This window comes from Sorex araneus, chromosome 2 (assembly GCF_027595985.1).
Source record: "Sorex araneus isolate mSorAra2 chromosome 2, mSorAra2.pri, whole genome shotgun sequence".
Taxonomy (NCBI): domain Eukaryota; kingdom Metazoa; phylum Chordata; class Mammalia; order Eulipotyphla; family Soricidae; genus Sorex; species Sorex araneus.
In genome coordinates, this window is record NC_073303.1 from 355,653,162 (window position 1) to 355,796,867 (window position 143,706).

Below are 143,706 nucleotides of genomic sequence, written 5' to 3' on the forward strand. Positions count from 1 at the left end.
GACCACATGGATTGTGAGGAATTGAATCCAGGTCAGCTGCATGCAAAGCAATCGCCCTACCTACTGTACTATATCGCTCTAGCTGTTGTTATAGGAGTACTTATCAGCTTATTCCTCTAGTCAGGAGTGAAAGACTGACATGCTGTAGGTAGAACAAATTAATGGACCTGGGAGCTGACGGCCCTGATCTAAAGGGGAGAAGGATGTGTAAGGGGAGATGGATGTGTATAAGGGGAACCTGGGACTAGATTCTAGATTCGCCTCTTGGGGCATCTCACCCGATTCAGTTTACTTTTCCTCCTCCAGCCTCCTTCCCGCTCTTCTTCCCTGCTATCCAGGCGCTCGGGTCCTCGGCTAGATTTTGAGTAATGACATTTGTTCTAGCACCTCTTCCTCCTCCTCTGGGAGCCTGGGGTCGACCAGGTGGCCGGTGTCTGTCTCCCCGCCCTTCTTCTGGGGGCCCCGAGTCCAGGACGTTCCTCCGTGTTCATTCTAGACATTCGGGGAAGGCCGGGAGAGCTCAGAGAGTGCTCGGATGCGTCACTCTTCAGGGTAAATTGCAAATCAGAGGAGTGACTCTGCAGAGGTGGAATTTGGGGCGTCGGCCAGCGCCGAGGGGCGGAGCGGGGTCCCGCTGTTAGGTCCGCCAGCAGGTGGCGTTCTGTCTGCGAAGACTGCGGGGTTCCAATCGGAAAACTTGAGCGGGATGTTGTTGTCGGTATTATAGGAGAAAGGCACAGTCTAGCCTCCCCAAACTGAGCTGTTAGCACCTGCGAAGAAGTGGGGAGAGAAGGCAGCCGACGCCCCAGCGAATTGGAGGGACTCCAGGATTCAGAGAGTGCGAATCTCCCTGGGGAAGATCTCAACCGAGGTGAGTCCCGAGCAGCGCCCAGAAAAGCATGCTCTGCAGGCTTATTTTTAAGCATTTGCCCTTGATTTACATTGACCCTGCGGGAGACGGGAAAGGGAGCTGCTTCAACAGTCGGAGGGAGCGCGGGAAAGAAGCCCGGGAAGCCGGTGGCCGGCTCGCCAGGGCTCTCTGCAGCGGGAGGAGCGCGGCTTCGCACTCGCTAGGGGGCGCTGTCTGGCTTTCGCCCCGGCTCCCCGCTCCGGCCCCGAGCAGCCCCTCCCGCCGCAGCGGCCGCTCTACCTCGCCGGCGTGAGCTCTGTGGTTCCGGGCGGAAGTGAGGAGCCGAGCGGAACGGCCTCTGGTGACATTTTCTCCGGGCGGCGCGGACGAGTGAAGGGACTTGGTGGCGGAGGCTGCGGCGGCGCCGCGCTTCGCTCTGGGCCAGGTAGGGCTCTCTGACCGCGACCCCTCTGCTCGCCGCCGCAGGAGAAGGCGGCGGCGGCCGTCGCGTCCCGACCCGAGCGCCCGCGGCTGGGGGAGTCGTGCCCCGGAGGTCGTGCGTGCCCCGACGGGGCGCGCGGAGCGGGCGAGAGGAGGCGCAGGAGCCGGCGCGGAGCGCAGGTGAGGCGGGAAGGGGCCCCGCCGCTCGAGCCCCCGCACCCGGGCTGCCGCTTCCCCGGCCGCGGCCGCGGGGCTTGCGGGCCTCGGCCGAGGGCTCCGCAGCGTCCCGGCGCCGGGGGCTTGGCTCGCCCGCACTCGGTCATTCCCTCTAACACCCCCCTCGCCCCCGCAACCCCCTCCCGGCCCAGCAGCCCCCTTTCCGCCGGCGGGCTCGGCGTCCTCTCTGCCCGGCCCCCCTCGCCCCCCCCCCCATCCTCCCTGCTTGCTCCGGGGGGCTGCTCCGGGGAGACGCCGCAGTCTCCGCGGGCCACCCCGGAGTTGTCTCCGCGGAACTTTGCAAGCGGCCCCGGCCCCGCGGGCTTGGGGGAAGGCGGCCACGGTGTCCACTCGGCGAGCCGGGGTCTGGCCCGACCCTGGACAGAGAGAGAGAAAGAGAGAGAAAGCCAGGGCGGACCTCGCCTGGAGGAGGACGGAGAGAAGCGGCCGAGGGTCGGTCCCCCTGCACCCCCCCACGCTGTTTCCCTCTGTCCCACTAGCTCAACTCTTTAGAAAATGGGCCTCGCCCCCCTCCCCCCCGCCTCCCTGCGCCCCAGCCCCTCACCCCTCATCGCCCCCCAGCTACACACTTAATCGTCCCCGCCGACTCCTTGCGCTTCCCCGGCCGCCCCTGGCCCGGTGTCACTTCCCTTAAGTGCGCCTCGGCGCTGCCCGGCGGGGCCCGCGGACCCGCGCGCCATTCATTCTCCCGCTCGCCTGTCACTAAGCGGATAGATGCGCGCCGGCCGGCCGGGGGGAGGAAGGTCGCGGCCGCCGCTCCGCCCCGCGGGCTCCGCTCCCGGCGGTTCCTGCCCGGGTGTGCTTGAGGCTCGGTGCTAGCCCAAGCCTTTCTTTGCCTCCTGGATCCCAACACCAAGCCCCGCACCTCGCCCCCCGCGCCCCAAGCCCCGCGGAGCTGGGCCCCCTTTGACTGCAAGACACAGCGGGCGGTTTTCTGTAGGCGGGTGGCCGTGGGGCAGCGCCGGGCGCGGGCGAGCAGTTTGCCTCGCTCCCTCGCTCCCCTCGGGAGAGTGGCAGGAGGGAGGCTGTTCACTTTCCCGTGTCGTTTTGCTGATCCTGCAGTCTGGAATCCTGCAGGAAGGCGGTTGCCGTTTGGTTTCACCAGCGTTTTTTTTTTTTTTTTTCTAGAGGCATGCTGTTGAAAGCCACTGCCTGATGCCCTCGGGAGTCGTGACGTGAACTTTTTTGTTTTGTTTTGTTTTGTTTTTCTTTTAAGGATGAGGCACTATTTTAGGTCGTGTGGTTTGCCCAATACAAGGCATGCTTGAGTCTCTGCACCGTAGGTGCTCCGTAAACATAAAGGAATGAGTTAGATTTGAACTCGAGAAAGTCAGATGGACCTGTTTACGTTTTAAAGATGCTACTTCAAAAAATGAACTTCCCAGCATTCCATTAAGTGAGAAAAATGTTTGTTCCATTTTGGGGCCGCATCCAGCCGTGCTCAGGAGTCACTTCAGGCTCTGAGCTCAGGGTGCACTCTTGGCAGTGCTTAGGGGACAATATGGGGTGCTGGCCATGGAGCCCCGATCCTCTGTGTTCAAGGAAAGCACCCTACTTGCTGTACTATCACTCCAGCCCGAGTGGGGAAAATATCTAAAAGCTTTTATTTTAAGTTAGGATGCTTTTCAGTACTGCAGTAATCTTAAAACTTCAAAACATTGTTTTCATAATGTTAACATATTACAGATATAAACTTAAAGCTAGGAGTATACAATATGATAGGGAGGAAGGAACTTCGACATAATTGCATATAAAGGATCAAATACAATTTCTTAATGGAAAAATATTTCCTAAAAAATTTTTTTTGGGTTGTGGGGGGCCACACCCAGCATTTCTCAGATCTTACTCCTGGCTTTTAACACAGTGATCACCCCTGGCAGGCTAGGGGGACCAGTGGGGTGCTGGGGATCGAACACAGGTTAGCCTTGTGCAAGGCATTAATGCCTTTCCTGCTGCACTATTACTCTGGACTCTTTTATTTTCTAAAATATTTTCAGGAAAAATCAGTGGGTTGGCCTTTGGCATCCAAACTTTGTCCATAGTAGCTTTATATGAAGTTTGTAGTGAAGGGATACATTTCTTTTTAACTCCATTTATCTTACTCTTACGTGCATTTACATACACGCCTATACTTTGCTTCATAGCCTTCACAATTAATCCAAGACCTCTGTCTTCATTCCTGGGAGCTGGGGAATGGTGTGAAATCGGGGAGCTAACCCAGGTCTCCTCCTTGCTTTGCATGTGTTCAGTCCTTTGAGCCATTTTCAGCCCAAGATTGCCATTTTTAAAGTGGTATTGATAAGCATATATTTTCTTCTGTGACTAGTTACTTCTCTGCTCTTGTTTAGGCACTCATCTTACAAGGGATTCTCCACTCTTCTATGCTAGAGACTCAACTACTGTGTTTCTAATTTTGGTAAAACATCTTAGATCATCTTGATTTTCCTATAGGTAATCAAGGACATGGAACCAGTTATTCAATTGACAGGATTTGAGAAAATCCCTTCAAGTTGGAAAATGCTGTACTTGGGTGGAAGCTATTTATTCTTAAAACACTAATTTCTTTATTACTTGTCCTTTGCCAGTAATTATCTGATTGCTGGAGGTAAAGTAATGAATGGACTGACAAGGTCCTAGGGCCCAAGGAATTTATACATTTAGACCCAGACCGGCTAATGACTTAGCAGTGATTTTAAGTGTTTATGCGTGGCTAGTGCTATGAATTCACAAAGGAGGGGAGGGTACACTAAGGTAAGGCCAGATTAAGAATGTATCTTATTCCATTAGAACTGCTAATTTCCTTCTTTTATGGGAAACAACTTGAGGAGGAATATGAAGGATGAGCTTGGCACCCCTTTTGAAGTCACAGAAATATCTTGAGCCCAGTCCTCATGCAAACTGGGCATGTGTTCTACTTATGAGACATACATCTCTGGCCCTTGAGAGCATTTTCTTTGTGCTTCAGTGAGTAGAAATAGTACTGGCCTTCTTTCTTTATTTTGGGTTGATTATTGATAATCAAAGTAATTGGATAGTTTCCTGCAGTTGTGTAATTACCATCTTAAATTTAAAATTTGACTATTGTCAGGAAACTTTCCTGTGCCGGTCTAGCCTTTGTCTGTAGTTTTGCCCATTTCTTCTGCTGGTGTAGGACCCACAGCTGAACTTGAGAGCAGCAGCGCTGTCTGCTTCTGTGCGGGCGGCTTCTCTCAGCCACAGTGGGCTTGATGTTCACTCAGTTTCACGCTCAGCCTCCAGGTCTCTGATCACAGCAAAGAGCAGGGGCAAGCAAAATCTGGCTGCTTTTCTTCTGTGTTCCCTAACTGCTGGCAGAGAAATGTGTGTTGTACATGTGATGCCTGTTTATCATAGCATTAATAGCGGTTGACAATAGTAAATATGATTCCAAAATTTTGTAAAATAGCCAGTATGACTCAGATTTAATTGTCAAATTCAGTATTTGTGGCTTTAATGTAGGGTTATGTAGTTGTATGTTATTTTGGTTTCTGTTTTCTTTCCTGTCTTCTGAAGAGCTCAGTCTTTCTTTGGGATTTCCTAGTGTTGCTTCGGGACTGTTCCTGACTCTGTGCTTTGGGGTTTCTCTTGAGGGGGCTTGGAGGATCATGCTGTGCTGGGACTTGGACCCTGAGCTTCCCATGTGCAAAGCAAAAGCTCCAGCCCTTTGAGCTCTTTCCCTAGCTAGGGACCTTGTTTTTTTGTCAGAATTTTACTGAACAGCCAGTAGTTAGTATAAATCAGTTACATCACTTTAATTGTTACTATTGTTTTGGGGCTACACCTGTTGGTGCTTAGGGCCTACATGTGGTTCTACGCTTAGGGCTTATTCCTGGCTCTGTGGTCAGGAATCACTCCTGGCGATGCTCAGGGGACCATAGGCGGTGCTTGATACCTTGAATTTAGGTTGGGTGTGTGTAAGGCAAGCTTCTTATCTGGTGTATTATCTCTCTGGTCTGACTTTATTTAATTTTGAAACCACTTAGATGAGTATTTTCGAGTGATGGTTGATTAAAAGTAGACATCTCTGTGTGGAACTTATGTGAGAGTGTATCAGAAAAAACGGTTTCTATCCGAAGAACTCGTTTAGGGAACTAGGTGATTTCTCTTTTTTCCCTACTCTAAAATACAAAGAAAAGTAGGTTTTTGTTTCTTTAAGTTTTAGGGGCCACATCCAGTGATGCTTAAAGGTTATTCCTGGCTCTACTCAAGAATTATTCCTGGTGGTGAGCTGGGAACCATATGGGATGCTAGGGATCTAACCTGGGTCAGCTGCATGCAAGGCAAGCACCGTACCCACTATAATATTGCTCTGGCCCAGAAAAGTAGGTTTTGGAGAAAAAAAAAAGCCTGAATAATCAAATAACTATAATATGGAGTATGCCTTTTCTTTTATAAAATAATTTTAAGCATGGTATTGAGAAGTAACATTTTTCTTTGTTTTGGGGCTATACCCAGCTGGGGGTGCTCAGAGCTACACCTGGATCCCTTCTGGGGGGGGGGGTGTTCCTGGTGGTGCTCAGGATATATGCAGTGCTGAGGGCTGAACTGAGCCTCCAGTGTGCAGAGCGTACCCAGGTGAGATTTCTCTCCAGCCCTTAAAGGTTTTTTAGGTTAAGAGAAAATGATTGGATGCTTGGATGTTCTTTCTTTGTACTGCCAGTTCATTTGTAAAATACTTTTTCCCCCTGCCTGGAATTAAAGACCGTATAATTGTAAACTAGTTCTGATTAATCTATTAAAATTTAGAACACCAGTCCCAGAAATGTGCTTGTATAATCTAGAAGTTTAAGTGTTCATTCACATGGTTAGTAGAAGGGAAACAAGATACTGACCAAAGAGATCAGAAGAAGTTACATTTTATCCAGTTGCTGATTTAAAAGAAAAATGAAGCTAACAAAGCAACTAATGATTCCCAGAAGTTATTTTGTTACAGGCCTTATACATAGAGGAAGGTATTGTTGGAAATAGGGAAGTTGGGTGTGGATTAAAGCTGAAGGAAAACAGGACTGTTTTCCTTTCTGTATCAAGAACAAAAACCTCATGTAGTTCAGATTTTAAGCAGTATCCTGTTTGCCTTTTTGAACCTCACGTAAACATATGGTTTTTTCTTCAATCAATACTTTATTATCTAGGATTTGCCATTGTTTTCCTCCACCACCGTCCAGTAAATAATTTGCTATGAGCAAGGGGTCGTGGGCAATGGATAGATTTTTGGCAATATTTTAGGGACTTCAGGGCCCAGCATACGACAACTCCCCTTTTTTTTTTTTTTTTACTTTTTGGGTCACCCCGGGCGATGCACAGGGATTACTCCTGGCTCTGCACTCAGGAATTACTCCTGGTGGTGTACAGGGACCATATGGGATGCTGGGAATCGGACCTGGGTCGGCCGCGTGCAAGGTAAACGCCCTCCCTGCTGTGCTGCTGCTCCAGCCCACGATAGCTCATTTTTATGTGAACTATCTTCTGAAGGGAAATTAGAAATCTTGAAGGAAATCTAGAAACCTGTGCTATAATTATTCTTGATTTATGCTGCTGGTGCTTTTGAAATATTAGTCCCCCATTTGCCGAGGTGCATTCTTTACATTTGGTAGCTTCCTTGGTGCAGGTTTATTCACAGCCATATTGCTGCACTAGATACATATCATTAGTGGTAGTATCTGCCACTTGAAGCGATTTGAGTAGCCATTATCACTCGTGACCCATTTATAGAGCTTGTATCACTGGAGAAAAGGTTGGCTGGCAAATTCAACGCTATTCTCTTCCTGTAGTTGCCATCTTAAGTTATATTTCAGTTCCGGTAGTTCAAATCCAGTTGGCTGCATTAACTTTTGTATTCCCTTCCTATATTCCAGCTTTTGAGGAGTTCAGTTTCTTGGACCAGAGAGATAGCTCAAAAGTATGCTGTGCATGAGCACTGCCAGGAATGACTCCCAGGCATCACTAGAATTGGGCCATGGGCCAAAAAACCAAAACAAACAACTCCCCCCAAACACCCAAAAAACAAAACAAAACCCAAAATAGCTTTGGCTTTTGGAACAGAGCGATAGTACAGGTGTTCAGGCCAGTTGTATCTCTGGTACCACCAACAGTGGTCTCTGAGCACAGAGCCAGGAGTAAGCCCTGAGCTCTGCAACAACAAAAGAATTGACTTCAGTTTCTTAGTCATCTTCACTTTGGGCAGGATTGTGGGTTGTGGGGTTGGGCTGTATACAAGGTAAAGGTGTAAGCACCTTAACCCCCGTACTATTTCTCCAGTCCCACAACTCTTGTTTTGTTTTTGGCTCACACTCCCAGGGCTGTCACAGCGCCAGGGACATAACCTGGGTGAGACGCATGCAAGGCTAGTGCCTTCCCTGCCTCCTGTTCTCTCTGGCTGCTCCACACACAGCTTCATTTTCTCAGGAATGAAGCTGTGATTGGGGGACCATATGTGGTGCCAGGGATTGATCCAGGGTTGGCCGCATGCCTCGATCAATCCCTGGTAAAGGCAGTCTCCTTACCTCCTGTACTACTCCTCTTCTTCTGTACTCTGACAACTTTATTTCCCACCCCCCACTTCCCCTTTGCCACAGCTTGCAATGCTCAGGGGTTACTTGTGGTGATGCTTGAGGGACCATATAGGGTGCTGGGGATAGAAACTGGCTTGGCTACATGTAAGGCAAGTGCTCTACCAGCTGTACTATCTTTCCTGCCTCTCAGCTTCTTTTTTTTTTTTTTTTGCTTTTTGGGTCACACCCAGCGATGCTCAGGGGTTACTCCTGGCTTTGCACTCAGTAATTACTCCTGACGGTGCCATGCTGGGGAACCAGATGGGATGCTGAGAATTGAACCTGGGTCGGCCGCGTGCAAGGCAAACGCCCTACCCACTGTGCTATCACTCCAGCCCCTCAGCTTCATTTTTGAAAGAAAAAATGCCAGGTGACTTTTCATAATGATGAAATTCTCCAATACAATTCTCAGTGTTTAGATTTCTCCATTATTTTACAGATGTGCTTTAAAAATTTATTCAGAAAAGAGTCATGGTGCCTCGTGTGAGACCCCATGTTTGATCTCTAACCCCTGCCCCAATGGAGGAAGAAACAAATAAGGTGGTATGGGGGTAGGCCCTTGCCGTGCATGTGGTCAACCCCAGTTCGATCCCTGACACTACATATGGTCCCCCAAGCACTTCTAGGAGTGAATCCTGCGCACAGCCAGTAGTAGCCACGAAGCGCTGCCCTCCCCCAAAGAAACAAATGAAGTAGGTGTATTGTTTCATGATCTATAGAATCTGTTTCTGATGATTTTCACTGCTAAATTATTGAAGAAACGGGAGCTTCACCAATTTGAATTTGTTAGTTGTAGCCCTCTGGTGGTGTTTAATGTGTATTTCTGTCCCCTGGGTTTCTTGTTAATGAGTTTAGAGACTTGGTCAGATTTAGTTTCTAAGTGTGTATTTCCGGTGCAGGAGATCTAGCACAGGGGTTAAGGTGCTTGCTTAACATGTGGTCAACCTTGGTTTGGGTTTGACCCCCCAGCACCACATATGGTCCTCTGAACACCACCAGGAGGGATTCCTGAGAACAGCGCCAGGAACATGCCCAGTTGTGGCTTCAATCCTGCCTCCCCCCACAAAGTGTATTCTCCCTTTTTAATTTTTTCTTTTGAGGGGGCAAAAATACAGGTAATACTGGTACTATTGATTACTTCATGGGGCTGGAGCGATAGTATAGCTCATAAGGCACTTGGCTTGCATGTAACTGACCTGGGTTTGATCCCCAGCTTCCCATATGGTTCCACAAGCACTGCCAGGAGTAATTCCTGAATGCAGAGCCAGGAGTAGCCCCTGAGCATCTCCAGGTGTAGTCCCTCCAAAAAACCAACCAAAACAAACCAAACTCTTGAAAACTTCCATTTGGAAGCAACATGTTTGGTTCTCTGTTGTGATGTTAGGATCTTTTGATGCTTATCACTCAGCTTAATTACTCCTAATTCCAAATTCTTAATATCTTAATATCTTTATTTTTTGGTTCTTGTATACCCAGTGAATGCTCAGTTTTATTCCTAGCTCTGTACTCAAGAATTACTCCTAGTAGTGCTCTTGGAGGACTATAGGGATGCCGGGAATCAAACCCGGGTCAACCTCTTGCAAGGTGAGTACCCTACTTGCTGTACCTTGAATACCTTTTTTTTTTTCCCCTTTTTGGGTTACACCTTGCGATGCTCAGGGATTATTCCTGGCTCTGCGCTCAGGAATCACTCCTGGCGGTGCTCAGGGGACCATATGGGATGCCAAGGATTGAACCTGGGTCAGCTGCGTGCTAGGCAAACGCCCTCCCTGCTGTGCTATCGCACTGGCCCCTTGAATACCTTTTATGATTCCAATTTTGAGTCTAGGTTTTTCCATTTGTTTTGGGCTATACCCAGCAGTCTTGGGAGCTACTCCCTGCTTAGTGCTCTGAGCGATGCTGGGGGTTAGGGAGAGGAAAACAGGACTGGGTGGTGCCAGGGATCAAACTTTGGGCCCCATCGTATCGAACTTGCCCTCCAGCCTTTCACCTGTCTCCCTTTGGCCTCTGATTTGAGTCTTCTGAGCTGCACCTTGTTTATAGCCTCGCTGGCCTATATTGAGAGCTAAGGAGAGGAAAGAGATGAGTTGTGGATAAGTGAGATTGGAGGCAGAACTGTTTCTTTCCACTGGCCTGTAAATCTGCAGGTCTTGTGATTTCAGTCTTGATCATTGACTGCTGCTCTGTTCTGCATTATCCCTGTGACAGTGACTGTGTGTAGTGGACTTTGGGGCCCTTCTCATGGATTCTAGGCCAGGAAGGCCAACCTGGCTGGAGGCTGTGTCAAGGTTAAGATACATAGTATGCTCAGGCCCAGCGCACTCCAGTGGTCTTCAAAAGAAATTCTTATATAAAGGGCAAAGGATACACATTGTTATACATATGGGGGCAGAAAGGATGGAGTAGACAACATTAGCACAACTGTAAAATAATAAAGAAAAAAGTATAACATTAATCACATCAAACAAAAAGCCATTTAACATGTACTGTACTAACTCTGGGGAGATAGTACAGTAGGTAGGGCATTTGCCTTGCATATGACTGAGCCCTGTCAGGAGTGATCCCTGAGAGCAAACTAGGAGGAAGCCTGAAGCACCCCTAAGTGTGGCTGCAAAAACATGGGTGTGGGGACTGGAGAGGGGAGAGAACCATTTATAAAAATGGCATTGTCATCCCATTGCTCATTGCACCAGTAACATCTCCATTGTGAGACTTGTTTGTTACTGTTTTTGGCATGTTGAATACGCCATGGGTAGCTTGCCAGTCTCTGCCGTGCGGGTGGGATACTCTCGGTAGCTTGCCAGGCTCTCGGAGAGGGGTGGAGGAATCGAACCTGGGTCAACCACATGCAAGGCAAATGCTCTACTGCTGTGTTATCACTCCAGCCCACAAAAACCCACTCCCTCAAGTAATAGTATTTCTCTCAGAAGTTGATTAAGGGATAACACTGACTTTCTTTAGATCACTGTATCACTGTCATCTCGTTGCTCATTGAGTTGCTCAAGTGGGCACCAGCAACGTCTCCATTGTGAGATTTGTTGCTGTTTTTGGCATATCGAATTTGCCATGGGTAGCTTGCCAGACTGCCGTGCAGGCGAGATACTCTTGGTAGCTTGCTGGGCTCTACAAGAGGGTTGGAGGAATTGAACCCGGGTAATAGTAAGAAAGACAAAGTTTTAGGAAATAAAGGAAGGGCCTGAAAGCTATGGGAGACTTTATTGGGGGGTTAGACAGTGTCAGACAAAAAAAACGAAAATTAAAAAAAAATCTTTTTTTTTTTCTGCTTTTTGGGTCACACCTGGCAATGCACAGGGATTACTCCTGGCTCTGCACTCAAGAGTCATCCTTGAGTGCAGAGCTCAAGGGACCATATGGGATGCTGGGAATTGAACCTGGGTCAGTCGCGTTGCAAGGCAAACGCCCTACCCGCTGTGCTATTGCTCCAGCCCCCAAAATGGCATATTTCTTTTTAATTTCTTGCTTCATAAAATGCTCTTCCTCTTCCCCTATGTAGGGTTAGCTGTTTTCATGTTTTGATTTTGGGCCACACCTGTTGTCTCAGGGACAACTTCTGATACAGTGTTTAAGGTCCCATTTGGTGGTGCAGTGCAGGTGACTGAACCCAGGACTCCTGCATGTAAAGCACTTTCTCTACTTCTCTGCACACTCTCCCCTTCCCGAAAGGTTAGCTTGGAATTTCTTTGATTTAACTCTGTCATTGCTGTGTTTTTATGCTTATTTTTGTTTGCTTTAAAAATTCTCGTCTTGCAACAGTTGTATTTTCTGATTGTGTATTCCTGTCCCCAAAAAAAGGTCAGGTAATAATATAATTGCTGGGTGCTCTCTTTCTTGGATTATTACTTGCATTGTGATTCTCCCCCACCATTAGATTGTCACAATATCTGTTCTGATAACTAACTTGTATGACACAGGAATCCCTTTAAAGTCTTTTGGAAACAATTGGCTACACCAGCAGGAAGTAGTCAACGGACTTACAGTTGTTTTTTTTTTTTTGCTTTTTGGGTCACACCCTGCAATGCACAGGGGTCACTCCTGGCTCTGCATTCAGTAATTGCCCCTGGCGGTGCTCAGGGGACCGTATAGGATGCTGGGAATCGAACCCGGGTTGGCCACGTGCAAGGCAAACGCCCTGCCCGCAGTGCTATCACTCCAGCTCCAACAGGCTTACAGTATTGTATAAAAGCCCAGCTTCTTTCTAATTTTATCTTGATAGATTGCAATTTGTCTAGTAGTTGCTGGTCTGCTTGTTCCTTTGTATTTAAAGAACAAGTGAAGCAAAACATCAAAACACTTTAATTGGAATTTTTTTGGTTAGTTTCTAGGTGTAGGGTAGGCAGAATATGACAGAATTGAGAGCCACAGCTGATTGTCATGAATTTAAGTCTTATAACTTGGCCCTTTTCTTAGGGAAGTTACTCTAAAAAATAGCAGTAAGTGAAAATGGTGTTTTATATTATTGTTGCCTTGGAGGCAGAAACTTTTATTATTTTAGAGCAAACCACTTTGCTGTTGTTGGTCTCATTTTTTTTTTTAAAGTCCTATTCATTTAAAAAGTGTTCTTACAACTCTATAGAGGTAGTCCAGTTACCCCGATTTTTCGTACCAGGAGAGTTCCTCATTTTTGAATTATAGATTAAGTAATAAACATGTGGTTGACTTTTAAAAAAATATAATGATTTTTTTTTTTTTTTTTTGCGTCACACCCAGCAATGCACAGGGGTTACTCCTGGCTTATGCACTCAGGAATTACTCCTGGCGGTGCTCGGGGGACAATGGGATGCTGGGACTGAACTCGGGTTGGCCACGTGCAAGGCAAATACCCTACCCGCGGTGCTATCGCTCAAGCCCCCAAAAATATAATGATTTTTATTTGCAAGGCTAGTACTGTATTACAGAGCTAATCATTTATTTATTCCTCTCCCCATTTTTGGTTGTTGTAGTGGTAGGAGTTTCTGTGCACCTGGTCACATCATTCACTTACATGGCGACAGTGCTCTCTGGGGATCATGCAAATTGGTTTTGGTGCTTGCTGGAGTGTGGCAGCAGTGTGCCCTTTATAGTGCTCCTGAACATTTGGGGGCATCTGTAGGAATTGTACTTTGGTTTCAGTATCCCCACATGTGTTTGCATGAAGTCAGATTCTTAATTGCAGTGCTCACATATATTGGTTGTAGGGTGCCAGTGACTGCACACTCTGCTGAGCTCAGGCAGTGCTGCTGGGGTCTCGTGGATCCGTATTGGGGGTGGGACTTGAGTCCCTGTGCTGCTGTCAGGCAGGTGCTCAACTACAGAGTCATCCCTGGCCCCGTGGCTCTCCTTTCCTCCCTTCTTTCTTTTCTTCTTTCTTTAGAAACAGAAAATTTATTGAAAAGCAAAAAAGCAACTCCTCTCATTGCTGGAGAGATAGTACAGTGGGTAGGGCACTTGCCTTGCATGCTGCTGACCTGAGTTCAGTTCCCAGCACCATATATAGTCCCTTGAGCCCTGCCAGGAGTGATCTCTGAGCTCTGAACCAGGAGTAAGCCTTGAACAAAGGCAGGAGCAAGTCCTGAGCACCATTGGTTGTAACCCCTTCACCCCCCCAAAAGAAAGAAACTCCTTTAACTAGAGAAATTTAGCATAGGACTAAGATCTGGTTGACTGTTTAACTGTAAGCCAGGAAACAATTTTTGGATTTTGAGGTAACTGGATTAAAAAACAACAACAACAACTTAGTATTTGTTTAGACTCCAGTGAAACTATTTAAACAATAAATCCTTTTCTTATTAGTACCTTCCCTTCTTAATACAGCCTAGTTTTTTACTGTTATGTATTAACTGTTTGACTCACCTAGGGCATAATAATAAATAAGTATTATATGGAAAACCGTACAGTTTTCTGAAAATAGATGCCAACAAACTGGTTTTATGGTTTTTAAAAAAAGAAATCAGAACACTGGATTATTGTCTTAAAGGGAAAATTGCCAAAGGAGCAGCCTTATTTATCTTAAATGTAAAATGTAGGTAATACCTTGAATTTTTGTATATTCTTGAGCAAAACAAAATTGTGAATTGACAGTGTTTATTTAAACATTAATAGCCTGTGAGCTATATTTAAGCTAGAATGTGGTTTAGCATTGGCATGTCTTATAGTTGCTATTTTGAAAAGAATGATTTATTTAGGACTGGAGAAATAGTACAGCAGTAAGGCACTTGCCTTATGTGTGCACAACCCAGGTTTGATCTCTGGCACCACATACGGTCCCTGACTGCACCCCTTCAGATGTGATTCCTGAGCACATAGCCAGAAGTAAGTCCTGAACACCACTGGCTGTGGCTCTGAAACAACAGCAAGAAAGAATGCTTCATTTATCATATATCAAGTTTTGTATAATTACTTTTATTGAGAAGTCTGTGTATTAGGCTAATGATGCTTTTATAGATAAAGTCAGTGCTGAAGAAAAGGGTAATGCGGCAAGTATTTGTCTATTACATTTTTTAGTGGTTTGAAAATTTATTAACAGATAAATAGGATTTAAACAATCTCAAGTTAAAGTAAGCAAAATCCCCTTAAGGTTCTGTTTTAATGTCATTTGATTTTTAAATGGCATGAAGCTTTTTGGGGGGGTCATAGGGGCACACCCAAGCGATACTCTGGGGTCACTCCTGACCAGGGATCAAACTTGGGTCTCCCGCATGCAGTTTGGGCTCAAGCCCTTTGAGCCATGTCTTCAGTTTAGATACAAGACTTCTTATTCAGAGGACCAAGAACGGATGCCTTTTTATTAATAAATATTGGATGTGTTCTTCATTTCAACAAATATTAAGTGTCTACTATGTTGGGTATTTTTCTAGGTTCTGTGGACATAATAATGCAAAGCCCCTGCAGTCTTGTATATTTTGTGAAGTAGGCAAACTGAACACATAAATAAGTAAAGGAAATAATTTTAGATAACTTTTTAAAAGATAGAGATTAATGGGGTGTGGGTGAGAGAAGAGACATTTGGACGTTTAGGAAAAGCCTTTCAAAGGTGAGTTTGAATTGAAAAATTACATATAATAGAGCCAAGTGACAGTGACAGAGCCAAGAGCACAAGGAATTCTTTCCTGCCATGGGAACAGTAAGTACAGCAGCACCTCCTGAGTCAGAATAGCTCTTGATATGTTGGAGAATTTAGAGCCTAATGAGGCAGGATGATGCTGAAGATGAGATTTTTTTTTTTTTTTTTGGTTTTTGGGTCACACCTGGCGATGCACAGGGGTTACTCCTGGCTCGGCACTCAGGAATTACTCCTGGCGGTGCTCAGGGGACCATATGGGATGCTGGGATTTGAACCCGGGTTGGCCGCGTGCAAGGCAAACGCCCTACCCGCTATGCTATCACTCCAGCCCCTGAAGATGAGATTTGAGTCATACATAGGGTCTTAAAAAATTCAACTTTTGGAGCTGGAGAAATACTTATTTTGGGCTTGATCACCGGCATCACATACTTCCCAGGTACCTGGCTTAGTAGATACTGAGCACCGCAGGTGTGGACTGAAAGCCACCCCCTCAAACAAAACAAAACAGAACAAAAACAAGAACAAACCAAAAAACCATTTCATTCTGTCAGGAAGTGGAAACTGGAGGTTGTGGGAAGGTATTCTGTTCACCTCCATCACAGTGAAGTGCAGCTGGGTCTTGATGTACAAACTTTAAATCGCAAACCACTTACATTGGAAGCTTATTTTAAAGGAGGTCTTATTTATTTTTTTTCTTTTTGGGTCACACTTGGCGATGCACAGGGGTCACTCCTGGCTCTGCACTCAGGAATTACCCCTGGCGGTGCTCAGGGGACCCTATGGGATGCAGGGAATCAGCCCCTCTTCTTATTATGTTGTTTGTTTCTGTTTTTGGGCCACCCACGGGGTTCAGGAGCTGCTCCCTACCTCAGTGCTTGGGGACCTGGCTGTGCACAGTGAACTGTGTGGTGCCAGGGACCAGGCGTCACTCTGGCCCTGAAACCTTGTCTTTTCAGTGTATAGCCTAATTGAGCTCCTGTCAAGGTTCAGATGTTCAGAACTTTATTTTAAAGGTTAAAGGAGGCTCTTTGTGTAGTATTTGCTAGCCTTAGGCCAAGAGGCTAGTTGCAAGTTCAGAAGCTGTTTTAAATATATCTAAATATATCTGGCCACTGACCTACATATTCTTTTCTTAGAAGTGAGATTATGCATTTCAGGTTAACTATGAGCAATCATTAATAAAAATAATTAAAATGTTCCCAAAACCCAAATAGAATTGTTTAGTGTATGTTGTTTTCAAGTCTGTAGTTATGAAGAAAAGTGTGCTTCAGTTTCTTCTTTAAATCACTAATGACTGAGCAGAGCGCCCCATCTTTACACTTGTGTTTTGAAAAAGCAGAAGCAAAGTTTAGCAAGTAAAGGTTCACTGCCCTTTGTCCACTTGTTCGCACACTGCTGCCTTTCCTGTGAGGTCTGCAAAGATATTGGCAACCAGGGTTTCTTCTGTGCTATACCCCTCAGCCCTAGAACCGGTTTAGCAGAATATCACTACATATTATAGTGTATATCTGATCACATGCTTATTTTTATTTCTTCTTAAAAATTTATTTTATTTTTTAAATCACTGTGAGATAGAACATTACAAAATTGCTCATGATTGCATTTCAGTCTTACAATATTCCAATACCCATCCCTCCACCAGTGTAATTTTTCAGCACTAGTGTCCCCAGTTTCCCTCCCACCCCTTCAAGCCACCCCCCAACCCAGCCTGCCTCCATGGCAGGCACCTCTCTTCTCTCTCTCTTTCCCTCTCTCTTTTTAGGCATTATGGTTTGCAATGCAGGTGCTGAAAGGTTATCATGTCTATACCTTTACCTGCTTTCAACACAAAGCAGAAACACCATCTGCACTTCTATGTTCATTGCAGCACTGTTCGCAGTAGCCAGAAGATGGAAACAACCTGAATGTCCAAGAACAGATGTATAAATAAAGAAACTGTGGTACACCTACACAACAGAATATTATACAGCTGTTAGGAAAAATGAGGTCATGGAACTTGCCTATAAATGGATAGACTCGGACAGTATCATGCTGAGTATGAAATGAGTTAGGAGAGGGACAGATATGAAATGACTGCATTTATTTGTGGATATATATATATATATGTATAAAAGTATGACACTAATATCCAAGGCCAGGAGGACTGGTCAGTGGTTGGTCACTGGTGTGGGAGGTGAATGGTAGTTAAGATAGAGGAGGATCCATTATGGCAATACTAAATGGAAATGATCACTCGGGACAAGAACTAAGTGTTGAAAGCACATGCTTACTTTTAAAAATGGAAATTATGCTTTTTTTTTCCCTCCTCAGTGCTGGGGTCAAACTACACGTGTATGGACTCTGCTCTGGAACCAGTTCCCATCTCTTGTATCTTTTAAGTTCCTTTTTCATTTCATTTTTTGTGGGGAGGAGTTGAGCCACCCTTGGGTGTGCAGGGCTTGCTTTTGGCTAGGTGCTCAGGGATCACTTTTGGTGATGCTTGGGAGGAGACTATGTGCAGTTCTGGGGGGACAAATTGGGGCTGATGGGTACAAGGCACCTTAACCCTGGCTGCCTGTCTCTCTGGCCCATCTTTACACGTGTGTTTTTAAAAAGCAGAAGTAAATTTTAGCAACTGAAGTTTAATAAGTCTAACTGTGGTAAGTCTAGTGTACAAATGATTTCTGGCCTAGATGGCTGTAGGCGCTTATTTGGTATTATCTGGAAACTGTTACTCTCTGTGTATTTTCTGCCAGGCTCTTCTCTCTCGAAAGTAAAGTTTGCCCCTTCAGCCTTAAACTAATACATTTCTTCAGCACTTAAAAAAAATCCTGCTAGAGACTGGAGAGCTAGTGGTGCGGATAGGGTGTTTCATGTGTTGAGCTGGTTCTGTCCCCAACACCCTAAGTGGCCACGAGAGCCCACCAGGAGTGACGTATGAGTACAGAGCCAGCAGTAACCCCTGAACACTGCCGGGTGCCCCCCCCCCCACCCCGCGCCAAAAAAAAAAAAAACCAGAAGACCAAAAAACTACTTTGGTAAAAGTAATGTGGCATATGCAGATGTTGATTTATGATTTGAAACAGTACTATGATGCAGTTGTACTTTTTAGAAGAGTTTGAATTCCCTGTGTTAACACCTTATATCAGTTTGGTAGTTATGTTACTGTTGATGAGGTCGTTATTGATAAATTATCAAACCCAAGTTTGCATCAGACTTTGCCGAGAAATATCAAACAAACTGCTGTGGTGAACAGAGAAGCTTTTGTTAGATAGATATCCACCGTCAGGAATTTTAACAGTGTACAGTTCCATTGTTCTAGACCTTCCTCTCTACTTCTTTGCTCCTTCCTGGTAATGACTGTTTTTTTTCTTTTTATTTACTTGCTTGTTTTGGGACCATACTCACTGGTGTTTGGGGACTACTCCTGGCTCGGTGGGGAAATATCAGGTGGTACCAGATACTGAACCTGGGCCTCCTACATGCAAAGTATATACTGAGCTGTCTTTCTGACCCTGATGATTAAAAACAAGAACAAAATCCTATTTTAATGGACTTAAATATCTTAGAGTGTTCAAATTGAGCACAAAACTGAGTAGCAGGTACAGAGAACTCTTCTTATACACTCTCTATCCACCAGGTGCAGGGTACCCTCATTTGTTAGCACTGCCTGCTCGAGTGGTACATTTGCCAAGGAACCTACAGTGATACATCAGCCAAAGTCTGTAGTTAAGCCGTCGTCTAGCTCATGGATCCAGATTTATAATGACATGTGTCTACCATTACGGTACCACACAAAGTAGTCTCATTGCCCTAAAATACCCTCTGTGTTCTGTCTGTTCTTCCTTCCCCCATCCCCTGGCAATCACTGATATTTTTATTATCTGTTCAGTTTTATCTTTTCCAGAATGCCGTATAGTTAAAACCATACAGTCTGGTGATTTTTCAGATTGACATCTTTCACTTAGTAATATGAATTTAAATTCCACCTCCCCCCCCCGCCTTTTCTGGGTGATAGCTCATTTCTTTTTAGTGCTGAATAATGTCACATTGCTTGGATGTACTGGTTTGTTTGTCCACTCACCCACCGAAGGACATCTTGGTTGTTTTTGGTTGGTAGCAGTATGTCTTTTGCATTTTGACAGGAAATCACAATATTAAAACAAAGTCATAGTAGAAGCATCCTTCCCTTGACTTTTTCACTTTTTCACTGCCATCAGTAGCAGATGTCTTTTTGAGTACTTCATTATTATGGGGCACCGTGCTGGGTAGGGCAGACTGGCGATTGGGGCATGGGGAAGTGATTGGTCTGTGGCATTCTTGGTTAAAATCCTGACTTCCAATATTGTTTTTTGAGTCCATACACATTCATAACTTGAGTTTGGATACTGTAATTGGCCACCTTCAGACAGCATATATTTAAAGAACATTTTAATTTTTAAGGTTTTTTATACTTGGGGATTTTGAGCTATAGCTGGCAGTGTTGGGGGGGTTAGCTCGCAGCAGTTTCCACATACCTGATTATGCACCCCAGCCCTGTAGGTCATCTCCCTTCCCCTCAAGGACTTTTTTGTTTAGGGGCCACAGCTCTCGGGGCTTAGGGTTTACTCCTGGCCTTCCACTCAGGGATCATGCCTCGCCGGGCTTGGGGACCAGAGTGGTGCTGGGAATGGAACTTGGGTTGGCGCATGCAAGGTGAGCACCTTCCCTGTTACTAGCTTTGTCTCCTCAAGGGCCTTAAAAACCAGAAAAGACTGAAGCGATTTCCTATGAGAGATCCATTAAGAGAAAGCTTGTGATCCTGGGGGCTGGACGCGAATGTGCATGCTGACATATGCTTTACTGCTGATGCATCCTAGCTTATTGCAGCCTTTAAAAAAGCTGTAATTTTAAAACTCTGTGCCTGTTTATAAGGTGGGGTAATAGTATTTACCTTAAAATGTTGTTGGGGGTGGATTGTACATTTGTATATCTAGCTGATTTTTCTGGCAGTTAAAGTGTGCTTGGTTTTAGTAATGTTCTTGTTTATGCCTGTAAATATATGTTGTATCCATGCACATCAGTCATTCCAGTGTAGTCTAGCCAGAGAGTGAATAATTGGCAATTATTTTTTTATAAAAATTTAAGATTATTACCAAAATGAATGCCCCTGGACAGGGTGCATGCTCTGCAGATGGGAAGTTCAGATTTGATTCGTGTCGGTATTTTTTTGGGTTTCCTCTTCTTTCCTCTTCCCACTTTCCCCTTCCTTCCTCAAGCAGGGCGAAGGCGTCACCACTGAGCCTCACCCCTAGCCCCTCTTGTTTTCTGCCTTTCTCATTTAAGGCTGTGAGAAGTCACTCTGGAAGTAGAGAAAATGGTCTTGATTCCCATAAATTGGAATTGTTGTAACTCCCTCTTTTATGTGAAGTTTTGTGAGGAAGTCTCCTGTGCTGCAGACCCAAACGTTAAAATCTTAATGCTTGCTCAGCATTTTTTTGCATGTCCCAAAAGCCATTTTATATTTTATGTATTGTGTTTGATAAAAAGATTTTTATGTCCCTTTTCCTTCTTTATTCACTGCATGTATCCTTCATGTTTTCTAGATACAAAATCTGTGAATCAAAAAATTGGTCTTGCCCTCTTTCCTTTTGTATTCCCTGTATTCATTTTCTGATTTCTCTGATCTTGTCACATCCCTCTGTTACCACTGTTATCAGTCCAGGGCTGTTGTATTTTTTTCCCCTTTCCTCCTTTCTTTTCTCCTTTTGGTGGTGGTTGGAGACAGTGCTCTAAGACTACTCCTGGCTTTGTAGTCTGGGTTGCTCATGGGGTGGTCATGAGTCCATGCGCTGTGTGTGTCTTGGGCTCTGCTCTCTGCCTTGCCTTTGAATTCATCCAGCATTTGCTTTGAGCTCACTTTCCACCCAGTTTCTAATATGCAATCAGACTGTGATCTGTTTGGAACAAAAATAAACTTAAACCCCTGTTTTATTATTATTTTGGGGACATCTCCTAGGCAGTGCCTAGAGGGCCAGGGGGTACATCTGGTGATCTTGGCTGGTGCTGTGTGGGGTTTCTCCGGCCAAGTTCAGGGAATGGAATCTGGGGCCTCTGCATTGCAGACATGTACCCCAGCTCTCTGAGCCTCTACCCAACTTCTTCCCCTATAAAATGGTGGGTTCCTGCTATTTTTTGTAGAAACCTCCTAGGTTTTCTTGGCTATGTTATAGTCCTCTTATTTTTATCCTTTAAAGCTTCCAACAGACTGGTCTTCTGTTGGACCTACCATGGCAGTACATTTATATTTCTTTGTGTGATTATTTGATAACCTCTACCTTGGACCTGTAAGTTCAATCAGGAAGAAACTTTCTCAATAGCTGACTCTCAGTACTCAATAAATATGTGTTAATTGCTTGAATGAGTCCAGGAGACTTTGGTTATAGAAAAGTCACTTGTTCTTGCAAGTGAAGAGAATATGATATAAAAAATGTCATTTCTAGAAATTTGATTTGTTATTAGTATTAGTTGCGTTAAGTGAATTAAAATTCAAAAGTCACTCATTTCACAGCATTGCAGACTATCTTCTAGCTATAGAATTTTTTTGTTTGTTTTGTTTTTGGGCCACTCCGGGCAGTACTCATGATTGATTCCTGGGTCTGTCTTTGTTCAGGAGTCATTTCTGGCAGGACTTGGGACTGTGGCATCAATCCTGTGTTGGTCAGGTGCAAGCAAGTCCCTTACCTGCTCTGCTGTCTCTCTGGCTCTGGAATTTTTTTTTAATAATTTAGTTTTGGGGCCATATCTGAGGAAGTATGGGGGTCACTCTTGAGTGCATAGGCAGACCATGTGGCGTTGGACATCAAACTGGAATCTCCCGTATATATGGCGTGCATGCTACCCCTTTGACCTATCTCTGTGCCTCACTGGGTCTTCAATTGTGGACAAAACCAGTTGTGATTAGCAGTGAATATTGGGGAACTACCAAAGTTGTTACAATAGCTCAAGCAATGGACTTGCTTGATAGATTGTACTTGAGCGAAGAAATGAAAAGATGTAAAGGATATTTGCACCACCAAATTATTGATAGTGCTTGGTAGCACAGTGAGGTTTTGTGATATGCCTTTAACTGTGGAAATGGTATCAGGCTCATTTGTCTAAAGAGGAAGGACACGACTTTTTTTCCTTTCAGAGGGGGCACAATCAAGAGCACTCCTGGCTCTGTGCTTAGGGGCCACGCCTGATAGTACTGAGGGAACCATGTGCAGTGCTGGGATCTGAGCCAGAGCATGGCGCAGCTGTATGCTAGGCAGGTATATTCTCCCTTGTACTAGATTTTCAGCCCAATAGAGGATAAGTTTTAATATTTTTTAAAAGTGTGCTTAGCAGTATATTTGAGATAGCCTAATTAGAATGTGAAGGAGGCAGTTCATCATTTAGGTTAAGAGATTGTTTGGAAGAGCCTTTTGGGCTAGAGAGAAGAATTTGGGAGCTAGGAATGACATCACCTAGAACTAAAAATAAGAGAAAAGAGAGCCTAGGATTGGGCCACAAAGAACTAAATTTAACAAGAGGAGAAGAATGAGTCAACAAAGGAGATATAATTAGCTTGAATCGGAGAAAGGAGGAAAAACTAGGGTAGTGTGAGGCTTTGAATAGAAATCCACAAAGAGGATTTTTTTTGGAAGAGGGGAATGGTTATTTGTTAGATAGTGCAGAGAGAGGTGAGAGGTAAGGACTAAACTAGGGGTAATGGATTTGGGGACAAGAGGTAATGGTGGCCGTGGAAAACTTCAGGTGGAATGATGGAAAAATAGACTGCTCTGGGTTGAGCCATGGGAGATGGAGAATCAAAGATACTGATCACAGACATTCTTAATTGACAGTAGAAGTTAAAGGAGGGAAGCAAAGAGGTGTGCTTGTTTTTGGTGCAACATTATTATTATTATTTTTTTTAATTCAGAGGAAATTTTATGTAAAAGAGTGTCAAGAGGGGCTGGAGTGATAGTACATCGGGTCAGGCATTTGCCTTGCACTTGGTCAACCTGGGTTTGGTATTTGGCATCCCATATGGTCCTCTGAGCCCTGCTAGGAGAGGTCCCTGAGTGCAGAGCCAGGAGTAAGACCTGAGCACCAGTGGGGATGGAGAGGGAGAGGGAGAGGGAAGAGGGGGGAGGGGAGAGGGGGAGAGAGTGGGAGAGGGAGAGAATAAGTATGAGAGGGGTCTCTTAAGCAGGACTCATAACAGTATCTTTTTGTTGTTCTAGGGTAACCCTTGGCAATGTAGGGTGATGCTGAGACTTTAGCTGAGTCCTTGACACATGCTGACCACATGCTCTGCCACTGAGTCATATCCCCCGGCCCCTGAAAGTATCTTGCAGAACAGAAGTTTTAAATTTTAATAAAGTCTGCTTATCAATTTTGTTATGGTTGTGGTTTTGGTGTCGAATCTAAAAACACATTTCTAATCTAAGGTCACCTATGTTTTTTTCTCATTTCAACTAGAAATTTCATAATCTTGCAGTTATATATCTATCTATGGTTTTGCTTTTTATACATTTGCATGTATGGCTCATTTTGAGTTAATTTTGTGAAAGCGATAAGATCTGTCTTCTTGGTTTTTTCCCCCCCATTGAGTGTTCATTTGTTTCAGAACTGTTTGTTGAGTTTGCTCTTTGATTGCTTTGACTCTTGTCAAAGGTCAGTTGGCTGTGTTTGTTTGGGCTGATTCTAGACCTTGTTTTGCTCCATTGATGTAGTTTAGTGATTACTGAAGTATTGAAGTTGGGGATGTAAGTTCTCTTTTAGCCTTTATATTGTGTTAAGTATTCTGAGTCTTTCTGTCTTCCGAATAAACTTTAGGATCAGCATGTCAGTATCTATAAAATAACTAGCTGATAGCTGATACTTTGGTTAGGAGTGCTTTGAACCCATGGGTCAAGATGGAAAGAACTGGCATCTCAACAGTGGTATTCGAATCTATAATAGCTCCCCATTTATTGTATAATCTAGCAGGCAAAATTGATCAGTGGCAATAGGTGCAGATAATGACTTGGAAGACTTGAGGGAGGCTTCTGGGATGTGGAGATTGTTTTGTATCTATATCATCATTGCATGCAAATGTTTGTTAAAAATTCAAGTTGCAGGGCTGGGGATATGGTGGGGTGGACATCACTGGGAGGGACTCCTTCAAAAACCAATCAATCAACAGCTGCTGGAGAGATAACATAGGGGAAGGTGCTTTCCTTTCACTGGCTGATCTACTTCCCTCCCTGGCACCATATATGTTCCCCAAGCACTCTCAGGAGTGATCCATGAGCACAGAGCCAGCTGTGGCCCCAAACAGAAACCAACAGAAAAAGAATTCCCCAAAGTTTGTTGTTACAGATTTTTAGTTGAGCAGGTAAGTGGGTAAAAAATTTAAATACGGGTTCCAGAGAGGTTGTACAACGGGAGGGCCCTTGCCCTGACAGCAGCTTAACTGGGTTCGATCCCTGGCATCCCATACAGTCCTCAGAGCACCACCAGGATTAAGCCTGAGTGCAAAGCCAAGAGTAACCTCTGAGCTTTGTCGGATGTGGTTCCCCACAAATAATCTCAGTACTGTGCTGGAGGTGTGGCATTAGCTGCTTGCTTGTGTGTTGTGTATGCGTGTGTGTGTTTATGTTTGTGTGTGTGTGGCAGGCACAGCAGCAGTGTTTCCAGGTCACCCAGCCCTGTACCTGTGACTGGGGCCGGGCGCCACTCTGGTGCAGTGCAGGAGATGAGTCCAGCCCTCCTTAACACAAAGCATATGCTTAGTTCTCCGAGCTCTTTGACTCCTGCTTGCTTATCCACAATTCTAAGGTTGTGATGTAGTACACATAGATTCAGGAATGCAAGCAATTAGAGTCCTCCATTTTACCGAGTATAGAGCAAGGTCTTGCCTAGAAGTAGCATGGAATGAGTTCTTGTGTCAGCTTGTGGTTTCAACGGAAAGATACCTGTGGCAACACTATGCTGGTGACAGCAAGTGATTTCAGTGGCAGTTGTTTTTCAGGAAGGACTGCACAGTTTCAGTTCATTCACTGGGTTTAGTATTGTAGTGGTATTAAAGGGGTATAATTAGTGGTACTTTTTACTAACATGGGATAGAATTGAAAGGTGTAAATTGTTGTTTCTTGTGTCGAGTACTGAAAGATTTTATATTACTACATCAGGATCCTAAGAAGAGGGTTGCCTGTAGTGGTTAGTATTAGTTAGGACCCCATTAATCATGATTCTTTCTTACAGTTCTAAGTTTCTAGGAAGTGGTTAACCACATTAACAATATACTGTGAAAAAGAAGACTTTCTTCTGTGGGTACCTTTAACTCCACCCCAGGATAACTTTTTTCCTTAATGCTGCTGATTCACGTCTTTAAAATGTCAGAGTCTCTTCTTTGTTCTGTGCATTCTCCCTGGATGAGCTGATACATTCAGCTACCACTTCTACTTCTGATGTGTTTATAAATATATATATATATATATTTTTTTTTTGTCACTGCCTGTGTCTTTAAGGTATTTTCTAGTCCAAATCAAAGTTAATTATTGCCCTTTTTACTCTTTTAGAATTCCACATCTGAATTGAGGTTACCTTGTACCCAGTTTTATATGCCAATAGCCATCTATGGAGTGGAGTGTTATATATTTGTCTTATAGGTTGACTTGATATACTATGTTCACAACTTCTGATTCTTGCTACTTTTGCCTAGTTTTTAAAATTTAGAACCAGGAACAAAAATTTGTAGATATTAGTGTTAAATTCCTCTCCTTTATATTGTTTTCTCTTCTTGTATTTGAGCCTTTGCGAAGGGCATTTATTTATATGTGCCTATATATATTTTTGTGATATCATGAAGGTGCTTGCTCTGCTGCTAATGAAAATTTTTTTCTGAGTTTGAGGGCACCATCCATTGGTGCTCAGAGACTGTCCCTGGCTCTGCTCAGGAGTGACCCCTTTGGTGCTCAGGGACTATATGTGGTGGCAGGGATTGAACCAGGGTCTGCCACATGTAAGAGAAGGAACCCTATCACCTGTTCTTCCTCTTCGGCCTCTTGGAATATTTCTTGACTTAAAAGTCTCATTTGTCTTATCTTGATTTTGACATTTCAGCTCTCCTTGGCTTGTTTCTATATAGTAAGATTTGTTATTTGGGGCGGTATTAAGGGCTTATTCAGGCTTTTTTCCTGACTCTGTGCTCAGGGATTACTCCTGATGTTCGGGGCATTGTATAATGCTGGGGATTGAACTGGGGTCAGCTGCGTGCAAAGCAAGCACCGTACCCCTGCATTATTGCTTTGGTACCCTAATAGATACTTTTCTTCAACTCTCTTCTTTTTAGCTTATTATGTCTTTGAATCTAAGATATGTCTTTCATAGACTACATATAGAAAATAATTTTGTTGTGTAGCGTCTCATATCTTTGCCTTTTAATTGGAGTGTTTAGGCTATTCACAATTTAGTGTAATTGTTAATGTGGTTATGTTTATGTTTGCCGTTTTTGTTAGTTTTCAGTATCTTTTTTTTTTTTCTTTTTGGGTCACATCCGCTGATGCTCAGCGGTTACTTTTGGCTCTGCACTCAGGAATTACTCCTGGTGGTGCATGGTGGACTATATTGGATGCTGAGAATTGAACCCGGGTTGACCACGCGCAAGGCAAGCGCCCTACCCACTGTGCTTTCTCTCCAGCTCTAGTTTTCAGTATCTTGTTTCAGTTATTGTATAGGGATCATGTGGTAGGATATTGAACCTGGTATAGCCCTCTAGCCCTCTGAACTATCTTCCTGGCCTCATTGTTGGATTTATTTATTTTTTAAAAATAATAGATTGAGGTACAGTTTGATAGTTTTAAATATTGGCTTTATTATTATACTACTGTTTTAGTTATCCCCTTCCCTTTCCAACTGTATTAGTTCTTGTCAAGCAGTTCTGCAACCAATGAAATTTTGTCTTTATTTGGGAAAGGTTTTTTTTGTTTCCCCTTCACCACCTCCTCTCCATGGCCCAAAGCCAGGACCTTGTTCAGGCAGTTCAGATAGTGTACTTCTGGTACCACACCTAGTACCTGCTTTTTTGCTTGTTTTTTTGGGCCGTAACTGCAAATGCCTAGAAGCTACTCATGGCTGGATGCTCAGAGGTTGCAGCTGGTGTTTAGGAGTGGTACTGGAGATCAAACCTGGGCCTCCTGCTTGCAAAGCAAGTGCTCCAACCTATTGAGCTCGCTCCTTGGTTCCCTGCCTTTATTTCAAAAGGATAATTTTGATGGCTACTCCTAACTCGGTGCTTGGGGGTTGCTTTCGGCACTGCTGAGGATCAAACCCAGGCCTCCTGCTTGCAAATATGTGCTTTAGCCTGTTGAGCTCCCTTCTTTGCCTGCCCCTTCCTTATTTCCTTACACACATCCTCTGTTCTTGCTTTGTTCTACTTGCTTCTTAAAATTTCCAGTTAAATCCAACATCTTCTCCCTTTGCCCTTGGATTTACATAACGTTCTTGCTTTGTTCTACTTGCTTCTTAAAATTTCCAGTTAAATCCAACTCCTTCTCCCTTTGCCCTTGGATTTACATAGCTGAGCTTGAATGGAGAAAAAGATTTCACATGTGCCATCTCACTTTAAGTTCATAACTTCAGCCCTTAAGATGAGCCTTTTTTTTTGGGGGGGGGCGGTCTGGAAATCATAATACACTCTACTAGTTTCTTCCCTTTCTCACACCTGGTCCTCTCTCAGTCTCATTCTCATGCCTCTCCCACCCCATCCACCCCTCCCACCATCATCCTCAACTTCCTAGAGACATTTGCATTCGAATGATAACTTCAGATAATTCTCTTTGTGTGTCACACTCATCATTTGGCCTTGCAAATTAGAATGATACCTTTTGTCTTGAGAACAAGTTTTTATTTTAACTACCGTTTTGCCTCTTTGAAATAAATTAGCTGGGAAAAGGGATTACAGGGATAGTTACATAATTTTTCATTCTTTTTAAACTTTAATATATTTAGGTGTGGAGATAGAAGATTAAACAATAAGTTACTGGGGCCAGAGAGATAATACAGGTGTAGGGCATTTGTCTTGCACATGGCTGACCCGGGTTCAATCCCTGGCATCCCATATGGTCTCCTGAGCACTGCCAGGAGTAATTCCTGAGTGCAGAGCCATGTGTGCCCCAAAACAAAAACAATAAGTTACTTAACTATAAAGTTAATTAAGTTATGTAACACATTATTAAGATTGGTCTCACCTGTCTCTGGGGTTTGGGGTTTGGGCCACACCCAGTGGTGCTCACGGGCTTACTCCTGGCTCTGTGCTCAGCAATCAACCCTGGTGGTACTTAGGGGACCATATATAGTACCAGCGATTGAACCCAGGTTGTCTGCACGCAAGACAAGGGTGCTACCTGCTGTACTCTCTCCAGACCCAAGGAGTTCTTAAATGAATGGATGGATGTTGGGTCCACATAAGTGTGAGAGGCTTATGAATACCAAGAATCAGTAAGTAAGGTTTTAGGGGAGATCAGAGGGTGATGAGCTATAAAAGCTGTACTGGATGAGGGTGCTTTGGCCCACTATTTCTCAGCATACACCCAGTTTCTGTGAATGAGTAGACAGATTCATATATAAATATATTTTCTATTTTTGGTGTGGTGCTAGAGCTTCACACGAACAAGAACAGCAAAGGGGGATACTGTTTAATAGGATCAATGCTACATGTTGTGTAGTAAGCACTGTACTGTAAGTTAGTCATGAAAATTACCCTTTCTTATAACTCGTAGCTCTCATTAGATAATTTTATGATTTTTTCTACTTGCTTCTGAGCACACTTTACATTATAGAACTTTACTTTTTCCCCATGACTAATTACATGCAGAAATAATCTTTCTGTACTAACATACGGTTTCCTCTGTGATTAAAAATTTTTATTTTTATTGCAGAGGTTTTTTTGGGTCAGATTTTATATTTCTACATTCTGCGACTTTGTAAATTTGTGTTTATTAGTTATAATAAAATTCCACTCTGTGGTAGTGAATTCTAGTAGAATTTACTGACTAAATTTGACCTTAGTTGTAGTTGGTATCTTAGGCGGGAAAAAAGCAGAGTTTAGAACTTCTTATTGAGAATGCTTTTCAGTCAGTAGACTTTTTCATTAGAGTGGCTTTTTGAAGATGTCATATATCTATTTTGGTATAAAAATCAAGAGATAGAGGCTTGATGATGCCCGTTCTTTCATTCACTTACTTCTCTTGCCAAAACAATTGCTATCACTCATCTCTTACCTTTGTTCTTTCATTCATTTTTCTGTTGTCTCTTTTGTGGAGAGGTGGGGGACACATCACGAAGAGGTCAGAGCCCATTTGTGGCAGGCCCTTGAACCCAGGACTCCTGTGTGCAAAGCCTGCGCTCCAGCCATAAGAGTTGTCTCCAGACTCCTGTGGTGTGGAGCTGGGAATTGAACCCAGATTGGAGTCCCAGGCCCATTATTTCTTAGTTTCCTTCCGGAGTTTCTGTCAATCCGTAGACAAACTAATAAAATAGCAATTACTGTTATTATTGAAGTTTTATGGTATTGAGTCTAACCCAGGGCCTCACCTGCACTGCTCTATGGCTAAATCACATCCCTGGCCCTGGCCCTGGCCCTTATAATTTTTTTTTTTTTTAAAGGTGGAAACAGTCTGGATTTATTTTATGCTTCTCACACACTTTACTCAAGACACAGTTTTGTGGCAATTAAAAAATTTAATGTTCTGGGGCTGGAGCGATAGCACAGTGGGTAGGGCATTTGCCTTGCACATGGCCGACACGGGTTCGATTCCCAGCATCCCATAAGGTCCCCTGAGCACCGCCAGGAGTAATTTCTGAGTGCAGAGCCAGGAGTGACCCCTGTGTATTGACGGGTGTGACCCAAAAAGCAAAACAAAATAAAAAAAAATTAATGTTCTATAGTTTGAAAAGATGTTACACCTTTTGCCTTTGAAAATTAGACTTTTGAAAATTTGTGTATTGTGGCTGCATTAATCTCAGTAGAATATATTTTTCAGATTTTTCAGCTTTAATAAAAATTTTATTCCAAAGCTTATAAATTTTCTGCAGAAGAATCAGCTCATTTTCCCTCGTCCTCCTCTTTCTCTTCCTCTTCCTGTCTTTTGGTGGTGCTGGGGATTGAACCCAGAGCCCTACACCTGCATAGCAAGTTCTCTACTGCTGAATTAAATCCCTGTCCACTGCTCTCATTTTTACCCAGTTAGAAAATGTTTAGTGTTTGAATATTAAACAACATTAAATACCTCAGTGTTGTTAGGTTAACTTTTACTCCCTCTGTTGGATTTTAGAGGTGTTACATTCCTTTGGACTGCTGGTAAAAATAACATGCTTATTTTTCCTTAACTCAAAAATTAGTAATGTTGTAATTATACTAATGGAGTAGGCTGTACATAAAGTTGTTTAATAAATATTTCTAGTTGCTATGAATATTTTACTTTCTATAAATGTGCTAAGGAAAAGAGTAGTTGTATTATTAGCAGCTGAGAACAGGGTCATCAAAAACAAAAAGCAAGTGTATAGAGAATATTCATGGTGGCAGGAAGCAAACTTGAGACTTAGTATACTAGCAGATCAATGGAAGGCTTTTTCCTAGTTGCTTTGTACGATATATTGAACTGTCAGGCAATGGCAGGAAGTTCCTCTGTGCTCCTGATTAGTATAGCATCTTATTCAATGTTCGTGGCTGTTCTGCATTGTTTTTTGTTTTTTTTTTTTAAATTGAGTACTGCAGGGAGGTGGAGAGGGAGGGAAGTGAAGAGGAAGCTTCAGGCTTTGGGTTTTAACTGTTTTATGTCTGAGGGCCAGCTCATGTCCAAGGACTGGCAGCTAATAACTACTGTGATACAACAGTGGTTTGCAGCTTTCACACCATTGGTGTGACAACTGGTTATTGGAGACCATTGATCTGTATAGGACATTACAAAATTGCTTTATAATGTCCTTTTGACACTGCAAAATTTTGTAACATTGCGTGTCTTGGGTGAAATATTTACTTGCCTTGGCACCCTGGCCCCTGCAAGGTTTTTTTTTTTCTCTCTGCTTTTTGAACCATCTGTGGTGGTGTATATGGACAACTCTCAGCTTGGCGCTTGGGGGTTTACTCCTGGCAATGCTCAGGGAACTACGCACTGCTGCGAATCGAACCTGAACATCCCTCAAACAACGCTTATGCTCCCACCACTGCTCTATTCTTGTGCTCTCCTGCCCTGCATCCAGCCCTGATTCCATTTACAGGTTAACGAAGTTTGCACTGAATAGGTCACAGCACTTGTGGTTAAAGATCATGTCTTGTTTCTCGATCGTTAAGTGGAGCAGTAGCACACTGAGTGTGAGAGGGACATTAATTTCTAAAGTTAACATTGGAGAAGGTGAAAAATGTGTGGAGGGTGTTTTCTCTAAATTTTGGGGTTTTGTTTTTGGGCCACACTTGGCGCTGCTCAGGGCTTACTCCTGGCTCTGCATTCAGGGATCATTCCTGGCAGGGCTTGGGGGATGACTGGCCACACGGGGTGCTGGAGGTCATACCCTGGTTGGCTGCATGGCAAGACAAACACCCTGCCTGCCATGCCATTGCTCTGGCTCTGCTCGTTTCCTTAAACTCCTTACGTCACATGTAGAAGAATGTACAAGGCTTTCTGGGTTCATGAAGTAGTTGACCTTGTCTTATAGCTGTTGTTAGCTTTTAATTATCACTACTACTAGGATTTAGGTGAAGATTTTATTTAAGAGAAGGGAGAAGAAAGGACAAAGGGCAGGAAGCTTACCATAATGGGTGGGGGCTCTAAAGTAGAATTTCCTGTTTAACATTTTTTGTTTTTTTTGTGTGTTTGGGCTACATCCGTGCTCAGAACTTACGCCTGACTCTGTACTCAGGGTTCATTCTTGGCAGTGCTTGCAGGACTGTGTTTGGTGCTGGGGATTTGAACTGGGGTTGGCTGCATGCAAGGGAAGTAGTGCCTTACCTACTCTCCTGTCTCCTGGCCCTTAAATTATTTTTATTTTCCTCCCTTCCCTTCCCTCTGCTACTGCTACTGTGATGTCCAGAGCTTGTAACACTAGTGTGGTGCTCTCATACATTCTGGTTGTAACGGTGCTTGCTGGTGTCACTCTCCCGGCTGCAGTGCTCACACATCTTCCCCTTGAGATACCCATCAGGTATTGCATGCCTTTTAGTTGCAAGCCACAGCTTGTGCGCACTGGCCATGAGCTGGAGATTGCAGACTTTCTGTCGCTGGGAGTCCAAGCACAGAGTCACTGGAATTGTGCCTAGCACATGTGAGTGGCGCTGGGAATCAAACTCAGGTGTCGCATGTTGGCAAGGAAGGTGCTTCTGGCCACTGAGCCACTCTGCAGACCCCTGAAACTTACGTGCATGATCAAACCTGTGTGGGAATTTGGAAGGGCAGATGAGGGAATAGCAAACTTAGTCTTTTTTTCTTTTTTTTTTTTTTTTTTTTTTGCTTTTTTCGGGTCACACCCAGCGATGCACAGGGGTCACTCCTGGCTCTGCACTCAGGAATCACCCCTGGCGCTGCTCAGGGGACCATATGGGATGCTGGGAATTGAACCCGGGTTGGCCGCGTGCAAGGCAAACGCCCTACCCGCTGAGCTATTGCTCCAGCCCCCAAACTTAGTCTTTTCTAAATGACCTTTTAGAGCAACTCACATTGAAAATGGCAGACAGGTTAGGTGCATAGAATCATTTTGCTTTCTCACTTGCCTAAAGCATGTAGTTGAAGTTCTGTTTGTCTGTTTAGGGGCTTGGGGCCACCCCTGGAGGTCTCCTGATTCTGTGTTCAGAGTGAATTTTGAAGGTGCTCAGGGACCATATGTTTTGCTGGGATCAAACCAGCATCAGCTCTACAAAAGGCAAGCACTTGAACCCCCAGTACTATAGCTCTGGCTCACAGTTGGAGCTTTTACTATCTATGCATGTATCATCTCTCCTTGGTTTGGGATTGGAGGGTGCTCTTGGCAGTGCTTGGTGTGTTGCCTGGGATTGAACCCAGGCCTCCTGCATGTAAACCAGCACCCTGAACTCTCTCCTGACTCTTTTCTTTTTTAAACATAGCTGCTCTCTCGATGTTGATTCACTTGCCCTGGTGCATCCTTTCTTTGATGATTTGAGTATAAATTCTAATCACATTGTTGACTAGAATAAATATTTGACAACTTGTTAATTTATATTAGAGTGAAAGTTTTGAGGGTCCTTCTCTTCCGCACTTAAAAATTTTTTTTTGCCTTTATCAAGATACATTTTTACTTAACTAGTAACTTTGAAGAATTCAAAGAGTGACATCATTTAGCTTAAGCAACTGTAAAATCTCCAGAATTTCTTCAACACTTATATAATAGAAAATCTTTGATTGTTGGCAGCTCCTGCAAATTCAGTAATGGAGAAGGAATATTGTGTCATCTATGTACCACAGTGTTTTGATAGTACTCAGTACATTAAATTCAATGATTGATGACAGGTACATAATATTTTACAAATGATATATAACTCATTTTTAAATTTAAAATTTTTTCTGGTTTTGGTCCAAACCTGGTGGTCCTTGGTACGATGCCATTGGATCTTGCGGTGCTGATGATTGAGCCTGGGCTCTGGAATGCAAAGTGTGCGCAGCAGCCCTTTCACCTACCTCCCTGGCCTGATAAATACTTTGTAAAGGCCTGTGTAACAGTCAGTTTTGCTGCTCACGTAGCACAGTAGACGTATTGATAAAGGATTTGTCACTTCTGTGCATTGACTTTGTGTGTTTCTGTGCAGGTTGCTTTCCTGCTGCCTCTTTGATATAGCTTCCTAGACTCTACTCCATGATTTAACTTGAAAGTCTGAAATGAAGATGGAGGAGGCCGTGGGAAAAGTGGAAGAACTCATTGAATCCGAGGTCCCACCAAAAGCATCTGAACAAGAGACAGTTAAGGAGGAAGATGGACCTGTCGAACTGGAGGCTCAGGTGCAGAAAGATGGTGTAGTGGATTCTTCGGTCCTTTCTTCAATGCCCTGCTTGCTAATGGAACTGAGGAGGGACTCCTCCGAGTCCCAGCTGGCGTCCACGGAGAGTGACAAGCCCACGGCTGGCCAGGTCTACGAGAGTGACTCCTCTAACCACTGCATGCTTTCCCCTTCCTCTAGCGGCCACTTGGCCGATTCGGATACATTGTCTTCTGCCGAAGAGAATGAGCCCTCCCAGGTGGAAACTACCGTAGAAGGAGACCCCTCTGGGGGGTCTGGCACCACGGTGGGGCGGAAGTCTCGGCGGTCCCGATCGGAGAGCGAAACATCCACTATGGCAGCCAAGAAGAACAGGCAATCCAGCGACAAGCAGAATGGGCGTGTCCCCAAGGTGAAAGGTCATCGGAGCCAGAAGCACAAGGAGCGTATCCGGCTACTGAGGCAGAAACGGGAGGCCGCCGCACGGAAGAAGTACAACCTGTTGCAGGACAGTAGTACCAGTGACAGTGACCTGACATGTGACTCAAGCACGAGCTCGTCAGATGATGAAGAAGAGGTTTCAGGGAGCAGCAAGACAATCACTGCAGAGATACCAGGTAGAGGATGTTTTTTAAACTGACTGTAGAGCACCCGATGGCATTTCCCGGCTCTCAGGCTCGGTTAGATGAGTGACACCTGAAACAATCCAGGAGGCCTGCAGCTCTGTAAATCTGAAGACTGCAGTGTATTCACAAGACACAGCTCATTAAAACACCCGTTCTGAGCTTTCCAGTGCATTTATGCACATTAGAGAAAAACAGAATCTGAATGGTTAATGATAGGGACAAGATTATTTTTAAGTAATGGAATTTCTCACAAGTCTCTTTCTCTGTAAAAGACAAAGATTACCTGAACTCCCATCATTGCCTTTTTAGCACTGCTTGGAAACACTACTCACTGTTTAGCATTATTACTAAGTACATTCTTCTCAGGAATAGGCACCTTGCTTTATTATATAGCCACTGCACTCGAGCTTATGGTGTCTGAAAGAATATGTTCTCTAATTTTTGTTAAAATTTTCTAATAACTGATTCTTCTTGAGTCTAGTTTTATGCTTCTACCCTCCACTCCCACCCCCTGGATTTGATGCATGATAAGCTCTGTTTATCCTAGTTGCACATTTTTCTATTCTGAGTTGTCACTTGGATTGAAAACAATATTTTTTGAAAAATTTCCCCCTTAATCTTCCTGGCTTTATACAAGTTTATTAGAAATCTGCTTGTTGAAGCTATCATTGGCATAAAAGGTCTGTCATTGCATTTGACATACCTGTTTCCTTCCTGTTGTCACATCTGGTACTGTGTGCTACTAAGGCAGTCTTGAGATTTTTGGTGGTGAATTTTCCTTGAAGAGACTGTTATTATTAGGAACATTCTGTGAACTTAGCAGCTATGCTAGACCACGGCAACACTGTTGCTGGCTGAGAGAGGGGGAAGTTTGGGTTCCCAAAGTTTTGTGGGTGACTCTTTTCCTGCTAATTTTCTGAAAGGTTTCTGTTTCTACACATGAAGACAGCATATTGCTGATATACAAAGAACATTTCAAGAAAAATCATATTGGTTAATTGAAGTTAAAGCTAACCAAACTTCTATAAACTCAGTAACAGGAATGATTAGTGTTAAAGCACTTTATAGGTGTTCAGTTTATAATAAAATCTCATCATACAGTACATGAAATTAGTTGCTGGAAGTGCTCTCTGTCTTAATATCTATTGTATTCCTTTGGCATTTCTTTGTGTTAAAATTACTAAGAGATTTAATTGAAGGTCATTAATTGAATACACAAAGTATACTTTTTGGGGTTCTTACGCAGCATTTAGGTTTATTTTAGTTGAACATTTAATAACATTTTAAAGAAAGCTTTATTAAGGCCTGTAAATTATTTGTTTATGCATTCTTATATGCTGTTCTAATCTATTAAGATATGATGGATCCTGATACAGTAATTACTAATTCCATTTACTAAATAGGTTGTAATGTAACCACCTCAGTATTTTTTCCTTTTTATGGAAAGGGAGAGGAAGATGGGTGAACAAAAGAATACTGACAATGGAGCCCATTGTAGAGGTAGCTCGAGAAATGTCTTCCTGGGCTCCACTCAGATAGTCAGGTGCACTTTGTTTATATATTCTGATCCTTTTCACTCACTAAATGCCACGACCAGTTCAAAACGCCTGCACCACCAGTAGTCTATTTCTTGTCTATTCTGAATTGTCTATTCTGAACACCAAAGTAAACAATCCAGATCTTTAATAATTGTTTATACCATTTAGGAAGTATTTGGCTTTTGAAAATACAAAGATTTCTAAGGTAATCATGGAAATGATAGGTGAGCTGCCTACAGATAGGCCGCAGTTCCAGCAGGTGCCATTCACACAGAAGGAGTATGAATGGTCTTCTGGAATCATGCAGAAAAGTTAGGAAGATTCAACTGTCCTTATTGTTACTTCTGAAGAATTGTGACATCCTGCACTTTTAATGTAACAATTATGTATACCTCAGTTTCGTGAATCACGTTTTGACTTTGGGGAAGGGGTGAACACACCTAAGCTTACAGAAGGGTAATTGATGAGAAGTTGTATAAATGATAAAGATAGGATAAACTATGAACTGACCTGGGTGCAACAGCATGGACATTCTAGCGAACTTTTTAACTGAATGTGCCTACCAGAGAACCTCTTGGATGTTGAAATTTGAATCTACCTATTTTCACAGAATGGGAACCAAGAGGAAAAGTAAAAACCGAGATTCTTGCTAATACTGTCATCATAGTACCACTAATTTGGTAATTCAGAGAATGTTTAATTTGTAAACTTTTGTTTGGAAGCAACTTAAAGATTAAAGGGATTATGTTTATTGTTCTTTTATGCCAAATACTAAATAAGTAATGCATTTTCTTTTAAAGAGTGAAAATGATTCAGGCTTACAGTGCATGAAAATACTTAATGATTGAATTTGGTATTTGGGCAACATAATGTTTATGAAGTTTTTTTTCTTTTTTTAGTTAATAGTTCACTGACCTATGTGGAAGGATGGGTATTCACACAAGATTGATTTCTCCTTTCAACCTTTGAAAATATATTTCTGTTTTCAAAACTCTACTTGGAGATAACACTACAAAGATTATTTTGGAACTGGGGAGATGGCTAAAGGGATGGAGTGCAGGCTTTCCATGTGAGAGCCATGGTACCATATAGTCTTCTGAGCACTGCCAGATGTGGACCTCTCCCCCCTGCCGTCAACCCAAAATAAAGAGTATACTGGTAATTTTTTCATTTTGAGAACTTAGAGATGGGCAAAAATATAACATCTTGTAGTGAATATTAATGTTAAATGCTATGTGATGGTCTTGTACTCAAGGCTTTTAACAAATGTCTTATTTATCTTTATAGATCATCCTTATGTGCTATTATTATTTACAATTTTGTGGTCAAAATATTATTTCTTTCAGAAGGGTCAGTTTCTCTGTAAAATCACTTTGTGACTAGATCTGTAGAGTGTTCTTGCAGGGAATTTGATTTAATGAGTATGACTTGGTTATCAGATCTAATAAATTAATTTTCTGAACACTAACTTAGGTGCATCGTGCTATATATGGACAGCAGGGAAATTTTCACAGTAACTTGTTCTTGTTTTTCAAAAATGTTTATCATAGAGTAAATCTCAGGGTGGCTTCATCTTGTTTTGATTGTAATGATCTTTTTAGTGGTTTAGGGCTGGAGCGATAGCACAGCGGTAGGGCGTTCGCCTTTCACTTGGCCGACCTGTGTTTGATTCCTCCGCCCCTCTCGGAGAGCCCGGCAAGCTGCCGAGAGTATTGCGCCCGCACGGCAGAGCCTGGCAAGCTACCCGTGGTGTACTGGATATGCCAAAAACAGTAACAATAAGTCTCTCAATGAGAGATGTTACTGGTGCCTGCTCGAACAAATCGATGAACAACGGGATGACAGTGACAATAGTTCCCCCATATACAGTATCTCTATTGGTTTGAGACCATAGTTCCAAAAATTGTTTCCACCATAGGTAAGGTTTGCTAGGTTTTTTTTTTTTTTGGCTTTTTACATCACACCCAGTGAGGCTCAGGGATCACTCCTGGTGGGAACCATATGAGATGCTGGGGATGGAACCTGGGTTGGCTGCATTCAAGGCAAAAGCTCTCCCCGCCCCCAGGGTTACTAGTCTTGACTGGTTTACACTTAGAAATTAATTGGCTAGGCTGCACAGTAGCTTGAAGAGCTGAATTGCCTCTTTTGCATGTGGGTGGCCTGGGTTCAGTGCCCTGCACCACATAGTTCCCTAAGCACTGCCAGGTGTGGTTCAGCCCCCACCACCCTTTAAAGCAAACATAATTGTTCTGTTTTGGAGACTGTCAGGGGTGCTGTTGAGAACAACAAAATTGAGCTGTATTATTGTTTCCTGTGGTCAGGCCCAAACAGCCCAGCCCCACAGAAGCCAGGGACCTTGGCAGGCACCAGTAGTAACGCATCTCAATATGCACCATGGCAAGCGCGTCATGACTACCTATGATCTTAGCTCGTAGATTTTCAAAATTTTTTATTTAAGAAAAAATTTTGGGCCATACCCAGCGGGGCTCAGGGTTTACTCCTGGGTCTGAGCTCAGGGATCACTCCTTGCAGGCTCAGTCCTGGGACCATATGGGATACTGGGGATCAAACTCGGGTTGGCCTTGTATAAGACAAATGCCCTACCTACTGTACCATCCCTCTGGCCCTTTACCTCACAAGTTTTCTAGAAAATTACGCATGATCAATCAGTTCTTAATCGAACATGAATCTTTGGACCGGAATGGGAGTCCTTCCAAATGGTCCTCAGTGGGCCTGGGGCCACTTCTGGCAATCCTTGGCAAACTTGGCTGTGGCGTTGGATGCTAGGGCCAGAGGATGCAGAGCTGCTCTAGTCCTGTGGTGCAGGGGCCACCATGAGCTATAGCTGGAAATGCTCAGAGGTCTGTATGGTGCCACAGACTGAACCAGGCTTCCACACATGCAAGGCATGCACCCTGATCCTCCTGCTCTTTTCTCAGCCTTTCAAGTTACAAAGCCTTTGTGGGAAGGTTTGAAAATAGAAAAATGTGAAGAAGGTTAAAAATGTATTGCTCTCAAAAAAAAAAAGGATGTATTACTCTCCTACCCCCTTTTTAATCATTCGAGTAAACTGCTTTTTATGTCATGGAAGAGAAATGATCATGTTGTACATACCGGTCTTCCTCTCCCTTTGTTCGTCTTTTTTTTTTTTTTCTTTTTGGGTCACACTTGGCGTTGCAAAGGGGTTACTCCTCACTCTACACTCAGGAATTTCTCCTGGTGGTGCTCAGGGGGACTATATAGGATGTTGGGAATCAAACCCGAGTCCGGCTGCATGCAAGGCAAACACCCTACCCGCTGTACTGTCACTCCAACCCCTCCCTCTGTGCATCTTAAATGTTATACCAAAGTACTCTCTCTTGAGATACACAAGTTTTAGATAATATAGTTAACCATAAAATAACTTTCCATATATTGGTCTTTGGATGTTACCAGTTTTTACAATTATAAAAGGGTGTGAACATCTGAAGGTTCTTTTATTTGGCTTTATTTTGGGTCATACCTGGTGATATTCAGAGTTTACTCCTGGCTAGCACACAGGAATTACTCCTGGCAGTGCTCAGGGGACCATATGGGATAGCAGGGGTTGAACCCAGGTTGGCCACATGGAAGGCAAACATACTACCTGATGTACTCTCGCCCCGGCCCCAATGAAGGTTCTCGACACACACTGAAGTGGCTTTCTTTGGGGAGGGATTTGGGTTTTTTTGTCACACTCGCCAGTGCTCAGGGGCTACTCTTGGTTCTGTGCTTAGGAGTGACACCCCTGTCAGTGCTCAGGAGAGCATATGCCATGCCAGGAATTGGACTGGGGTTGGCCAGATGCAAGGCAAGTGCCTTAACTGCTGTATGTTGCATTATAGTCTTCCTGTCATTTCTTTATTTTGAGTTGATCAGCAATGTATTGCAAAGGTGGGGGAAGGAGGAACTTGTCACATGTCCCCACCCCCACTCCCGCCCCGCCCCTCCTGTAGTGTGATCATTTCTTTTTTAAAAAACAATCTTGCTGTTTTGATAGAAGAATTGTATGCTAGGGTTAATTTGCATTTATTTGACCAGTGAGGTTGAAAATCATATTTGATCATTCATTTCCTTTGGGTAAAGTTCTTTGCACATTTGCCTCCTTCCACATTTGTTTTTCTTGTAAATTCATCAGGGTCCATACTTATTTGTGATTGAAGTGCTTGGGGGGTATTTTAATACTTAAACAGTGGACTCTTGGTAGATGATCCAAACCACACCAGGAGTCTCATGACCATTTCTTCTAGATTACATATACAGTAGACTAGACATCAAAAGTCCTTATAAAGCTTTTTGTAATCTAGTTGTATGTTTGTGACTATTGGGGAGACTTGCTAAGTACACTGAAAACACAACACTGAGATAGAAATCAGTTGATTATTTGTAGCTAAAAGCATGCAAACAAGGTAGGTAAAATTCATGCAGTGAATTTTTTATCAGTATTATCTAGCTCAATTTTAACAGCAGGCTACAGGAAATTTGGAGAATTAGAATGGTCCTGAGGCCCCAATTCAGACTAATAAGCCTCAGGGTCTGATATCAGCATTATTTCCCAACTTTTTTTTTTTGAGGTATAATTGATGTACAATGATAGATAAATTGAAAGTATATGATATGATGGCATAGGCATAACACTGTGAGGGGGCTGGAGCGATGGCACAGCGGGTAAAGCGTTTGTCTTGCACGCAGCTGACCCGGGTTCAATTCCCAGCATCCCATATAGTCTCCTGAGCACCGCCAGGAGTAATTCCTGAGTGTAGAGCCAGGAGTAACCCCTGTGCATCGCTAGGTGTGACCCAAAAAGCCCCCCCCCCAAAAAAAACCGCATGCATTGTGAAATGATTATCACAATATAGTTAACAGAACTATCACTTTGTTATAATTTATATGTATGTTTGCTCAAAACCTTTAAAGATCTGCTCTGGCCAACTTTTTCTTTGTTCTGGGTTTTGGACCACACCTGGTGGTGCTCTGGAGTTTCTCCTTGCTCCGCATTTGGCAGGTTGGTCCCTCCTGTGCTCAGAGGGCTGAGCTGTGCCAGAGACTGATTTCAGGCTTCCCACGTGCTTTGCACGTGCTCCAGCCCTTTGAGCTGTGTCCCCACTTTCACCATCTTTCCTGTGTTAACTCTAGTCACCATATGTAAATGATCTTCCCAGAACTTGTAACTGGAGGTTTGTACCCTTTGGTCACTTCACCCACCCACTGTCTCCACCTCCACTCTTTCTTTGAATTAGGTTTTTTCTTTGGAGTCCACCTATCAGAGGCCACAGAGTAATTGTCTTCTTTGTCTGACCTGTTTCTCTTAACATCAGTACAGCGTTTATTATTATGGGGGGTGCACTGTGGGGGACATACCCTGTGGCATTAAGGGACCACTTTGACTGCTCAGGAGTGATCAGTGGTGGTGCTCATGGGACCATATGTGATGCCAGGGATCCATCTGGGGTGGGCTATTGCAAAGCATTCGCGCCCCCCTACCTCCATGACTTCTCTAGCCCTAAAGACAATGCTTGAAAGCTTTCCAGGTGGTGACAGTAAGTGATCTGCATGCTAAGTACTCAGTTACACAGTGAGGTTATAGGACTCGCATAACATTGGGAAGCTGGTAGTATGGTTTGAGCAGTAAATTCTGTTACTGCTAAGTGGGGATATCAAGTTCCAAAGAGTGGAGTTTTGATTTTTTTTGAAGGGTGCTGGCACTCTTAACAGTGCTCAGGGGCTACCCTGGCACAGTGCTCGGGGGACCACACAGTATCTGAGATCAAACTTGGGTCTCCCTTCTGCCAAGCATGCACTCCAGCCTTTTGAACTATTTCCCTGGAATCTTGTCTTTAAAAACCCTATTATAAAAATTCAGAGCATGGTTCTGTATTAGTAAGCATAAGCGCCTTTTTCTCTATTCCATTTAAGTGATTTTTTCTTTTTTTTTTTAAGGGATGTATTGTTTAAACTTGGCTTTGTCTATGCTATAATGATGAGATAATATTACCTTAAGTATATAAACTTTGAGATCATACTTGCAGATGTTTTAATGACCTTAATGCAATCGCTCATGTTGAAGCACCAAAGTGGTTTTTTTTGGGGGGGGAGGGGGAGTGATGTTTGCTTTTCCTAACTTATTTCTTAAACTGAGTGTCATTATTCAGTTTGTATAAGCAAAAATTTATGCTTTACTCTCAGTATGTCTTCATAAAGTAGAATATATCTTGGTGTTAGCAAAAGGACAGACTTTCTTGGAGCAGTTTTAGGTTTACTGCAAAATTGAGCAGAAGCTACAGAAATTTTCCATATATTCCTTACCCCGATTCATGCACAGATTATCCCCCTGTGCAACTGTTGCAACCAAAGAATCTACATTGGCACATCAATTTCATCTAGAGTTCACAGTTTCTTTAGTATTCACTCTTGGCATTGCATATTAATGTATAACAGCATTATCATAAACATCATCATCATTGTGTGTGTGTTGCCAGAGATCAAACCCAAGGCCACTACCACTGAATCACATACATGATGGTGCCAGGAATGAATCTGGGACTCTCACATGCAAAGTGTGTGCCTCTAGCCCTTTGCACACTCTCTGATCCTTATTTTGAACCCTCCTCCCCCAGGTCCTGTGTTTATTGCTCTTATTCTTTATGAAGCTGCAATTAATTTTATTGTTTGTTCTTGGCACAAGTATCTTCTTACTATTGTCTGAATTGAGCTTTTAAATACGTAGGGGCTGGAGGCATAGACCAGAGAGTAGGGTGCTCACCTTGCATCCTGCTGACTGGGTTTGATCCCTGGCATCCAATATGGTCCCCTGAGCCTGCGAGGAGTAGTTCCTGAGTGCAGAGACAGAATTAACCCCTGACCACCACTTAGGTGCTCAAATAAAGCCCCCTCACTTTTTGGAGGTTTTTTTTTTTTAATTAAAGCAATATTAAGATTGGAAGCAAATATAAAAGTAGCCATCTGGGGCTGGAGTGATAGTACAGCGGGTAGGGTGTTTGCCTTGCATGCGGCTGACCCAGGTTCGATTCCCAGCATCCCATATGGTCCCCTGAGCACCGCCAGGAGTGATTCCTGAGTGCAGGGCCAGGAGTAACCCCTCTGCATTGCTGGGTGTGACCCAAAAAGGGAAAAAAAAAAAGGAAAAAAAAAGTAGCCATCTGATTTTTTTCATACTTCTAATTTTACACAACACTTAAAAATAGGAGTAAACGGCTTTAAGAAGTTTTATTTTTTTAATAAAGTGTTTGGGGGATTGATTATATGTAATGCCTGAGATTCAAGCAGGAGGCAAGGCAGAAGGCCTTAATACCTGTTATCTCTAGCCTTGGGGAAGCTGATCTTGGCACTGAAACCTGGGTAAATTTTCTTTTGCACTGAGATAAAGACAAACCATATTTTCAGAAATACCCTGAAATACGTATGGTAGATTTTTTCACAGGATATTCCTTATATGTCTTCCTGTTCTAAGTTTGTAGATGCATAAGGTCAGGATTGACCCCATCATTCATTCAGTAAATATTTCAGCACTGTTGTGCAGCATTGGGAACGCAACACGAATGAATTCAAGCTTAATCCTTTTTGAGGAGACAGTGAATTCCTCATATGCACTTAGGAAGGCATAATGCACTGGGAATAATAATAAAACAGGGTGAAAGAGATAAAAGATTGACCAGGAATAGGGCATTGTAACTGAGGAAGTGACATTTCATTGTGTTGACTTGGAGTGTACCATTGTGGGTCACACTCGAATGTGGTTTAATTAATACAAATTCTAGCACCCATATCATGTTTTAATTGCCCTCTAAATAAATGAAGAGACAGAGAGACCGTATAGTTAATTTGTTTTTGTTATTGGGTCACATCTGGCAGTGCTCAGGGATTGCTCTGGTTTCTGGGCCCATATAGCAGTGGTCAGGGGCTACTCTTGACTCTGCAACTTCTGCAAAAATCACCCCTGATGGTGCTCAGAGAACCATATGGAATGCTGGGGATTAAACCCAGGTTGACCTCTTGCAAGGCAAGCGCTGTACCTGCTGTAATATCTCTACAGTCCAAACAGGGATCACTCCTGTCTCTGCGCTCAGGAATCATTCCTGGCAGTGCTCAGTGGACCGTATGTGGTGTGAGGATTGTGTGCAATGCATTGTATCCATGGCATGCAAGGCAAGTGCCCTACCTGCTGCAGTATCCCTTCGGCCATCAGCAGTGAACTTTTTTTTTAGGGACTTAAACTATATAGGACCCAACCCAAAAGTGATCAGGTCTTATTCTAGGATTAAACATGTAGGATAAATATTACAAAGGAGCACATCTTGAATTAGAATCCTGTGAAACCACTTTTTTGATGAGACTGAGCTGTATGCATCTTCACACATTGGCACGTGTGAAGATAGAAAACATAATTTTACTACAAGACTACTCAGAGCCAACTCAGAACTCTTCATTGAGGAGAATATAATTGTCAGTGGATTCCAAACATAACCACAAAATCTCTCTTATTTTTGAACCATACTTTGCATGGATTATGGAATTCTCTTAACTTAGCTTTCCATAGGCTTTTTTTTTAATTAATTAATTTAAATGAGTGTTTGCTAAGAATCACTTTGCCAAGAATTGTAAAGTTTGCTGATTTGAGTCAGCTGTTAAAAACGACTTGGCGAGGCTGGAGTGATAGCACAGCGGGTAGCCGACCCAGGTTCAAATCCCAGCATCCCATATGGTCCCTTGAGCACCGCCAGAGGTGATTCCTGAGTGCATGAGCCAGGAGTGACCCCTGTGCATTGCTGGGTGTGACCCAAAAAGCAAAAAAAAAATAAAAAGACTTGGCATTTTGAAGCCAAAGCAGTGAAAATAATACTGGAGTGATAGTACAGCAGGTAGGGCACTTGCCTTGCAAGGTTCGATCCCTTGTGCCCCATATGGTCCCCTTAGTACCGTCAGGAGTGCATCCTGGGTGAAGAGCCAGGAGTAACCCTTGAGCATCACTAAGTGTGTCTTAAGCCCCCTTCTCTCCCCCTCAAAAGAAAGAAAGAAAAAAAAAACTAGTGAAAACATTCAAGGGTACAGTAGTTCTCACCAAGGCTGTACATTTAAAACCAGCTGGAACAGCTTTGTAAGGGTCTGTCTCACAGTGATTCAATGAAAATCAATAAATAAAACCAACAGGAGAGCTTATAACACAACTAAATAAACCCCCAGTTTCTTGGGGTCTTTGTTCAATACCTTCACTAGTTTTTGTGTTTAGGAGAGATTGAAAAACCCACTGCACTAGATTAATAGTTGATTAAAAACAGAATGCACATTCCAAAGCAAGCATATTGAGCTATGAAAAAACAATGAAGTGTTCGATTACCTTTTTCTCCTTGGAATTTTGCTTGGCTAGTTAGTACTGCTTATCAGTGCTCTACATAACTGTTCTTGGTAATGCCTAAGCCATTTTCCTGAGTAGGCATGCCTTAATAAAAATGCAAATTTCTGGGGCTAAAGAAGTAGTACAGTGGGTAGGACACTTGCCTGCACACAGCCAACTGCAGGGTGGCCCTCCAAGCCCCCCCCACCCAAAAAACGCCCAATATGCAATCCCCATGTTTTTTACTTATTTTTAAAAAGTCAAATTATCACACCATGGTTTAAATGAATTTTAGTTTGATTTTTTAGTTGTGGCTGGGAATCTGAGGATCGCCTGGGGAAAAGTCCAGGGTTACTGGACGGAGATGCCGTGTATTGTGGGAACTGGGTGGGCAGTAGCTTGAAAGAGGCCATGAGCTGCTCTCGCAAGAGGCAGAGGATAATTTCTACACTGGATGGAAAAGCTAACTCACCTTGGCACTCGCAAGAGAGCAAGCGGCTGCTGGAAGCCAGGAAATGTAGAATCCAGCTACCTGGCCAAAGCGTTTCCCCAGACAGTCAGGTGCTTGGGTGCTTCTGTACCCATAGCTGACTCTCAAGTACTGTCACAGCAGCTCTCTGGTAACATATGTTAGAATTCCCGAAGAAATATAGTTTTCTAGTGAACTTTGCTGAAAACGGTAGTAACACAGAGCCACATTTGAATTTATCACAAAATTGTGTTACTTATCTGCATTTTGGATTGGGTGAGAAAGAATGCCTTTGTGCACTGTGCGTTTCTTTTGGTAGTAGTTTTAATATACGTTAAGCAGTTTTTTTTAATAGTTAGATATCCAAAGCAAAGTAGTTTGGGTGTATTTTTAAGTTGAAAAGGGTCACCTGCGGTTGGAACATAGAACCAGATTGATAGTGTAATAGGAGTTGTCCTTATCTCTAGACTTCTTTCATGTAGCACTGTAGCACTGTTGTCTGTTGTTCATTGATTTGCTTGAGCAGGCACCTATAACATATCCATTGTGAGACTTGTAGACTTGTTGTTACTGTTTTTGGCATATCAAATACGCCACGGGTTGTTTGCCAGGCTCTGCCATGCGGGCGGGATACTCTCGATAGCTTGCCGGGCTCTCTGAGAGGGACAGAGGAATTAAACCCGGGTTGGCCACATGCAAGGCAAACACCCTACCCACTGTGCTAGACTTTTTTTCATGTCAACACAAATTAGCTAAACAGAAAATTTTCATAATCTCCTAGTTTATTTTTTCTCTGTGAACACGGTTGTCTCCTTTCTGGTTCCATTGGGGAGAAATCAAGTAATTAATTCATGCTGCAGATCATGAGTGAATGTATTGCATGAAGGTGTTTTTTTTTTTTTTTTTTAAGTTTTTGGGCCACACCTGGCTGTGCTCAGCGCCTACTGCTGTCTCCGCCCTAAGGGATGACTCCAGGCGGGCTTGGGGACAGGGACAGTAATGACCATATGGAATGGTCACTGAACTCGGGTTGGCCATATGCAAGGCAAATACTCTGCTTGGTACTATCGCTCGTGCCCTGCACGAACATTTTTATATTACTGTTCTTTGTTTCATATAATGAATTTTTGATAGTCTAATGCATTATAAAATTAAATAACACGCAGGAAGAATGAATTGTTCAGCAAAAATAGACACTGCAAACTTAAAATGCAAAATATTGTACGGAAAGTGACTTAAGAAGAGAGTTTGATTTCATGCATGGGAAATTTGGTATTTTTTTCATGCTGCATAGTTGAATTTTTTTTTTTTTCTTTTTGGGTCACACCTGGCGATGCACAGGGGTTACTCCTGGCTCTGCACTCAGGAATTACCCCTGGCCGTGCTCAGGGGACCATATGGGATGCTGGGATTTGAACCCGGGTCGGCCGCGTGCAAGGCAAACGCCCTACCCACTGTGCTATCTCTCCAGCCCCTGCATAGTTGAATTTTTATTGTGAACTTTAACTTTTTAAGTTCATTGTCTTAGCAATAAATAATCTAGCAGACATCCAGTGCAATTGTCAGCGCCCCTGAAGGATACAGATGAAACCTATTTGGAGTATGCATTGGATGCGTTTTTAAGGTTTCAGTGATCAAGCACAGTAGCTAAAGTACTACATGTTTAATTTTGTTTTCAGTCACTGAGCTGAAAATAAATGCTCCTTTACTATGTTAAATTAGAACCTGAGGACTATGTCAAAAGGAGAAAGTACCCCAGGGTCAGAGGTCTTATGGTATGAGAGATAATACTGTGTGTGTTTGTAGATTGGAAGATAGTTGACATTTTGTTTTTTCTGGGTTGGTAGGAATATTGTGAGAAACAACTCGGGGTGATTTTTTTTTTCCTGTACTAATATGTAATTTGAATACTCACTGGTTTCACAGTTGTTCCCACCCCTCCCTGGGCCCCCCACACGGTGCTGAGGATCAAACCCAAGGCCTCACACGTTAGAAGCATGTGCTCTACTGCTGAGCCAAACCCCCATCTAACTATTTGATTTTTAAAAGTTGTGCTTTTTACTAGATTTATTATGGTAAAAATTTCTCCTTCAAACTTGTAACTGATAACTTCTCCATATCGAAAAACTTAATATTTGATGGTGTCTCAACTTCGAAAACTTTGTATATTTGGAGTTCAGTATATATACAAATCAAGATATATATAAATATTGAATATACAATTCAATATATATACAAATGAATAAATTCATCAGCCATTTTACTCAGAAAACTACTTTTTGTTTGTTTTGGACCACACCTGCTAGTATTCAGGGATTACTCATAGCTTTGCACTCAGGGATCACCACTGGCAGAGCTCAGGGGACCATGTGTGGTGCTGGGAATTCAACCTTGTTCAGTTGCATGCAAGACAAGCGCCTTACCCACTATACTCTCGCTCCAGTTTATAAAACTTAACCATGTTTACAATTCTGTTCCTATCCAAATAGTTGCAGCATACTAATGAACTGTAATAGGCTGAGCAAATTTGTTTTCATTTTTCAGTATTTTTGGACGTGTTTGGTGCTCCAGAGCAGTGCTCAGGGATCACTCCTAGTGATGCTTGGGTGAGCCCAACACTGAGTGGGGTTCAGAGAACTGTGCATTGCTGGGATATAACTCAGACCAGCCCTTTAAACTCTCTTCCAGCCCCTCATTTTCTAGTTTTGATCTGAAAACTATTTTTTTAAAAGGACCTGGTGTATATCTCACAGTAAATTCTCACGTATGTGTACCTGTACATGCACATACACACAAACACACGGATGAAAAAGACCAGTCTGTCTCTCATTGTGTAATGACTCAAAGTTTTGTTTTGGTTTGGTGTTTGGCCATATTCAGCGATGCTCAGTGTTTAATCCTGGCTCTGAACTCAGGAATTACTCCTGGAAGTGCTTGGGAGACCATATGGGACGCTGGGGATCAAATGAGGGTCAGCTACATGCAAGGCAAGCGCCCTACCTGCTGTACTATCACTCTAGCCCCATGAATCAAATTTCTTGAACATGGTATCTGACAGGTGGGGGTAATGTTTGAGTGCCAGTACAACTTGCAATGAGTTTCTTGACATATTCTAGCATGTTATGTAACATTGGAATGGGTTTTTGCCATGAAATAAATGGAAGTTTACTATAATGTTTTCCTCCTAAAATTATAGCATAATACCTGTAAACTACTCTCTCTCACTAATATTTTTCTTAATTTATTTTTATATCAACAGAAGCAGCATATTGGTTTTGGATGACTGACCATATTTTATTTATTTATTTATTTATTTATTTTTTAAATTAATAGTTTATTTTTGATTAGTGAGTCAATGTGAGGGTACAGTTACAGATTTATACATTTTTGTGCTCATGTTTCTCCCTTACAAAGTTTGATAACCCATCCCTTCACCAGTGCCCATTCTCCACCACCAGTAAACCCAACATCCCTCCCCCACTCCCCAGTCCCGTCTCCCCAACCCCACACTGCCACTATGGCAGGGTATTCCCTTTTGTTCTCTCTTTCTGATTAGGTGTTGTGGTTTGCAATAAAGGCGTTGAGTGGCCATTGTGTTCAGTCTCTAGGACTGACCATATTTTAATCTATAATGTTTAGTTTATGTTGAAATGTTACTAGGGAATTTTGTGCTGATTTCAACTTCTTCCTGAGATTATGATTATTTCTAGACATAGACTTAGACATAAGAATATTTCAGTTAAATTTCAGCATGTTAGCATACATTTCTGTGCATGTGTAAAAACTGCTTCAGGCAGTAAAAGTTTTGTTTCATGATTTAATATTTGATATACTAAGCATGTACTGGGCTGGAGTGATAGCCCAGTGGGTAGGGCGATTGCCTTGCATGCGGCAGACCCGGGTTCGATTTCTCCACCCCTCTCGGAGAGCCCGGCAAGCTACGGAGAGTATCTCGCCCACATGGCAGAGCCTGGCAAGCTACCCGTTGTATATTTGATATGCCAAAAACAGTAACAAATCTCACAATGGAGATGTTACTGGTGCCCACTCAAGCAAATCAATGAGCAACGGGATGACAGTGACAGTGACGAGCATGTACTGAAAAATGTTTTAAAATAGGAAACATGAATTCACTTTCTAAGAATAATGTAGACAAGTTATTACTAGTATTGATAAGATCTGATTTGTTATTGGATAATTGAGTAGGAGGTCTATAGATTTTGTTTTCCTTTAAGAAAAAAAAATTAGGGGAATGGTGTTTATTACTAAACAGGTTTTAATAATAAAACCAAGATAAAAATAACATTTTGAGTGTTTGAGGAGTTGTTATTTTTATTATTATTATTATTTTTTTGGTCACACCCGGCAATGCACAGGGGTTACTCCTGGCTCTGCACTCAGGAGTTACCCCTGGCGGTGCTCAGGGGACCATAGGGGATGCTGGGAATCGAACCCGGGTCGGCCGCGTGCAAGGCAAACGCCCTACCCGCTGTGCTATTGCTCCAGCCCCCGAGGAGTTGTTATTAATATGAGAAGTCTACACAATTTTGAATATAATGGAAGTAGAAAGTCTGATAGTGGGGGCTGGAGCAATAGCACAGTGGGTAGGGCGTTTGCCTTGCACGCGGTGGACCCCGGTTCGATTCCCAGCATCCCATATGGTTCCCTGAGCACCGCCAGGGGTGATTCCTGAGTGCAGAGCCAGGAGTAACCCCAGTACATCGCTGGGTGTGCCCCAAAAAGCAAAAAAAAAAGAAAGAAACTGATAGTAAAGGAGCAGAGGAACTCATGACTTAATTCATAAAGTACTAAACTTCTATAAGGTTTTTGTTTTTGTTTTTTTGCTTTTCGGGTCACACCCAGCAATGTACACGGGTTACTCCTGGCTCTACACTCAGGAATTACTTCTGGCCGTGCTGGGGGACCGAACCTGGGTTGACCGCGTGGAAGGCAAACAACCTATCTGCTGTACTATCACTCCAGCCCCCAAAGTACTAAAATTCTTAAGAAAACCTTAGCATTTTGTTTGGGGAGTTTAATCTTAAGAATTTTGTAGCAGAAACATATACAAAATCATACTAATTTTCAGTCTCTCACAGTGCCTTGAAAAGGTGTTACCAAAGGAAAATTGTTTAGAAAAATACTAGATTTTTAATGGGTTATACTTTCAAATGGTTGCACCTTTACCAGAGTGTAGTTTAAGATTTCCTCTTTTCCAAAATTTAATTTTTGTACAATGGACATTTTAAAGTATCAAGTATTTGAAGTGGTTTTAATTCTTAAAAAACAACAATAACAAAATGGATATAACTCTCTTGGGTAATGTTTTTTTCCCCCTCGAGATAATCTTTATTCCTAAGATTAAATACTGAGAAGTGAAAGCTAACTTTTAGAATATGCGGTAGAATTTTTTAATACTAGTTTTTCTTCTAGAGGCCCTTAGTTGTCTCCCTCAATTCCTGTACAATTATAAGAAGGATAAATAGTGTGTCCGTGGGCATTTTTATAGTCTTCCAATGACTTATGCTGGAAGGAAACCTACATTAGTCGTGGTTGAAGGCTTTTTTTTTCCTTTTTTCCCCAGAATAAAATCCTCAATATGAATTGTGTTATTTCTCTGATATATGCACATGGAATTAGTTGCTGGCTTGGTTTTGTTGTTGTTTTTAGACCACACCTGATAGTGCTCAGGCTTTGTGCTCGGGGGTCTCTCTGACCTTGCTCAGCAAAGCATGCAGTGCCCGGGACTGGGCTGGTCCCCCTGTGTCCCATGAGCTATCTTTCTGGCCCAAGTTGGCATTTTATAGGGGGTATCAGACCCTCAAGGCAAATATGAATTAAAACTGACTCAGGGAATGAGCCTCCATGACTCATTGAGAAGCACCATATAAGAATCTCTGACACAGTAGGATTCTGTGGCAAGAACAATAGGACAGTATTTTCCAGAATCATTGAAAATTTTGGGCAGGAAAAAATTAAAGCTAGAAAACTCTAACTTTAATTTTATATAACCTTAAAACACAGCTCTCCAATGTAATCTTTGCAAGTATGTGAACCTTAGTGCATTTCAAATTAAACCTAAAGCAAATGGATATTGCAGAGCTATTCATGGCATATTAGAGTATGTGGGTAACTTACTTGGTATTATTTCTCATGCCAAGAGGAGTCACCATGCCCCACCCCTTATCATGTCACGTGAATGCACATAGACAGTTTCACACACACACATACACACACACATACACACACACAATGTCCACATATTTCTCTCAGGAGACTGAGTGTGTTAGCTTATACATCAAAAGGGGATTTAAGAATGTGACTGGCACTGATTGCTACTGGGACATTTTGTAAGAGGGAGAGCATCCTGGGCTACCAATGGTCCTTACAGTAAAAGGAGGTGGTGGGAGAGTTCATGCTTTATGACTTAATGTGAGCCTGTCAAGCTCTCCATGGCAAATTTGATATGCCAAATACAGTAACAATGATGGGTCTCATTCTGCTTAACCTGAAGGAGCCTCGAATGTGGCACCGCTGGGAAGAACAAGTAAAGAGAGTCTGCTAAAATCTCAGGGCTAGGACGAATGGAGACGTTACTGGTGCCTGCTTGAGCAAATCGATGATCAATGGGATGACAGTGATACAGCAATCATACCCTCACTTATGTAAATATATTTGAAGACAGTCTATAGGCCGAGTTTTTTTGTTCTGTTTTTGGGGCCACACCTGTCTGTGCTCAGGGCTTACTCCTGAACGTGTATTTGGGGATTACTCCTGGTGGGGCGCTGGGGACCTAGCAGATGCCAGGGATTGAACCCAGGTCAGCCATGTGCTAGGAATGCGCCCTACAGCCCATACAGGCTGCTTTCTACCCAGATTGTACAAGTTCCTTGTTTTGTGACATTAGTTATCTAATCACTTTTAAAGAATTTACCTAGCAGATTAAAATGATCTACTATTAGAACTATTAGACAATAGTAACTCTTAATTATATTGATACATACTTTATATGCATTATTAAAATTAAGCACGGTAAAAGTCTAGATAACATTTTAATTGTAATTATCATGTTGGAGTTTAAGCTTAAACATCTTGCTGAAGGAGTGTGTCATTTGGGACTACCAATAGAAAACCTTTTTCTTTTCCTGACCCACCCTCACACAGGCCACAGACCCTTCCAACACCCTTTCTCCCCTCCTTTTAAACCAAGTCAGAGGAATGAATGTAGTCTCACAATGTACTTGTGTATATGCATGTGTGCGCATCTGTCTGTGCATGCCTATGCATATGTGGGATCATTTTCAGAGTTCTGAAACAATCCTATCTATGGGTTAATATATAGTTGACAGGTCGGTTGGTGGTCATGAACTTATGTACTAGTCTACAGAAATTTTAATGGACTCGGGCCTTCCTAAGTATTATGTGAGAAAAAGAAGTTCCCCACATAAAAGTCTAGTTAGGGTCATTGCATTGTGTGTGGGGGGAAGGTTTATTGTATCATTGTTAGGTAGCAGATTGAGTAAAAGAATATATAAAGGCTTCCTCAGACTTATTCTCTCTCTCTCTCACTCATTCTCTCAATCCCTACTGTTACATAGATTTAATACCAAGTGTCTTCTGGATATGGGCTTAGTTTACATAGGACTTATCCCTTATAGCCTGGTGGGCTGAGTACATTCTTGGCCATGTGGGAGACCTGGGTTCTATCTCAAGATTCCCTGAGGACTGCCAGAAGGAAGTAACCCCCGAACACTGCTGGATATGACCCCCCCACACACAAAAATACAGCAGATAAGCATTTAATCTGCTTGTAGTGAAAGAAGTGCTACAGTGATTTTTTTGCTCTTGTTGAGCACAGCACCTCTAGATGATCTAGGTGATATTACTGATCATTTTTATTTTAATATCCGCTGACTTTGCCTATTTTAGTACAAGTCTGTGGAAGTTATGTTGTCGTCACTTTTTAGAATAACAGATTACAGGCAGGTTATCTTACAGTAGAAGACCCTTTAATTGTTGCTTTATAATTTTTTGTTAATCTTATGCTGGTTTCTCTACTCTTTTCGTACTAGTACATTGAGAGTGCACAATAAAAAGATTTTGTGGACTGCCACATGTGGGAAAATACAGTATATCAAAGAAATTTTAGTGAATAAACTTAATTTATTCAATTTGTTCTTAAAACAGAATGTTCCAAAGAAAATTTTTTCTCAAAGTTTTCTCCCAAAGTGATGTATAAGTTCTCTATTATTGTATAGCTAAAATAGCTTGTCTTTTTAATTTGTCCAGAATAAATTATGGGTATTTGAATTTTAAGCAGTGTGAATGAGTTTCTATACTTATTTTTAAAAATTGTTCTTAATTCTGCTAACGTTTAGGAAGTTAGTGGGAACTGGTATACTAGTGTTGAGTTGGTATTTTCACAGTTACCAAATGTAAAATAGAAGACAACTTGAAAAATTAAGGAGTAATAATCCACGAAGAAATGTATTCTTTAGCAATGATATTTATATTAAAACTTTAAGATTTAAGAAGAATATCATCAGGTTATTGTGATTTTAATTTTATTTGCATTATCATTATATCTTAACTGTGCTTTTCAAGTGTAAAACTCAGCTAGATAAAATAAAATTTTTTAAAAAAGAAATGTTTCTGATTACTCTGTTGAGGATAGTTTTGTTTTATGAGTGATTCTCTACCAGGCAATTTACATTAGCTCTTCCTGAATCAAGAAAGCTGTTTCCATAATAAAATCAATGGTATTAGTTTGTAGTTAATAAAGTAGGTTTTTGCATAATGTTTTAGAATTAATTTGAGGATTTTAAAAAAATGGTGTATTGAAAGAGGAAATAAAATATCAGTGTTCATATAAGAGGTTGTGATTTGTTTCCTTTTCATGTCCATCTTAAGTTACTCGATTGAAAATTGAGGAATACTTAGAAAATAGTAAAACTTAGTGTCTTTTGAGGAGTAATCAAAAACCATTCTTAGCAGACACAGGGTTGTGGGAAAAATCATATCTGATTTTTGTGTTCTTTTTTACTTTTGTATGTCAGTATTTTCATTTTCTTTGTGGATCAGACTATTAAAGTGGTAGGTCACAGATTTGTCCCCAGTGCAGATAAGTTGAAACAGCTCTTCTTTCAAGCACCTTGCTTCCTGTATCCTGATAAAATTACCCGAGCAACTTTTGGAATAAACTCTTGATGCAGTTTCCCAAATGCTGTATATATGGCTCAGGGTTAAAATTTAATTGTTACTCTTTCTTGTGATGGAATTTTTTTTTTCTTTTTGGGTCACACCCGGCAATGCACAGGGGTTACTCCTGGTTCATGCACTCAGGAATTACTCCCGGAGGTGCTCGGGGGACCATATGGGATGCTGGGAATCGAACCGTGGTTGGCCACGTGCAAGGCAAACACCCTACTCGCTGTGCTATTGCTCCAGCCCTTCTTGTGATGGATTTTTAAAAACCAGTCTGGTTACCTTGAATATTTGGTTTTATCACTTCCCTTCACAAGTAACTTTTTCATTTGTATCAGCAATTTTTCTGGGGGCACAGAATGGCTTGTCATTTATCAGCATAGGGACACTTGTAATCCTAGACATCTTCCTACCTTAAAAATTTTACATCATTTTTTTTTTTAATAATTAGGATGAGTGTAATCGGGAAAGTATGGAAAGGACATTGGTTTAGTTTTATTTTAAAATAACCTAATTCCTAAGCATGCCATACCAGTGCACGGCTGTTCATTTCCATTTAGCAGTATATTCTCAGACAGTTTTACTGAAATAACTTCTGACATTCTGAAGAAAATACTCAGCTTTTGGCATTTAGCTTTTCTAGGTATGATCCTTTTCTGTATGGACCTTGTTGTTTATAGTTGATGTAATCTTTCTGAGATGCCTTGAGAGCTTTTCTATTTAGATTGTTTTATATGTATTTGAGAATGCGTAAAGCACAGTGCAGTTGTTAAGGGATCTTTTCTCATTTGCAGATGCAAATTCTTGTCTTGATAAATATTTGGATATTTAATGAAAATGTTTTTTTTTTGGGGGGGGTAGGTTTTACAAATCCCTCCCCCTTTTTTTTTATTGGGACCATGCTTGCTGGTGCTAAGGAAGTGAAGGGTGGCGGGTGAAGAGGGGCTGCTCTGGGTTTGGTGCTTGGGGGGGCCAATTGTAGGGCCCTTTACACAAAACATGTGCTTCAGCCCTTTGGGCCATCTTCCTGGTCCTCTCCTGCAACCCTGGAGGTTTGCCTTTTCCTCTCCATTTGTCAGGTCTGCCCCTCATTCCCTGCCCTGACTCTACCACTTACACACTCTCCAATACGTAGGTAGTTTCTTAGAACTCTTCTTTTAGCTGCCCTCCCTCTTTGGGGGTGGAGGGACTTCCTAAGGGTGTTGGAGGCCGTCAGGACGATGCAAGAGAGACTCCACCCTGTACACCGGACAAGGGTTCCAGCCCTTTGAGCTGTCTCCCTGGCTCTGAGTATTTTCCCCTTCCCTTCCCTCCCTCCCCCCTCCCTTTTTTCCCCTCCCCTCCCCTCCCCTCTCCCCTCCCCTCCCCTCCCCTCCCCTCCCCTCCCCTCCCCTCTTCTTTTTTAAACTTTGCTATCTGGTTTGAGGTATTGTGATTTCTGCTTCTCCCCCGCCTTTTTTTTTTTTTTTTTTAATAGCCAGAGATCCCCAAAGGGATTTGGCCTACTGCTCCCTTTTTAAGGAAAAAACAAAACAAAACACCAAACACTTAGCACCCCACCTGGAAATCAGCCTTCTTTATGTGAACAAACAGAAATGCCCCCCAGTTGTACCCAAGGTTACTGCCAGTCCTCTGGATTGTTCTAACCTGGTGATCGCCCCCTCCTCCCCCACACCCCCACATTCAGCATTATCCCCACTTTGAGAAGCATTGTAGATGGTGGTGTTAGGCTTAGACCCTTTTAGTAACTAGGGTGACTTTGACTTTTGACTTTGATCAATTTTTCAGTGCCTCTGGGCTAGAGGAAGAATCCCTATTTTTCCTAGATCCTAATTCGACTTTTTATTTTGGAGACTAGCAAAAACTTGTGTTCCTGGAAAGACTGCAGGCAAGGATGATGCTAAATTTGAAATAATCAATCTTCATTTGACTTTGAAACACTTTATCTGGACACATCCAGACTAATATTGCACTTTCTCTTTTTTGGGGGGTCACACCCGGCAATGCACAGGGTTTACTCCTGGCTCTGCACTCAGAATTACTCCTGGCAGTGCTCAGAGGACCATATGGGATGCTGGGAATCAAACCCAGGTCAGCCACGTGCAAGGCAAGCACCCTACCCACTGTGCTATCGGTCCAGCCCCTAATATTGCACTTTAAATATAAAAGCCGAGTATATCTCTGATGATATCATGAGCCATTTGCTTACCAAGTTGGGTTTATCTGGGATCAGTAGAAGCCGTGATCTCAGGCAGTGATGTCTCTCAGTGCTTGCGTGCAGGCTGAGCACATAAAGAGTTCACATGCAAAGAAGGGTGAAGCGCAGGGGCAGGTGTTGATTACAATGGAAAGTTGGGGCAGCAGGCCAATAGTTTGTGCTCAGTCTTGGATCTTCCTTAAACCCTCATTATAAATCATCCCGTGAAGAAACTGTCCTACAACTAAGATGGAAAAGGTAGCATCAGCTTTGGAACCTGTGTGCTTGCTGCCAGGCGCTGGTATGAACTTCCAGTGCTATTGCAGGCTTATCCTAATGACCTCAATGATGAAAACAGCCGGCTTATTCTGGTTTTTCTAACCAGGATGCTGATTCCTCATGCACAGAAGGCAGATGGTAAATGATGGCACTCATAGCATCTAAACGTCCTGTCACTTTGCTCATCATATTTGAAGAAGGGGTTATCATTGATGCATGTAGTAGGTGTGAAGTTTCGGGTTGCTTGACTTTCCTTTGTTACTCAAATTGTTTCCATGCAATACAGAAGGACCGTATACGAGGTTTAAAACTAATTCACACTATAATGCAGAAGATTTAGAGTCACGGGGATAAAACACATGGTACCAGGAATGTCAGACACACATATGTCTGTATTAGACTTGAGGACTATTTCCCATTTGGTTGTTTGCTGGACCAAGCCAGAATTGAAGCCAGAACCAGGGACGAGTGTCAGGAATTGAACCCACAGCCTCACACATGCAAGGCACATGCTCTACTACTGAACCACACCCTTGACCCCATCTTTATTTTGGTATTTAAGAAAAACTTGAGCTCTTTTTTGTTTGATTGTGGCAGTGCCGGGCACACACTTCACCACCCAAGCACATCCTAACCTGTTATTTGAAAAGTTAGAACCTATAGAGAGGAGGTCAGTGAGATGATGAAACCTGTTTCCAGAAGAAAGTTGATGAACTGACATTTATTTACTTAGTGTCAGGGAGCAAATGTGCAAGGTAACTGCTGTACCTTTTAGATGAGTTCTTAAAAAGTAGTTTGGAGCGGCTGGAGTGATAGTACAGCACGTAGGGCATTTGCCTCCTCATGGCCACTTATGTTCAATCCCTAACATCTCATATGGCCCCCCCTGAGCACCACCAGGAGTGATCCCTGAGCTTAGAGCCAAGAGTAAGCCCTCAGCACTACCAAGTGTGACTCCTTCCAAAAAAACCAAAAAGAAAGAAAGAAAGAAAGAAAGAAAGAAAGAAAGAAAGAAAGAAAGAAAGAAAGAAAGAAAAGTAGTGTGTATAATTGCCAGTTTTTAATTTTTCTTGTAATTGTTTACAAAGAATAAATAGCTGAAAATTTAATGAATAGTTGAAATTTTAAAATATTGTAATCAGAAAAAGCAGCATTTTGGCTGACGAGACCAATTCATTATGTACTATGTTAAATTGACCTCTACACAGGGCTGGTTTTAATAATTATAGAGAAACCAGTGAGTTTTATTATTATAAATGCATCTTTCTGGATTGTGACAGACCTGTGTTGAGCAGGTGAAAAATGTAGAGTTTGGATATCCTTAAGTAAATGCTGGGCTTGTGTCAACACACTTGGAGTTGTAAATATTTCCACATGTAACTTTATCTGAAATGACTGTCTTGATGTTTTTGAAAGTCCACTTGGTTGTGGTACAGTGCAGTTGGAACAGCACAGAGGAATAATCAGGTGATAGCGCAGTATTTCCTTATTTCATCCTACAGTGAAAAAATGGAAAACATTACTAACAACAACAACAACAAAACTGCTTCCTGTTTTGTCTGTTGAGCTTTCTTTCTCTTCTTCAGGAGTCTGGGTTTTCCCCCCTTTCAAATGGTACTTTTATTATTATTTGGCGGGGGACACACCCAGCAGTAATCGGGGTTTATTCCTGACTCTACACACTCAGGCATCACTCCATGTGGGACTTGAGGGACCATATGTGGTGCTGGGGATCAAACCCAGCCTGTGCCCTACCCACTATGCTATCTCTCTGGCCCCAGGTAGTGGTACTTTTAAAAAGCAAATAAAGGGACCATAGGAACTCCTACCTTCTTTCATTTCTGCTGTGTAGCAAGAATCGTGTTTTGAAAAGCGATTATAAATTGTCAAATTGGCATTGTCACTTAGCTAATTAATGCTCAGTGGTTCAAAGTCAAAGCCTCGGTACTAAGTGCTTTAAATTAATTAATCCTTATTTGTGAATGCTGGACTGGGAATACGAGATCCTTCATTGTCCCATGTTGGAAGACCAAGTTGGAAAGGCAACCAGCCATCTGTTGCTTTGTTTAAAAGTTTGTACAGTATTGACTTGTGTGACTATATTGGAAATGAAAAATGACAGTGATTATTTTAAATGTTGTGTTGTTTAAAATATAAAAATATTGCTGCCTTTGTTTATGATGAATACTAAATTTAAGCTAAGCTATAAGGGATGCTGTTTGGAAATATGGAAGATACAAGAAGGAAGCCAGATAACAAGTGTATGCTTGTGTTTCCTACTGATGAAGACTTTCAGACCAGTTATTTCCATGGGTAGGTGACGTTACTCTGCATGTACACAACACTTACATTTTTGCATGATTATACATGTAGAAGAGGTACAATTTTGACTAGACTGTTGACCCATTGTCTCAACTATGAGATTGGGGTTGGGGGTGTGAGGGCAAAATATTGAATAGCACTCGTGATATAAAATTTTTAATTATATATATTTATGAACTCGAAACACTCGAAAAGTTCTTTCAAAAATAGGATATTTGGTCAAATAGTCAATATTGTACTTGACCCTCATATCTTCTGCATCCTAGCATTTGGCTATCACAATCGTTTCTTGATTCCATAATAATCATATTGAACTCTGATGAGAACTCCACAAACAATTCTGCTTTTTTCTTTTCTAGAAGAAAAGCTTCAATCATGGAGCAGGTTTTTTTTTTCCGCCCCCTTTTTCCCTTTGATCTAAAATCTATTAACGGCTAATATTGAAGCCACACTTGAATATTATGAACTTGATTTGCCCTCTTGGGGGAATTCAAAATTATTTTTTAAATAGTAGTCAACAGAAATGACCGTGATTATTAGAATTTCATATTGTAAGATGTCTATTTAAGTAGTGGCACTTAACAGCTCATTTGCTTTGGTAATTTGGTCATTTTTTTTATTTAAAAATATTTTTAAATGATTATGATGAAAAAATGTTACATCAACCTATGATGTGGGAACTTAGTTTTAAAGGATAATGTGTTCCATGTTTTGCTCAGTGACAGTTTACATGGTGGACATATGTATTAAACCAGTAATCCTTCATTGTGTTCTATTATTGGCATATGTATTCTTCATAGTCAAGAGTTTCATAAAGTAGATGTGTTTAATGTTAATTTGTTGGATGGTGTTAAAAATTTCTTTATGGGATTGAATGATTTGCCTGCACTTTATTAATAACAATTTGGGGAAAGAAATATCATTCATTTATTCCTAATTTATTCTAGAACACATGTAGTAGTAAGGAATAAATTTCATACTTGAACAAAAACTTTACTTTTGCTTTTTTGCTGTTATATTAGAAAAAGGATATCAGTATTTTAAAAGCATGTGTATATTTTACAAGCATGAATATTAAGTTATTTTAGCATGATTTGCTGCAGTTTAATTAGTTTGGAACTCAGCTGCTGTTTTTCAAGCTAGTTAGGTTGATTTGGAGTTGGAAGGGGGTCTCTTAAATTTCCAGTAAGAACTTTAACCTCGTCTTCTGTAAGATTGTGTATCATCTCCTGGGAGTGTGGACTAGTTTTCTTTCTTACGGAAAAGAAAATATAAATTATCTCTTTTGAGACATCCAAAGCAAAATCCGGAAGATGGATTTTGTGATTAGTATCTTTTTTTTGTAGGTTGTCATAAAATTCTTAATATCCCTGATATTATAGAAAGAGCTTTAACTGGAAATAGTGAAGTAGAGCTCTTTGTGTTTTCTTTATGTCTTTGAAAGTGGGGAAATATATATACATACATAGGCATATACATATGTCTATATACGTGTATATATTCACATTTGATTTTCTTCTTCACTCAGGATTTTCAGTATTAGCCAGTAAGAGGAAGAGCTAGATTCATTCTCTTAGAAACCCTAAATTGTTTTAATAGTTTGTGTCAGGTTTTACTTTAAAGAAAAAATTCTCACTTTCTTGAAAATCTTCCCCCTTTTCTTAATCTTTTTGCTCTTCAGAAATTTGGTGGGCATTCAGTGTAACATTGTTCAGTACAGTCTTGTCTTCTGTTTCCTTTACCCCCGTTCCCCTCCGCCCCACGTGTGTTCCTCGCCTTTGTAAGCTTGGATTATCTTTTCCCATTTCCACCTCCTGTGCCAACTATTTCTGTGTGTAAAGTACAGCTTTTCTGATGAGGTCGAATAGCAAAAGATAAAGGCAAATTGGCATTTAGAGGACTCTTACTAGTTTCAGCCCACATGGTAGATACAAGTATACATTTTCTTTCCTCCCTAGATGGACCTCCAGTGGTAGCTCATTATGATATGTCTGACACCAGCTCTGACCCAGAAGTGGTAAATGTGGACAATTTATTGGCGGCTGCAGTAGTTCAAGAGCACAGTAATTGTGTAGGCGGCCAGGACGCAGGAGGTACCTGGAGGACCTGCGGGCTTCTAGAGGAGCTGAAGGCGGAGGCAGGTTGGTCGCCCACCCCCGTCCCTTCTCTACGGGTCTAATGTGCATGTCACCTGGCTAGCTGTTTGCCTTGTAGTGGACCCTGCTGAGGCGAGTGGGCCCACTGGACTCCAAAAAGAGTTGGGAAGCATGTCATCCTTCTTTTCTAATCAAGACAGAGTGAGACTCTATTTGTATCAGTGGACCTATTTCTGGGGTAACCAATGTCTAACATATGCAAAAAAAAAAAATACCCAGATGACTTAATCCAGCTCTCCTCCCTCTTCCCTACTTCTCCGTTTCTTCGCTGCTCTGTGTCTTGGGGAGCTGCTTGTACCTGCCCCATAGGACTGCTCCTATCTTTCCGCTTCTGCTTCTGTTACCTAAGTAAAAAATCCTTCTCCTGTCTTGCATTATTTTCCTGGGTTTCATGGTGATTCTTAAGAGTGACTCAAATCCCCTAACCCATTGCTGCAACCTCTGAAAACCTTTGTAGTCGCTCCAGCTTCTAGAACTTCAAGATATTTCTCAAAACTCTTCCATCTTTTTTGTCCTTCCTGGTTGAACCTGTTACAGAAAGCGCTAGAACTCGAAGAAAAGAAGGGAGGCACGCTGCTCGTGCCGAATGTTTTCTTTCATGTTAAATTGCATGGGCCTTTATGCATCTAATAGTTTGATCATTACCTAAAACAGTATTTATGGGGATGCGTTTTGTATTACAGACATAATAAAGAGTTATTATTTAAAACTTAAAATTGAGAGTGACAGGAGAATAAAACAGGGGAAAGACCTGTCACAAATCACACTTAAGTCTTTCCTAATTATTGGAGCAAATTTAAGATTTAGTTGTTGAGTTCCCGACTACTTTGTTGTGGCAAATTTTGAAACTGGACCAGGTTCTCATTAAGGTGTGATTGCTAAGTGTTTATTTGACCTTGGACAAAGTGTTTGCTCCTCTGGATTTAAGTTTTTATGTGTTCAAATACTTGCTTTGCCCATAAGGAATTTCTAAAAGAATTTATTACTACATCTGAATATTGCAAAAAAATATAAGCTAACATGATATTATATCAGTAGAGTATTTTGACCACATTTTTCATAATACATATTTCTAAGATAATTTTGTGTTGTGTACTGATTAATTTATCATTTTCTTCAACATACCTGTGCTTTAGTTTTCCATTAAATGTAATAAATTTGATAAGTTTATTACAGATAAACTTAGTAATACATTCTTGGGGGAAACATGAACACTTAACAGTTTTGGTTTTCATATTAAGTGTTTTATTTGGTGTATAACATTGGTAATTCATGATTTTTTAAAAATAAGCCTTGAAGTGACTTATGATTTAATGTGATAAATGCAGGGTTTAGGGTCTCTGGTATTATTGACGTTATCTGCGTAGGGGTTAAATCACACAAGTTAATTATTAGTTCAATTATTTAGCCTTCATGTGCTTAAATCTATTGTTGATTATCTTTATTTTGCTTTTTTGGGTCACATCCAGAGATGCTCAGGGGTTACTCCTGGCTCTGCATTTAGGAATTACTCCTGGCGGTGCCTTGGGGACTATATGGGATGCCAGGGATTGAGCCTGGGTCGCCTGCGTGCAAGGCAAATGCCCTACCCGCTATACTACCGCTCTAGCCCTATCTTTAAAAATTTTGGTCACAGAATGAGATGAACTGTATCACACGGGTATCTAAAATGATGTGTTTTTTGTTTTTTTTTTTCCTTTGGGGGTATGTGTTTTGTTTTGGTCCTGGTGGTGCTCAGCTTGCTTCTGGCTTTGTGCTCAGGGATCACTCCTGGTAGTATTCAGGGCACCCTAGGTGGTGCTGGGGGCTATTTCTCAGGCCCTGCCGTCATTTTTTGCTAATGTATTTTCTCTGGCCAGGAATCCTAGGTCATGGGGTTGTCAGTGCCTGTGTTGGCTATAATGAAGCTCACAGCCTCATGTGCTGGCCACTGGGGGTTTTAAACTCTGGCTTGCCAGCAAGTGTTTTAGACCTCTGGGCCATTGTGTGGGCCTCCTACCATCATGCTTAAGACACAAAGCGTGACCCGGAAGATAGCTCGGAAGGCTGGAGTGCACGCCTGCTTCGTCGAGGCCCTGAGTTTGGTCACCAGCATGGGACAGTCCCCTGAGCATTTCCATAGTGGCCCTAGTGATCCCCTGCACTACTGGGCCCAGGCATTGAACCCTACCTGTCCACACAGCCCAGAGTGGTACCTGGGCACTGCTTAGGTGACTAGGAGTCACCCTAAGAGAAACAAACAGGACAACAAAAATACCAGAGGCAGGAAAACCCATGATACCTGTTACTTTAACTCTTTCCATCTCCACTCCAGAGTTGCCCTGAATCTCCTCTTTGATGTGGGTATTTCTGTTTATTTGTAAACATTTTCTCACTGTATTATTATGTACCTGTACATTAGCAGGCCAAGTTTGTTTTATCTTTTTAAAGTTTGTCCTTTCTTCAAAGCATGCTTTATTTTCACTTAGAGTTGTTTTAATCCCCCCACCCAATTCTCTTTTTCTTTGGGGTGGGAGGACACCTGGCAGTTAGCTCAGGGCTAACTCAAGGCTCTGCACTCAGGGATCTCTCCTGGTGGGGCTCAGGGGACCATGGGATGCTGGGGATCGAACCCGAGTAGGCTGCCCGCTGTTCTGTGACGAGCTCTGCCTTTATTGTCTTTGTTGTATTGACAGGGGTTGCCCACTTGGCTTTACTGCTCACACTCTTGAGTGGTGCTCACTAGGGTCACACACTTTTTGTGGTGTCCTCAAGCTTCTGAACATGGATTAGCATTGTCTTGGTCTGATATTGAAGATGACCACTTGTTTTGCCTTCGGGGCGCACTTGGCAGTGCTCAGCAGCTACTCTGGCTCTGTGCTTGGGCGTCCTCCCCTGGCAGTGCTGGGGAACCATTCTGTGGTTCCATGTGCTAAGCATCACACTGCAGCCCTTTGAACTAGCGCTTTTGTTCTGGAAAAGGAAAAAAGAAGAACCATACTTAGCAGCAGCAAAGCTCTCAAAATATTAAACTGAAAAGACAAATCTCAAATTTTTATCATTCCATTCATTTTTGTTGGTATTTAATATTCTACAGTTTGATTATCTCACACCTTATATACCCATTTTCTTCTTTAAAAGAAAATTCTTGTAGGGGCCACACCCTGGGATGCTTGGGGGTCGAGGGGTGTGCCAGAGATTGCATCTGGGGTCTCTCACATGCAAGTTTCTACTACTCCATTAAGCCACATCCCCAGCTGACTTACCCATTTTCTTTCTGGACATTTAGGATGCTATTCTACATGATATTACCATGAACATTTCTTTTACGGATCTTTTAGAATCTATATGATATTTTCTCTGGGTTGTCAGATAGAGAGCATATGTGTTTGTTAGGTGTTTCGGGGTCATGGTCATGACTTACTTCTGGCTCTGCATTTAGAAATTACTCCTGGTAGTGCTTGGGGGACCGTATGGGATGCCAGGGATGAAACACAGGTCAGTTGCATGCAAGCCTAGCACCCTCCCCACTGTTCTGTTGCTCTGGCCCCAACCTATAAACTTCTCTCTAGGTTTGTCTATGTCATGGTATAGTCATCATTCTATCAGAGATACCCATAGATACACTATGAAGCCATTTATTGACATAAGGTAGCTTTTTAAATTTGTTTTTGGGGCCATACTTGGTGATTCTCAGAGGCTACTCCCAACTGGGTAATTGCAGGTCCAGAAGGGAATTGAAGTTGAGATCCCTACCTGCTACTTACTCCAGCCCTTTGAGCCATCTCCCTGGCCCTGAGAGTAATCAACAAAACAAAACAAAATGGACAGTGCAGCTGTGTGGGTAATAAAACATTATATATGAAAATATAGTTGTCCAGAGGGTAACTTCTCTTTTAGATTTGAATATGCATACAGTGTCACAACAGAATATTAGAATTTATGCCTAGTTGTCTGTTCATAGTTTCTATACTTGGGCTTTTAGTATAATTTGCTTCCTTAGTGTGATGATTCTTGTGATTTGGGTTATTGTGATTTGAGAAATGCTTTAGTGGTCAATCCAAATTCTCTCTTCTCCCTCCCCAAAAAAGAACAACCCAGTCATAGAGCAGTCTGCCCCAAATTCATCAATGGTGTCTCACTAAGTGATTATTGGAGGAAGGGACAGGCATCCCTTTTTCCGAGCCATTCAGTGATGTGCTTGCACACAAAATTGTTTCCTCTGTTCCATTTTCTTTTTTATCATTTTAAATTTTATTTTACTCTGTTTTTGTCTTTTTTGGGGTCACACCCAATGATGCTCAGGGGTTACTCCTGGCTCTTCACGCAGGAGTTACTCCTGGCGGTGCTCAGGGGACCATATGGGATGTGATGTTGGGGATTGGCCACGTGCAAGGCAAACATCCTACCCTCTGCACTATGCTCCGGCCCCTCCATTTTCTTTTTAATGGAGGCAAGAAGAGTTGAAATGCAGAAGGCCTCTTGGACGACAGCTGACAAACTTTTCCGCTCTTGCCAAGGCCTTGCCTTTTCAGGTTTGATGCTGGAGTCGGCCATTGTCGTGGGCGGCAGCCTGATGCCTCTGGCTTGGTTCTGAACCCTGTGCAAACTGTGTGGCCTCAGGTCAGTTATGTAAAGCCTCACACAATTTCCCTGGCCGACAAAACTCGGTCAAAACTACTCGCTATCCCCAAACATTATCGCTGCCATCAGATGAACTTACGGTAATGTGCTTGGTTTCATTAGACCAATTTAGCACCAGTGAGGCCTCAGGAATGCTCAGCAGACTCAAGCCACTGTATTCATGCTGAAGAAGACGGTAAAAATTAAACACAATTATATCTTTTTTTTTTAAATTTAGGGATTGTAAGTTGTCACAAGGCAAATGATTAACATAAACATTAACCATAATCTTACATTATGAAATAGAATTCAAGTTGTATATTTGTGCTGACATAAAAAGATAGAGGAGAGCTTAAGGAGTGAACAGATTGCTAGCATTCCTAAAATGAACTAATATTTTTATGCTGATACTTTGTGGCAAACAGTATCCTTGTGTTACATTTAGAAAACATGAAGTCATGAAATTTGCATATAAATGGACCAACATGGAAAGTATCATGGTGAGTGAAATGAGTCAGAAAGAAAGAGACAGACATAGAAAGATTGCACTCATATGTGGAATATAATGTAACTGAGAAGTACAAGTTGGCAACGATGCAACTTCTGGCAGATATCTCTCTGGACTTAGTTACTAAAATACTAAAATACAGAAACACAATTATATCTTTTGTTTTGCTCTCCTGCCTTGTAATGAGTTGCATTTGCTGCAGTAATTTTTTAAACATCGGAATTCCTTGGTGAAGTTCTCAAATTTCAGGCTCCCAACTTTTTCCCTGGAGAGAGTTCTATAAGTAGGTCTGAAATAATATTAGGAAATGTGTGTGTGTGTGTGTGTGTGGCAGGGGTAGGGAGGGAAGTGTTGGGGGCTTGGTTTTTGAGCCACCTCCAGTGGTACTCAGGACCTGCTCCTGACTCATTTTTAGGGTTTGCTCCTGGTTTGGTGTTCGGGGAACCATGCTGTGCTAGGACTCAAACCTGGGCTCCAGCACGGGAAGCGTGCACCCTGGTCTCATTCTGGCCGTCTGCTTTCACTAATCGCATTAGGGAGCTCCTGGGATCATACATGTTTAGGAAACTCCCAGTATACTTGCAAATGGTTTAATTTCTGCTTACTCTGAGTGATCCCTCACCATAGACAAATGTTGATTTGGCTGAAAGAAGCAGAAGTTTGAAGTACTTTTGGATGTCTTATAATTATGCAGAATAATTTTATTCAGTTCCCCCATACTCTCCCTGGGGAAAATAATAAACATGATTTTGTTCCCATCAAACTTTCTATCAAGGTGTGTGTATGCTGTGCATTTCCCCATCCTTAAAATAGGGATGGATGGTACTTTAATTTAGCCAAACTTGGGCTTAGTTGTAGCGAGGAGAATCACACTTGGGTTTCCTATTCATAGTGTCAGGTTTTTTTTTTTTTTTTTTTTTTTTTAATAATTAGACCCCAATGACTATGCTTCTGTTATTAGCACTTAGAGTCAGTCTGATCAGTCTGCTGAAGGAGATCAGGTTTGGGCAGTTTCCTCTTGTTTATCTGCTTCTGTAAGATTGTCAACTCCCATTCCCCTTTCCCCTCACTTTCAGAAATTGCCAGTGTTCTGTTCTATTTTGTTTGTTTGTTTGGGAGACTCAGAGCTTACTTTTGGCTCTGCGCTCAGGGATCACTCCTGGAGGAGCTCAGGGGACTATATGGTGTCCTGGGGATAGAACCTAGGTCGGTCATACACAAGGCAAGTGACCTGCCTGCTGTACTTATCTCTGCCCCTACAGTTTTCAGTGTTCTTCTTGTAAAAACGCAAACTTCACACAAGGTAATTATGATCACTACATTTTTTAATACATGCTTTGAAGATTAAAGCAAAAATCGTAGTGATTTCAATAATTATTTGGTCACTACTTATTAAAAACTTGTTTTGATGGGGCCATAACCCATCAGTACTCAGAGCTTACTCCTGCCTCCGTGAGAGGACAGATTTAGAATTTTCTCATCATTGAGTGAAGGAACCCAGGTGTGTGGGACCCGGGTTGAGATCTCTAAGCCTGCTCGGATTGGGACTGGGCCTCTTCCACCCAGATCCTCCATTTTCCAGTAGCTTGCGGTCACACCCAGAAGCTGCCCTCGGCGCCGTGTAATCCCACCAATGGTCAACATCCAGAAACTATAAAACCAAGCTCCCGGAAGCACGTGGCCTCTTTGCAGCTGCGCAACATCTTATAACCTAGTTCTCCCTCTGGGAGAACCTGGCAAGCTACCGAGAGTTTCCTGCCCACATGGGAGAGTCTGGCAAACTCCCCTTGGCATATTCATGTGCCCAAACCAGTAACAATGATGGGTCTCATTCCCCTGACTCTGAAAGAGCCTCCAATGCGGCACCATTGGGAAGGACGAGTAATGAGAGGCTTCTAAAATTTCAGGGCTAGAACGAATGGAGACATTACTGAGACAGCTTGAGAAAATCGATGATCAACATGATGATGATGATGGTGATGATGATGATGATGATGATGATGATGATGATGAGTGAAGTCATCTGCAGAGGCAGAGACCTAAAAGCAGGAGCCAGCCAGTGCCCACAGAGCCACCTAGCAGCCCTTTGACTTATTTTCAGTTTAGTACGTGGTGATTGCGGTATTCACACTTTTCCTACAGGGCTGATTCATATCCTTGGCTAGGGAAGAATGGCTGCCCCGACAGTGTTTCTAAGAGCTCAGAGCATCTTGACTCAACCTTGTGTGTGCTGTAGACCCCACCCTGCTTGGATTGGCGAAGGTGCAGCATGGTATGCATAGGGCAAGGAGGCATGGGGGGCTGAAGGCCCAGAAGCCAGGGAATGTCAGGGTCTCCCTGGGAGCACCTGAGGACTGTGTGACAGACAAGTAGAGCTGCCTTGAGGGATGTAGACTGATTGTCTTGGTCCTGAGACAGAAGCAAGCTACAGTTTTGACTGATGGAGAATCAGTTTTGGGGCATTTCTTATAGACTATCCCTCAGACGGGGCTGGAGCGATAGCGCAGCGGGTAGGGCGTTTGCCTTGCATGCAGCCAACCTAGGTTCGATTCCCAGCATTCCATATGGTCCCTGAGCTCCGCCAGGAGTAATTCCTGAGTACAGAGCCAGGAGTAACCCCTGTGCACAGCCTGGTATGACCCAAAAAGCAAATAAATAAACAAACAAATAAATAATAAAAATTGAAAAATATATATCCCTCAGACTTACCCTGGGCCTCGCTGATGGATCATCTGGGTGACATCTTTTACATATGGTCTGACAAGTGTGACAAACTTTTGTCATATACTCAGAAAATTTGTTTTACCTCCCACCCCATCACTTTTCTCTCATCTCTTATTGTCTTTTTTAAAAAAAAAAAACTAAGAGGGAAATTGGCTGTACAAAGCTGACTTGGGTTTTTGGTCTATTGTAGATCTATCTGTCTATTGTAGAGCACCACACAGGTTTTACACAATAGTAAATCCCAGCTGGGTTGAATTGGCAGTCTTCATGGCCAAAATTGCAGTGTCAAATGGATCGAACTAATCATGTGGAAGCAGTATGTGATTTATAAGTTCTGCAATGTACTTATAAGTTAGAAGACTCTTAAATATCAGTGTTAGGTATCTTGTTTCTTAAGGTCTTGTAAAATTATAAATGTGACATGATTCCATTTTTACTCCCTTTAAGAAAAGAAAAATGTCAAGTGATGATGATATGTCCCTGTTAGAGATGAGGCTGTGTAGGGGATGGTGTCAGGGTGAGGGAAGGGTCTGCTTCTGAAATCACGATGTGGGAGACATCCGGCCTTCACAAAACATTCCACAAGTTGCAATTGAACATTGGGATTGTGGAACTAGAACTGGGTCCAGAGATACCAGGAATTTGCTGTTGTTTGTTTGGGGGGCCACACCTGGCAGTGCTCAAGCGTTACGTCTGGCTCTGTGCTCAGAGGTTATAGCTGACTGTGCTCAGGACCCTGCAGTGTTGGGGGTCAGCCCCAAGCTTCCTGCATACAAAGCATGTGCTCAGCATGTTGAGCTGCTCTTCCAGCCCAGTTGTAGTCTCTTAGTGATTGTAATTTAAAAGTATCGGGTCTGGGGCTGGAGAGAGAGTACAGTGGGTAAGGCCCTTGCTTTGCAAGCGCCCGGCCAGGCTTTGATCCTCAACCTCCTGTATGGTTCCCTGAGGCTCTCCAGGAATAATCCCTGAGTGCGGAGCCAGGAGTAACCCCTGTGCATCGCCCTCATCTCCCCTGCAAAAAAGGGAAAAATTCAAAAACAAAATAGAAGCATCATGTCATCAAGGAGAAAGTATTTGATGCTAACAACTATGACTTCTACAATCTGACTTTTGAATCTGGTTTCATTCAGTCAGGTTTTTAAAAATTATAATAATTATTATTTATTATTATTATCATTATTATTATTATTATTATTTTATCCTGGAATTGAAGTAAGTGCTGTAGGCAAGGTAAGTGCTCTAGCATTGAGCCACACGGCTGGCCTCTTACAGTCAAGTGTATTTTTAAGGCAGTGAGGACTGAGCCCTTTAGGGTAGAGGGCTCAGAGTGGGTAGGTGGGGGTGGGTTTTGGTGCCTGTGGAGACTCACCCCGTGCATCTTTGTGAGTAGGTGTGGAGAGTTTTATGGCATCTTTTCATGTAAATGAACACACTGGATGGCAGAACTTCAAATGGAGGCGGAAGGAGAAAACCAAAGCAGGTATCAGGGATGTTTCTCTAGCGACTGTGCTGGAGCCAGGGGGACAGTGCAAGGGGAACCACAGCCACAGCCACAGTCCGGCTGGCTTTTCACACAGTGGCCTGGGCTGCCACCAGGCCCTCCTCGGTGCTTTCAGATGACCTCCCTGCATCTCAGCTCGGATCCAGAGCACCTCAGCCTCCTACCACCAAGCCTGTTTGTTCTGTCTTTTTTATGGCCTTGTTTTCCTCATCTTCGGTTCCGGGCAAGCCACATGTGGCAGTGCTCAGGGCTTATTCCTGGCTCTACGCTCAGGGATCACTCCTGGCAGGGCTTGGGGGAGTACACGTAGTGCCTGCGATTGAACCTGTGGGTCAGCTGCGTGCAAGGCAAGGGTGTAGAAATTGTTACCGGTTTTATTTTGTGAAATCTGTAACAGCGTTTTACTTTGTAAAACCTGTAAACTCTTTGGCAAATCTGTAACTTGTCAAAAAGGTTAAGAGTGTTGGGAGTATAGAATTGTGAGATCTGTTGCAACTGGCATACTGGGATGAAAAACCACTCATTCCATTGAAATACTAGACATGAGTGAGGTTAATAGGGAAAGGAGAGCTGTGTGTGTAAAATGTTACTGTGGTTTAGTTTATGTGAGGTGTCAAATGTGGAAAAATAATTTTAGGTCACATAATACTTTTAAATAAAAGACCTTTAGGGAGTAAGTAAACATTTGGACCTTTTGCAACTGTTTATTTCGTCTTAACCTCTAGATAGTCTCATATACCGTTTTTCAAACTTTTCAAGAGCTGCGTGGCTTACTTATTTTAACTCTTCTTGGGTTGTTTATGGAGCCTATATGATGTGTGCTTAGCTTTTGTTTTTTATTTGTTTTTATTTTTTATTTTATTATTATTATCTTTTGCTTTTTGGGTCACACCCGGAGATGCACAGGGGTTACTCCTGGCTTTGCACTCAGGAATTACTCCTGGCAGTGCTTGGGGGACCATATGGGATGCTGGGGATCAAACCCAGGTCGGCTGCATGCAAGGCAAACGTTCTACCTATTGTACTATCACTACAGCCCCTGGTGTTTTTTGTTTTTTTTTTTTTTTTTAATTTTGGGCCACACCAGGCAGCACTCAGGGCTTACACTCAGGGCTTACTCCTGGCTCTGCATTCAGGGATCACTTCTGGTGGGGCTTGGAGCACTATGTGGGCTGCTGGGGATCGAGCCCAGGTAGGCCACATGTAGGACAAGCATTAAACCACTGTGCTGTCACTCTGGCCTCTGCCATTAGTCTTTATTGGGAAAAGCCCAAAGCTCTTGTTTTCTGTGATGTTGGAGAATATGTTGTATTGCCTTGTGTAATAGATGCTTTCTGAAGGTCTTTGTCCATAACTCCACATGCCTCAGCCTCTTGTCCTTTTTGGAGTATGTGGTTCATCCCTGTCTAAAGGAGAACTACTAGCCTGTCCGGGTTATATTTCAGTTGCTTCAAGCAAAAATTGTGTTTTTAAGGGGCTGGAGAGATAGTATAGCAGTTAAGGTGCTTGCCTTGCATGTGGCTGACCATGGTTGGACTGGCACCACATGTGGGCTCCCGAGCAGCTCCAGCGGTGACCCCTGAGCACTGCCTGGTGTGGTCCCTCAACCTCAAAATATATGCATCTTTCCTCTCCTGCCTCTTGCCTTCCCTTTTAAATGGTGTTTGGGGCCAGATTCTGTTGACTCTGCATAACTTTAGCAGAAAATTTGTTAAATCTTTTATAGAGCATGTTGTATAAATATTGATTACTTCTGTTGTTGGTTCCATTTATGCCTTTTTTGGTTTCCTGGTTTAGAATTTTGCCCCATTAAAATAATAAGTAGCAGAGAACTGCTGCTTTAGTTAAGTTGACACCCAAGTTAAGAAGGCTGTGGAACGGGGGGCTGGAGTGATAGCACAGCGGGTAGGGCGTTTGCCTTGCACGCGGCCGACCCGGGTTCGATTCCCAGCATCCCATATGGTCCCCTGAGCACCGCCAGGGGTAATTCCTGAGTGCAGAGCCAGGAGTGACCCTTGTGCATCGCCAGGTGTGACCCAAAAAGAAAAAAAAAAAAAAAAAAAAAAAAAAAAAAAAAGAAGGCTGTGGAACAGTGAAGTTCACAAACAGAATTACCAACTAAAATGTAGAGTATTGGAAGATACTCTACGGAGTATACCTGTTCCGTAACTATACCTTACAAAAGTAGTCTTAAAAAATTTTTTTTTAATGTTTATTTATTTTGTTTTGGGTGCATCTAGGCAGTACTCAGGGCTTACTTCTGGCTCTGTGCTCAAGGATCACTCCTAGCAGGGCTTGGGGGAACCGTACGTGGTTCTGGGGATGGAATCCGGGTCAGCTGTGTGCAAGGCAAGAACTGTACCCACGGTACTAGTGCTCTAGCCCAGTAGTCAAAGGTTTTTCCTCTTAAGGAGTAGAAGAAGAGAGTGAGACTTTAAGTTCTTATTTTTAAGTACTTCTGTAGATCCTCTTAAGTCTTTTCAGTTGAGCGTTCTTTTAATCGTGAGCACATAATTTTTCCTTTGTAACCCTTTCTCAAACAGAGCACTGCCCAGCTTACTGACCCAGTTGACGGCTTTGCTATTGCGAGCTCTCATCCAGCTGAGTTCTCTGGTTAAAGCTAGAGAAGAGATAGGCCGGAAGTTGCTTCTGCTGCATGTAAGATGTCAAATGAGTATGTTTTCCCCCTCCCTCTTCTGTCTCAGGTCATTTGGATCCAGGATTCCTAGCAAGTGACAAAACCTCCGCTGGCAACGCACCTCTCAACGAAGAGATCAATATTGCTTCTTCCGATAGTGAAGTGGAGATTGTGGGCGTTCAGGAACACGCACGGTAGGATATTCTGATAGTTTAAAATACGAGCTTTGTCTTAACCAGGAAGCCAGTGAGAGGAAAAGGGTAGGCCCCAGGGTGACCTCTCCCCTGTGGTAGGGGGCGCTTTGCTCAGCTTGCTTTGGCTTCTTATAAGAAAGGACTTTGGGAACCAGAGTGACAGTAGATCGGGGAGGGCGCTGGTCTTGCATGTGGCTAACCCAGGTTTGATCCCCTGAGCACCACCAGGAGTAACCCTCGAGCATTGCCATATGTAGCTCAAAAACAACAACAACAAAAAGAACTTTTTTATGATTGGAGCTACAGAACGTGTTGTATATTGTCTCAGATTGAGAATATCTCAACCATACATACATGTGAACTAGAACTGACATTTTTCTCTTATTTTTAGCGAATCCTCCTATAACTTGATGAATTTTTCTCTTTAGTGTAAATATCATTGCACTCCCTCCTCATTCTTATTTTCTTGCCTTTGACTTGATCTTGAAATGTATTCGAGTGAGCTATGGGGAATTATCTAAACTTAGACCTTTTTTCCTTGCTTCCTACAAACCTCTCCTTGTCTTTCATTAACACTTCATTAAAGTAAGTCGTTGGGCTCTATTCCTACACAGTGCATTTCTAGAGATGTTTATGTGACTTAGGGAGTCCTCTCAGGAGAAAACAAGAAGGCCCCAAGACACCAATTAAGTGTAGAGTACGATTAAAATAATTTTATGAAGTTTGGCTTTTTTTGTTTTAGTTTTTGTTTTGTGTTTTGTATTGGGGTCACATCTAGCAGTGGTTGGGTCTCCGCTTGACTTAGTGGTGCTGGGAATGAAATCCAGCTCTCCGGCATGCAGAGTATGCTTACCAGCCCTTTGAGCAGGGGCGTTTTTAATGCTAGGGGTCAGCAAATCCCAGAGAAGCTATGGACTGAGTCTAGTCTACTATCTGTTTAGGTATGGCCCAAAAGCTGAGAAAGATTTTCATATTTTTAAAAAGGCTAGGAGGGAAAAAAAAATACCAGAAGGAGAATAAAGTCTTATACCTAAAGTTACATGAAATTCAGATTTTTAGTGTCCATGAATAAAGTTATTGGAAGGACAAGAATAACAGGCTTGTTATTGTTATTCACTATTATTGTTTTTACACTCCTGTTGCAGAGGTGAGAAGTTTCAACAGGTATTTTATTGTCCCCAGAGCCTTACTTATTGGCCAGTCTTTGCAGAAAAAAATTATGCTAGCTCTTGTTTTAAGACATGTTCCTAAGAATGGGTTCAGCCCTCTCGGAGGTATTCCCCAGGAATATAAGACAAACACACACACACGCTTATATACACAGAGTTAGACTTTGGGAAATTTTTTTTTCTAAAAACATCTTCTGTATAGCAAGAGCTAAGTTTTTCTTTTCAGTAGGTATTTGACAGTATCTCCATTATGTTGTTCTTACTCTGACTTTCCTCTTTGGTTAGCAAGTAGTGGCAGCTCACTGGCATTTCTTGTGTTGCTTATATGGAAGTTGAGCATGGCGCAGAGAACGGGACAAATACATGTGGAGATAAGCTTACAGCACCTTTCTAATGAGAACTGACTGTACTTTCTAAGACATTTTTCAACTAAATAGTGGGAACAGTATGGATATAGAGTAAATTTGTGACTTACGTGCTTTCTTTCCAAAGAGGGCCAGTTTGCCTTATCAGAATTAGCTTTCCCTTAGAACTTCATCTTCCAGCCTCTGCTTATGCCACAAGTATGCCCACACACAGCTGTTTCTCTTTTCTCTTTCATTGTTCCATCCTTTCTTTATCTCATTCTCTTTTTTTTTTTACTCTTTGTTTTAATAGTAACTTCTTCCTTTTAAATTCACTTTCACTTTGAGTTTTTTTCTAGCCGACTTACTTATCAGATGAGGGAACTAGACTCCTGGTTTCTTCCTTGGTTTTGGCACGTGTTTATTTCTCCCTGGTTCCTTACATTATACAAGTTGTCATCCTTTTCAAACCCTATATTAAAAATTTTGACTCCCTACTAGTGTAAAACACCCTATTGCCATTGATTTTTAGATCAACTTGCCGTTAATTGTGCCAGGAGCATATTACCAACTCACCAGCTTCCATTTGAGTTACAGTCAAACTTGAAATCATTGTCAACTTGTGTGTTCCTGAATAAATAGGAGAGCAAAGGTTTCAGGTATACCCTTGTGTGTCCAATCTTTTGCACCATACGGAGACATATCATTTGCTCTAGTTTTCCATTGACTTCTCCTGAGTCTCTCTTCTCTCTCTCTCTTTTTTTTTTGTCTAGAAATGTTGTAACTTCTTTTTTTTTTTTTATTAGTTTATTTTTAATTAGAGAGTCATCGTGAGGGTACAGTTACAGATCCATACATTTTTGTGCTCATGCTTCCCCCATACAAAGTTCAATAACCCATCCCTTCACCAGTGCCCATTCTCTACCACCCGTAAACCCAACATCCCTCCCCCCCTCCCCAGACCCGTCTCCCCCCACCCCACCCTGCCACTATGGCAGGGAATTCCCTTTTGTTTTCTCTCTCTGATTAGGTGTTGTGGTTTGCAATAGAGGTGTTGAGTGGCCATTGTGTTCAGTCTCTAGTCTGTATTCCACCCTCCTCACCCTTCCCCCACATGACCTCCAACCACATTTTACTTGGTGGTCCCTTCCCTGAGTTACCCAGAATGAGAGACCAGCCTCCAAGCCATGGAAACATTCTCCTGGTACTTATTTCTACTATTTCTTGGGCGTTAGTCTTATAGTCTATTATTCTATATTCCACAGATGAGTGCAATCTTTCTATGCCTGTCTCTCTCTTTCTGACTCATTTCACTTAGCATGATACTTTCCATGTTGATCCACTTATATGCAAATGTCATGACCTCATTTTTTCTAACAGCTGCATAGTATTCCATTGTATAGATGTACCAGAGTTTCTTCAACCAGTCATCTGTTCTAGGGCACTCGGGTTTTTTCCAGATTCTGGCTATTGTAAACAGTGCTGCGGTGAACATATACGTGCATATGTCACTTCGACTATACTTTTTGGCTTTTCTGGGATATATTCCCAGCAGTGGTATTGCTGGGTCAAATGGGAGCTCAACCTCTAGTTTTTTGAGAATCGTCCATACTGTTTTCCAAAAAGGCTGAACTAGCCGGCATTCCCACCAGCAGTGTAGAAGGGTCCCTTTCTCCCCACATCCTCTCCAACAGCGGTTGCTTTTGTTCTTTTGGATGTGTGCTAGTCTCTGTGGTGTGAGGTGGTATCTCATGGTTGTTTTGATCTGCATCTCTCTGACGACTAGTGATGTAGAGCACTTTTTCATGTGCCTTTTGGCCATTCGTATCTCTTCCTTGGTAAAGTTTCTGTTCATTTCTTCGCCCCATTTTTTGATGGGGTTGGATGTTTTCTTCTTGTAGAGTTCAACCAGTGCTTTATATACCCTTGATATCAACCCCTTATCTGATGGGTATTGTGTAAATATCCTTTCCCATTCTGTAGATAGTCTTTGTATTCTGGTCACTGTATCTTTTGCGGTGCAGAAGCTTTTTAGTTTAATGTAGTCCCATTTGTTGATCTCTAAATGTTGTAACTTCTTTATTCAACTTTTCTTCCATTATGATACCTTTGAGTATTTCAAACAAAGAAAAACCAGTAATTTTCAAAGTTTGTTAAAATTATATTTCTGTTAAAACTTAGAAATTCAAAGTTAAAAGTTCTGCCTCCTCCTACACAAACATTGACAAAATTTGCCTCTAATATTCCTTTTTTTGGGTTTGTTAGGTCTCATTCAGCTGGTCATTTAACCCCATAGACATGTTTGTGCCAAGTCTTGAACTACGGCCAATGACTTCAGCTACACTTTGACTAACATGCAGTATATTCCTTTCAAGGACTTTTCTTCCAGACCTTGAAGTTGTGTTTTATTCTAATCCTTTGGGGTTATATCCAAGGGAGATTATGTCTCAGAGGTGGTGAGTCCATCCAGTGGTGGTTAATACTGCCCATGCCGTGATATACAGGGCTTGCAAATTCTGTTGGAGAACTCTGATCTGATTCCTGCATCATTTTCAGGGAATCTTTCTATCTTGGTCTGTGGGCTCAGGACTGAGTAAGTCTCACCTGACTTTGTTCTGTTCTTCAGGAATTGGGAGTGGTGGGAATGATTTTAGGTTGTTGTAGAAGAACCTGACAATGATAATATATACATTGAGATCAAGAAGTTGAGAATTGAGGGGTGGGGATGAAGCTTCCTTGTTGGTTGCTTCAGAATAGTCTCATTTGGAATTTCTCTTTTATAGGTCTAGGGTTACAGTTATGAAGTATTGATGGGCCTCTGGGCAGGGTTATCGCTTGGAAAAACGTCTTAGGTTTTGATCCTCATCTTTTTGTTCTCTTTTGATTTGCACACATAGAGATGCTTTGTTGGGATTTAGTTGTCTTTTTTTTTTTTAATTTTTCATCTACTATTTGTGGGCTGAGTCTTTAAAAATTTACACTGTTCATAAGTTATTTTTTTTGGCATTGTGGCTGCTCAGATTTGCTTGGGTTGCCATTTTTTTTCCTATCAGAAACTTTATTTTTATTTGCCTCTGAACTCAACATATTGTTTTAATTTGTAGTGTGCCTTTTATTAGTCAGTAGTTTTGTCTTTTGTTTTTTTCCCATCTTCATATCTTTGATTGTTCTCTTATTTTAGATTTTGATGTGTTTCTGATGGTTATAGGATAGAAAAGCTGCTTTCTACACTAACAGTTGAGTGCCTCTCTTACAGCTTTCTGTTGTATGATAAGCTTCTAAAGTTACTAGAATGTTATCATTTCAGTGTAAATTTTTTTTTTTTTTTTTTTTTTTTTGCTTTTTGGGTCACACCTGGCAATGCACAGGGGTTACTCCTGGCTCTACACTCAGGAATCACCCCTGGCGGTGCTCAGAGGACCATATGGGATGCTGGGAATCAAACCCGGGTCGGCCGCATGCAAGGCAAATGCCTTACCCGCTGTGCTATCGCTCCAGCCCCCAGTGTAAATTTTTTTTGACAGCCCAGTTTCCAGAGTTATTTCTTGCTAGTACAATATATTCTTCTGTGTCTGCTTAATTTTGCCAGAAGTTTAAATGTATGCCCCTCATGTCAATATTTTTCTCTTCGTTGGTGTTTTTTTCTTTTCTTCTATCAGCCCTGTTGGTAATTGTCCTTAGAAGATGATTAATTTTCTCTTTTTAAAAAATATTTTTTGTTGCTTGAAGTTCTATGTTTTTTTTTATAGACTTACAAACTTTCATGAAAATTTTCAGTCATACAATGATAAAGTAACCATTCTTCCAATCAGTGCCCATTCTCCACCACCAGTGTTCCCAGTATTCCTCCCACCCCCACCCCTGCCCCCCACCCCGACCTCTGTAGCAGGCACATTCCCTTTTACTCTCTCTCCTTTTGGGTGTTACGGTATGCAATACAGGTAGTAAGTGGCCATCATGTTTGATCTTCAGTATACTTTCAGCACACATCTCCCATCCTGAGCAAGCCCTCCAAGCATCATTCACTTAGTGGTCCCTTCTTTATCCCAGGAAGATGAAGTTTAGAGTGTAGATCTTTTCTTTTTCTTTTCTTCCCTCTGCCCCCCACATATATATTTGTTTGTTTGTTTTTTGGCTTTAAACTCTTTAGTTTTATTAATAAAATGCTTATTGCATGCAGTCAAGTAAAATATAAAAACTGTATAATTAGGAAATATTACTTGCTAATAGATTATGCAAAGTTGAACATAGCTAGATGCTGATTCCCAATATTAGAACAGTACTATAAAAAAATGTGGACACAAAAACTGTCACCATTACTTGGGAACTTTTAGAAATGCAAAATTATGGTCCTTGAAATTACTGAGCTACAATGGGGGCAGTAATCTCTGTTTTCAGAATTTTAACATTTCATTTATTTATTTATTTATTTATTTATTATTTTTTTTAATTGAGTCACCGTGAGAACAGTTACAGAGCTTTTAGGATCGAGTCTCAGTCATACTATGCTCAAATACCCATCCCTTCACCAGTGCCCATGTTCACCACCAATAACCCCAGCATACCCCCAGTCCCACTCCCCCTCTACCTGTGTGGCAGATGATTTTCACTTTACTCTTTCCTTACTTTGATTACATTGAATTTTCGACAGGAAACTTACTATCATTATTTGGAGTTTTTGTTTGTTTGTTTGTTTTTAAGGAAGCTGCATGGGGAAAATTCCTTTGGTATCTGTTTTCTAAAGCTTTGGCAAATGATCTTTTCACTTTGGTCTTTGGTCCTGAGGCCATTGGTGTTCGTGTAGACTCTCCTCAGCAGCAGTATCCACACAGGGTGACTGGCCTTTAAAACTGGTTCCTAGAACCGGTTGCCACGATGAGCCATTAAGAAGCTTGAGGAGGAGGTGAGCATTTCCTGCAGGCCACGGGAATTTAGTTCATCTTCAACTCGGAAAATAAACAGGAATGTTATCTAAGAGGTCAACTTCAGACTCTGTAAATGAGAGCAAAAAATGATGAATCTTTAATGTTGTTTTCTTAGTACATCAGCTACCAAAAGCTGGCCCTCCGAGCCTGGTCTTCCTGGGTTTCCTCCTCTTTCCCACTGTGCAGTCTCTCCTGTCACTGGTTTCTGTGAAGTGCAAGAAGTTTTTCTATCAAAAGTCACTTACAAAGTTCTTTGTTTCCCCACCGCCCCACCCCACTCAGCATTTTGAGAAGAGGGGCCTAGGCAGGGTTTAGGTTGTAAAGACTAAAAGTAGGACTCTGGGTTAGGTTTTATACCTATCACCAGCCATACAGATTAAATGGGCTGTGAGAGTAGAGCATGTATCTATATTATAATTATATGAAACCTGTAAAACACCAGCAACCTGCTGCCAAATCACATCCTTGACAATACCAAAAATGTAATGAGTTAATCCATGAAAATCTGCATGTTATGGGAGTTCCCTTATGCAAATTGTTAACTCTGATTTGTTTGGTCTGTTTCCTTGCGAATGATTTCCCTCTTTCTTTAGGATGTTATTCAGCCAATAGAGCACTCTGTCAAGGAAGAAATTAACATGCTTCTGCAGTCTTCTTTTGACTATTGTCTCTCGTACTTAAAAAATGGTGTTGAAGCTTTGTTCTTTCTTTCATCTCTTAACTATGTTTCTATTAAGAGGGTTTCTATTAAGAGTCATCTGGCCATAGAACATTGCTTGAGTGTTTCATTGGTTTATCATACACAGATAAAAGTTCTCAGGGTACATTTTAATTTTTACAAACTGTTGATATTCTCAGTAACCTACTCTCAGATCATGAAACAGAGGCTCCACCACTTTATCTCTGTGACTATTATCCTGACTCCTGTCAGGATAGGTTGACCCATTTTGTTTAGCATCTTCAAGGTGCTCCTGACTTTAGAATACATCTTGGAATTTTTTTTTTTTTTGGACCATACCTGGTGGTGCTCAGGCCTTACTCCTGGCTCTGTGCTTGGGGGACTATACGTGGTGCTAAGGATTTGAACTGGGGTCGCTTCTTGCCAGGCAGGCACCATCTTTCTACTATTTTCCTGGCCCCGATCTTGGAATACGTTTAACATATCTAGGAATGGCCCAGCAGTTATTTGGATATATTTCCAGTTTGTAGTGGACATTTGCACAGCAGAGCCTGGCAAGCTACCAGTGGCGTACCCAATATGTCAAAAACGGTAACAACGATAGTCCTCATTCCCCTAATCCTGAAAGAGCCCCCAGTATGCCATCGGGCTACGCTAGAACTCGACAGGGACAAATGGAGACATTACTGGCACCTGCTCGAGCAAATCGATGAACAACGGGATGACAGTGATACAGTGGAAATTTATTCCAGTTTTATACTTTGTATGTGGTATTGATCATCCACTTGACCTTCAAGAAATTGACTCACAGTTCTTCCTTTGCTCTTGAATCTCTGTGCAGGGTGGCATAGTAGCTGTCTTCCTTGGTGATTCTTCCTTCCTTGGGAACTGTCTTTCCAACTACAATTAATAAGGGCCAGTCACATTTTTGAGCAATGAGACTGTCACATTCTTAGGAGAATCTAAACTTGTGAATGAGAGAGTTGAGGCTTGAGGCAAATGAATGCAGTTTCCCCTTCTCCTTCATTCTCACATTCTGCGACATGCTGCGTTGCCTCTTCAGTCAGTTCCCCTTTTCAGCTTAAAGTGGCCCATGCTGGTTTGGGGGTAACTGGAACTGTTACTAATGCATTGCTCTAGATTGGGCCTTTCCTAAAAAGGGTATTCAGGTGCTTAATCTACTTATCCTTCTCTCTTCTCAGGAGTCCATGCTGTCTCCCAATTCTCACTCCCCTGCACTGGGCATTTTATTGTTGCTTTGTTGTTGATTGAATGACCAGGAAACAGGCACTACTCTTTAAACAAACACAGTACAGGAGGTGTAGTCTGATGAGGGCAGTTATTTAATGGACAGTGAGTTCCCCAGTGTAGACCTGATTCTGCTCTGCTTCTGTATTAGCTTGCTTGAGATCCTGAGCTGTGTGTTGGCCTTATTTATCTTGGCTGTGAACTGAGCCAATTGAATCAGACCTCTTTAAAGCTGCTCCCCCCAATACTACATTGTACACGTGGGGAGCTGCAGGGTCTTGGAAACTGCTTAATTCAAAGGTCTTTCTAGGAATTCTGTCAAACATTACATCTTAAGTTGCATCTCCTTGGAACCATTCATTCCCCAAATTCCTACTAAATTTCTAGCCAGCTTTATTTCAGTGAGTGCCTATACTGACGGGCTTTTGAACTTTTGATGAACTTTATACTTTTTTTTTAACTTTATACTTATTATTAATTGGTGCTCTGGGTCTCTTAAAGAAGTTGAATAGATTCCTTTGGCTGACATTCTTCCACGGCTATGTGGTCAGTTAATCTGAGTACACTTTGTTGATCGGACATGTTTGATTCATTATTTGGACTTACGTTCCTTTCACTCATTGATTGCTTTGAGGGACCATCCTGGTGGTGCTCAAGGAACCTTGAGGTCTGAGGATCTGACCAGCCTTCCTGCATGCGAAGCATGTGCTCTAGCCCTCAGAGCTGTTGTCCTCTCTCAAGGCCTTACTGAGATGCTTTTTACTAGCCTATCTTTGGAAATGTGGGTTAAGTCGCGGTGTGGCCTGTTTAGGAACAGTTGATGGACCTTTGGTTTCTAACCTGCGTGTTCCGACTATGCCCTGACCTGGAGGGACCTTCTCTTCCTCCCCTCCCCCCCCCCCTTTCCATCCCTCTCGGTAAGGACGTCATGGACTGCCTAGCCTTACAGAGCAAGGTCTCGCTCTTGAATCTTCAGGGCTCCTGAGGAGAGAACTGCAGCTGAGCCTTATCCATCACTGCCTCCCTTACTGCCCTTCTATTTTCTTTCTTTTGGGGCAGGGCTCATGACTTGAACCAGGGCCCCATACATGTTAGTATTTTCTGAAGCTCTTGGTATAGGCAACGTTGAAGCAACGCTGGCGTCCCAAGTGACCAGCATCGCTTACTGTGTGTGATTGTGAGAAGAGCTGCTGAGGGTCACTTCTCTCCTCTGTAAGGACTGGGGGTGGGGTCATTTGCCGATGCTGGTTCCTACCGTATATGTATCCAGAGCTCTTTGCTTTCTTTCTCATTTGAACCAAAATGTACTTGTTCATCCCGGAAGCTCACACAAAATTTTGCCGTTTGACCAAGAAATGGAACTCTGATTTTTTTTTAACTTCGTAGTAATTCTTTTACTTTTTATTGAATCACTGTGAGATAGACCCTTATAAAGCTGTTCATGATTGGATTTCATTCATATGGTATTCCAACACCCATCCTTCCACCAGTGTACATTTTCCAACACCAGTATCCCCAGGTTCCCTCCCATCCACCCCTTATCCTCCACTCCTGCCTGCCTCTATCATGGGCTCTCTCTCGCTCTCTCTCTCTCTCTCTCTCTCTCTCCTCCCCCTCCCTTCCTCCCTCCCTCCCTCCCAGCATTGTGGTTTGCAATATTAATACTGAAAGATTATCAAGAATATCCCTATACCTATTGACACTCAGATCTTGTCCAGTGTGATCATTTCCTGCTATTATTGTCATACTAGTCTCTTCTCGTCTTCTCGATCTTTTCTACTTTCAGCCCCCCACACACTGTGGTGAGTTCCAACCATTGACCAGTCCTCCTAGCCCCTGTTTTCCCTGGCCATGGATATTAGTCATCTATATATTATTTTTATATACCACAAATGAATGCAGTCATTCTATATCTGGCCCTCTCCTTTTGACTCATTTCACTCAGCCTGATACTCTCCATGTTCGTCCATTTATAGACAAATTTCATGACTTCATTTTTCCTAGCAGCTGCATAGTATTCAGTTGAGTAGATGTGCCATAGTTTCTTTATCCATTTGTCTGTTCTTGGGCACTCAGGTTGTTTTCAGAGTCTTGCTATAGTGAATAGTGCTGCAATGAACATAGAAGTGCAGATGGTATTTCCACTGTGTTTTCTGTGCCAGGAGTGGTATTGCTGGGTCAGGTGGAAGCTCAGTTTCTAGTTTTTTGAGAAATGTCCATATTATTTTCCAAAAAGGCTGGGCCAGTCATCATTCCCACCAATAGTGAAGGAGAGTGTCTTTCTCCCCACATCCATGCCAACACTGGTTGCTCTTGTTCTTTCGGATGTGTGCCAGCCTCTCAGAGATGATATCTCATTGTTGTTTTGATCTGCATCTCCCTGATGATTAGTGAAGAGAGCATTTTTTCATGTGCCTTTTGGCCATTCGAATTTCTTCTTTGAGAAAGTTTCTGTTCATTTCATCGCCCCATTTTCATAGGGAATTGTTTTTTTTTTCTTGTAGAGTTCAGCAAGAACTTGTGTATCTTTGATATGAACCCCTTATCAGAAGGGGATTGGGTGAATATCCTTTCCCATTTCATAAGCTATCTTTGTATCCCGGTCACTGTTTTCTTTTGACGTGCAGAAGCTTCTTAGTCTGAGATAGTCCCATTTGTTTATCTTTGCTTCCACTTGCTTGGTCAGTGGCATTTCCTCTTTGACGATAACTTTAGCTTCAATATCGCGAAGGGTTTTGCCGACCTTCTTCAAGTACCTTATGGACTCTGGTCTAATGTTGAGTTCTTTAATCCATTTTGATCTGACTTTCTTGCATAGCATTAGATAGTGGACTGAGCCCGTTTTTTGTTATTGTTGTTGTTTGCACGTAGCTGTCCAGTTTTGTCAGCACCACTTACTAAAGAGACTTTCCTTGCTCTAAGGAAGTGGAGTTCTGTTAATCAGTGCTTCTGGAACAATTCGTTTCTAGTGAACTCTTGGCTTTTTTTTTTTTTTTATTCCTCCCCAGCAAGGCAGCTTTGTTCCTGCTTGTACTCTTGGAGAACTTAAACTGAATGCCTCAGCCCTCTATCTTTCTCTGCTAAATTAGAGCACAGGCCGTTGTGCCGAGTGAGCTGAGCATTTCTGGTGTGACCTTCCTTCCGCCTGAGGGAAATGGATCCTCCAGGCATGACCCAGTACTCACAACCTTTGAGAAATCTAATCTGCGACAGGGTATTGCTGTGACTGTCTTGGAAGATATTTATTACCAAATATGGCACAGAACTTTCATTTTCTTTTTTTCTTTTTTTGGGTCACACCCAGTGATGCACAGGGGTTACTCCTGGCTCTGCACTCCAGGTGGTGCTCAGAGGACCATATGGGATGCTGGGAATCAACCTGGGTCGGTGGCATGCAAGGCAAACGCCCTCCCCGCTGTGCTATTGCTCCAGCCCCAGAACTTTTCATTTTCTTTAAAAATACATTTTACCTATGTTTCTTACTGCTCCATTTGTTCACACAAAAATTGTTCAGGCATCTTACTCTTGCTCTACATTGATAGTATCCTGGTCTGAACTAACCTCCCCTTTTTTGGGGTAATGTATCTGGGGGGCGGGATGGGTACACCCGGCAGTGCTCAGGGATTACTCCTTACTCTGTGCTCAGGGGTCACTCCTGGCAGGACGCGGGGTGCCGGGGCTGGGACCTGGGTGGACCCTGTGCACGGCCAGTGCCTTCCCCCACTCTCCCAACTCTCTGGCCCCTGGGCTGAGGTTTGCAGTTTCCTTGAGCTCACAGAAGCCTCCCCGCTCTGTACCCCTGGTGTAAGAGACAGCGTGGGGGTTTGGACTCAGACCGCACACGCTTGGCCTTTTTAGCACCAAAGCCAGGGTGCGTTGCTTAGAGAGACGGGGGCGACGGGGAAGGCCAAGGAAAGGCCAGTGGGGGTGGGCCGGGTGAGCTCTGTCTTAGGACAGCGGTGTCGCTCGGTGCCCTCGCGATCCCCCGCCCACGCTGACCGCACCTCTGCTGTTGGTCTCCACGCAGGTGCGTCCATCCCCGCGGAGGGGTGATCCAGAGCGTCTCATCCTGGAAGCACGGCTCCGGCACGTACGGGAGCGGCCGGCAAGCACAGTCATGGACTGCGGTCACCCCGCCGCAGACGTGGGCCTCGCCCGCCGAGGTCGTCGACCTGACCTTGGATGAGGACAGCAGACGTAAATACCTGCTGTAAAACCACTGTGTGTCCTCTGCACTGTACTCCACCCCCCACCCCCGCCCTCGCCCCCCCTCCTCTTCGTGACATGGAAGTTCATTGTCATAGAGCTTCAGCCTCAGAAGCTGTTTGTGGCATTTGTATCATCGATAACTCATGGAAAATCCCCTCTTCCCAGTTTTTGTTTGTTCGTTTGTTTGGGGGTTTTTGTTTGTTTGTTTGTTTGTTTTTTTAACTAAAAGAAGTCCTTTAGGAAAATAACTTATCACAGAGAAATGTTCTTGTTTTCCTCAGTAGGACTATGAGAATGGTCACTTCTATTAGGCAACTTCATTTTACTTGGTCACTTTGAAGCTCCGGAAACTCTGCCTCCCTTTTAGAATACTTTACCCACCAGGTAAAATGAACTTCGGTTTTTGAACCTTGTATTTATTTTTTCTGTGTTATAACATTAATATCTAGACTTGACCACTGTCAGCCCACCCATTGGCACTCCCACTGTAGGGCATTTGCACACACATTAGTTAGGTCCTTACGGACATCGAGTAGGGCATGTGCATTTGAAAACCTGTCCTTAAAAATAGGAGACAGAAGTCTTACTGTTTCTTCAAGCTTAAGCCTTCTGCCTTCTTTCCAGACTTCGCTCCTGGCTGGCTTCCTATGGCACGGATAACTGGCGTGTCCCTTTGTGTGTCTAAATATACCGCTGAGGGGACTTTGTCGGTCTCCTTGTTGCAATAATTCCTGGCTGTTTGGAAAATGTCTCTGCCTCAATACCCACCAATAAGGTTTCTGGGCAGTCTGAAGAGATCGATAGGAAACCCTTTTCTCCATCACCTGTATGCTGTCCTGGTTGATTCAAATCATGGGAGAACATTATGATGAGGCTGGTTGGCCAAAGGCGCTGGGCGCTGGTAAATCTGAAAGCAGAAGGCCTCTTTCCGCAGCCGGCCTATCCCTTGAGGACTTACGGCTCCTCATTGCTTGGGTCGCAGTTCACCTGAGGCTCCGAGTGGGTGTTTCCCCCACTCTGCCTTCTAAAAGTGGCACACTTTGAAATGGACCACAAGAAACCAGGTGCACAACACATAAGGAGCCCTGTGGGCTTGGGGGTCGCTGAAAGGGAGGGCAATAGGAGCTTCGGGGAATTCAGGAAAGGCCAGCGGTGGCGTTAGCTGCTACCTTCCCCCTAATACCACCTTACAGTCACTAGTGGATTGTTTTCCAAGCAGTACCTAGAGTTTGAGCACTATGTGTTGTGCACCAGGGATGAAGCGAGAGCAGCTTAGCAGACCTCGCTTTTGGTGGCACTAAGGGGTTTTTTGCATCGTCATCTTTGTTTTTGTCTCCATTTCTACCAGACCATGTTAGTCTCATCCTCTGCCTCCTACCCACTCCCCCCCACCTCTGCTCCCCCCCCCCCATACTCTGCTAGTGCTTCCTTCCCAGGACAATGCAAGAACTGCCTTTTTGTTTGTTTGTTTGTTTGGCTTTCATCTGGTGGACACACATTTAACCAAGTGCCTGTTCTGCATCAGGCACCGTGCGGGGTGAGCGCCGCGGTGGGGCCGCCGGGATGGATGGGACACCCCCAGCGCGCGTCAGCCTCCGCCGGCCTGGCCTTCTCTTTCCCTCCTGGCCCTCTGTCCTCCTGCTTCTGTTCTCGCTGCCCGAGACCTCTTCTCCCACGGGGGTGCTTTTAAGCTTGTGTTCTCTGAGCTTCTCTCTGAGCATCTCATCTGATCTGGCCTCTTGTTCTTGATTTTTTTTTTTTCCCCCAACTTTCCCTCTTTCTGTCCATCTACTTTTAATAGATCGGGCTTTCAAAAGCTCCTCAGTCTCCCGTTTTAGCACCTCCAAGAGCAAGTGTCACATGGCCACGATCCTAGACACAAACCAAAGACCCAAGGCTGAGTCCCCATTGGGTGCCGCCTTGGGCCTTCACCTCTCCTTTAGGATTAATTTATTGACTCTCACTGTTACACGTTGTTTTTGACTTGAATGAACATAGTAGACGAAGCAGAAATGTACAATTTCTGGTCGATGTTTTCCAGGAAAAACATTAGGAAATGAATAGTGAACTTTATGACTTGAAGTGTTTGCAGCTTACTTTTTCTGCTGCCCTTCCCCCCCTCGATGTCAGGGCGGAGCACCCCCATCAGGAATGTCCTAGCATTCCCGGGTCTTCAGTGAGCAGTATGTTTTGTCCAGCCCCCGTACAGCAAGTGTTTTCCCAGGGCAGATTCTTGAGCTTCTGTAAGTCCACCTTGCTCGAGAATTCTTTGGGGGTGTGGTGTGTCCTGTGGGGCGGGAGCAGGGTAGAGTAATCAAGCTCTTTCCTGACCTTCCGCTTCTACAGCAGGTCATGCCGCGCCTCACCTGTCCACGTTCTCCTCTCCCCAACCACCCGAAGCACCGAAGCCCACATTTAGAAATGGGGGTGCCTCTCTCCCCGTGAGGTCAGAGCTCTCCCACCTACTTGCGTCCACTCTCCCTTCCTTGCTAGACTCAGGAGAGTGGGCATCGTGTTGCTGACAGGAAAAATTATAAAAGTCCGGTGATAAACAACTCCTGTGACATTCGAAATTATCTGCTAAAGGGATAATTCGTTTTCTTTAAAAAAAAAAAAAAAAAAGTCCGTGGACGTTTTGTACTTGGTAGCATGAGCTCTGCTTTGCGGGACATTTGTGGTAAGATCTCTGCCAAGTCCCGACTGCCCATGGCACTGATGTGCTATCTGCCTCTCCCCCCAGGAGCCCCAGTAGCTGCTTGAACCCCGTCAGGGCCCCATCCATAGCACGCAGGGCTGCTGTCCGCCGGTCAGCATTTTATGTGGATCAAAGGGGCAGGCTGAAAAGACTCCCATTTCCCTTTATAAATTGAGCATCCATCAACTCAGCTATTCTCATGATCAGTTGTGAATATGGACTGTCTGATTTGCTAATTTAGTCTGTTGTTACCTTTAGCAGATTAGCCTTGTAGGGAACTTAAACATGAATTTGTTGCCTGCTTTTTATACTATGTCACAAGGTTTTGAAAAAAAAAAAAAGCTGGGGACACAATTTTGTCTTTCAGTCTAAACAAAACAAAACAGAAAGTTTGTTTGTTTGTTTTTTCAAGCCAAGAGCCCGAATCCCTGTTTTCCAGTCTGTGTATGATGTGACTTCCATGTATCTAGAACATGATTGCGCCCAACCAAACTTCCTCAGATTGTGCACTGTTTGTTTAAAATAATCACGTATTTTAGTCCAATGCTGTTGTATTTTTTTTCCATTTTATTTAAAACACTACGAACTTCTTATTCTTTTAACAAATTTTAAAAGGTAGTGATCTTAAAAAAGAAAAAAAAGAAAAAAATCACTGGATAACTAGGAAATATTTTTGTGGTCTTGTTTTTTAATGAGCACGAAGGTCATTTGAAGCCTTTGGCTCCTCTTACCGTGAAAATGAAATGGTGGCCATTGTATGGCCAGGAACCAATGCACTTGGTAGCTCGCAGATGTGCCGTTGCAGGAGTGAGCGGTGAGGAGCGCCTCCCGCAGCCACCACAGGTCTTTGCTTAGACGTAATGTTTGACAATGTGCAACTCTAGTTTTCAGAATGAAATTTGGTTCTGCTTTACATTCATTATAGTTTTTTTTTTTGTTTTGTTTCCATTTAGTATTTAATGGTCTTTGGAGAAAAAAAATAATAAAACAGAGTGTTATATATATATTTTTTGGTGCAAGATAAGATTTTCTGTTTTTTGAAATAAGTCTGTAGCATAAAGGTTAAACTATTTTAAGACAAAATAAAATAGAGTGTATTTAAACAATGATCATTTCTGAGGATTATTTTCCCTCCCCCCCCCCCCCCCCCGTCTGCTTCAGTTAATTAGATGGGGTCTGGAGCGGCTCCCAGCTTAGCTTCTGGGTGTGTTAGTGGATTCGATTTTGTTAACAGATTTCATTGTCATGAGAGGCCCGGCTTGCCCTAGCATTAGCTGTGTCCTGTTCCTGAATGTTTTGCCAGTGGTCTTTTGTGTGTGTTGGAGCTAGATAAAAATAGATTTGCATTGGCTTTTCTGAGGCCCCCTCCCCCTACAGCTAGGACCCTGGAGATTTCAGAGTAGACCAAGACCCCCCCGCGCTTGGCCCCTCTGCTCCTTGGAATAGAACTTGCTGGCCGTTTCCCAGGGACCAGTGTGCCCTGGTAAGGTACGGTGACCGCAGGCTGCTTTACACAGAGCTAAACTCTGATGCAAATGTGGCTTCAGACATGCCTGTAGAAGTTGGCCTCGAAATTGATTTTTTTTTCTCCCCCAGATTTTCTTTTTCTTTCTTTGAGGGGGAGAGGCAGATTGTCACAATGTTCAGAACATACCCCCATCATGTGACTTTCACAGGTCAGAGTCGCGCGGAGCAAGACGGGGAGCTGTGGGGGATGAGGCCTCGTTTATCACCCACCCCCGGCTTGCTTAATGCCTCTCAAGACATTTTCATGCCACTTGCACGGTTTACAATTAGGAAATGTTTTCCGATTGAAGTGGTTCTTTTACACTGCCTCGTAGATGATACCCAGGCATGTTGGCGCCTGCAGGTAGCTATTCTGTTCTTGGATGAAGAGAGCAAAACAGCTCGCCCACAGCCTTGATGCTGAGCCCTGTTGCTGTTGGATGCTGCGCTCGGGAAGACTTGCTGACATGCAGTAAAGGAGAGTGACCCGTGACTTCAGTGGCCTCCCATCCTACTGGCTTTTGACTCTCCCTTCCCTCACTGGAATGGGGCTTGGTGGTTGGGGTTTGTTTTTGGGAAACCGGGACTGGACCCTTGGACCTCTGTGCATGGTGGGTAGTGGGTTGCCGAGCCTCCCTCCTGCCCTGCCAGGGTCTTACCATGGGCAACAACTGCTTGGAACTCTAGTCTGAGCAGAGGGCAGCGCTAGAACCATCTTGGCCAGTGGTATAGATGCTCCAGCACCAATATTGCAACCCAAGTAATGTAATGTCTTGCCAGTTTTCATCCATGGGACCGGGAAAGGGTCCATCTGGGCCCTAGTAGGCAGGATTTTCTTTACTTCCTTGACTACAAACAAGCTAGAGAGCATGGTGGGTGTGGACCGAAAGGAGGACTCTGTGAAGGTGGCAGCAGCAGAGACCAGTGGATGGAGCAGTGAGCTCAGGATAAGGTGAACATGGGGTCCCCGAGCATCATGGAGATGAGGAAAGAGCACAGCAGCCCTCCCCCCCGCCCCCCCCCCCCCGCCCGGGAGGCCTGGCTCAGTGCGCACTGCCGTCCAGCACACCTGTGAGTGGGGATCCCTGGGTGTGGCCTAACCCACCCCTCAGGCCTGAGATCCTGCAGAGCAGGGCGACAGGAGTCAAGCGAGGGTGAAGCAAGCACTGGCCAGCAAACACAGCCTCGGAAGGAGTCGTGGCAGCAGCTCCCGACCATCCCTTCCTAGATCCCGGGGAGCTGGCAGGAGCCCCCCTGGGTGGCAGTTGTAGAGATCTCGGCTGTGCTTGTGCTTTGGTGAGGGGGGCCACGTGGGTTTGCTTCTCCCGTCCCCACCGCTCTGACCGTTGGCACCTCAAGGAGTCACTTCCGTGCCTTTCCCATGTTGCCCCCTGGCCAGAACAGGAAGGAGCAAATCGTGGCCTTCCGGCCACATGTTCTTGGGACATCTGTAGTATGAAGGGGGTCAGAGCAGCGGGGGTCGGGCGCTCACTGATGATAAAGGGGGTCACACAGAGGACAAGGAACCCCCAGAAAGGCCATCTGGCCCCGCCGGGATTTGGTGGCAAGACTGTAAGATGGAACATTTCACTGATTTCCTTTCTGAGACTGAAAAAGAAGCAGCCATGTTATTTTAGGGGGTGGTTTGTTATTCTCCAAAACTATCAAACTCTCGGGCTCCAAAGACCTGCACGCTCCAAAAACAAGGAAAAGGAGAGACTCTTCGACCACCTCACTGGAGCTTCCAGAAGGGTGAGATGACAGAACGCCTACAGATCCTTGAATTCGTACAAACTTTGTATTTTCAGAGTTGAATGTTTTTTTTGAAATTTGCACTCGGAGCTAAGGAATGGTACATATTGTTATCCAGCTTTTACAGATTGGAAGATGGAGAAGAGGAGAATAACACCATACCTCCATTTAAATAGCGCTTTCTTTGTAAGAGCAGAGTTTTTAATTTTTTAAAGATGGTCCAAATGAGACCTTTTTTAGCTCTAAGAGGAAAAAAAATTATTTTCTCCACCTGCTTTTCCTTTATTTTTTTTCGCTGCTGCCCCAACTCTGGCCTAAGGATCAGCATTCCTCCTGAGTAGGCAAAGTTCCCTGGGTTCCGTTTCCTGCAGGGCTTGGTCACGTTCCCTTCAAGCTTCCCCTTGGCTGGAGAATCTTCCGGCATAAGTAGAGTCCCCCTCTCTGCATTGATGAGGCTCAGGACCCTGCCAGTGCTGGTACCCACATGAAAGGGGCTTGGCCTCCCTGCTCCGTCCGGAATCACAGGATGCTGTTCCACAGTCAGAATCCACGGGGGAGGCACTGAAGTCCGACGAGAACAGTGGCCTCTTGTCTAAGAAAATCTTTCTTGTGGCTGCTGTGACTGTTGGAAAACAGCGGGGCTGGTAGTTCAGCTGATGATGTGTATGGCTCAAGGCTGGATGACCTTGGGGTCCTTCCAAAATTCATATCTTGGATTCCCTTTCCCCAATAGCTGGTGTACACAGGAAAGGACCCTTTGGGAGGGTTAAGTCAGTGTAAATGAGGTGAGTTTGAGAGTGGGGGTGGGGGCCCTCCTCAGGATGGGGGTGGGAGAGACCAAGCCTTGCATGTGAGGACACAGTCAGAAGGGCATTTGTGCCCACAAGAGCCTCTATCCAGGCCAAACTTGCTGGTCCCTCGATCCTCAGCCTGCATCCGAGGAAGTAAGTGATGGTTAAATGGCCCCATCTGGTGTTTTATTAGGGTACCAGAGCACAGAGCCTGGAGTAGGCCCTGAGCACTGCCAGCTATGGCCTGAAAAACAAACGAAAAAAATCAAATAAGATATATTTTCCAGTGTGTGCTTAAAAGGATTTAGTCTGGCTAAGGGGATAGTGCATGAGGTTCAGGCACTTGCCTGAACTTGACCCCCAGTTCTAATCCCTGGCACCATGTAGAGCCACCAGCCCACCACCAAGGAGTGATTGGTTAGAAGTGAGCCCTGAGCACAAAACCAGTCAACCCTGAACAGAGCCAGGAGTGATCCCTGAGCACTGTGGGTGTGACCTGAACCACCCCATTTCACCCCTTTCACGCTTAGTGTTTTTCTTTCCAAAGTTTCTTCAACACTTGTCTTCACCAAAAGGCTGTATAAATAATGTATTTATAAGTGTCTCGCCACCCTGGAAATCAATGAACTAGAGCTATATTTACACATGTCAATGATATTGACATGGAGTTGCCCAGATGTATTTTATAGCCTATATACTAGGTCATGTCACGGGGGCACGGGGAGAATGGGCTGGGAAGGAATGTTCATGGGTGACGCTAGACAAATCCAGGATCCTGCTTCCATCTATACAGGGTCTCACTGAGCACATGGGATCTTCAGCCTTGCAGGTAAAATTTCTGATGTTGGACAGTGGGGTCACAGGTATGTTCTCTTTTTAGGGGGGTGGGAGGTTGGGTTCACACCTGGTAATGTTCAGGGCTTATTCCCAGGTCTGGCATTATTCCTAGTGGGATTTGGGTAATAATATGGGATGCCAAGGGATTGAGCCTGGGTCAGTCACATGCAAGGTGAGTGCTCTGCCCACAGTATTATCTCTCCAGCCCAACAGATAATATCCTCTATTATAACTACTCCATAATAAAATAAAATTCTTTTGTCTCAAGTACAAAGAATAAAAAAGGTGTAGTATGGCTTTCCAAAGGGCTGTTAGCAGGAACAAATTGGTGATGAAGCAAATTCCTTTTAGCTGTCCTCACCACTTCTCAGACATCTTACCAAAAGCATGAGCAACAACAAAAAAGAAAATTGATTTTCCAAAAATTAAAATTTTCTGCCTCACAGGATACCATCAATAAAGAAAGAAAACGAAATATAACCCACACAATGGGAGACTGTATTTGCAAATCTTGTTGGTGAGAAGTTTATCTCTAGAATATATAAAGAATTTACAACTCAATCAACTAAATATAATAAAATACACTGCATTTGGGGGACCCTGTTCAAATTGCCAGCATCATATATGGTCTCCCTTGCATCTCTAGGGTCGCTGGAGCACTGAGCCTAGAATAAGCCATGCCCATCCTCCACCATCACACACCCCAGTGACTCAAGGCTCTGAGGAGATGTTTTAGGAAAGAGAGACAGCTGGTCAGTAGGCCTATAAGACGCGACACCATTTATTAGTCATTGGGGAAATTAAAGTTCACACCCAGAGGATCACTGGGGTAAGAAGTTAGATAACAAATGCTGGTGAGGAGGTGGAGTAAGTCAGGCCCTCTACATCTCTGGTGGGAATGTACAACGGTGGTACCATGCTGGAAAGAGTTTTGACTGTCTCCACATAGATTCCTGGTGTGACGCCGCCGTTCCCCTACAGATGTGCTTCGAGAAATGAGAACTTCCACCCACCCGAAAGCTTGTGCACAGATGTTCACAGCAGCAGTCACTTCATAACAGCACTAAGTCTAAACAGGCCAGGTGTCCGTCATAAACCCGAGTCAATAAGGAAACTGTAATAGCAACACATGGAGTGTCACTTGGCTATAGGAATGAGCGAATAGGCTATCGGTAGAACTGGTATCTACAAATGTGGAAGAACCTTGAAGACATGCTAAAAGGGGGGTGGGGGGGACGAGTCAAAGGGACCACATGCTCTTCCCTTGCTAGGAAACATCCTGACTAGGAGAGGCATGTGAGGGGCCGGCGGGGAGGGCTCACGGGGAAATGGACCCTGTTTGCGGTACTGGGAACACTGCAATCCCCTAAGGACACACCCTGCGGAGTAGACGGAAAGCTGCTGAGTCCCACACTTGAAACAGGCTGGGGTGCCGGAGCGCCCGTCCCCGGGGATGAGGCATCCATGCACACAGGGTGAACTTTATGGAGTGTGAGTCACCGTCGGGTGAAACAGGGAGGAAGGGATGCTGCCCCCCAGCCCCACCCCGGGTCTGCATCCTTGGGGCCCCACGCCGGGCAGGAAGTGGGGTTAGGTAGTGGGGGCACCATGAAGGGGGAGTTGCAGCCGAGCTAAGGAGCGGCCCTGGAGATCAGGAGGACAGTCACTGAAGTCCAGCCCTTCTGCGCCCAGGGAGTCTGCCCTGACGGGAGGCCGGAGGTGGGCGGGGGGAGGGTGGGGGGTCGGGGTGCTGCCCTCTGGGAGGAGAATCAGGGACTTGACAGGCTCCACTTTGTGGTCCAGACCTGCTCGTGAGGCTGCAGGGGAGACAGGCCATCCCCGGGTGGCCAGGATGGGGCCTGTATGCCTCGGGGGTCTGTCCCTGGCATTGGCCTGGGAAGTGGGTGGTCACTTGGGTACAAGGTAACGTGCTCAGTCTTTGGTCAGCATCTCATGCGTCCGATTCGTGACCTTCCTCGTCCCACAGTGGACGGCTGCTCTCTGGCCCCTTGGCTCCGGGGGGGACAGACCAATGAAGGTTTCTCACTCAGCGGTCTGTCAGGACCCCGGCAAAGGCCGAGGCAGCTGAAACTAACCCCGTTAGTGTGGCCAGCACTGGTAACTGTGACAGGTGTGGGGTCACCCTGTGCCCCCTCCCAGGACAGGGCTCTGTGCCACCTGTCCTGAAGATACTCCATCCATTGTACAGCTGCTGGACCCAGACTCCTAAGGAGGGGGGGTACTAGTCGTCACTCGGGGGATGACCCTAGAGAGCCAATGAATGGGGAGCTGGAAAACTTCAGAACAGGCTTGTCGATGGCTGGTGGAGTCCCAGCCACACAGTGCAATCCTGGTGACGTTCTTGAAATGGAAGGGAAGTTGCTTTTCAGAAAAGAGCAAGCAGGGGGTTGAGGGCTGATCCCGAGCGTGGGTCGGGGACTAAGGGAGAGCTGCCAGCTGTGGGTTCCAGCCCCATCTTCATTGCAGACACCATGCTGGGTCTCTCTGGCTGCAGGAAGGAAGTGGGACGGGCAAGGCCACAGCAGAGCAGAGAGGAGTGCGTGATGTTGGAAGTCAAAAGGTTTGGGGCGCCTGAAGGGAGGCAGGGACTGGGAGGGTCTTGGAAGTAACAAAGGGGTCCTAGTTCCCAGGGAGTGAGAAACTGCCACATATGCCCACACAGGCCTGGTGTTGTCACAGTTCAGAGAAAGTGGTAGAAAGTTCACTTTAAAGGTGAGACTTGAACTGGTGAGAGAATGTGTGTAGGGGGTAAAGTGCTTGCCTTGCACTGCGTGTGGTCCCCCAAGCCTCGCCAGGAGTGAGCCCTGAGCTCAGAGCCAGGAGGAAGCCCTGAGCACCACCTGGGAGGGAAGGAGGGGAGGAAGGGAAGGAAGGAGGGAAGGAAGGGATAGAGGGAGGGAGGGAGGGAAGGAAGGAAGGAAGGAAGGAAGGAAGGAAGGAAGGAAGGAAGGAAGGAAGGAAGGAAGGAAGGAAGGAAGGAAGGAAGGAAGGAAGGAAAGAAGGAAGGAGGGAGGGAGGGAGGGAGGGAAGGAAGGAGGGAAGGAAGGAGCGAAGGAAGGAAGGGATAGAGGGAGGGAAGGAAGGAAGGAAGGAAGGAAGGAAGGAAGGAAGGAAGGGAGGGAGGGAGGGAGGGAGGGAGGGAGGGAGGGAGGGAGGGAGGGAGGAAGGAAGGAAGGGAGGGAGGGAGGGAGGGAGGGAGGGAGGGAGGGAGGGAGGGAGGGAGGGAGGGAGGAATGAATTTGTGCCTTCCACCTGATTACACAGGAGAAATAAAATAACCCCCCACAGCCCTAGTCCTCTTCTTCCGTGACAGCCCCTGGTGAGCTGCAGCTGCAGGGGGAGGCAGCCCTCACATCCTGGGGGCCCGGTGCATCCTTGGTTGACGAGCATCAGCTGAAGCAAGCAGCTCTTCCTGTGTCATTCCTCTCGCCTGACCCCCAGCCCTAGGAGTCAGATCCTACTCCGCCAGCAACCGCGCGGGGGCACGTCAGACTTGTCTGCGGGCCTGATGAGCTCGTGGCTGCCAGCTTTCTCCTCCCAGGCCCTGCCAGCTTCTCTTGACAAACTCAGTAACTTCTTGCTTGTGTGAGGCACTGAGTCAGATCTAGGGTCACAAAGGTGGCTGGGTGCCAGTCCTTTCTCTCCAATGGCTTGCCCTGTCCATGTCATCAACTGCTGTCACCCAGCCTGACCAAGAGTGAAGACAATTCAGTGAAATGGGGAGAAGGGGTGGGGGTGGGGTGAATGAACGAAGGCAGGATGAGCTCCTGCAGAAGAGCAGGATGGGGCTAAATTTGCAGGACGGGGTGCAAGTGTGCACTCAGGGGAACAGTAAGTGCAGGGTGCAGTGGGGGCTTTACAGGTATTACGCGCCTGTAGGGTGGGGAGCAAGCATGGCTAAGAGGGGCTGCTAGTGGCAGAAAGGACAGAAACACCAGGGAACCATGCAGTGAAGGGGCATAAATGCCACACCCAGTTGCCACGTATACTCAGGACTTGGCCTCCAGAAACCTAAATCTGGATGCATGAAGCAAACCTAGAGACGCGCCAATGCAGTAAGCCCACCTCTGGGCCACGTCAGCCTCAGAGCTGTGCTGGCCACCAACTGCGGGTGAATTAGGAGTAAGACGGGGGCTGGGGGGACTTGCTGAGGAAGCATGAGGAACTGGACAGATAAGCGGAGAAGACGGAGTAGTGGTGAGAACGGGCAGGAGGTGAGAATGAGGCGGCTGGAGAGACGGGTCGGGCCTCGGGAAAGGCGCTGTGCAGACTGCGAGGGAAGAAAGGCAGGAAAGCCGCACCTGCCTGCAGGTGCCGAGTAGGAGACGCAGGTTTGGAGTTTGGAGAAGTTTGGGGTGTCCTGTGCCACCCTTCTAAGATGAGGGCATCATCCTTTATAGTGGCTGTGCTTGGGGAGCCTTTTGGCTTTGGGACCCATCACACCCTGATTTTGAAAATGCCGCTTCATCATCAGAGACTTGGAACAAGCAAGACTGGGCTGCCTGAGGGCCCTGCTCCTCGGACCACACGGCCGGCAAACGCAGGGGTGCAGGTATGCCTTTTGGAGCCTCGGAGACCCCCCACCATGAGAAATGTGCATGTCTAGAGCTCTGGAACATTCTGCAGCAGAAGTACCCAGCTTGTTTTTGTTTTGTTCTTTTGGGGTGATACTGCGGTGTTCAGGGCTTGCTCCTGGCTCTGACCAAAGGGCTCAGGAGACCCTAGTATGTGCTGGGGATGGAACCTGGGTCAGCCTTCTGCAAAGCAAATGCCCTACCTGCTGGACTGTCACTGTGGCCCCCAGTACTCATCTTTCATTTATTTACTTTATTTTAATTAATTAATTTATTTTAATTAATTATTTTTTTTAGTTATTATTATTCATTTTATTTAGACACAGTGGCATTCTATGCACCTGTAAGAAAAGATGAAATCGTGCCATCCGCCTCAACTTGGATGCACCCGGAGGGTGTCGTGTTAAGTAGAATGAGTCAGAGAGAAGGAGAAATACCAGATGATCTCACTCATGGGTGGTAGTAGCAAGGCAGGGAAACAGGATGAACAATGACAAACCCTTGACCTTTTGGCTTCCAAAAACTGATTCACAGATGGGGGTAAGGGGAGATGAAGACTGGACAGGAAGGGACTTTAGGACCGTGGTGGAGGGTTATGGGCACTTTGGTGGCTGTGACTTTGCACATCAATACCACAAATGTTCACACTATTGTAACATCACCTGAATGATAGTAAATGCACAAGTCAGCCAAGCAGCTCCCAGTGTACTTCTGAGCCTGGCCCAAGTGGCATGTAGTCACAGCATCCTGTGGCCTGGCTTGGGAGGACCCAAGATCCTGGTTTGCAGGTCTAAGTCCATATGGGCAGCCCCAGCACGGTCCACCTGAGGTGGGAGTGGAGCCCCCACCTCCAGGCTGCAAACTCTGCAGACCCTCCATTCTCCTCATGTTCACTTCCTCCTGCAGACCCTCCATTCTCCTCATGTTCACTTCCTCCTGGCATGGATGTGGGGCCAGGGGCGAGGCTGGCCCTGGGGGCTGGTGTCAGGTGGACACATGCTGCTCCCCGCCGAGTCCAGCCTGCGCAGAGGCGCCTCTCCCAGCATTTTGGCTGGTGGCAGCCATGGTCTAGGGGAACGAGGCTAGTGGACGTGGCTTGGTCGGTCAGTCTGGAGCCTGGAAAGAGAAAGTTGGGGAGGAGGGAGGCAGCAAGACCCTGGGCCAGGCACCTCTGGAGGGGGGCCCGTGGGAGTGGGACCCAGGGGTGGCGTTGTATTCACGCTAATGCCTGCAGGGAGCACAGAGGAGACACCTGGTAGCCATGACAACAAGACAGTGTGTGGGAGTGGGGGGACATGTGCGGAGCTGGCTTTGCCCTCAGCCACGAGGGGTTTATGGCATAAACCCGTGGACAGGGTGGCCTTGGGCAGGTAGGAGGCAAAGCTGCAGGTGGTCTGGCCGCCTGCACTGATGGGTCATCAGCAGATAGGTCCTGAACCCTGGAAGCGATTGCCACGTGCCGGAAGTTCATTCCGTTGGGCCCTTTCCACCTCAGAAAGAGCCGCGGATCCTCCTCCCTGGGACTGCTACACCGGCGCCAACACAGTGTGTGAAAGGCTCCTAGGAGCCGTCAGCCTAAGAGCCTGTTAAAGTGCAGGACCAGCACAAGGTACAGCACTGTGTTACAGCTACAGTGACACAGCAGTGAGTGTTACAGCTTCAGTATTAGTTACAGTGTCATAGCACTATATTACAGCTACAGCACCACAGCAATGAGTTACAGTATCACAGCAGTCTATTTTCAGACTTACAATATTTAGCACCGTGTTACAGTAAAGTGTCACAACCTTATTGCACAATGTTACTGTTACAGTGTCGCAGCACTGGCCTGGTCTGTCCCAAGTTGCCTGAAGCACTGGCCCTCATAGAAGGCTGGAACGGCTTGGAGAAAAATCAGCTATGAGCTTGAGAGATAGCACAGCGTTAGGCTCTTTCTTTGCATGCACTTGTCCGCAGCACTGGATGTATGGTGCCACCCCCCGCCCAGCACTGCCAGGAGTGACCCCTGAGCACAGAACCAAGAATAAGCCTTGAGCACTGCTGGGTGTGGCCCCCAAGCCAGTCAACCACAGCCAGAGTCCCCACTCAAGGAAGGCCCTGGGTGTGGTGCGGCCACACAGATCGTGGTTGATCTACAGCTGTCATGTTGCTCTTCACTGGAGGACATGGCCAGGAATGAAGACTGGTCCCTGTCCCCATCACTCTGCATAGTGCACCTGCCCCCAGGGAGTGATGCCTGGTGGCACAGAGAGTGAACAGGGGCAGGTGGGTACAGGTGTGAGTCACCCAGTGGGTTCCCAGCCCAGAGCACACCCCCCTGAGGAAAATCCCGAAGAGGGGGTGTAGAGGGAAGGGGAGCCATTTCCACCTGCAGGTCTCCTCAGCAGTGCTACCCGGGGCTTGGTTTGTCCCTCTACACTTTCTCGACAGGACAACCGGTCCCTGTCAGACTGAGTGGACAGATGGACATACAGACGAACAAATGGACATAGGTGAGTGACATACAGCCACGGTGTGAGTCTCAGGTGCAAGGAGAGTATCATTCTGATGCCTGTTTTAGGGGATCCCACAAAGCCACAGATCTTGGGGAGTTCCCCATTCTGGGGCCACCCTCAGCAGTGCCTATGCTGTGGGTGACTGGATGCCTGACACCTCTGAATCAGACTGTGGGGGGGTGGGCTTCAGTGCTCCCAACCCCTCCCACAAGTTTCACCCAAACCAGCATGGTAGTCATGGTAGACGAGAAAACTTCGTGTTAGATTCACCCCCTGCAGGAGGCAGCGGTGGTTAAGAATATTCATGGGGCGGAAGCCTCTGCTTTGGGTGAGACCAAATCCAAGGATTAGAGCTGGGGAACTTTCAGCTACGGGCCCAGGCTCACTGCGGCGACTCCCTCCTCACACCTCCTCCTCTCCCAGTGGGCGTGGGCCATCCAGACTATCACCTGATGGGGGTGAAAGAGGGGTGCACCCTGATGTTCCAGGGGACCTGCTGGGAGACCCCACCCTCACCCCCTGGGGCCTGGTCTGGATCAGAACTTGTTCTTACCTTGTGATCTTAACCCCACCGTGTCCAGTAAAATGGGGACAATAATAAGGGAAGCAAAGATAGCAGGAAGTGGGATCTACGAGCACCTGCTTCACAGTGCCCACTGCCCACCGCCCGCAAGGTGTCCCGGAGCCCACATCCTCTGTCCTTCTGCAACAAGAAAGGCATAGCCATGCGGCTCCTGGGCTGGGCTCTCAGAATCATCAGTGGATTGTCCGTGACTGCACAGGTGCGCCCCTTCAGGGCTGGCCTTCAGTGAGTGGGAGGGTGAACCCCTGCAAGGTCCACCAGGATGGCGCCACATGTGGGGCTTTCCTCACTCCGGAGGCCCCAGTTTTTGATGCATGGAGGTGAAGATGCAAGGCTGACCACGGGGAAGTACTTGCTAAGGAAAACAAAGTGAACGACCATCTCTCATTGCAAAAATCTTTTTTCCCTGGCGTTCTGGTCCTTCCTCAGGAGGGAATCCGGCCTGCCTCTCGCAGGCACATTCCTTGGTCCGCACATCACACACTTTGCTCCCTGCGCCTCGTCTTCCCGGCAGCCCTCGCCCACCAGGCGGCACTTTGGGGCAATGCGGGCGGTGCCCAGCAGGGGGCGGCCTGGCTCTTCTCCAGTTCCCGTTTGGTGCCGCTGTCTGGACGGCGACCCACAGTTAAGAGGCGCTTTTGGCCTCACTGTGCAGTAGCAGCTGTCACCCTCGCGTGTAGGGCAGACTTGCCCTTTCTACGTGCAAGCACTCTGGCCTGTTTCTAGTCTGTTCTGAAACTCGGTCATTTAAAAACTCCTGCTTCCACAGGAGCCAATACGCGAGAACAGGGCTCTGAGCCCCACTGAGGATTGTGCTGGGAGGAGGACAGGTGCGGATCTGGGGCCCCATAGCAATGACCTTTCGGGTCCCAACACGTGACTCAGTGGCTGAGGACCTCTCTGGCTGGCACGGGGCTGGGTGATGCCCCATGTGAGTCTGGCATCCCTGGATTCCTGATCCCAGTGACCTCCCCACTGAACCCCACAGCGAAGGGAAGGGAGCCAGCGGAAAGGAAGCAAAACTGAAAAAAGAGCTGGGGAATGGGGGGGGGAGGGCGAGAGTGACTGCACCAGGGGCTTACTCTGTTGCTCAGGGGGATCACTCCTGTCCATGCTCAGAGGACCAGAGGCAATGACCAGAATCGAACCAGAGCTGGCCACAAAAAGAAATTAAAAAAAAGAAACATGGGCTAGAAAGATTGCACAAGGATGCAAGGTGCTTGCTTTGCATGAGGCCAATCCAGGTTACATCATCAGCACCTGAGCATATATGGTCACCTGAGCACAAAGCCAGGAGCACCCCTGAGCACCACCGGGTGTGGCCTAAAAACTTCAAAGGAAAAAAAAAGGGAAGGAAAGAAGGAAGGAAAGAAGGAAGGAAGGAAGGAAGGAAGGACAGAAGGAAGGAAGGAAAAAGGGGGAGGGAGAGAGGGAAAGAAGGGAGGAAAGAAAGGAAGGAAGAGAGAGAAAGGGAAGGAAGAGGGAGGGAGGGAGGGAGGGAGGGCGACCACGGGCACTCCTGCATAGAGACTGAAAACATACACTTGTGAGAGTGTCATTTTCTGGGGGGAGCTGAAGACCCCGTCCTGTGAGAGTGTCGGTGTCTAGGGGGTGCTGAGGGTCGCCAACCCATTGGAGAACTATGGGACTCGTACCCCCCCTTTGAATGGTGCTTCAGAGCTAGACCCTTTCCTGTGAATTTAAATGAGTTTGGGGTTCCTGGAGGCTGACGGGAGGCGCAATGACAGAAGCAGGTTTTGGATTTCCTCCAGCGTTTCCCTCCGGTTCCCTATTGGAGAGCGCCCAGGAGTCGTGGCTTGTGCCCTGATGGACGGAGACGGGAATGTCCATTCCTATCATGGACGTTACTGTCCCTGGACCTAACTCTGCTCATGTTCCTCTGAAGCCTCTTTCCCCCTGGCCCTGCCTTTTGGCATCCATGTCCCTCTTTGCTGTCCAGTTCCTCAGATCCTGCCCTGTCCCCTCATGGCTAATGTGCCACCAGCCCTGCCGCCCTCAGCAGGACTGTGGTCAGGTTGGACTCACCCCCCAAAGCCTCTGGCATTTCCTCTTAATATTTTTTTTTTAATCTACAGACCCACATCTGCCTCATTGACCTAAATCCCTGTCCCCTTTTGTAAAAATTCTTCTTAACCATTTTTTTGTGGGTAGTGGTTTTTGGCCACACTTAGGGGTACTCAGAGAGACTCCCATCTTAGTGCTCAGAGGTCAGTCCTGGTGGTGCTCTTGGGTGGATCCTGGTCTCCTGCATGTAAAGCCTGTGCCAGACCTGCTGAACTCCCCAGCCCTTCTCCACCGCCTTGAACTAAAGTCATAGTAGTTTTTAATGTAATACACCGAATTCTATTTAGTGGTCATTGTGAAATAGAATTTATCCGTGTGTGTGTGTGTGTGTGTGTGTGTGTGTTTATAACTCTGGCTGACTTAAGCTAGAAAACTCCGAAATGTCATGAATTTCTATCACCCACATTCAATGGAAACTTGTGGCGGTTCCCCCAAGTTTAGCAATAATCCTAAACATTTACATGACAATGCCAAGAAGAATTCATGAGCCTAGAAGCTTTTTCTAAACTATCATGAAAAACAAATTTGGATGCAACGTGTTTGGAGAACGGCTTGAGTTTCTTTCCACTTTCTCTCTGGAAAGAATTGATAAAATTGTGCAGGTAATCAAAGGGTACACAGCTGAAAATTATAGAGGAAAATTACGACAGGGGACTTTGACTAAATGAATGAAAAATGTCATGTGATTTACCTGGGTTTTGTGATGTTGTGGTGTTTTCTTTCTTTTGGCAGGGGCCCAGGGTGGGAGGTGTGCTCAGGGCTTACTCCTGGCTCTGTGTGCCCCTGCCCTGCCCTCCCCTCCCAATCCCTACACCTGTCTCCCCTCTCCTCCTCTCCCCTCCGCTCCCCTCCCAGGGTGGCACCTTTGGTCCTGGCACTATCTGTGGGCCCCTAAGCTTCACTTTTGTGTCATGGGAATGTTCTGGTGCACACAACAGAAGATGGGAACCCCCCTCCCCCGCTGGAGCTTGTGGGCTAGGCTTCCTGAGGTCCATCAGTACTGGGCTAGGGTGGAGATTTACATCTCAGGGGGCCCATTTTCCCTGCATGCTGCCTTCACACTTCATGGAGTTACCATGTGCTTACACCCACAGCCTTTGTTCTGGCTTGGAAAGGAGCAGAACCCCAGATCTGCAGGATGGGAGATAGGAAGAAAAGAAGGAAGGAAAGAAGGAAGGAAGGGAGGAGGGAAGGAAGAGAGGGAGGGAGGGATAGAGGCAAAGGGGAGGGAGGAAGGGAAGGAAGGAGCCAAGGAAATAAAATTTAATTTTCTCTAACACACATTAAAATTTTTTTTACTTATTTATTTATTTTAACAAAGCTGTTCATGATTATTCATGATTCAGTCATACAGTGTTCCAACCCTCCACCAGTGTACATTTCCCAGCACCAGTGTCCCCAGGTTCCCTCCCATCACTCCCCACCCCCACTGCCTCCCTGCCTCTGGGGCAGCTGCTTTTCCTCTCTCTCTCTCTCCCTCTCTCTCTCTCTCTCTCTCTCTCTCTCTCTCTCCCCTTCCCTCCCTCCCCCCTCTCTCCTTTTCGGCACTGTGGTTTGCAATATTGATACTGAAAGGTTATCCAGAATATCCTTACCTGATTTTAACTCTCAGCTCTTGTCTAGCGTGATCATTTCCAGCTATTATTGTCATAGCGGTTTCTTCTCTATCTTACCTACCTCAGCCCCACACACACTTGTGGTTAGTTCCAACCATTGACCAGTCTTCCTAACTCTGTTTTCCCTGGCCATGGATCTTCTTCTTCTTATATATACACACACACATATATATTACATACCACAAATGAATGCAGTCATTCTATATTTGTCCCTTTCCTCCTGACTCATTTCACTCAGCATGATACTCTCCATGTCCATCCATTTATAGGCAAAGTTCATGATTTCACTTTTCCTGATAGCTGTATAATATTCCATTGTCTAACACACATTTTTTCCCCATGTAAAAACATGAAGCCCACAAAGGCTTTGTACTGACTGAGCACATGCTTTGTACACAGGAGGCCTAGGTTTGATCCTGGCATGATGGGCTCCCCTGAGCACTGCCTGGAGTGACCCCTGAGCACCACCAGGTCTAATCCAAACACCAAAGCGCAGAAGACAGAAAGCAGCTGGGGGCGGGGTGGGGGGAGGCAGAGTTCTGAAGGCAGCATCAGTGCTGAGCCTGAGGTCCAGTATCCAAGCAAACGTAGTCCTGGGGGAGGAGAGCGGAGCAGAGACACTTCCCAGAGACGCAGCGATGCTGGAACTCTCTAGAACAAACAGGAAGCCAATCCACTATTCCTTCTCAAGCTCTGCGTGTGCTGGGTTGCAGGCAGGTGGTGACCCTGCAGGGGGCTGCCTGGAGGTGGCAGCACTGGCAGCCAGAGGCAGAGCCCTGAGGCTGAGGAGGCTGGAGTGGAGGCTGGGGCTCTGGAGGCGGGAGGAGCCTCCGTGTGCCGGCAGGGAGGGAGACCCGAGCCTGGCTGCTCCCTCCTGTGGCTTGGCCCGCGTCGGGGGCCTGGGGCTGGCCGCGCTCCCCTGTCCTGGGCACCTGGACTCAGTCAGGGGATCCCCAGGGGGGAGTCATGAGGGGTGCTTAGGTTGGCCAGGAGATCCAGGCTCTGGGACCCACTAGAGAGCAAAGGCAAAGGGGGGTCCCAGGCCCTGAAGGGGTGCCCAGCTTTCAGATGACAGAGTCCCCATGACAGCACCTCCCTTCCCAGCTGCGGGGGGGGGGGGGCATTGAAGGAAGGGGCAGGAAGGAGGGGGCGGGAAGGAGGAGACAGGGAAGGATGGGGAGGGAAAGAGGGAGCAGGAAGGAGGGGACAGGGAAGGATGGGAAGGGAAGGATGGGGAGGGAAAGAGGGGGCAGGGAAGGAGGGGACAGGGAAGGATGGGGAGAGAAGGATGGGGAGGGAAAGAGGGGGCAGGGAAGGAGGGGGAGGAAGAAGACAGTGGGTCCGTGGGACCCGGAAGGAGGGCCCATTGAGGAGCAGGCTCGCCTCCTCCGAGTTTTCAGCGGGCAGGTCAAACTCTCAGGCTGGTAAAGGGGCTGAGCCCAGGTGCCTGGCGCGACCCTGACCCTCCTCTGGCAGTGATCCCCCCGCCCCCAGCTCCCCTACCCCCCCACTGGAGCAGGAGCTCCCCGGGCTGGAGAGATCAGGGCCCGCGTGCTCCCTCAGTCCCCCGCCCCCGCACCGCCAGGGGGCACTGGAACAGCCCCCAGCACTGCGGGGAGCGGCTCTACCCCGGCCCGAATTTAAGACTAGGAATGATTTGAAAGCAAGCAAGTGAGCCCCGTCCCAGCTGCTTCCCCAGCCTGCCCCTCCTCCCCTCCAGAGCCGGTCTGTCCCCACTCACTGCCCACTTCGCCCGCCCCATTGCAGCTGGCTGGGATCCCTGTTTATTCCCCGGAGCCCCTGCCCGCTGCAGGTGCGGCCTTGGCGACCTGGCGCCCTCTTTTGCCCCCCCCCGCCCCCTCCCTTGCAGGTGCGGAGGTGGGCAGACAGCAAGGAGAACCCTTCAGAGAAACCAGGGCCCAAGGCAGCTGGGCCGGCCAGTTTCAGGTGGCAGCGGGCAGGCGAGGCTAATTTTAACTCCTGCAGGTTGTGGCCAGAGGAAACATGACCTCTGGCTGGTGGATCAGTTTCTCTGGGACTTCTGGACATGTGCCCTGTGTGATGTCTTTACATAGGAGCTAGCTCTAGTGCACATGCACCCACATTATCATGCACTCCCACACACGCATGCACACATACGCCCCACAAGCATGCAAACACCCATGCGCCCACATACACCCCCCACACATACAAACACCCATGCGCCCACATGCACCCCCACACATGCATGCACACATGTGCCCCGCATGCATGCAAACACCTATGTGCCCACATGTACCCCCCACACACACATGCACACACACCCTGTGAGACCACACAAACATGGGCTTGTTTCCATATGAACTCAAGCACATGCGCTTGTGCGCGTGTGCGTGCACACACACACACACACACACACACAGACACAGACACACACACACACACCACAGTCTTGGCGTGACCAGACCAGCTGGGCCTGAAACAGCTGAGCTGTAGTTGAGCCCAGAGCAGGGGAGAGGAGCTGCGCCCAGCCTCACCCCAGGGTGAGAGTCTCAGGGCAGCTGGCTGACCCCAGCTGATCTCAGGATGAAATCTGACCGCACACGGCACTGGCTGGGAGGACCCGGGGTCTGGGCTCAGCCTCAGAGCCCTAAGGGGTGCCCGTGCCTGCCGCCTTCTTCCATGGGTGCCCTCTGCCGTGTTGGTGCCCTCGCTGCAGTCGATCTGTCGCGGAGCTCAACACTCTGAAGGCCACCTCCGCTGTCCCTGCCGCCCTCCTCACGTCTCCGTGCCCACTCCCAGGAGGCCGTGCCCGATTCTCTCCTTAACTGACCATCCCAGGCACCAGCCGTGTCTGCCCCACAGAGGAAAGGGCCACCATGCGAGGACGATCAAACTGGGAACCGTCCCTCATTTAGACACAGTATTGAACACGGAGGGGGAAATATTTAAGATTCTGTCACAACACGGCACAACCTCTGATCAGACAATTCGGACACATACCAGTGAGACCTTCTGCTTATGAAAACGGTGGGAGAAATGCTCAGGGAAACTGCCCCAGGATTCTCCCTCAGCAGGTTGGCGAAAATCCAGCAGCCCCACCATCCGCTTGGTCGCGGGCTGTGGGAACCAGCACTCCCAAGACTCTGCCTGTGGTATGACGAGAATTTGTCGACCTCTGAGAAAACATTTGCCCTCAACCCCATTGTGGGACTTGCCCAGAAGATACTCTTCAGAGATGGAAATACCAAAGGGCATGGGGGTGTCACTCAGTGGCCCCCAGGAGTTGACTTACATGCCAGGGCACCGGGCAACAAGGCAACTATGTAGGTCCCGGGAAAAGAGCTCAGAATGAAGAAGGGCTGATTTTGTGACATGATGAAGCAAAACTTATGCGCAAGCATATAGTGCTTTTGTGTGAGAGAAAAAAAGCAATGAAATCAGTAATACCTCTATCTGCTTCATTATTTCATGCTTATTGTGCATCCCTGTATAAATTAGACCCCAATTCCTGTTTTACTAATACCCTGATGCAACTCCATGTGTTCATCCATTCATCACCTGGGAACATCTGTGTTATTTCCAGTTTCCAGGGGTTATGAGCAGAGCTGCCGGAAACACAGGTGTGTGGGTTTTGCACGAGCCTGAGTTTTCATTCCTCTTGCATGAATATCCAGGACTAGGACGGCTGGCTCAAATGGTAAGTATGGTTCAGTGTGTGCTCACTTTTTTAAAAGAAGCCACCAAACTGTTTTCCAACATGTCTGTGTGGTTGTTTTTTTTTTAATGGTGTCCCACCAGCTTGTCCAGTTGTTTCAGGCCTTTGTGGAGAAGGCTATTCTTTTGCATTGAACTGTTTTTGCACGCTTGTCAAAGATCAGTTAACTCTATTAGCATGGGTCTATTTCTGGCCTCTGTTCTGTGTCTGTCTTTTCTAGTAAAACACTTTCAAGCTCTAGAGCTTGACTGTATGTCTTCAAAAAAGGTTAAAGGTCTCAGCTCGGGTTCTTCTTTGCAAAATTGTTTTAGTAATACTAGGTCCGTTACCTTCCTATTGGCATTTTAGAGTCAGATTTAGATTGCTTATATCTACTAAAAAAATCTGAGTTTTTAATTTGTAATGTAGTGAATCTATAGATCAATTTGGGGAAAATTGACACTTTAATATATGAACACTCTTACTCTCTGCTTATCTGTATTTATTTCAGCAGTACTTTATGGTTTTCAGGAGACACCCTGCACATAATTTGGTTAGATTTATGCTTACACACTTCACTTCTGGAGGCTACTTTAAAGGTACTTAAGCATTTTATTTTGGGGATTTCAAGAGTTTGTAGTTGGGATACAAAAACATGACTGGTGTTTTGGTATTTATCTGTGTTCACAACCTAGTTAAACTACTTTACTGAGGGAAAGAGAGGTTGGGCCACACCTGGCGGCACTCAGAGCTTACGCCTGCCTCTGAGTTTACGGATTATTCCAGCTGCTACTCAGAGGGCCATATCCAGTAGTGAGGATTGAGCTGAAGCAGGCTGTATGCAAGGGAAGTGCTTTAATCCCCACTCTACTTCTCTGGTCCCAGCTATAGATTTCCTTTTTAATTTTAATTTTTATAAAATTGTTCATAACAGGGGCTGGAGAGATAGCACAGCGGGTAGGGCGTTTGCCTTGCACGCGGCCGACCCGGGTTCAAATCCCAGCATCCCATATGGTCCCCTGAGAACGGCCAGGGGTAATTCCTGAGTGCAGAGCCAGGAGTAACCCCTGTGCATCACCAGGTGTGACCCAAAAAGCAAAATAAATAAATAAATAAATAAAATTGTTCATAACAAATTGGAATGCCCTGCCACAGAGGCGGGGTGGGGTGGGGGGGATGGGATTGGGGGGTGGGAGGGATACTGGGTTCATTGGTGGTAGAGAATGGACACTGGTGGAGGGATGGGCTCCCGAACACTGCATGAGGAAAAAACAAGCATGAAATGTTTGAATCTGTAACTGTACCCTCACTGTGACTCACTAATTAAAAAATAATAAATAAATAAAAAATAGAAAAAAATTGTTCATAATGATTTCTTACATTTAATATTCCAGCATCAATCCTACCACCATTGCACTTTCCCTCCACCATTATTTTCAGTTTTCTCACCCACTTCACAAACCTGACCAATAGCAGGTCCTATATAATTTATTTTAAATTGCTTGTTGTAAATAATTCGCTATAAATGATCAAGAAGATTTCCTTAGAAGAAAGTGTGTGAAGATTGTTGTATCTCACTCTGGAGCCATTAAGTCTTTGTATAGAGATTACTGACATGTTACAAGGTGAGTGTTGTTTTATTATTTTCCTAATTGAGATTTTTTTTTACTTTCAACTACACATCCCATCCAATGTGGTGTACTACTCCTAGTATATCAGTGGTGTAGAGTTTGAGATGTCATGTGGCCACAAATGCACCCACACACTCCAGGAATTCTAAAATTTTGAGTGGGGTGATACCCAGCTGTAGATTTCTTATAGGCACCTTTTATTAAAGTGAGAAATTTTCTTTTCAGTGAGAATTTTTGGTATGGATGGGTGTTAAATCTTGCAAAATGTTTTCTTTAAAAACATTTTCTTCTGATTGAGGGTCTGGAGTGATAGCACAGCAGGTAGGGCATTTGCCTTGCACGCGGCTGACCCGGGTTCAATCCCCAGCATTCCATATGGTCCCCTGAGCACTTCCAGGAATAATTCCTCAGTGAAAAGCAAGGAGTAACCCCTGTGTATCGCCAGGTGTGACCCAAAAAGCAAATAAATAAATAAATAAATAAATAACATTTTCTTCTGATTGAATCATCGTGAATTACACATTTACAAAGTTATTCATAATTAGTGAGTTTCCAGGTGCCCAATGTTCCAACATCAACCCCTTCACCTGTGTACACTTCCCTCCACCAATGTCCCCAGGCCCCTACCCACTCCTCTCCTGCCTCTATAGCAGGCACCTTTTCCTGCCTCTTCTTCCTCCCCCGAACTCCTTTCATTCACGTGGTTGACAATACCTACAGGGCATCATGCATGTAACTTTACTTCCTATCGGCACCTAATCCTGGTCCAGAATGATTACTTCTCTCCATGAAATGTTTTCTTTTGTTTTTTTAATCTGGAAAAAATATTTACACTATTCTTCTTAAGTAATCTTCTAACCAGGTGAATCACACTGACTGATTTTCAAATGTTGGACCAATATTGCTTATCCATTACTTGGATAAGCCTCCTATGAATGGGACTGGTATATAATTGCATATTACTGTTGACTTACTATGGCCAATGTTTTGGTAAGGACCTTTGCATTTATGGTAACGAAAGATTCTGATATGTAATTTTCTTCCTTGTAGTGTCTTTGTTCTGGTTTTGTCACTAGGGTTAACCCTGGCCTTTTAACATTAAAAGTGTTCCAACTATATTTTTTGGAAATATTGTATATAATTGCTTTATCTCTTCTGGTATCACTGTATTGCTGTCATCCCATTGTTCATTGATTTACTCGAGCAGGTACCAGTAATGTCTCTATTACACTCAGCCCTGAGATTAGCAGCCTCTCCTTACTCATCTTTCCCAATGATTGGAGGCTCTTTCAGGGTCATGGGAATGAGATCTATTGTTACTGTTTTTGGCATATCAAATACGCCACGGGTAGCTTGCCAGGCTCTGCTGTGTGGGCAGGATACTCTCGGAAGCTTGCCGGGCTCTCCAAGAGGTATGTATATATTTGTTACTGTATTTTGGGTATGAATATGCCACGGGGATCTTGCCAGGCTCTCCCAAGTGGGAAATAGACTCTCAGTAGCTTGTCAGGTTCTCTAAGAGGGAAAACTAGGCTATTAGATGTCTTCCGGGAGCTTGGTTTTATAGTCTCTTGATGTTGGCTATTGATGGGATTACACGGTGCCAGGGGCAGTCTCTGGGTGTGACTGCCTAGCTCTGGAAAATGGGGGATCTGGGTGGAAGAGGCCCAGTCTCAATCTGAGCAGCCTTGTGTATAAAAATAAAAAGAAAAGAAAGGGCGCGGGCGAGGAAAGGGAAGCCTCACCGCACCGAGCCAGGCACAGGGCCTAGGGCAGCAGCTGTCTCTCCCGCCACCCGAGTTCGGTAGCTTCCAGCCGCTTCCCCCACCCCGGGGAGGTTGATGGCGAAGATGTGGCAGGCGAAGGAAAGAACGGAGCCAAGATGGTTGGTCTCACGTGCAGTTTATTCCAATCTTCCCTCTATACACTCTCCTCTGGAACTCTCCCCTGCCCCCTCATACAGCTACCTTAAATCTCCCCGTCCCCCAGCAGCCTGGGGCTTATCTAAAGGTGTGGTTACAATCCATAGGGGGTATAGTTCTATCTCTTAGGGGAATGCCTTCACTAGGACAGAATCTCTCTTTCAGCAGGAAGACCCACCCAAGGGCAGAGTCCCATGAATGTGTTTCTCTTCTCCTCAGCCAGCAAACATATAAGAATTCATAATATTAATCATTTTGTATGGACACAATAAGAGATGCATTAAAGCTTATAGAATTGCTCTCCTGGGGCCATCTCAATCTCAGACTACAGTGCTCAGGCCAGATCAGTCTTTCCTATCCCTAGCAGGGTCCCAGTCTCATAATTACTATTGGATCATGACAGCATTTGTCTATGATCAAGCTCTTAACTTATAGTTAAGAATTAGGCACTTTGGCCAGGCCCATCTCGATGCCAGGGTAGCACATAACTCACCGCTTGCCCTGGATCCTTCCCGTCCCACGTCGGGGACCCTACTTTGGGGTGCTAGGAACTGAGGGCAACTGAGGCTTAAGTGGAGAAAGCAGATGTCCAGGAAGGAATATCGAGGCCAATTAAGTCTTAAGTTATAAAAACATAATATTGTCTTCTTGTGTCTATACAAAAAAGACATAGCTTTAAAGTAAATTATTCAAAAGGCATAAAGAGGAGAGAAAGGCAATGTTATAATATTCAGTGTCCTAGGAAGTTCTGACCTTACCAATTAACAGAGTTTGATTAAGGGAAGAGCAGATAAACTGGTAGAATTGGTTACAGATAAACAAAGGAATGGGAGTGACTCGGGAGCACTTTGATGGGTGTGACTGATAAACCTAAGCTCCTTGTGGCAAGGGGGAAGGACAAACCAATGATATCCAACAGCCTTGGAGATCTCGGCCCCGGGTCCTGCACACCTGGGTTCCTTTGCCAGTTCCCCCATGCATGAGGCTCGTCCAAACGTGTGGAGAGTAGCCTGAGCATGGTTGTGGCTGGGTTCCGGAGTCCTCAACTTCTGGTAGATAAAATAATACTTGGTAAACTGGAAGCCCCCTGATCTTATCTTTTTTGAGAGGTATTAAACTCTAATTTTAATTTTTTTACTGATTGACAGGATTATTCAGACTATATTCTTTTTTTATATCCTGGTTTTTATTTCACACCCAGTGATGCTCAGAGGCTTTTCATAGCTCTGTACTTAGGGACCCCTTTGGTTCCAGGACTGAACATGGCCTCCTGCATCTAAAGCATTCAGCCCACTGAGCTCTTCCTTTTGTCCTTCTGTTCCTTTTTTAAATAAACTGATACTTCGTGTAAAAATCTGGCCCATTTCCTTTCAGTTCTCTTATCTTTTTAATGCCTGAAATATGTAGTCTTATCTTCTCTTTAATTCCTGATCTGGGTAAATTGTGTTAGTTCTTATTATTCCATAATCTGACTAGATGTTTATCCACTTTACTGATCTTTTTAAGGAATTTGTTGGTTCTACTGGCTCTTCTTTTTATTGCTTTTTCTGTTTTGCATTTGATTGACTTCTGCTCTTTTTCTCCTTGCTTCTGTTTGCTTTGAGTTAATGTGCTCTACCTTTTCTACTTTGGTAAGGTGAATGCTTCAACTACTCAGGTGAGATTTGTCTTCTGGATAAAAGAATGTCCTGTTCTGAAATTTTCTTACAGCACTACTCTGACTATGCCCCACAAATTTTGATATGCTGTGGGAGAAAACCATTTGCCTTAGTAATAAAATATTTTACAGGAAACAGGCAAAGACGCGAATTGGAAACTAAAAGTCTCCAACACAACAGAGACTCAGGTGTTTCCTGGGGGCCGACCCTGGTGGGCTGGGAGTGCGTGAAAAGACCTGCAGAGTGAAGGGGCTGGGACGAAGCTTGGCTGTAGGGCGCTTGCCTTGTCTGCGTGAAACCCTGGGTTCCATCCCTGGCATTGCTAGCCTTGCAGAATGAAGGGACTGGGTCAGGTTTGGCAGATGCCATGGTAGAGGCTGGCACTTGCTGACATCCACCCCTGCTTCTTCCTAAGCAGCCTGTCCTGAGCAGATTGCTCATTAAAAAAATAACATTTCCCAGGACCAAGGAGGCAGCTTGAGGGGCTGGAGTGCTTGCCTTGCATGCAGGAGCTCTAGGTTCAGTTCCCAGAACAATGTGGTCTTCTCTCTCTCTCTCTCACACACACACACACACACACACACACACACACACCCCCTCTGAAAAAGAAAAGACTCCTGACTCTGCATTCACAAATTACTCTTGGTGGTCGGGGGGGATCATATGGGATGCCAGGGATTGAAACCAGGTTGGCTGAGTGCAAGGCTAACACCCTCCCCACTGTATTGTCACTCCAGCCCAAGAAGGGAGTCTTAAGGTCTGAGTACCTGCTCAGTAGGCGGGAGATCTGGGGGATGGGAAGTGGGGGTGTCAATCACCAGCTCTACCCTTCACCCTTCACCCTTCCTGCTGCCTTCCTGGTATGGGTCCCTGAAAGCACTGTGGGTCTGGAAGGGTGCTAGGAGGACAGAGATATGGGGAAGGTGAGAAGCCCAGGTCTAGGATGCGTTGATGGTGTTCCCAGTCTGGGCACTGGCCCCTCGATGTCCTTTTCCGAGAGAAAACACGCTCTTGGTATTAGGAGGTGCGCTGGTTTTCTTTATTTTGCTTGTTTGGTCTGGGACCACACCCAGTGTGCTCAGGGGCAACTCCTGGCTCAGTGCTTGGGGTCACTCCTGGTCGAGCTCAGGGGACCCTATGGTGATTGACACCTCTGCTTTCTACCCCCCAGACCTCCCGCCCACTGAGCAGGCACTCAGACTTTTCTCTCTTATCCTAGAGCTACTTTAATTGGGGGAACAGGACTCACCGACACGCAGCTCAAACCAATTATTTTTATAGTGGTTGCTGCTGTTGGGGCACCAGGGATCAAACCCAGGACCTCACCAGGGCAAGTGCTCTGCTGCTCAGTGACACTCCTGGCCCTCTGCCAGTCTTGATAGGGAGGAGGAGGAGGACCTGGAAGGAAGAAGAGGAAGGCTGTTGGCTGGCAGTGGGGAGGGGGGTGGAGAGCAGGGAAGGGAAGGTTACTGCCAGGCCAGGCCATAGATGCTGTAGAGACCTTTTTCTCATCTGCATCAATGCTTCTAGCCTGAAGTCTATGGCCAGACTCCGGACAGTGCTGTCACCTGAGATTTGCATCTTCATGCATTTTTTCCCTGGAGAGAAGCCTCTCTGGGTGGGCGGGGTCGGGGAGGTGTCTGTAGAGTCAGTCAGAACCAGAGAAGGCTGGCTGGCTTTATTATGTGGGTCGGAAAAGGACTTCGGCATTTTGGGGGCAGAAAACATGTTTTGTTGTTTTGTTTTGTTTTTGCATCACACCCAGCAATGCACAGGGGTCACTCCTGGCTCATGCACTCAGGAATTACTCCTGGCGGTGCTCGGGGGACCATATGGGATGCTGGGAATCGAACCTGGGTCGGCCGCGTGCAAGGCAAACGCCTTGCCCGCTGTGCTATCTATCACTCCAGTTCTGGGGGGCAGAAGAGTGAACACAGTAAACAGAAGGTTTAAGGTTCCTGTAAAAATTACTCTGATAACAAATAGCTATAAAAACATCTTTAAAAGTCGGACAAAGTGGGGGCAGGAGAGATAAGACAGTGGGCAAAGAGCTTGCCTGGCGCACAGCCAATCTGGGTTTGATCCCCGGCATCCTATATGGTCTGGCCAACTGGGGCTTGATCCCCTGTATCCTATATAGCCTCCCTGAGTTTCTCAGGAGTGATCCCTGAGCACAGAGCCAGGAGTAAGCCCTGAGCACAACCAGATGTGGTCCGCAAAGCAAAACAACACAAACACATTGGACCAGGGAGATAGAACAGGGGTTAGAGCACTTGCCTTGCTCATGACCAGCCCTGCACATTCCCTGGCACTCCTGGGCCTGAGCATCTCTTCTCAGTGAGGCTGTGGGTTGACTCAGCTGGTTAGGCAGGCATGGGCTCAGGGCCCCTGAGCCCCCTTGGGAAACATGCACGCACACTCAGTCCCCCAAATTAAAATTAAATTAAAAGTCGAAAAGCACAAAAAACGAAAGTTAAAACTCCCCCCTAATTATTCCACCACATTAGCATTATGGTAGCATTTTATTTTGGGGTATATACTTTTAAAAATAAAACTGGCGCATCAGAGCCTTCCGCCTTGTAGTTGCGATTTTTACAATACCCAAGGACCCTTTCTCTGCACCACAAAGGGCGTCTCCGACACCCAGTCCTGGGCACTGGAATCTGGGGGTGCTGTTTGGGTTTTGATGGAGAGTGCAGCGGGGACCCTGGGTTAGTAAGAAGCCACGCTGCAGCAAAACTCCAGAAGGCTGAGGCTGCATCCCCAGCAACCTGGTGGGGTGAGGGGTGTGATGAGAGAAGCGAGAGACCCCTCTGTCCCCACGCCCGCCCTGTCAGCCGACACTCTGCAGTGGGGCTTGGGGGCACACTGAGCGCCCTGAGAAAATCTCAGGATGAGATCTAGAAGCCAGAAATAAACCCGAAATAAATCTTAGGGGGGAAATGAAGGATTTCCTAACCAGATGGAAGAGACTGGGGCCGGATGGAGCGACCTCCCCAGCCGCTCTCGTTCCAGATCTTAGTTAAAGCCTGTGTCCTCGGCCCTGCTGGTGGCCTCTGAACCCCGGTCCTTTCAGAAGGCATCCCCGTGCCCTGGCTGACCTGGAAGGTGACAGTCAGGCCTGGACTCCCAGGATAGGTAGGGGCGGGCAGCAGACCTCGAGGCATTCTGCCCCACAACCACCTGTTGCTTGTCATTCTCCAATTCCCTGGGGAGGAAATGAACCCAGAGAGGTTGGGGAGCCTCCTGAAGTTGCCCAGCACTGGCAGAGTAGAGGTACCTGAGTGGCCGGGGCTTGGGGGACGTAGAGGAAGGCCGAGGGGAAAAGGTGAAAGGTGGGCACACATACATGGTACATGCAGAGGGACTTCCCATCACATCACTTACGCATTTCTGTCGACTCCAAATATTTGCATCATGACTGATTGTTTTGGGGGTCTCCCAAGCTGTGCTCAACCTGGGGCCCCCATGGGTGATTCTCAGCCAGCTGGGCTGGTGACTCAGTGCAAAGACCAGAGGACACGCTGCTATTTGGGCCCTGCAGTGCTGGGACACTGGGCCAACCTCAGTAGAAAATGGGAGTCCAGGGGCTGGAGCGATAGCACAATGGGTAGGGCGTTTGCCTTGCACGCGGCAGACCTGAGTTCAAATCCCAGCATCCCATATGGTCCCCCGAGCACCACCAGGAGTAATTCCTGAGTGCATGAGCCAGGAGTGACCCCTGTGCATCGCCGGGTGTGACCAAAAAGAAATAAAAAACGGGGGTCCATAGCCCAAGGTGCTGTTGGGGACGTGTGGTGCTGGTCTCCTGGCAGGCAGCCTAACCGCTGCCCTGACTCTGGTTCACCTCTAATCGATCTTACATGCTCTTCCAGATCTCAGTGCCTCTGTTCCCTTACCTGCTGCATGCCTGACCTTGGGGGAGGGGAACCCTGGCTAGTGCTCCCACTCAGTGTGCTCCAGGGAGGCGACAGAGAGTCTTGGGATTTTGCCCTCAGCCCTTCTTCCCACGCACGCCTTGTGCGCCCTGGTCACTGGCTCAGCCACACCTTACATGGCCCCAACTCCATGGTAGTTTCAAGCCTGGCTCTCACTTGCTCCTGCTGGCCCCGTCAGTCCCACAGAACACAAGCTCCTTGATGAGGTGGGAGCCGTAGCACAGCAGGTAGGGCACTTGCCTTGCATGCAGCCAACCCAGGTTCGAGCCCTGGCACTGCATAGAGTCCCTCAGCCCTGCCAGGAATGGTCTTTGAGCACTGTCAGGAGGAAACCTTGAGTACCACTCAAAACCAAACAAAAAGCCCTAGAGGAAGGGGAGGTGCTCAGACCCTCCCACCTCAGGCCTTGAAGTTAATTTCTTATTGGCTAAGCAACCGTGGTGGGGGTCGGGGGGCACCTCTGCTTCCCACCTAACCCCCATACTCTGAGGCAGGAGGGCACACGGAACTCATTCAGTACCATCCTGGCATCTTCCGTCCCTAGTCTGCAAAGGGACCGTGAGGGCAGTTTCCTGGGGCTGCCCGAGGGGGTCCTGGGGCATGGGGTGGGGAGCGGCAGGGGAGGAGGGCACCATGTTCTGGCTCTGTGACCTACGCGGGTGACGTATCTAGCGCCTCCTGGTGGCCGTCTTCACTCATGGATGCGGAAGCGCCTTTGAGCAGACGGAGTGCGCCTGTTGTGCACCGTGAATGTGGGCGTGATAATGGTCCACTATGGACAGCGCCGCAGCTCTTAGGGTGGGGACTGTGAGCGTCAGCTGATGGCAGATACTCGGGGCTGGGCTTTCACTCACACTGCTCTGGGCGCTGACAGGGCCCCAGTGGGAAAAGGTTCTCATCTGCTGCATCCAGCGGGAGAAAGGATGTCCTGGAAGATGGGTCTGCTCTCCAGGTCCTGATATCCTGACACCCCCAGATCAATTCAGGCAAGTAGTCGTGTCTTTTGCCTCCAGTGTGTTGGGTAGGACATACAGGTTGGACGGAAGATGTGTTTCTCCTGAGACGCTGAGAGCAGGCTGAGAGAGAGAGAGACAGAGAGAGAGAGAGAGAGAGAGAGAGAGAGAGAGAGAGAGAGAGAGAGAGAGAGAGAGAGAGAGAGAGAGAGAGAGAGAGAAAGAGCAAGACAGAGACAGAGAGAGAGAGAGAAAGAGCAAGACAGAGAGAGACAGAGACAGAGACAGGGAGAGAGACAAAGACAAAGACAGAGAGGCAGAGACAGGGAGAGAGAGACAAAGACAGAGACAGACAGACAGAGACAGAGAGAGGGAGAGAGAGCACAACAGACAGACACAGACAGAGAGACAGAGATAGACACAGAGACAGAGAGAGAGAGCAGGAGAGAAGAGAGGGAGAGAGGGAGGGAGGGGGTCTGAAAGATTGCTGAATAATGAGTCCAACTTTGTGCTCATTCCCTTGGTCTATCATGGTCCCTGGACACACAGGTCAGCAGGGGTGGACATCACCAGGCCTCTGCTTTATCTGTGTGGATCTGGGGCCTGGCTGTGGCCAGTGGCGCTGAGCGGGAGGGACAGCTCATGGCTCAGGTGAGGACGGGGGGCTGCGGAGAAGCAGGCGAGAGGCAGTGGCAGAGCACATGCCCCCGCATCTATGAGATCCTGGGTTCAATCTCTGACATGGAAGGGGTCTTTGGGAGAAGTAGTGGTGGGTGGGCGGCTAAACCTGTTCCCACTCCACCGAGGAGAGGTTGGCAGGTTGGCGGCGCCTTCAGCCCTGATTCACCAGGTACTGCCAGCCAGGATGGCTCCCTGCTGGGGACAGAGCTGGGGAGCCTGACCTGGGATGGTGTTAGGAGGTGGCACTGGGGTGGTGGGGTGGTGATTAGCCCCTGAGGGTGGGACCGTCATGAATGGGATTAGTGCCCTTTTGAGAAGGGCCAGAGTGGGTCTCCTTCTGGACACTCAGAGAGGAGGGGGTCCTTTGTGAATGGTCAAGTGCCTCACCATGCACCCAGTCTCCCTACCTCAAGTGCTGCTGCTTAAGCCCCAGCAGCCAGAGCTGAGAGCCCCCCTGGCTTCACCTCCCCACCCTCACCTCCCTCCCTCGTCTGTCAGGAAAGATCAGAGCCTTAGCTGTCCAGTGGCTGCTCTTCCCCTCAGGAATGTGGAGACATGGAGGACGGGGATCAGGGAAGGTCTCCCAGAGAAATTCCGACTGGAGCGAGGCTTGAAGAAGAGGAGAAATTGCAGGTGGACTCCGAGTGATGGCGGAGGCCCGAGGCCCATCGGAAAGATGGTTGTGTGCTGACATCCTGTCAGGTCTGAGAGAGACCTTTGGGGATGGTATTCAGGGTGGCACGTGGGATTGCAAGGCTGCCTGGAGGGTCCTGCACCTGACTTCATGTTACCTACCCGCCGTGATGGTGTTCCTGGGGTATACTGAGAAGCCACCTCCAGTTCCCCACGCTGTGATCAGGCTGGGTTCCAGAAATCTCTGTGTGAGCCAGTTGTTTGCAACTCAGAATGCATTTCCCCATAGAAACCAAGTTATAAATGGTGGTTGGCTTTTCAGTCCGGTCCACAAAATCTTATTTAACTCCTAACGTTCCTGAGATTCATCCCTGAGGATGCCATGCGGAGTGGATTCGCTCTTCCCTTTCTTGGTCTGTGCAGAGAAGATGCGTCTCAAGTTCCCCCTGTTTCGTGATGACTAAGGACTGAGGACTTTGGGGGTGCATCTTGGGGAAAGGAAAAGTATTCGGGGTACTAGGAACTCCTCCCTTCTCACCCCACCGAGGCTCCACTCCTGGGAGCAGTGAGAGCAGGGGTGGAGGGGGGTGGGTTGGGTAGAAGCTGCTTCCACATGTTGGGACACACACCCAGGGAGCCCGCACAAACTCATTCCTTCCTGCTTCAGATGGGTCCCTGCACACCCCTGGGTGATGGCCTTTTGCCAGTGGAGGGGCCCGGCGTGTGTGTGGCCTATGGGCCAGACAAGCCAGAGGTGCTCGTTGGTCTGTTCCGCAGGAAGCAGGCCTTGGCAAGGACGCTCAGAGAAAGACCCCTGCTCAATGTAACCGGGTCTACACAGCCTCCAGAGGCTCGTGCCAGCCCAGTGTTTCAGTCGCCCTGTGTGCCAGCCGGCTTGCTCTCTCCGTGATCTATTGCTTCAGAACAAACGGCTCCAAAACGGTGCTGGCAGGCAGCAATGATTCATTTGTTCTCAGGAGTCCGTGGGCGGGCGGGCAGTGTTGCTTTGCTCACCTAGGCTCCTCCAGCATCTGCCCTCACCTGGAGGCTGGCCAAGACAGCCTGGCTGGCGGGGGCTGAGGGTGGGTCCTCTTCCCCTCAAGTTTCTCTCACCCCCACACCCTCACCATAAGAATGGGACCAGCTTCCCTGGGTGGCGGCCTCGAGACAGTGTTCTAAGAAGAAGCCCCGGGCTTCTCTTTTTTGGGGGGGAAGAGGGTCACACCCAACAGTGCACAGGGGTTACTCCTGGCTCTGCACTCAGGAACTACCCCTGGTGGTGCTCAGGGGACCATATGGGATGCTGGGAATCGAACCCGGGTCGGCCACGTGCAAGGCAAACGCCCTACCCGCTGTGCTATCGCTCCAGCACCTTTGGCCCCAGCCTTCTGCCGTGAGTCTTTAGCTTTTGCTGCAGGTGGTGATTCTGTCTTCAAAGTCCTGATACTTCGCCTGCCAACCCTGCAGGTGAAGACACTCACTCCAGCCCGGGAATAGAAGAGGCAGAAGTTGCGTCGCCAAGGAGTGTGGAAGCTGGATGGTAGGAGGAGGGGGTCTGTAAACCTCCTCCCACACTTGATAAAGGACATTCTTTTAAAAATATATATTGAATCACCATGAGATACAGTTACAAAGCTTTCATGATTGAGTTTCAGTCATACAGTGATCGAACTCCCATCCCTCCACCAATGTGCATTTTGTACCATCAATGTCCTCAGTATCCCTCCCCCCACCCACCCCCCACCCCACCCCCTGCCTTTGTGGCAGGCACTTTCCTTCTTTTTATTTTTTAAATTTTATTTTATTGAATCACCATGTGGAAAATTATAATGCTTTCAGGCTTAAGTCTCAGTTATACAATGCTGAAACAACCATCCCTTCACCAGTGCCCATATCCCACCACCAAAAAAACAAAACAAAACAAAACAAAACAAAAACAGTACACTTCCCATCCCGCCCCCCCCGCACCCCCTCTTTGTAACTGATAAATTTCACTTTACTTTCTATTTACTTTGGTTACATTCAATATTTCAACACAAACCTCACTATTATTATTAGGAGCACCCCACTAGAGTCAGACCTGTTGTGAAGAGATATGAGGTCGCACAGCTGCAGTAGTGGCTGCACGGTTTTGGATTTTTCTACTTTAGCAAGAACAGGGAGATTTTCTTCCAGATTTTCTACTTTAAGAACAGGGAGATTTCTTCCAGATATTGGATCATTGCAAGCTTTTAAACCCCATCTGTGGTCTTCATAATATGGTGGTCACCACGCCCTTCACCCCCAGCAAGGAAGAGGCAAGAGAGAGAAATACCTTTCCCCTCCTGGGCGGGCATGGGGCCGCAGCTTAGTTCTCAGTCTGGAGACATTCTGCAAGGAGTTGCCCATGCTGAAAAATTTAGCTGGCATCTGGAGTCACGCTCGTGCAGCTTCGGAGAGGCCGCACACACGTGCACCCCCCGGGATCACATCTTGGCGGCAGCGCACTTTCCTTCTTACTCTCTCTTTACTTTTGGGCATTATGATTTGCAATACAGATACTGAGAGGCCATCTTTATTCTACTTTCAGCATGAATCTTCCATCCCGAGAGATCCCTCCTACTGTCACTGACTTAGTGGTCCCTTCTCCATCCCAAGTGTGTTCTCCCCCAGCACATGAGGCAGGCTTCCAAACTGTGGAGTGATCCTCCTGGCCATTGTCTCTACTGTCCTTAGGAGTTAGTCTCATATTATTTTATATTCCACAAAGAGGTGCAGTCATTCTATGTCCATCCCTCTCTTTCCTGTGACTAATTTCACGTTCTTGTCACTCCTTGGCACCTCACATTCTCTTTTGTCCGGGGGAGGTGGACCACATCCAATAGTGCTCAGGGTTGGCTTCCAGCTCTGCACTCAGGAATCACTCCTGGCAGGACTTGGAGGAACAAAGGCGATGCTGGGAATTGAACTCTGGTCAGGCGCATGCAAGGAAAGCACCTTACCCTCTGTGCCATTTCTCCACCACGGTGCCTGATCTCCTGGCAAATATCCACTATACTCAAGAATGCTTGAACCACCAGAATCTCACTCAACAAGAACTTAAGCCCACAGCCTCATGCAACAATCTCAAGGACGAAGCTGGTCTCACGGCTCACTGGCTCTGGGGGCCAGTGTGATAGTAGTGGGTTGGGCATTTGCCTTGCATGTGGCTGACCCAAATTTTATCCCCAGCACCTCATATGATCTGCTGAGTCAGGAGTAATTCCTGAGTGCAGAGTCAAGAGTAACCCCTGAGCATCTCTGGTGTGACCCCTCCCTCTCCAGGCAAAAGTGTCCACACCATGTCCCAGAGGAGGCTAGCGTCCCTGTCCCCATCCAAATGCCTCTGCCCTGCGTACACTCCAAGACGTTCTCTGCCTCCACCTTCAGCCTGAAGTGATGCTGTCCGGGACATCACATGGCAAGATTTCAGGTGCTGAGAGGAGGCTGAGGAGGCTGAAATCTGCTCTCACCCCCCAAGAAAGCTAGGATGTCCACAACATCTCTGAGTGAAATGGAGGAACCAAGAGAGGACAGGCAGGATGGAGCAGCCCCAGAGGTAAGACAGTCCCCAGGCTGCCTCTGGTGGCATTCCCAGCCATGCTGTCTACTTCTCCTTTCTCTCCTGACATTTCTTGGTCAGCACCAATGCCTTTCTGTGGTGTTCTGGGCGAATCTGGAGACCTTTCTACCAAAAGAAAGACTCACATTCCTGTGGGTAGAGACGCCTGTTTATGGGCTTGGTTGTCCTGTCTGAGCCTGGAGTGGGACCAGAGACTCCTTCTGAGATGGCTGAGAAGGCACCTTTCCTGGGTCCCCTCTGCACCCCCCCCCCCCAGGAGGCTGCCTATGCCTGAGCCACCAACCTGGGCGTGAGAATGTGGCTCATGGAAACACACCTGCCTTGCATGTGTGAGTTCTGAATTTGATCCTGGCTCTGCAAAATAAAAAGCCAGTGGGGAGCGGACAGGGGGCAGTAGGCAGGGGAAAGTTAAGCCTTTGGAAGACTCTGAGCACTGCCTCTTGTGGTCCTGGAGACCCTGAGTACTCCATCGCTGGGCCTATAGTCCTGAACTGTTGAACAAGGCTGGCAGAGCGTCTCTGGAGCGTCACTCAGCACTTGGGAGCTTCCCCTCACCCACCTGAAGAAGACCATGGCAGCCTCTCTGAATTGCCCGCACAAAATCCAGTTCAAGAGGGATCACTAAGAAAATGGTGGCTGGAGGAATCAGTCGGGATGGGAAATGTGTGCCGAAAGTAGATAATGGACCAAACATGATGACCTCTCAGTGACTGTGCTGCAAGCCATAATGCCCAAAAGTAGAGAGAGAGTATGGGGAATATTATCTGCCATGGAGGCAGGGGGAGGGTGGGAAAGGGGGGTATACTAGGGATATTGGTAGTGGGGAATGTGCACTGCTGGAGGGATGGGTGTTTGATCATTGTGTGATTATAATCCAAACAATGGAAGCTTGTAACTATCTCATGGTAATTCAATAAAATGAAAGAAAGAAAGAAAAAGAGAGAGAAAGAAAGAAGAAAGAAAGAAAGAAAGAAAGAAAGAAAGAAAGAAAGAAAGAAAGAAAGAAAGAAAGAAAGAAAGAAAGAAAGAAAGAAAGAAAGAAAAAAAGAAAGAAAAATTCTCTGAGAGAGAGAGCAAAAGGGAATGCCCTGCTGCCATAGAGGTGGGGTGGGGTGGGGGGAAGACGGGGTGGGGGTGGTGGGAGGGATGCTGGGACCATTGGTGATGGAAAATGGGCACTGGTGGAAGGATGGACACTCGACCACTGTATGACTGGAATGCAAGCTCGGAAGTTTCTAAGTCTGTAACTGTACCTCATGGTGATTCACTAATAAAAAATTATTTAAAAAAAGAAAAAAAATCCAGCTCAAGGTCTGGTGGGAGGAACTATATTTCAACTTAACTTCCCATTGGATCCACAGTTTCCTCTCTCACGCCTGCCCCAGTGAGGGTTTGGAGGGCACAGACTTCAAGGTCATCAGATGTAGGGCCATTGGCATGACCCCATTCCTGCAATGACTGATGCCCTGAATCCAGACTGATGCCCAGTGTACTATCACCCTTTTACAAGGCATCTTCCCTACAGCTGTGGTAGAAGGGAGCACTGCAGTAAGGATGGGGCCCCTCTATGGGAACTGGACCCCCAAGGCCCCAGCATAGCTGCCAGTGGGATTCTGGAAGGTTCAGGGTTTCATTCCCCCATTTCTTCATTTTTCTTTTCTCTGACCCTGGCTTTGAGGTTTTCTCTTTATCGAGGTGAAGACTATTCTTTACCCAAGGGATGAGATTATAAAAAAAATCAGGAAAGTTTTAATTTTCTTGTGCATGGGGTGTGTGCAAGGCTTTCCCTATGACAATGCCCAGATTAACTTTTTTTCTTTTTTTTTGCTTTGGGTCACACCCAGCGATGCTCAGGGGTTACTCCTGGCTCTGCACTCAGGAATTACTCCTGGCGGTGCTCAGGGGACCATATGGGATGCTGGGAATTGAACCTGGGTCAGCTGCGTGCAAGGCAAATGCCCTACCCACTGTGCTATGGCTCCAGCCCCCAGATTAACTTTTAAATATGCAGAAAACTCCAGAAAAAAGCCCTTCAGAGGAATTGTGTATCACCTCCTCTGGAAAGCCCTTCAGGGTTTGCTCTTTCAAGCCTGTGTTCCCCCTTGAACATGTGTCTCATCTCTCCTGCTTTTTCCACTCTAGAGAAACCTGTATTCTCTCTTGAACATGGATTCCTCTTTTTCTCTTCCTCTATATCTTTCAAAGTAAATTTTGTTCAATAAAAATGATTTTGCTTCACACACACACACACAAACATGCTTCACCACTTATCGAGACACATAAAGTCCCCCTGTGAAGACACAGAAGGATCCATTTCCCCAATACCCCCGAGTCCTATTCTTACAGTGGCAAAGTCCCCTTCTGCCATTCTGAGAATGATTCTATCATCTCCCTTTACTCTGTTCTCTGCCACCCCTTGCCACCTGCTCCTGTAATTCGGACCCACAAGCCCCTGGAGTTCCATGCCTGGCTCTCACCGGGTTGACCGGAGTCCCTCATGAGTTTCACAAGCTTGGTCTTGGGGTTTTGATGCCTTAGAATTCCTCAATGCTCTCTGGAGGGTCTTCAAAAATTAGATTCTGCTGTTGGTTTGCAGCATTTTCTCTTTCTTCTCTGGGGGATACTCATGAGCTTTAATTCTTGTTCCTTCTTCCTGCATGATTTCTGCAGTCTCCAGCTCACTTCGTCTTTATATTTCTTATTAGATCTTTTCTAGGAAGTCTGGTGACCTTTGGCTGTCTGCTCAGAATTAAATGTGGTGGTCGGGGAAAGGATGCAAATGTGGATGGAAACAGGAAAGTGATGGGCACACTGACCCGGGGCCTTGCTGCAAGGAGGGGGCGACTTGGGTGGGGGACCTGGGAGGGGCTCTGTCTTTGGGTTTTTCCTTCAAGATGGTCAAATGCCCAGAGAGCTCTCTTCTGATCTCCTGTCTGGAGGAGTCTGAGTTGGAGAGGAGATTCTGGGGACACAGGTTAATTCCTGGACTCCAAACTCTCTGCTCTCTCTTCTCCAGACCCTTTGCCCCAGCACTGTCCTGGGGAGAGTCTCCCATCTCTCTGACCCTCTGACTCTCCAATCCCAGGGCACCCTTGTGGGTGGTCTCCAAGCACTGTAAGAATTCAGCATCTGATTCAGATCCTGGCTTTGCTCTCCTATTTCTGGCTGATGGTTCAGCAACCTTGGTGCTGCCCATTTTCAGGTACCATTTCTCCCTTTGCTTTCCAGCCTCCCACATTTTGCTGCCCTCTTCCTTGTCTTCTCTGTCCTTGTGGATCTCTCTGTTTAAAAAACAATATGCGGGGGCCGGAGCGATAGCACAGCGGGTAGGGCGTTTGCCTTGCACGCGGCCGACCCGGGTTCAATCCCCGGCATCCCATATGGTCCCCCAAGCACCGCCAGGAGTAATTCCTGAGTGCAAAGCCAGGAGTAACCCCTGAGCATCGCTAGGTGTGACCCAAAAAGCAAAAAAATAAATAAATAAAAAAAATAAAAAACAATATGCGGGGCTGGAGCAATAGCACAGCGGGTAGGGCATTTGCCTTGCACGCGGCCGACCCGGGTTCGATTCCCAGCATCCCATATGGTCCCCTGAGCATCGCCAGGAGTAATTCTTGAGTGCAGAGCCAGGAGTAACCCCTGTGCATCTCCAGGTGTGACCCAAAAAAGAAAAAAAAACAATATGCATGGGGTTGGAGTGATAGCACAGCGGGTAGAGCATTTGCCTTGCATGCGGCCAACCTAGGTTCAATTCCCAGCATCCTATATAGTTCCCCGAGCACCGCCAGGAGTAATTCCTGAGTGCAGAGCCAGGAATAACCCCTGAGCATCACCAGGTGTGACCCAAAATGTAAAAAAAAATGCATTTTTCTAGAGCTAAGGCTTTTTCTACTTTTAAGAAACCCGTGTTCTTTCTTGAACATGTATTTCCTCTCTTTCTCTCCCATCACACCTTTCTAATTTTGTTTATAAAAACTATTTTGCTTTCCTATTTCACTGCCTCCTGAAATTCTTTTCTGTGAGTGAAGGTGATACATGTGGAATGCCTGTGCTGAGCTTAGGACTGACTTTCCTTTCCTGCAAAGAGCAATTTCTGCCTCCAGCCTGAGTTCATGGCTCCCCGAGAACTTGGTGATGATGAACAGTTTGATTCCCACACTGTGCAGAACAAAGGGGCATGGTGGAGCTGGCAGGACGTGATAGTTTGTGCTATGTAGGTGCCCAGAGTAGCCCTCACCAGTCCTGACCCACACCACGTATTTCCCCAGGTGCACAGCAGAGAGGTGAAAGCACTCTTCTCCCGGCTAGCTCTGTCGCTCCCTGCTTTGCCAGCCACCTGCAACAGGAGCAGCTGGGTCTGGGGACCACCTTGGACATCTAACATGTGCACATGGTAAGAAATGCCTGTAGAACATTCTGACTCCTGTTTGAAAATGTCAGGCATTGTGTCTGCTCCTTCCCGAACCTCCCGCACTCGGGGTCAAAGTGCTATTCCCAGGCTTCTCCTGACTGCTCAGCCCCTAGAATCTCTGACTACCTTTTGGTCATCTTATGCCTAGTTCTGCTGGCTGATCAGGTCCCTCTTCTGCTCTGAAGCCTCCAGAATCTCCACTGCCCTGAATTTCAACACACACACACACACACACACACACACACACACACACACACACACATACACACACACACACACACTTCTTGCCAAAAAAACAAATAAAATCTCTCCCAGTTCCCTTGACTCACCCAGTCCTTTGGCTTTGCAGGGTCACCACACACACTGGAAAAGGCTTTGCATGTGTCCACTTGCTCCTGCAGAGCAGACCAAGGCCTGGACAGCAGCAGGAGGATGAGTGACACATGGAGGAGTCATCCAGCCCTGCAGTGGGGATCTGCAGAACAGATGAGGCTGCCTGGGAGAAGGGTGGAGCCGCCCGGCCAACAGAGCAGCCTGAATAAATGCTTGTGTTGGGTGTTGTTTTCCAACTCTTTTTTTTTTTTTTTAAGGTTTTCGGGTCATACCTGATGATGCTTCCTGTTTTGCACTTAGGAATTACTCCTGGCGATGCTCAGGAGACCATATGGGATGCTGTGGATCAAACTTGGGTTGGCCATGTTCAAGGCAAGTGCCCTCCCACTGCTCCGGTCCCCATTTTCTAACTTAAAATTTTTTTAATTAATTTATTTTTAAAATGTAGACAAGAGCCGCAGCAATTGATACAATTCTGGAGTTGAAATTCATTAGCTAACAAAGCTCCAATAGTAAAATTGATACTTTTTTAAAAATCCATTTTTAATGTGAAAATTGTTCTACTCTTCATGATGCTGTTAAGTGCTTGTCCAAGCATTTACTAAGTTGTTGTTGCTAGTTGAGCCTTCTGTGTTATTGTCTTAGTTTGTTGAGCTTAGTTGGCTTCTATGTTACTCTTACATTAAATTTCGTACGCTCCTGCTAGAATTTCAGTGTTGAAGAATTAGGAGGTGTTGAATGACCACATATGCAGCCACACAGTCCAGAGACTTCATGATCTGTGGTCTGGGCCAGTGAGTTAAAATAGTGGCCATGATGGTAGGTGGGCACAGCCCCTAGAACGTCTGGAAATATGAGACGGGGTTGGGGGAGAAGACCTCAGAGTTCTCAGCCTGGGGACCTGAAACTTTTTGCAGTTTGGCGTCTCTACAGAGAATATTAGTAAAGCAGTAGACCACGGCTATGTCAGGGGCTTCAGCAGGGCAGGTACACAGCCAGCCCCTCTCCCCAGAGTTTTCAGCCCTGGGGGACCAGTTGGGTCCACATGGTCCTTTCAAAGCCTCTTGTAGAGTACCAGCACTTTCTCCTTCAATTGACATTAGATCTGGCTCTGAACTCAAAGTTAAGGTTCAGAAATGGCTGAAGCTTCTTGACCAAAGGGAGGCAGTGAACTCGGAGCACTGCCTTGGGCTGTGAGCTAGAGCAGAGCAGGCCGTGTCCCTGGCATGTGTGCAGTGCAGAGGGGATGGGGGACATGACTCTCTGCTGCATTCCTCGAAGCTCTGGGGAAGAGGCAGTATTCTGTTGTGACCTGCTCAGAAGTTATATGGTGCTGGGTGCCTACAGCGGGCAAGGGTAGGTGCCAGTTATCTTTTGTGTGTGTGTGTGTGTGTGTGTGTGTGTGTATTTCACTTTATTTTTGAAAAATTTCTAGCATAGACTGGATTTGTCAGGGGTCCATGGAGAAGCAGACACTGACTGCACAGTGATGGAGAAAGATCCATTCTGAGGGATGGGCGCTTTCTCCCTAAAGCCCCTCCCAGATAATCCAGAAATGCATTGCCAGCTTCTTGGACATGCCTTAGTCCAGCCTGGGTAACACACGCAATTAGCCATCATATAAACAAAAGTGGCGCTAATTCAATCAACCCTGCTTGGTCCCTCATTGGATTTCGACTGTTATCAACTCAATGCCAATCTGGCCTGGGCATCGGGTTGTCCCATCATCAGCCCTCTAGACTTGTGCTCCAGTCAAACCTGAGGCCTGAGAGAGGCAGGGGCAGCTGAGGAGTCAGCCCGTGGAGCAGCCATGTCCAAGGGCAGGAGGACACAGCTGCTCTGGTCAGGAAGAGAGCCAATTTGCCCTTCCCATGCTATTCTGTGCTGCTTGGAATCTCACTGGCTTGAGGACGTCCCACTTGCATGACTGAGGGGTCTCATGACTCAGGGCACTGGTTCAAGTGCTCAGTTCTCCCTAAAGCCCCTCCCAGATAATCCAGAAATGCACTGCCAGCTTCTTGGACATGCCTTAGTCCAGCCTGGGTGACACACTCAATTAGCCATCATATAAACAAAAGTAGCGCTAATTCAATCAACCCTGCTTGGTCCCTCATCGGATTTCGACAGTTATCAACTCAATGCCAATCTGGCCTCACCTTTACTCCTCCCCTGGGGAGAGCCTTCCAGACATCAGGCATCATTTAATGTCATCTGTAAAGACTCTTTGTGTAAACAGAACCACAATGCCAAGTCTCCATCTCAAAACAATTCTTTAACATCATTAATACCCAGGCTGTGTCTGCCTCTCCCCAACTATTTTTATAGCTTATTTGTTGTAATTGCATTTCACAAAAGCCAGAGCACTGCATTTGGTTGTACTCCTTAGGTCTTATAAGTTCCCCCTCTATCTTCTTTAGCCCTTCATAATTTATGTCTTGAAGGAAATGATTGGTTGGCCCCATAGAACTTCCATAATGTAGATTTTAACAACCATATCACAATTGTCTCTTGTAGGGGCACATCCGGCTGTGCTCAGGACTTGTTCCTGTTTTTGTACTCAGGGGCCACATGTGGAATGACCTGGGTTGGCCACATATAAGACAAGAGACAGAAGCCTGTCCTGTCTCTCCCAGTGGTATCGTTGAGTATGTTCCTGTTTCCTTCTCTTTGTTGGGAATGAGATCTAGAGGCTTGATATGGTTCCCATTCCATTTTCTGAAAAGACTCCTTGAGAGATGATGGCATACTCTGCCGGGAGCCACATCCCACTCCATGGTCTTTCTTTGGGTGCTACTAACCCCCATAGATCATAGTTGCCTGCAGCTCTTCATGATGACGGTCTTCTTATAGATCATTTCTTCTCCACTTATTCACAATGCCTCTCCAAACAAAATGTTCTCATTAAACATTTCCTTTTCCTAAAATAGAGAAAAGACAGCAGAAGCACTCGATTATCTCTGTTTATCTTTCTTTCTTTCTTTCTTTCTTTCTTTCTTTCTTTCTTTCTTTCTTTCTTTCTTTCTTTCTTTCTTTCTTTCTTTCTTTCTTTCTTTCTTTCTTTCCTTTTTTCTTTCCTTCCTTCTTTCTTTCTTTCTTTCTTTCTTTCTTTCTTTCTTTCTTTCTTTCTTTCTTTCTTTCTTTCTTTCTTTCTTTTCTTTTCTTTTTTTATTAGTTTATTTTTAATTAGAGAGTCATCGTGAGGGTACAGTTACAGATCCATACATCTTTGTGCTCATGTTTCCCCCATACAAAGTTCGATAACCCATCCCTTCACCAGTGCCCATTCTTTTCTTTTCTTTTTCTCTCTCCCTTCTTCCCCTTCTCTTAACCTCCCTTCCTTCTTTCCTACTTTATGTTGGTTTCTTTTTGGGCTACAATCCATTGTGCTCAGGGCTTACTCCTGGTTCTGCACTCAAAGATCACTCCTAGCAGTGGTTGGGAACCAACCATACAGGGTCTTAATACTATCGCTACGGTCTTCACTACAATCTGTTCTTTTAACAAATGATTTCCTACCATCCTTCAAATGCCTAGCTCATTATCTAAGGAATCTGTACACCACCCCCCTTCCTTCCCTAGGAAGCCTCCAGAGTAGCCTCCTGCCTTCCTTGTGTGGCTGGCATTAGATCTGGACTCAGGGCACCACTGCATTTCCTGTCAGCCATACCTGTGTCAGCTTGGTAGGTTCCTGGCACATGCACATGATCTGCTCACCAACCTCCTATTCAGCCACAGTGGGTGGCTTCCTTCTCACTGCCCCCATCTGCCCCATGGTTCTCCACAGGATACTGAGCCCTTCCTGCAGCCTCACCCACCCCAGGCTGCTGTCCTTCCTCTCCTTCCCTCCTCTTTTTTTCTCCTCCCCTTCCTCTTCTGTCCCTCCCCGCCCCGCCTCCACTACCTCCTTCCATGCTCTTCTCTGACCCTTCCTTCAGGATTTGCCGCTTCTACCCAAAGCCTCCTGGTTTTTGCGGCCTATTTCACATGGCCCTTCCCTCCTGCTGTACCCCTAGACTTCCGTGGTCTGCCTCACCATAGACCTTGACCTGGTAGCCCCTCGTGGCTCCCTCCTTTCTCTTCCCCAATGATGATCTCCAGCGTCCACCCCAACTTCGTTTGGAGATTAAACTGTAGCTGTTCACAGCTACTTTTTGTATGTTGTTTGGTTTTGGGGCCCTATCTGGGGGGTGTTTAGGGGTTTCTCCCAGCTCAATGCTTGGGGGTCTTTCTCAGTAATGCTTAGGGGATCAAGCAGTGCTGAGGGTCTTTCCCATGCAAAGTGTGTGCTTTAAGTTATCTTCAGAGGCCCTGCATGGCACAGGTTTTGAAAGCTCTATAGGGGGCTGGCACAGCTGAAGAACAGCAGGAATTCTGCTATGAATCTTGGGAAATGTTTTTTTCCTTGTTTGGTTTGGATCTGCTGGTCACACCAGCTATGCTCAGGGCTTACTCCTGACTCTGAGCTCAGGGATCACTCTTGGCAGTGCATGAGGGATCATATGGGTGCTGGGGATCGAATCCAGGTAGGCTATGTGCAAGACATGTGCCTTATCCGCTATACTATCTTTTTGGCCCTGATTTGGAAAATATTTAATGTCCACCTGGCAGACCAGGTAGATGTGCTTCTATTTGTTGATAAAAGGGCGAAGATGTTTCATAGTCCAGATCAAATTTCATGCTCCCAAAGTAGTTCTGCAGAGAACTGCAGGTGGGTACCTTTTATACATGATGTTCCCAAAAACCCTCTCTGCAGGAGGCCAAAAGGGATGGGGGAATCCAAGCTTGGATCAAGGTCAAGGTCCCAGGGCTCTCCTTACCTTAAAAGGTCATGTGTCTCCACTTTGGGCCAGGAATTAAAGATCCAAATGAATTAAAGGAACTTCACTTTTTATTTTAAAATATTTCTTCCTGAATCTTACATGCAATGCCTGCAAACATGCACTAGGTAGGGGATGAATGTAGAAGGAAAACATCCCAATGCATGGACTCCATCTACCTATCTTTTGGTTCTCTGAAGTGTAAGTTATTGTGTTTCTGTGGACTTTAACAAGTAGAAGGGGAGTGGAAAATAATCATCATAGATTGAGGGCCACAAACAAGCAGTAAGCAGGCAGTACTCAGGTTGTGTGCAAGGAGAAACAAACTCAAGTTCTTTTTATTTGGGGGGGGTATCACCGGACAATACACAGGGTTACTCCTGGCTCATGCACTCAGGAATTACTCCTGGCAGTGCTCGGGGGACCATATGGAATGCTGAGAATCGAACCCAGGTCTGTCACCTACAAGGCAAATGCCCTACCCACTGTGCTATCGCTCCAGCCCTCAGGTTCTTTTTATTATTTTTTTCTTGTATTTTAAAAACTATTGTATTATTGTTTTATGTTTTATTGAGTCACCATGGATTATAAAGTTATTCATTATTTTTATTTTATTTTATTTTATTTTTTGCTTTTTGGGACACACCTGGCGATGCACAAGGATTATTCCTGGCTCTGCACTCAGGAATTACCCCTGGCAGTGCCCAGGGGACCATATGGGATGCTGGGAATCGAACTGGGGTTGGCCGCGTGCAAGGCAAATGCCCTACCCGCTGTGCTATCTCTCCAGCTGCCCCCCACTTTTTTCCTTATACATAACACTTTGTCACTTTTCAGCACCTCCTTCTCCCAGTTGACCACTTCCCTCTACCATTTTTGTAGTCAAATCCAGGTCCTAACTCAGTCAACAATGGTTGCAACTGACTAACAATTCCATTTCTGGGTCTCAACTTTCTTCACCTAAAAAGGAGATGGGCCAGATTAGAATTAAGTTGATCTGAGAGACACTGTGGTACTCGTGTTTCTGCAAACACCTGCCCCCCATAATATTTAGACTTCATGCCATATTCTAAAGCTGAACCTTTAAGGTAGTTCTGGCTGGGTCATTAAATATCCCCAGTGGACAGATGGGTGCAATGAGGTCTCAGAGGGCAGCTAGAGGAGTTTGGGATGGGGGGAGGTCTAAGGGGTCTAAGGGTCTAGTCTACCAGATGTAGGTGGAGTGAGTGACCCCACCTTGTCTGAGCCATTCAGCCTGGTGAGTGTCAGGTTATAAGTGGTTAAAGTCAGGTTTAAGGGGCCTGTGCTGGCTTCTCTCCTGTATTATTTCTTGAGTTGTAGTTTGGAAGTCACCTTTCAGGAGCTAACCCCATGGACTTCTCAGCCCCTGGTCCCTCTCTAAAGGATCCCTTCCCAGGCCTCTCTGCCCCCCCCCCCCACCTTGGTGCTGTAGGAGTCTCTCTGGAGCATCCCCTCCCCTCCCCCATGTGCGCTTTATGCCTGCACCCACTTTCTTATCTTTAAAATGGAACCTGGGGGCCAGAGAGATAGAACTTGCCTTGCATGCAGCAGACCCTGTTTCCATGCCCTGCACTGTTTATGGCCCTCCAAGCACTGCCAGAGGCCACTCCTAAACACAGAGCCAGGAACAGTCCCTGACAAACACTGGGTGTGACCACCAAACCTCCAGAACACCCCCTGGCCCCCACCCCCAATTAACTGAGGCCGGGGTGGGTTGGATTAGATTCCTTCCAGCTCTGCTTCCTGCGACGTGACCATCAGTTTCTCAGAATGTTCAAGAGACAAAGAGTTTATTGCTACTGACAGCATAGTGGGTAGGGCATTTGCCTTGCATGTGACCAATAGAGGTTTGATCCTCAGCAGCTCATATGGTCCCCAGAACCCCACCAGGAGTGATCCCTGAGTGCAGAGCTAGTAGTAAGCCCTGAGCACTGCTGGGTTTGGTCCCCAAACCAAACAACCCACCAACCACCACGACCACATAAAAAACACCACGAAAGAATGAAGGAGTTTTAAAGACTGTCCCAGCAAAAAATCTTTGGACTTTCTGCCTGTGGGTGGGTGGGGGGAGTCCCCCTAGCATTCTCTGTTTTGGGTGTGGTCGTGGGCCCTGCCACAGGAGTGGAGTGCTGGGACTTTTTACTGCATGTGGTCTGTGGCCTCTGAGGAGGTGGTCTCAGCGATCTGCCTGACAACAGGACTCAGGGTGGAGGTTCTCCATCTGTCTGGCTTGTTCCCAGAGAGCAGCCACAGAGCACACGTGACAGGATGCCAGTGCTTCTCTGTGCTCCCGAAGAGCCTCTTGGCCCCGATGTCCAATGCGTGCCAGCTGGCTGGGGAGTGGGCGTGTCTGTGCACATGCGGCCACGGGTCAGAGTGGGGTGACTCTGGAGCATTTCTGGCGCAGCAGGGTGAGTGCGTGTCCCTCATGCGTTGACATCCCTCCGTGTGTCTGAGTATCTGCCAATAACTCCACAGCTAACTGCTGCCAGCTCTGTGATCTGCAGAAGCAGCTAAGCAGAGTGACAGGCAGGCCGCCCGGGGGTGCGCATATCTGCACTGTGGGGCCACTCTGTGTGTTTTTGGGGATGCGTTTTTGGCACAGGTCCCGGGTTAACAAGGCTTTCCGGGCGTGCATGTCTGGGTGCCAGCGCCTGGGTTCTGCGTGCGCCTGCTTGCTGCTGCCTTTCCAGCTCCACTGGCGTCTGCAGGCAGGCTCTGCACGTGCGCCAGCCTCCCTGCGCACGTCCCCGAGTGACCCGTGCGCGGTGTGCAAGGACCTCTGGGTCGTGTGGATTCGGCGCGCCCGTGCCCGCCTGTGCACGCACCCTGCACACACCTCCATTTGGGCAGGCCGCACGGGCCCCCTCGGTCACCGGGTGCACGGCCCGGGCCCGTGTGCAGGGCGCTCCACGCGCGCGCGCTCCGGCCTTTGCGGGCGCCCTGGGACCCGCGCCCGGCTCCACGCCACCCGCGGGGCTGGAGGCAGCCGCCCGCCCCCCGCGCGCGCGCGAGGGCCGCGGGCCACCGCGATTGGCCGCTCGCTCCTTCCCCGCCGTCACCCCTCCCTCCCCCCCCCCCCCCCCGCCACCCGCGCGCCCGCGGTCCCCGCTGTCCCCCGCGGTTCCGGCGAGGCCGCGCCGCGCTGCGCTCCGCTCCCATTGGCTGCGCGCGCCTTTGTGTGGCGGCAGCTGCGGCCCCAGCGCCTTTGAATGTCGAGAGGGGCCGGGAAGGGAGCCTTTCCATGGGCCATCTGTCTCCCCGCCAGCCGCCGCCCCGCCGCCGCCCGCGCCCCGCGCTCCGCCTCCCGCCCCGGCGGCTCCCGCAGCCCCGCCGCCGCCCGCGCCCGCGCCCCGGAGCCGCGCCACAAAGGGCCCGCGCGCAGCCGCCGCCGCCGCCGCCGCGCGAGGAGCCAGGATGGTCCTGGTCCACGTCGGCTATCTCGTGCTTCCCGTGTTTGGCTCTGTGCGAAACAGAGGTATCGCTCTTTTCCTTTCGGGCTCCGCTTCCGAGCGTGCCTTGCCGCGGGCACCCGGGCGGGGGCGGGCGCGGCGGGCGGCGGGGGGCTCCGGCACAGCCGCGGGGACGCCGAGCGAGCGGTGGCTTCTCCCCGCTCGCGATCGGGGCTGGGGGGAGGACCCCCCGAGCGAGGGGGGGGGGTGGCCGCCCTCGTGGGAGCTTTGGTAGTGAAGTTAGGGTTTGGCGAATTTGGGTCCCTCCCTCCCCAGCCCCATTTTTCATTCTCTGCGGCGGACGCGGTTCCCCCACGCCCCCACCCCCAAATCACAGACCCTTCCCCTAATTCCTAGCCCTGTGTGATCGAGAGGAGGCGATACCTGCCCGTGTGCGTGTGCGTGTGTGCGCGCGCGCGTATTTGGTTTTCTGTGGTTTGCTTTTTTTTTTTTTAAAGATGTGTGTTTTGTGTTATTTGTGTTTGTATTTCTTTCCCTTCTCTTTCTTTCTCTCTTTTTTTTTTCCGGGGAGGGGGGTGCTTTCTTGATGCCGACGGCTGGCTAACTGGGATCTGGTCGCTACCCGACCCCGATCCCGTGCTCCAGCCCCCACCCTCTCGTGGGCACTTGCACGATTTCCCATCCTGCCCCCCTCCCTTTTAACCCCTTTTGTTCCCGGCCCTTGTGCTATTGGCCCTGCCTCCCACCCCAAGCCCCCAGTTTGTCTTTGTATGACAGTTGCATCTCGGTTCGGGAAGCATGGCAGTGCGTGCATCTGTGTGTGTGTGTGCGTGTGTGTGTGTGTGTGTGTGTGTGCGTGCGCGCGCGCGCGCAAGTGTGTGCGCGCGCCTTGGTGAGCCGGACGTACGGTGCTGTGCACCCTGGGCCGGCCGGAGCGGGGTGACTGGCCCTTGGGGGCTGCGCGGTGTGCGAGGATGTGGTGGGAAGCTGCCCTCCTGCCAGGCCTTTGCCCCCGGCAGGCTTTGACGAAGCAGCAGGCCGACGCCGGCTTTGTTTTTTAACTGGGATCTATGGGGTGTGTTTGCACCACCGACCCCTTCCCCACATCCCCTTTCCCCTTCCATTCGGCTCCAACAATAGCTCGATCCCCCTCCCCGCCCCCCGCCGCCCTTCCCTCCCCTCCACGTTTTCTTCCATTTTCTTTTAATCAAAAACTCCCATCTCCCAAGCAAATTCGAGATGCATTTAGATTCCTTTTTTTTTTCTCCCCCTTTTTGTATTCTGCCTCTGGACTCATTTCTCTTCTTGGAAATGTTTCTGCTCCGCTCCCACTCCACGTCTGCTTAAATCCCTGCTGGCTGAGGCCGTCCCTCCCCCTCCCCCTCCCCCTCGGAATGATGTCTTCCCTCTGCGACCCGGGCTGCTCCTCCGAGTCCGAGTGGGGGGTGGGGTCGCGGGGCCAGCGCTTCAGTGCGCCCCGGGGGCCCGATTGGGCGAAAAATGCAAACCCAGCCCTCTCTCTCCCAGCCCGGCTGTCCCCAAACCCCTTCTGAAAAGGCAAGGTCGGCCCCCTAGGCTTGTTGGAACCGCAGTTTTTTTTTTCTCCTTCGTGTGTGATGATAGAATGATGACATTCTGCATTTATCAAATCTTTTTTTTTTCTTCATTGTGTAGCTCAGTGAATGGTCAACTCGCTGCTGTGTGCGCTGTGACCCCTCTGCCTCCGCATTTAGCTGTATTGTGACCCTCTCTTAACCATTTCCTGTCTCCATCTGAGGAACGCATTGCTATTTAAGCGGCAGTATCCCCTATCTCAGGCCAGCCTAGCCCTGGAGGGGGTAGGTGGGTGGAGTGGGTGTGGGAGGGATAAGGATTGGGGGTTGGATGAGATCTCCCTGGAAATGTCAGCCCCCCCCACCCCCCTACACCCCCCCCAAGACACCATTGTGTCTTATTACTTGGCATTTCCTCCTAAAACGGGTGTGGAACATAACCGTTAGGCAGAAATTCAAAAATGATTAAGAAGGATGTTGAGGCTGAAAGTATAATTATTCTGATTAAATCATTATCATCCTCATTAATACCACCAATCTCTAAATACCATTGCGGGATGTCGATTCCATGTTTTGAAATTCAAATTGCTCAGCTGCCTTGAAATTTTATTTTGAATGACACCCTCAACCCCCACCCCCCAAATAAAAGCCAAACATATTCTGCCAGTTAAAGTTTACTTTCTGGCAAACACGCCCACAGGAAAGTCGCCCACAGGAAAGTCGGGGGCTGAGTGGTTAGTGAGCCTGTGGGTAAATTTTAGTGCAATGAGATAAAAATGCATGACCTTCTGATAGAGGATACTAATGCTTAACCCAACGAAGTCCTACACCACGATCTTGTAAAACTATTAGATAGCCTGCCAGCTTAAATCTGTTCTTTTTAGTTTCCATTGTAGTAGTTAGCCTAGGATGTAGGCCATTTCAGAATAGATGTAGAGAAATAACCATTTTTGTATCTTCATCTTGTTTAGCCAAATACATTGCACTGTAAATCCCTGTTAAGTGGATTCCTTTTGCCTTGACTTGGAGGCTGCAGTCCCCTGCAGTCGCCCCCCTCCCACCTGCCCCTCCAATCCTACACTTTATCTGGGTGGCCATCCGCTAGTTTCCTGGCAGCACCCAGGCAAAACTGAAGAGATTGCATGTAGTCGGAGGCAAAAAAAAAAAAAAAAAAGAATTCATGCAACTCTGTGAAAATCTTGGACGGAATGCCAGAAGCTGCTGTTTCATAGTCTCTGGAAATTTGGTGCAGCAAGGTGTCCAGAGGCCCTGGTGTCTTAATTGTTTAACGCTGCATCGTCAAGAGTGTCTTTGGACGGCCGCCCTGGCCCTCCACGCTGCCCGGTGAACAGCCGGCTGCCTTCTGCCGCGGCCAGACCTGCTGCACGCCAGAACAAAACAGCAGTGCTCATGAAAGAAGAAGGCCCCCTACTTTGAGGGCCCTTCCAAAAAAAAAAAAAGAAAAGTCCCAAGTGGCCTCCCCAGATTGCCATTTGGCAATCTGAAAAAGGAAAAAAAAAAAAGCAAGAAAAATGAAAAACTACTCAAATCTGCCCTCCTGCCCCCCTGACCTCTGCAAAATGGTTTTCCATTAAACAGGGATCCGTGTTCTGCTGTGCTGAATTACTTCCTGTTCTTATTTTGTGGGTAATTTTTCTGTATTGAATATCTTTTGGTTGTGTATCTTTTTCACCTTTCTTGTACTAAAACTAAAGCATGATCTGTATTTTTTTACATTCCCCCAGTTGACAATGTACAGCGCTCGGTCAGACACTGTCCCCGCTGAACTGTGCTGTGGCGGTCGTGGGCCATCTGCTCATTGTACGCTGCTTTTGTTCTGTTGCCCTTCGGAAGCATGGTGGCCCCAGCCTTTTTTTTTTTTTTCCTTTTTCCTTTTTCTTTTTTTTGTATCGTGTGCATGACGACATTGTTACACACAGAATCCACTAATACTAATATACAATCTCTCAATAAAGAACTAGTTTTCCTATATTAACCTAGTGTGCTTCTTCTCTTGCTGTTTTCCCATTTATTGTCGTATCCCGCTGTTTAGATTTCCCCTTGCTTTCTCTCCCCGCCCTCACCCACCCACCACTCCCACCTCCCATTGTAAGATTCAGTGAATGCCTTTCTTTTTTTTACCTTATTATTTGTGTGTGTGTGTGTGAGTGTGTGTGTGTGTGGTATAGATATGGTGACTTTAATCCCATTTAGTCCATATCTTTTTATTTTTTTTAACAGTAGCTGTCTGGTGGGGAGGGGTCATTTGTCCTGTCACACGTATATGAATCCACTGCAAAGAGAACCACTGTCATGGGCCACCTGTGTGCCCAGGAGCTATCCATCTGCCCTTTTAGTTTCCAAGTTCCATGGGCACTCCAGTTATATGCTGGAGAGAAAGGGGGCATATTAACACTCAGGTTGAGAGAAGGGATACTGTTCTTAACTAGCAATTTGTAGCATTTCAGACTTGCCTGGAAAACCCATTTTCAGTTGTGTTTTTAACTTTTCCGTTCACTGTCTCATTGATTTGCTGTCCTTATAAATCATGCTGAGGAGAACATGTTCCAGGATCTGGAATTTTCAAAGGACCTCTGCTGCTGTTGTCTGTGTGTATTTAAATCCTTGGCGCCTGCCCTGTAAGCTTTGCATTAAGGTCCTGCCTGAGAAGATGTGTGAAACGAACCAACTTAGACCAACCCCATTTCATCCCAGGGCCAGGAGTCTGGCCCTCACTGTAGCAATAAGAGGGTCTGTGCCCTCTGGAGGCTGTGAGCCAGTGAAAGCTGATTAAGAGCCCAGTTCCCCGACAGCTGCTTCCTCTGTGGTCCTAGTGCTCTGCTGAAAAAGAAAGCCAGATCCCTGCCATTGTCCAGGTGTGTGTGAGTCTCTGTGTGTGTGTGTGTGTGTGTGTGTGTGTGTGTATGGAGATGGGGGGGTCAGGAGGGAAGTCAGGACCCACCCCCAAACTGAATGAGGAAAGCCCTCACCGCACATTTGAGAAATGAGTGCAGGGGTATCTTCTCTCCAGAGTAGAACCCACACCCAAACGTTGTCAGTTACACATCTTCCCTTTCAGTCCAGAAACAGCCTTGCCAAATGAGGCATTTTAGACAAGGAGGCGTCAACTGATGGAAAGAAATTCACAGTTCCTTCAGAGGGTCATCGTTTTCCGAGCAGCTTCTCCCTGGATCCAAGTGCCCTAAATGCTCTGGGCCTGTCTCTGTCCCTCTGCCCCTGGCCCCTCCGCCTCACCCCTGCTTTCTCACCTTCTTTGTGGCTTGGTTCAGCTTGTCTCCTCCCACCCCTGACTGCCCTTTCTGTTCTGGCCCTTTGTTCTCCTGCTCTGCCCAGCCCAGGAGGGAAAGCTGGGCTGATTTACTGTGACACATGGTCACACATGGAGTTTCCCAGTGGAGACTTGGGTTGTAGTTTGTGGGTGAAGTGACAGGCAGGTCTGGGAAGGAGGCGGGGGGTGGGGGGTATACATTTCCTCTCCCTCCTCGTTTTCCATTTTTGGATTTCATTCATTCCTGGTGTGTGAAAGCAAAACAAACCACCCCCACCCACCCACCCACCCACCCACCCAAATTCAACAGAACTACGCCAGATCAGGTGGTCACACTCATTTTTTTGTCCAAGAAAGCAATGGCTCATTAGAGTGATATCATCCTGCTCTGAGATTTAATTTTTCTAAATTACTGTCAGGTCTGTCAGAATTATTTGATCAATACCCTTTGAGGGTGGTGTAGTAGCCTAGTAATAATAGAGAAAACTAGTGGGTTAATGGGAAGTCATGTTTGAGCAATTCATCACAGGCATACTTGCTTCATTTTCACCCTGGTTGTCAGAATAAACACAGTCCAGAGGAGGAACTTTCCCCTGACTGGATGATCTAATCATTTATAAAGGCGCTCTCTCGACCACCCGACGCATATCCATTTCAGTAACTTGGACTCCAGCATTTTGGAGAAACCATCTGTTAGGCAGATCCTATACCTCAGACTTTGAAAGCAAAAGAAGCATAGCTCTTGTTTATAACTCTTCTGTTTGAACAAGTACTTCTTTCTTGGAACTCCCATCAGATATCCACTTACCTCACAAGCCAACGAATATGATAAGTCTTCAAGGTCAGGGGGAAAGCCAGCAAGAGCCTAGCTGCCCGCTCTGCAGATGGCCGAGAGCCGCCTCCCTTCCTTTGGCTCCGGTGCTGCCCCGCCCTTTCCCCATGTCCTGCACTCCCTGCAGTCACATGGGAAGATGCAGGTTTTCTGGCCCAGGGAAGCCACAGCTCTTGCTGGATCAAGTGCCCTGTGAGGCTTCTTTCCTGGCCAGGACACACAGGTCCTGGATTCCAATTCAGGGGCTGACTTTGCACTGCTCAACCCTGCTCGAATCTTGGGGCACAAGTGTGCCAAGCACGTGTGCCTTGGTGCTCCTGTGGATCCTAAGAACTCTAAAAGTCCTCGGATTAACACAGTACAGTCTCATCCTTGTCT

At 45.9% G+C, this 143,706-nt stretch overlaps 2 protein-coding genes across 6 annotated transcripts in view; both read left to right on the top strand.

Annotated features, from left to right (window-relative positions):
* The first annotated feature begins 686 nt into the window (after window positions 1-686).
* ARK2N (arkadia (RNF111) N-terminal like PKA signaling regulator 2N) lies at window positions 687-90,816 on the top strand. 4 transcript variants are annotated; one of them, XM_055125346.1, is made up of 5 exons: window positions 687-871; window positions 33,942-34,726; window positions 62,073-62,255; window positions 74,311-74,437; window positions 86,830-90,816. In XM_055125346.1, the coding sequence occupies exons 2-5, from the start codon at window positions 34,012-34,014 to the stop codon at window positions 87,014-87,016; spliced, it is 1,212 nt and encodes a 403-aa protein (XP_054981321.1). In that variant the 5' UTR covers window positions 687-871; window positions 33,942-34,011; the 3' UTR covers window positions 87,017-90,816. The 4 variants fall into 4 exon arrangements, with proteins under 4 accessions (XP_054981321.1, XP_054981320.1, XP_004606157.1 ...); XM_055125345.1 differs by lacking the exon at window positions 687-871 and adding an exon at window positions 1,179-1,295; XM_004606100.2 differs by lacking the exon at window positions 687-871 and adding an exon at window positions 1,192-1,471.
* A 46,555-nt stretch (window positions 90,817-137,371) lies between these two features.
* ARK2C (arkadia (RNF111) C-terminal like ring finger ubiquitin ligase 2C) overlaps window positions 137,372-143,706 on the top strand; it is a 96,695-nt gene continuing 90,360 nt past the window's right edge. The window contains exon 1 of one of the 2 annotated variants that reach the window (XM_004606102.2): window positions 137,372-137,719. In XM_004606102.2, the coding sequence (XP_004606159.2) occupies window positions 137,659-137,719 (61 nt within the window). In that variant the 5' untranslated portion in view covers window positions 137,372-137,658. The remainder of the gene's footprint in view (window positions 137,720-143,706) is intronic. The other variant, XM_055125337.1, reaches the window with a different exon arrangement.

What these genes read in the sequence shown, in the direction of transcription:
- ARK2N (XM_055125346.1), top strand. Translation starts at nt 34,012, where the DNA reads ATGAAGATGGAGGAGGCCGTGGGAAAAGTGGAAGAACTCATTGAATCC. An exon ending in AATCACTGCAGAGATACCAG is followed by an intron (nt 34,727 to 62,072) that starts GTAGAGGATGTT and finishes TTTCCTCCCTAG; the next exon opens with ATGGACCTCCAGTGGTAGCT. An exon ending in GGCGTTCAGGAACACGCACG is followed by an intron (nt 74,438 to 86,829) that starts GTAGGATATTCT and finishes GTCTCCACGCAG; the next exon opens with GTGCGTCCATCCCCGCGGAG.